The sequence below is a fragment of the Xiphophorus maculatus genome, chromosome 3 (assembly GCF_002775205.1).
Source record: "Xiphophorus maculatus strain JP 163 A chromosome 3, X_maculatus-5.0-male, whole genome shotgun sequence".
NCBI lineage: Eukaryota > Metazoa > Chordata > Actinopteri > Cyprinodontiformes > Poeciliidae > Xiphophorus > Xiphophorus maculatus.
In genome coordinates, this window is record NC_036445.1 from 14,500,996 (window position 1) to 14,638,950 (window position 137,955).

The window sequence follows — 137,955 nt, forward strand, 5'->3', positions numbered from 1 at the left end:
TTAACGCATTTAACACATTTTTTAAACCCCCACTCATTAATAGTTGTTATCAATAATTTTTATATTGATAAAGTATGACAAAGTAAAGGTGTCATACTTTGGTGCAGCAAAGTATTTGCTAGTCACTTAGAATTTCTGTCTGACTGCCAGCCTAGTCAGATTGAAGTTGAACTAATTGACCAATAGGTGGCAGTGTATAGAGTCCAACCATCCCCACACCCAAATGTGTTTCTTTGTGCTTTTTAAACCATTATCTATTGTAGTGACCTCTATGCGTGAAAGGGTTAAATGAAATAAAATACATATGATGTATAATTAAGTGTTTATTTTCATATTTGCCTCTTAAAACAGCTCCAGCACGTCTGGTACCCAAATACCAAAAACAGAAGGTGAGTTACTTTGTCTGAGCAGGACTGCTTACAGCCACGTTGTGCTTAAATGCAACAGTAAGAGCTCTTTCACTGTCATCCTGTCTCATATTTCTTTCTCTGTTGCAGTTCCTCCTCCAGCTGTATAGAAAATGTAGCACATGCCTACAAAGGAAGAGTGCCGTCACAGGACCCCTGCTGACAAACGCATTGTTTTCTTATAATGTCTTTTTGGCAAAAATATAGAATATATCTGACGATGGTCAATAAACCGGGTCATCCAACGCATCTTAATTTGATCCCGATACTTATGATTACTTTAGGTAAAATTCTTCTCATAAAAATGATTCCGTCCACAAGAGTCTGCTTAACAGAACACATGAAGCAAATGTGATTTGTCTTAAATATATTTTATTTGTGTTGAGCAATAAAATTGGCAGCATGATTACAAATCATACATTTGTCCAGTTTGCATCACTGTAAGTACTGCACATGTTGGTCAAAAGCAACAAAAGATTTTCTGACATGTTTGTTGTTCTGTCTTCCATGATCATTTCATGGGAGAAAATAGAGAAAATAGCTTAACAATACAATAAATAGAAACACAAAGCATAACAATCATAGTCATTCTGTAATGCCTTAGATGTTAAAACAGCTTTAAAAAAAAAGTCAGATTAAGGCAGTAAAAAATTCAAATGAACTAGATTTTTCTTCAGACCTAATAAGGCAAGATTTTAAATGAATATTGTCTATTGTTGAAGTTCATGTTACCTCATTTCATGAGAGAAAATAGAGAATATAGCTTAACAATACAATAAATAGAAACACAAAGCATAACAATCATAGTCATTCTGTAATGCCTTAGATGTTAAAACAGCTTAAAAAAATGTCAGATTAAGTCAGTAAAAAATTCAAATGAACTGGATTTTTTTTCAGACCTAATAAGGCAGATTTTAAGTGAATATTGTCTATGCTCATATTACCTCATCTATCACTGAAATAGTTTTACAGTAATCTTAGTCAGGAGCTGCTTGAAATGGAGTTAATCACGCAGCAAGATTAATTGTTTTCTTTGTGCTATAGAGAAATGTCAAAGATGACACACAAGTGACAGACTTAATGATTGTCATTTCACATGTTACAAGGGTTCATCCTCCTCATATCAGTACAGGTAGGTGGGTAAAAAGAGATCTTGAAAAATAAATACTCTTTCACTACAAGTGTAAATTACTGCCTGACACAGCTCTTATAGTGGGATGGTGTATTTTCCACCCTGCTCATATCTGTCGCGCTAAATGTAAATGGGACTGTTTAAAGCTTGCCCTCAACCATAAAAACAATCTTATGGAAACAATGTTATTGTACTTTTACTTGTGACTCAGAAGTAAAATGTACAGTGAATCAGACAGTTTGTCATCGTGCTGACTCGTCTGATGTCTGCTTGAGAAAAAAAAAAACATTCTTTGTCATAGTTTCTTAAGTTTTACACAGTAAAGTTTCTATTTCCATAATGAAAAAAAATTGCATCCAGTGTCGCACACAACATATGTATGGTCCATACAGACAACAAACCATTGAATAGGTTCTTGTTTGGAAATCAATCGTTCTTAACAGAAGAAGACACGTGCTGATCAATCTCAAAACCGCTGCTCCGAGTATCATTATGATATCGTATCAGTGAGGGGTTTTAACCAAAGGAGTCAGAGAGGTTTCAGGGACATGGTCCCAGAGCTTTTACTCACGATTTCACAGAAATCAACTTTGAATTGGGAGATAGACCTATCAAAGAAATAAGTACTCCAGGCTTCAGAGAAGCAAAAATATATAATCCATTACCTTATGTTTTTGTTATCTAATATTGTGTTTGTGTCACATTATTTTGATAATAACCCAAATTTCTCGTTTTTTTTAGATTTTGAGAATTTGTAAAAATGTTTTACCTAATAGACTGATAGCAAAATCCAATATTTTAGAAATATTCTACTTTATGGGCAGTAAGTCATGGGCACAATTTGTCTGAAAAAATCTAAAGTAATCAAACTTTTTTAATCAACATTTAGGTCAAAGACTCCCAAATTAAACTGAAAAGTTTCTCCCCTTCTCAACAGAGGAGTCACCTTGAAGACGTTTCATCCCAGCAAATCGGGATTACAAGTGATCTAAGTTGTTCCTGGTCCTGCCAGAACGAGAACTGCTTCGTCTTTTCAACATGAATTTGAGCTGTGAAACAGAAAGGACAACTCGGTGAGATTAGTTTACCTTAGGACAAAAAGCAGCAGTGTTTAAAAGGACTGTTCTACATGAGGCTCTTCTTTAACTGCAGTTGATAACTCTATTGGAATATTAATTTAGCATAAATTCAGAGGTTTAAGTTTATGTCCAAGACCAAAGTAAACTTCTACCATCATGAAGCAGCTCCAGTCTGAAAAATGTCTCCACATCTAATGTGAATGAAGTATTTTATCTTCCTTTAACCTTTTATCACTTTGAATACAAACAGTAGCTGAAAAGTCAAACAGTGTAAAAGGTAATAAAATAATGTTAACTTAAACCTCATTCCATTTTTTTTTTTTTTTTTTTTTACAAGAATTCAGCCTCCACAACAACCTAATTTGGATTTACACCAAATAAAGACACAAAGACAGTTATCAGCAGTAGCTAAGATATTTACTGGGGCTAACAGTGAGAAATGATTGGCAGCTTACCCGTTCTCCTTGCGGGCCACTCTGCAGCAGGTGAGCTGGCTGGTCGTTCTCCAGGTTGCGGATGCTGGGATCGGCTCCTCGGTCCAGCAGCAGCTGCAGGATCTTCTCCTGGTTTTGGTTGCCATGAAGACCCGCCGCCATGTGTAAAGCCGTGTGACCATGGGCCTGTCGCAAACGTGTTAAGATGTTATGACTTGAAAAGTTCAGTCAGCGCAATTTTCAGGTACAACGTACAGTGAACTCGTGCGCGGAATCAAACCGAGAATACAGTTCTGACTTTCAGGTCAGTGTGGGACTCACTTTCATATTAACAAAGTCTTTCATGTTTTGGAGGCGACTCCCCAGCAGGTAGTCCACAAGCTTAATGTTCCCCTCCTTCACAGCCAAGTGAAGCACTGTCTTGTTACTTTTGATTTCCTGGAATTTGATAACGGGAAGTGAGGGAAAGAATTATGAAACCACCACTTCAACAACAGCATTTGAAAGTCAAAGCGGAGAGACAAAACAAAAGAGAGAGTAAAGAGAGAGGGTGGCCAAACTATGTCATCATGTTGGTTAAATGAAACGTGGCACTTCCCTTGTACTTTCTCACTCAAAGTTCTTGGTTTGACATAAGTACTGTAATAAACTATGTCTCTGCTGAACTAAAGTACCTGGCTGAGAAGGGAGGCCCCTGCATGGAAAAGCATCCGTACACATGACAGCTTCTCCTCAGCTTTTGTCTGAAGACTAACATCTGCCGGTGCAGCTGAAGAAGCTTTCACGGTGACACTGTGAGAAATGGCTGCACAGTGTAGAGGTGTCATGCCTAACGCAAAAAAATAAAATGATATATGGCTTTCAAAATACATTGTTTATGGGTTATAAAACAACAATGTTTGCTTGTTTCCATGAAAAAAATGTAAGACATTAAATTACCTTCAAAGTTGCGAGCTTCCAGGTTGACATTTGGTCTACCTGACAGAATTGCCTGCAGAAAAATAGAAATCACTGGTGAGGATTGTTAAAAAAAAATAAAATAAAATAATAAATCTCTTTTGTAACTTTTTTGGGGGGTATGATGAAAAACTAAACCATTGTTGTTGTTTCTTTACCTGGAGAACTGCTGGGAATCCATAGTGAGCAGCCAAATGAAGAGCAGTTTGACCTTTAAAGTCGCAGGCATTTATGTCCGCTCCTAACAACAGAAGATCCTGTACAATCTCTGGCTGGTTGGCTGTCACTGCCACCAGTAAGGCAGTCTGCAAAATCACATTTAGCATACAATCACTCAATTATATTTCTTAAACAACGCCAAGAGAAATCCTTTGTTTTGCTTAGCGCATTTCTATTCACATTTTATTTCATACCTTTCCCTTGTGCTCCTTGGCATCAAGCCTCCCCACTTCCCTCAGCCTCTCTGCAGCAGCAATGGCGTACTCCCGGAGTCCTTTGGCTGTGTAGATGTGCAGGATACTGTTCAAGAAAAACAAATGATGAGTCACTTGTAAATGATATTGTGTAACTGTGGTCATCCCCACAGTTATTCCGTGTTATTGCTTTTCTCTGCTGAAAATGTTCTTTTTGTTGGTTTTTTTTTCATCTTATCTGACTCTAGCATAAGACAATGACTCAGACTTTCTTTTTAATCATTCAAAAAATTACCATGTTCCAAATTTGGTTTTCACTTTCAGCTCACTGCCAAAAACAAAACTCGATAGTAGTAAGTAATTTGTTTACAATCATCTCCAAATCAACAGTTCAGTCATGATAGATGTGGTAGAGCTTCCTCAATCTTATTTTTCAGCCAAACTCATGTTGTGTATTGTACGTATACAACTCTGTGTTTCCCAATTTTTCAGTCTGTTAGTCTGTTTTAGCCACAATCTCTGAGACTCCCATTTCTTTAAACAATCTTTCATTTTCAAGACCAATAAGACTTTAGGTAGGTGCACATTCTTTGTTTAAAGTATATCAAAATAACCATTGAGATATCAATTAGGTATATAAAGAATAGCATGAAAAATAAACCTTTTGATTAACACCACCACTGGGTTATCTCTGGACTTCTTAACTCTTTCTAATCTCTTTATAATTTCACATATAGTAAGTTAGTAAGAAAAGTTTGTTTATGAAGCGCTTCTCACAGACATAAAATCCCAAAGTTTTGTGCAATAAAATCAGCCTATAGAAATATATTAAAAAATGATGCATGATGTCAAAGGAGAAACACTGAGTGTGTCACAATCTTTCAAATTTGCTTTGAGGAAAATTTCTTTGAGATGTAGAGATTGTCACAGTTTTATTTATTTTCTTGTTTGTTGATCCGCCTAACCCTGACATATGAATATTTCAGGCTCAGAAATTTAAAAATAATAATAATTTAATAAAAAAACACATTTAAATTCTGAAGAAAAAAATGCATAAATCCCTTATAAAAGTTATCAAAAATGTTTTTAAATAATTGCAACAATGTTTCACTCTTTATAATCAATAAAACAATATTTGGGGTATATTATATTTGATAGGACTAGTTCTGTATGCTGTTTGACTTACCAGCTATGACCTATTCTTAGCATGATGCAAATAGGCACTTATTAAAAGGGCCGACCTCTTAGCCAGGTCACTCTCGTAAAAAGAGACATTGGCTTTCTTATGTGGTTAATAAAGTTTAAATATAATAACTCACGTGTCACCGTCTTCGTCCTGACAAGTGGCTCTGCTGTAGTCCATCCCACTGAGCAGCATCCTGGCTTCATCCAGTTTTAAAGTATCCATTGAAGAGCTATATATATGCTGTGTGTTATCACTCAGACTCAGATGGGACCAGGATGGAGCCACACTGGGTTCTGGAACCGCCATAGAGCAGTCCTGAAAAAAAAAGTGAAATGTAAGCCACTATTGTCCTCTTAACAAGTCTATGGACTCAGAAATGCTACAAATTCAAAGATGTGCCACACTGAGAATATTTCTCTTACATATGGCGTAGATATTGAGTCTCCAAAAATAGAGACTTGCTGCTGTGTGCTGTATTCAGGTTGCATCGGAAGGTAGGATGAATCATAACTGGGTCCTGGGTCACTGCTGTAGTAACTGTTAGTGGATTCATGGGGTGGGGCCCAAGAATGATAGCTCACTGCCATGTCAGAGTAGCTTATTGCTCCACCTAGAATGGAAAATACCAGTCAACATCTTATTATGACTTTTTATTCTGCCTTTTTCTTAAAATTCCCAAATAAGGTAAGGGCTCAGCCAGAGCGACATTCTTGGAAGAACCACCTCTAAGTGCAAAATATCTGTAAGGTCCTATTTTGTTAAATATAAATCCCCCCAAGCTGTTCTTACCTTTAACTTGCAATATATAATTTAAAGAAACTGACCAACAAAGAAATTTGTCATAGGAAAAAAACAACAACCTTGAACTAAACTTTTGTTAAAGCACCTTCTGATTCACTTTCAGCATCCTGTCTTCTTGAGGTTATGCTTGCTATCAATTCTACTGAATTGTAACCTTTCTTTATATTCAGCTGACCTAGTAGGATTTTCCTGACATTTTGAAATCTGAAGAGAGCTTACAAATGATTAAAAGAATCTCCGTGTAAGAAGTGGTCAGTCTGGTAACCAGCACTAAAAAAATTATGAAACCAGTCACAATACTATACATTGAAAGCACCAATTGTCTAAAACTGATTAAAAGATGGGACACAATGGTCAAGGTAGCTGGAAAGATGACAACAGTAACAATCAAGGAGGTGCAAGGATGTTCAGCAAGTGCTAACTAAGGTTTACATGTGACAGCAGTCTCCTCTAATCTCCTTTTATCTCAACTAAGAAGAAGGACTGCAAGACAAAAGTTTTTCTTACAAAAAACCCCATCCAGGTGTGGCTAAACTGCCCAAAAACCTTTTGGAAGAATGTGTTTGTACCAACTTGGCAGGCAAATACAAATACTATTTGCTGATATGTTATCAAAAATAATGCTTTAACTAAATATTACTTTAAATATCTTCATAATTACACACCCATATTGTGGCAGCATTTATATTTTTTCCTATATCAGATTTCTTTGTTGTCCTTTTGAACTATACAGAACATATTTCACATAACATATGAGAAAGGTATTTGATATTTTTATTTCTGTTTATTTGAACATTATTTCACATCAGTGTATAAAACGTGTCCCTTTTGGCGTTAGATGTTTCACCCTTACCTGTAAATGTAAACGTCTCTGGTGAAGTCAGCTCCTAACAGATGCAACAGAAAAACAGTATATGATCACTAAACAAACACAAGTCACAAAGTATTAGGTGAGACGTTGACTAAGTCAGTATGTGGGCTTACTGCAATAGTAGTCGGAGGAATTGGACTTGTACTGGCAGCAGAGCAGGGGGGAAGCACAGCTGACGTCTCGCGTCTTCTCTTCTGCTCCAAAAGTTTCTTTACTGTGGGCTGGGTGCAACACGCCTTCTCTTTTGGTGCTGGAAAATAAGAGTAAAACCAGATACAATTACATTTGTTTCTGACCTGATTTAAGATGTTTCATACCAAGTTACTAATTGATTTCTTTTAAGACAAACTCAGAAAAAAAGATGAATGTGACATACTGCAAAAACATCAAACTATCCAAACATGAGAGGATTTAATTTAAAAAAATAAAGCATTTGGTGTTTACCAAGGATTCTATAGGCATGATCTCATCAGACGGAGAATGTTTCTTCCCTCTATGCAAATTTCTTCCTGTCACACAAACAACTACCAAACTAAGAGGCAGCAGCAGATGTTGAAATTAAACTGTAACCTGTAACTCCCTCCATCACATCCTCACAACATTAGACAGAAGAGTGTTTGAGAGTGTGCAGTAGAAGTACTGCATCTCACAGCAGCTGCAATGTGACTGACAAAGAGGGCCCTGCAGTGGATAGTGAGGGAGCTGAGAAGGGTCATGTGATCCTCCATATGTACATGACATGTTTCAAAGCTGCTGGAGGGAAAGGCCTCAGAATGACTTCTCATACCTTTCGCTTGAAAAATGTTAATTGCTGCCATCAGGCACACTGTTTGGAACTATGAAAAGCAGAATCATGTTGCGAATCGTTCTGCATTAAAATGTTGCTCATCTACCATTAAGATGAATCATAGGATTCATTTTGCATGTGAACATTAAAAACATTCCCATTCTGTAGGTTCTTCATCTTTAGATTAGACTTCTTCTTCATGTTTTGTGTGTCGTGTAAGCATTTATCCAGTCTTTTCGCTACTTCCACTATTCAAATATGAACAATTTAATCTGAATATAAAACAGTGAACTTTGTTTTATGCAAAGTTCCAATAAAAATGAATGTAGCTAGTTTTCAAACCACTGAAATACCTTGTAATCTTTGAAGGCTAACTGTCTCCCTTTATTTTCAAACAGAAGCAATATTCAATGTGTAAAGGGTCAATAGATAAAATAGAATAATCAGATACTTAAGCTTTTTAATATATCCCTCTGCTTCCATAGGATCACTGTTTATATTTCATTAAATTTTTGATTGCTTTTTCCTGCACAAAGAAGAAAATAAGGACATCATCAGTGCAGCTCCTACATTCAATACTTTTTGTAAATACATTCTTTATTCTGCCACATCTTACATCAATAAGTTATACATAAAAACATAGAAAAATCCTTTTATTTTTCTTCTTTTTTTTTTTTTTTACAAAATGTGACTTTCATATAACAATGTAAAAGTAATTTGAATTTAAAGCCCTTAATACAAGAAAATGCCTTCTAGGTCATTTCCTTCTATTTTTTTATTTTATGCATTCATTTCAGCCATTAGGAAAATGACACAAATAAGCAAACATAAATTAATTAATGAATAAATGAACAAATTAATGAAGCAACAACTAAAGTCCTCATTGATCTTACAGTAAAAAATAGATCCAGTTTTTCATGAAGCTCATTACAGTGTTTAACTTGCTGCTGTGTCCACATTTTATCCCTTATAAAAGATCAAATAGTATCTCTGTTCCTCAAACCCTTAATCATCATGATGGATGTCAAAAGGTGTTTGAATGATTCTTGAGTTTTCTCACTTTAATACCAGATTAATTTCTGTTTCTCTTTTTTTTTTTTTGCCTTTAAAGTCCAGCTCCACAACTTTGTGAACTCTGGTCTACTTTATACTCAGACTTTTGTTCTTCAAATAATTTCTGCTACAATTTTTGGTCTTCAAATACTTCAGCTGATGCTTGGCAGGTCAACAAGGGTTTCTTCTTTACTGTATTTTCATCTGACTGAAATGTTCTAATGTTCAGACTTACATTTGCCTTTTAAACATCCAGTTAATTAGCAATAACTCCATAGCAATAACTCCTTAGATTAAATGTTTTGCACAGGTTTCTTATAAATTTCTTGAAAAACTTGATTTTGTTTGCTCATTTTTAGAATGAAACACAAAGAATTTTTGCTTCAACTATTTTTCAGCCATTTTCAGCCAACATTTTTGATGAAAACATTTTTTTCCCTATTTGTGTTTTTTATTTAAAAAAATTTTTTATTTTTAAATTCAACTAGTTTTTGAAAGCCCTTTTTCAGACAGCTTTAGAGAGTGCAGGAGACATTTGTTTGATGACACCACACACTTTCCAGCAGCAAAGTGAAAAGGAGGTTTTTAAAATAGGACTTGTTCCAGCTCTACTTTTCCATGGAGATTATAATCAGTGACACTAAATCTGTACCCACAGATAAAGGTGTAAAAAATACAGGAGTCTGCCTACTAGCACTTTTGAAAAGAATAATTCGATTGAGGACTTGACGACATAAAAATCTTGTTTTTTCTTCATTTGGGTTTATCACTTTAATCTGTAAGCAGGACTTAATTACTTGATACGCTTGCTTTTTGTGTACTTTATCAAAGAACAAATAACCTGATCACACAATTTAGAGATAAGATGCTATTTTTGTTAACTGACTCTTAATTACATTAGCCTCAAAAGGTCATATAAAATACCTTTTAACATCCATAAGACATCAAATATCTTGATATCTTGATGTAAGATTAAAAAATGTAAGATCAAAATGTTTCCAAGGTTGAGAACATTGATTTCTATTGCAGTTGTTTTGACAATAAAATGTAAAAACATTTAGATTACCTGCATAAGACTTTTGTGTTTCCTGTTGAGAAACACGAGTGACTGCAGTAAGCAGTTTACTAATAATATCTACTAAATTTAATATAAAAAAACAACAAAAACATCTACTGATGGAGACAAATAGTGAACTTCCAATACGGAGAGATTTTCTGCCATTTTAAAAAGCAAAAATTGTTAAAAAAATGAATGAAAGTAATATAAATAATTGAAGTTGGACTTCCCTTTAGGGTTTTGTTTTTAATTTAATCTTCTTAGTTTTATTTTAGCTTACACTGAAGATATTATCTATTTAAACTTTAAACACTTCAAAGATCTTTTCTGAGATTCTGAACTTGGTTTCTCCATGGAGGGATTTTCTTTTTCTTCTCCTCTTGCCCTGCACCCAAACATCTGTTCTTTTATTTAATGTGCATGTTTCCTCTTCTAAGTCTCATTTCCACTCAACAGGTAAAGGAAAAGCGTGAAAACAGAAAAGAAAACAACACCGCATAATAGAAATCTGCTGTTTCCAGCCGACAACAAGCGACCACACAGGTTTGTTTCCTCAAAAGCTTCCCCCGCTATACGTGAAAGATAAAACGAAGGCCCTATTTCCACCCTGTCGGTGGAACCCAAGAACAAAGCTCAGACTCAAAGAAAACCTCTTCCATTAGGAACAAATATCTTTTGCGGGCAGCTGTACAAATAAAACGGAGAGAAAGACAGAGAGTGAGAGAGATTCATCAGAAAACCTTCAGCATGGGATTGCCAGCACTCATTTTCTGTGACACCTTTCTGTCTCACTCCATTACGCAAACCACATCTTCCTGCCTTTAGTGTGTCAGAGACGCGTCACTTAGAAACGCATGTAGTTTGCCTTGTGTTTTCTGTTGCATCTACATTTATGCGAGGCACAGGCATTGTCTTCAAGCCCATGAGTGATACCATAGTGATATTGTCTGTGGCAGACACAGAAAAACAACACCCAAAGAGGTATTATTTTGGTTTCACTTTGCCCTGCCTTGTCTCTTTTCAAAAACAACTGTTTCACTTCCCCTTGCAAATGTATTCTGATGTAAAAAAAAAAAAAATAGAGCCAGTGTCTTGTGTCCTATTTTGTGCCCCCGAAACACCTGATAAAAGGTCACTTTCATCCGAAATGACATCAGTCAAAACAGATCAATCCCGCAGGGTTTCGTTTTCAGGTTCAGGAGGTGTTACTACAAGTTACTTAATGCTGACTCATTTGTTCTTCACAGCTAAATGCAACCTTTGGCCTTTTCAGTGATGATACAATGCTGGCACAAACAGCTAGAGAAGGTGCATTCATTCAAAGGACTTTCATCAAATGTAGAAGTTGCTCCATGCTTCACAGTTACAGAAACAGGAAATAAGGGGATGGTTTTTAATAGCTGGTGCCAGACTAAATACTCTGAACTCTAGTTTGTGCTAAATTCAAATTGTGCCCTGTGGAAACCCCTGGACAATGAGTCACGAGCGTGGGAGGACTGGGGATTCCGACGACCTTTCTCTTTTACTCGATCCTCAGAGACAAGAAAGAGGCAGTGCATCACCAGTTTCCTCATTTTGTGGGTTTTTGTTCTTGGGCCAACCACACGCAACAAAATACATGTAAAGTGATCGCCCAGGCAAAAAAAAAAAAACCTGATGAACAAAGAAGCTTAGGCAAAGCAGGCTGTCTCTGTCATGTCACACAACTTGCCTCTTTGGTATTAATCAAAAGAGGAAATGAAAACATACAAACAGGGGTGGAGATGCATCAGGGGTTCCCCAAAATGAAGTCTGGACTCTTGGATTCACCCAAATAGTGATGTCACTGCACTGAAATGGTACACTGGGTGACATTTCAATGTAAATACTAGATGAGACAGGTTGAGGAAAGTGTGACTAAGAACAATAATAAGACGCATTTGTAAATGTTGCCTTATTAGATTTGGCAGCCAACATTACAAGGTAAAGATAGTTTGATAACCTGATGAGGCTGATGCATATTTTAGGGGAAAATATAAAAACAAACACTTTGCACAATAACATTACATCTGTCCCAAAACTAATTTTCAAGTGTAAGCACATTAACCAGAAAAGCATCAACGACAAACGTATTGATGGTTAATATAAACTAGATCTAACAATCCATCACAGGATTAATACTCACATTTATCAAAGTGCATGTCAGAAACGGTTGTGCTCTGTGTCCCTTTCTCGTCGGTTCGTCCACTCGGCCAGCAGTCTTTTCAGAAACGGGACTTGTACACAGATCCGTTCAGGTAGGCTGAAGAAGTGAGTCTGGTTTGTTGACTTACAACCCCTGCCGCTTGTAGGCACCGCGTTGTCCCCGCCTCGAAGCCCCGCCCCCTGGGAAACCCAGCACACCCCCGCAACTTCAGCCAAGCGAGAAGAGTGCGGAGAAATGCGACGTTGCACAGTTATGGAGAAGTTAGACTCTTGTTGGGCGATCAGCTGTGTGAATTACAGTAATACAGAAAGTCTGGGGTAACGGAAAACTGACATTAAAAACAGCATTACTATTTTTAAAAGAATATTTTTATTTCATTATTAATTATTTCAAATTAGTGCTATTTGTTGTAGTTTTATTGTGTGCAGCAGGATATAAAACTGCAATTTTCATATAAAAGCTAAAATTATACCAGACAACTACTGCCATGAAGAGTTGGTTATAACTGGCAAATAATGTTACTGTATGTTGTTGTTGTGGAGTTGTGGCCCTTTCTGGATTGCTTAATTGTTATATTTCAGTCAGGGGATTTTTGATCATGACTTGCTTATTCAATGTTGTACTACAGCATTTCAATGTAAATACAGCCTTTAACTAGGCCACTCTAAACTGCTACTTTTTATATCTTTAGTTATTTGAGCCATTCAGATGTGGTGTTTGGGATTATTGTCCTGCTACATGTTCCAAGTGTAGTGAGCTTATGGTCACAAATTGACTACCAGACTTCATCATTTTCTGCAAACCAGCAGAATTAATATCTCATAACAAAAAAGTCTTCAACGTGTTTTTTGAAATACAGCAGCCAAAGAACATCACGCTTGTGTTAGTTTTACAACACGTGTAATCGGACTCAAAGTGTACAAAAAGTTTTGTCACATCACTTAACTCAATATTTTCTTGAAAAATGTCACCTGATTGTTCATCACTTTGATCAATATGAGCTTGTCACTCATATCTAATGAAGGGATATTTATTTTACATTTTACTTTGGTATAACTAAAAAGAACTTTCAAAACCAATGTTGAACAAGAAGGATTCTTCAAAGAATGAGAAACTTAACAAACTGCTCCTCTTCAGGTAGTAAAAAAAGAAAAACATCAGAAATTAACTAATTAAAATAAGTTTTAAAAAAAAGTATTTCAATAGAGATCATATCCAATAACACAAAGAATTACTACGCCTTAAAATGATTCCACCTAAAACTGATTCATGGAGTCACCTATTCTATGAACAGCACATGGATAGTATTCTATAAATGTATTTGTGTTTACGTATTGCTTTGAATTCGCCTGGATGAAAGCTGGATTTAAAAGGCTTTGAATTGAAAGATTTTCCTAACACACCCAACATTTTTTCAAGTATGCACTTCAAAACAGATTTGTGGCTAGACACGTCGTCATCAAGGACTTGCAAGGTCTTCTCATACAAGTACAGTTCTTCTGAAACAGTCTTTCCATTAGTCCTTTCAGAAAAGTTAGTCATAGACTTGATATTTCTAGAAATGTCTTCCTCTCTATCAACAGACCCAAAGTGTAACAGAAGCTAAGCTATTTGTAACGACAATGACAAAAACACCCTAAATAAAGAAGAAGACATGGGTCATGGGCATGAAGCTTGCTGTTGTTACACTTGACATGCTTAAGGTCGAAGGTTTAGATTTGTGTTTGTGACATCATCATTTCAACATGATTACATATTGGTTATGTACACATAAAGCCAAAAAACAAAAATTCCTCACAGTGACATGGGCTTACAAACTAGTTGGAAAATGTAATTACTTTTGTGGGCAAAACATCAATTCATCCAAAAGAGAATTATTCTTTTTTAATTTGACCTTCATTTATACTGGCGGTCTTCATTGAGATCCAAGACCTCATTATTTTAGGGCACCCACTAAAACCTCGGGGACCACAAGCTGCTGGCCTGTAAGTCTTTACTGACCAATACTTAGGCAATAAATGATTCAAAGAAAAAGTAAAATGGGACTGGTTTTATTTCACCTACAATATAACCTCATAGAGGGGGATTTTAATCATGCTCAACTTTTATTAAAATTAATAACATTTTGCATTAAATATGATACTATCTAATCTTGAACAACCTTGCAGAAAACTGTACAACAGCCTGAAATATTACGTTTCTTTGAATCTTGACTAACGGTCCGCCTGTTCAGAATTGCCTTTGATTAGCAGTAAATGGAAGATTGATCAACATCTCTGATCTTGTTTGATGATTTTGATGATACATTTGACAAAATGTAATGTTCATTGCTTGTTTCACGATTGTTGACTCTATGATGTCTTTTTTATGATGTAAAGCATGTTCAACTGCCTTGTTGCTGAAATGAGCAATACAAATAAACTTGACTTGACAATCTACAAGTGATCATGTGTTTTTCTCTTAATAAGATATACAATAAAGGATTAACTCAATCTAATATATTTGTAACATTTATAGGACGACATTTCATTGTGTTTTGCTGAAAACTGAATTTCTTCCAGATGCCCTGAGCTGCTGAGATGACACTGTGTGAAAGGAAATTCTGTAACACTTCATAGAAAATGTTAAAGCCTCATGTCTTGTCTCTTGTCTTTTAACCAGATGACTAACTTCTTCCAAAAAATAACTCAACAATAACTCTATACACTCACAAATCTTCACAAGGACTTTGCATTGACTTCCATTCATTTTGTACTCATTTTTATAGCCTAACGCTGATACTTATCCTAAACCAAACCACATAAACATAAACTCTCTCCCTTTTGTTCTACTTGGTTCTTAATTTGCCTCTGAACGGTTCAATCTGTAGGCTGTACAACAGCTCCCTCTACTGTCCTAACGAGCAAAAAACAATATTTGAACTAGCACTGCACTGCTGATATCAGCTGAAAGACCAAAGCTTCTTAAATGTACAGAATGTAATGTAGCAAAGGAAGGATAAAATATTGAAAAAAAATAATAATTTTAATCTCTGCTCCATTTTCTCTGATTACTGAATACTTTTTGATCCGTCTCATTAATTTGACATTTTAATGAGTGATTGAACAATGAAATACATACATAATATGCAATGACAATGAGAGTAGTCAAATATAACTTTACTGATGTGTTAATAATAATAATAATAATTATTATTATTATTATTTGAAAATTGTCTTTTGCACTCAAAATGTATTTAAAACAAAATGATACAATATTCTAATTTATCAATGTAACACATAAGAAAGCTACAATACATTTATATGTTAACCATTCAATGTGGAAGCAAAAGAGTCACTGAGATTTTTCTGCATTTATCAGAAAAAGATGGTAGATGGTATGGAAAACACAGAAATCCAGATTTTTAAGGTGACCTTTTATTTTTTTGATGACCACATGAATCACAGGTATTTAAACTAGGTCAGTTATGGTGAAAAGCAAATGTACACCTTGTCTATTCCAGGCTTTTGATATAAAATACATAGATAAATGACCTTGTTTCCATTTGCCTATAAGTTCACAAAATATATGTTTATTAGACTTTCTCAGGTGAAAATAATTTAACTGAGAAATCATATTTAAGTTTAATTGTAATGCAATGTGTTTTCATGTTTGTTTTTTATTAATGTATTTGTTCTTTTGGAGAACCAGTGTTCTAAGAAACCGGGTATGGGGAAACGAAATAGGTACACCAGTTCTTCTTTGATTTATATGCAAAACTGTTTCAGCAATGTCATTGTAGTGCAACACTACATCTAAAAGATCATGTTATTTCAGGGACAAAAAAAATGTAGCATCATCAGGACAGCAGAAGCAAGACACACAACAGAAAATGTAAATGAGATAAATGTTTTAAAGGTCAATCTTATAATCAAAGTCAGAGGTGTGTCGGCAATCTTAACTATTCCAGGAATGCCGCTTATCTCACATCCTGGCTAAGGTTTTCATGGGATGGTTATCAATGTACAGTAGTGGAGAAGAGAGTCTCTGGTTCAAAAACCTCAGACTTTCAAGTTTACTGTCTGGATGGATGGATGGATGGATGGATGGATGGATGGATGGATGGATGGATGGATGGACGGACGGATGGACGGACAGACGGACGGATGGATGCCAGGTCACCATGCTTTAATTCATGGAGTTGAGCCTGCTCACTGCAAGTGGTGAGGCTCAAAGATTGCACTTCCTGCGTCAAGGACTGTCATTTAAACATTTGGTCTACTTGGAGCCCCCTGCTGGCCACATGGATGGTATAACACACTTTAGACAATAATGAATCAGACCTTCAACTGAAATTCTGATTAGGGTATTGTACAAATTTAGACTGATGCTGACTAAATCCATTTCTAGTCCAAAAAAGGACAAACAGATACAAACACATATACAGTCATTTTCAATGAATTAGAATATCTACAAGTTCATTAATTTCAGTAATTCTGTTCACTAAGTGAAACACATACAGTATATGAATTAACTACACCCAAACTGAAAAGAATCCTCCATTTTGATGGTAATTTTGATGATTTTTCTACTTGCAGTTTATGAAAGCACAACATTCACAATCAAAATATTACATCAGACTGATAAAATATATTTTAACAGAGGAATCTGGGCCCAGTGCAAAATACGTTTAACATCTGTCTGTCTATAAGATATTGTCAAAAGATAGTTAGAATCTGGCAAATGAGTCTCATCAGAGTGCACATTCTAATTGAATGTGACTGTATACCATTAGATCTCAGTTCTGCATTTCACATTATGATCAAAAGATACTGATCTAGAAAAAAAGTGGATGAGATTGTCTGTTTCTGTTCTAGCTTAGTTTTTGTCCTTCAACAGATAGAAATCTGAGCTAAAAACAACCACATGTGGGGTTTCCCAAGGCTTTAACGTCAGGGTAAACTATGCATATCCAAATGCTCAAGATACAGACTACGGAGTATTGCAACATCAGGGACTCCCTGACAAGAATATGAAAACCCTTTAAACTTTAATCAGGAATGTTGCATAATTTATAAATGCTTTAATGTACTAATTTTTCACAGAGGCCTTAAGCAAAATCACATGTGTATTTCAACACACTAATCTACTAAAACATTCAAATAAAATGTTTTGCATTTACATAATGAAACTTAGTTTACATGGCACAATATTAGGCATATGCTTATTATAATTAATGTGTTTTACGTATTTCTTGCACTGAAGAATCAAAATACAACAAAAAAAAGTGAAATAAAATGATGGATTGAATCTTGAAGCATAGACAGGTGTGTGATGAACATAATTTGTCATCATCTTAGTAATAATGATGTCGGATTTTTAACAGTTAATCATCAGATTGGAACAAAGTGTTGACCTTTAAGACGCCTACACATTTTGTCACCTTCCCATAGCAGATCTGTTATTAGCTGTTCATGTAGTTCACAGGAAATGTGTAACGACAGCCATTGTCAGAAATTATAAAGGTATTTGTGTGTGTTTTTAAATTTAGCTAATGTGTAATGCCCACAAATAAAATGCCAAATAAAAGAAGGAAGCAGCCTGTTGATGACTTGTGTTGTTTACACGAAAACAAACAGGCAGCATTTCAGCCCACTATAGGAAGTCAGACGTCACCTTGCTGCAGCAAACGCTGTTCTCACATCATCTTTTGGATTGCACAAGGCACATGAAGCCAACCAGAGAAGGTATGTGGAGCTAGTCTCTTACACTGACTTTCTCTTCCACAACTTTTCTTGTTTTATTATTCTAAAACCATCTAAAGTTGTGTTGATCCAAAATACTCATCTATTTTCGACAGATGTTGATATAAAAGCTAACATTTAATATTTAGTTCCAAGAATGTAATCTGCTTTAAGGCTAAACGGTGATGATTATTTAGAAATATTTTGTAAAAGGTTTTTTTTTACTTACGTTTTGATCTCCTTACATCTTTCTTTGTTCAAGTTTGTTCAAGTTTGTTAATCACACCATGTACAGCATTCATCTATAATGCTACCGTCAAATACGATGAAACTGAAAGGTACAATTTGTGAATGTGTACTGAATACATTTTTTTTCCTCTGAGATATGTGTCTCTGTGTTTTGCTCTTCAGATTTAACAAACTTGAACTGACTCAAAAAGCAATGGCTGACAACTTCACCGCTCTGCTGTTTTTTCTGTGCAGTAAGTGTCATTTTTTTTGCTTTGCTCTTTGCATCTCTTCACATTTAGGTGGTCTGTTACAGGAAATGTAACCACCAACACTCAGTTAAATGGAAATTTCACAGAAGCACTAACATATCACCAGTGATATATTTCAGTTCTTGTTTCTTTGTTTTCTTTGTGTTAGGTCTGACTGTGGCCCTAGCAGGTATGTACATCACATAGAAGATGAACACAGCCCTGAAATCTGTTTTGTACTCTCACAACCTGCAAAAGAAAAAAAACAAACAGCTGCACAGCTGCAGAACCAAAAACCTGCAAACTTGATCAATCATATTTTCCATTGGTGTGTCTCTTATTGTGTCAGTTGTCTAGCAACCTACTCCTTCTTCTGTCACCTTTTCTGTTTGTCTCCGCTTGCCAGACAGCAACGTCTCTTGCTACAGAATTGAGCCAGGGACAATAGCAGGCGTCATCGCTGCAGATTTGTTGCTGACTCTTATCATTGTGGTCGTCACCTACCGATGTGCCAGTTTCCGTCGTCAGAAAATAGATAACGGTAAGGTTTTGAGAGGAAGCTATGCATAGATATTTGTTTTATCCAGATCTAATACCGGAAATAGTGTCCTTAGAATTTAATTAAACTACATTTGAACCCAGAGGTTCAGGAACACTGAAGCAAAAGACATGCACACTGTTTTTACTGTCTGAAGTTAAATCAGGCCAAACTACTCTTGTTTTAAGACAGTTACAGTTACCAAAATTATTTCTTTTTGCTAAATACCACAATAACATTAGCTACAGTCAGATTTGGAGGCCGCATCTTTGCACAATCCTAAGATCTACCCACAAACTTATACAGGATTAAGATCAGGTCCACAAACAAAACATGGAGTTTGTTGTCCTTAATCCATTTTGTAACCACTATGCATATGTATAGGATCATTGTTTATTTGTATTTCCCTGGCTGATATCTTTCAATGTTGCTTCAATACTTTCACATAATGTGCACATAAGTGCACTTGTTCCTCCTGCAGCAAATAGCTCCGGACAGGAGGTTGCCACCGCTATTCCTCACAGTTCAGATGGTGTTTCCAGGCTTAATATGACTTTTTCCTCCAAAAGAAATTATGGCCATTCTGCCCAGTCTCACTTTAGTTTAATCAGGCCACAGGATATGTCTCCAGAAATGAAGGTCTTTGCCTCTGTACACATTTGTAAATGACAGTTTACAGCAACATGTTCTGTAAAGGACATGTTTCACTGTGTGTAACGACATCGTCCTACCAGGTTCAGGCAACATCTTAAAATGGTGTGGTCTTAAAATGTATCAATAAGTGTTTCCGATGTGACATAAGTTAACTTATGATTGGCTAACTTATGTCAGTTAACCTATCATAAGCTTCCAAAGACATGACATCGTCTTGGCTTTCCCCCGTTGTAGAGATAATAATCATTCTGTATGTATACTTCTGATTTTGAAGACATTAAAAAATAAACCTTTGACATATATATATGCTTTTCTTGTGATTATTGCAGCATTTAAGACATAGAATTAACTTTGCTCATTCTAACTGACCTAAAGCAAGAGGTGTTTGGCCTGATTAAACTTTAGACAGTGAAAAGAAATTGTGAATGTGTCTTTTTATTTGGTGTATGTAAACCTCTGGTTTCAACTGCATATATCTGGCTCCTTTTATATGTTTTTCATGCCCTATTTTAATTTTGTGTGTTGTTTCTCTCTTCTCTCATCTCTTCACAGCTGACAAGGTTTATATGAATGTTCGGGCCAACGTGAAGAACATAAAATAAAAATGTTTTATTAATCATTATCCTAAAGTGGTGGCTCTCTTTACTATTTTTTTCAGACAAGTATTTTTACAGCATCCTCCATAATTATTGATATTCCTGGTAAATATGTGCAGAAAAAGCTTTGAAACAAGATCATAATTTGCTATTGCCATAATCCTGCTGCTGTTTTCTAACGGCAGCAGGCAGTATTTTTCTAAAAAAATACTTTTTTATCACCCTCCCTCATTTCCTCTTCCTCCATGTGTGCGTTTGGCAAGTAAAGCTCATCATGCCTCGTTTGTTACAGTCTACTTGCTACAAAATGTTTAGAATTGCTATATGAGCAAGTTCTGGTGAGCAGCTATTTTATTGAATCCATTTCTTAACTAATTACTCTGGCTTATTTGAATGGTATTTTCTATTGACTGTCCCATTTTGAAGAGTAGATAAGAGAAATTGCTGTCAGTGTCACAACATTTCAGCACAACATGAAAACACCCAGTAAATATTCTCTGATCAAACTTTAAAAACTGGCACTATAAATGTTACACCAGTAATTTGCAAAAATACTTGGTGTCAAAATTGTAATTTTTAATGTTATTTAATGATTGTGTTTTTTGTATTCTTGACTGAGTAAATCTACTTGTAGCAATGATTAAAAAAATCTCTTGTTGCTGCAGTAAATGTTAATTTTGTTTAAATGGAGTATTTTTTTAATTATTTAACCAAGGATCCTCACAATCCTTAAGAACACCATTTTAAAAAGGTAGTCAAACTTTCATGATGTCTTACAGAATTTGCCAGATCCCTATTTTAATCACCTTTCAAATTAACTTTACTTGATCATTTAGGCCCATTGCTGTTTAAAGATAAAATAAATAGTATTCATTTTAAACACACAACAACAACAAAACCGACTTATTTTGGGTATTTAAACTTCCCACAAATTCTTGTTGGGGCTCAGTCACATTTAAAAGATTGGTACGTTTCGTTTTAGTTTTTTGTTTTTCTTCTACATTTTTACTAAGTTTTGCAATGAAAGCTTTGGAAATGAAGAACTAATTGTGAACTGAAAAAAAATGTGGTTGAATGTTATCTGTGCACATTAAATATTGGTTAGAACTACGTAACAGCGCTCTCTGCAGATTGCTTTTGATATAGATTAGACTAGACAATGGTTGGAAATGATTTATGGGATTTTAAAAACAATATTGTCTTTGAACATTCTCTTGATTATGCACTATCCAACTATTACTTTATTAATGTATACATCATCTAATGTGCTGTTTTAGCTTTGTTCTAAATAAATTTCTGAAGCCTATGTGTGTTAAATGTTTACTTATTTTATTTGAATAAATCAATGGGAAGTGTCTTTTTTGACCAGTTATGAAATATTTCTTTCTTGGAGGACAAAAAATCAAGTTCATTGGAGGGAAAATCAAAGAATTGAAATTTAGCCATATGTGTTTGTTTTATTTTGCATTTCACAACACATCCATTTAATCGGGGTTATTTTTTGGTGTTTGTCTTCAAATACCTTTCCTTCAAAAAATGTTATTAATTCTGTTTGGTTAATAAAATCGTGTTTGTGCTTGCACAGCTCCATTGTAATGCTTTTTACCTTCTATTCTCCTTCTATCTTATCCATCATTGTGGTTAAGAGTGACTTTTCAGCGCTGCGAGCTGTTTTGGAGACTGGATCAGATATGAGCAAATGTCTTGCTGCTTTGTTGATCTAACCCTGCAGTGAAACTGCTGCTTGAGTCATCCCAGAAAACATGCTGACCAAGATCAGCTTTATATCTCTGTATTATCTGGCTGATCTGTTTCTTCATTGTCTGCCCAGTTGCTTCATTCTTTAGTACAATAAAATAAAATAAAAAATTTATATGTCGGACACTCAGACCTTATCGCTCAGATTCTTTGCCTAACTTTGGAGAAAATCAACACAATATGTTAAATTCCCCCAAGTCCAACTATTTGTTGATAGGTTTAGTTTATGCAGACCGCTTCTCTCTCTCTCTTGACAGGGACAGTAAAAAGGCGTTGAGCTTTAATTAAAAGATTGTGAAATGAACCTTATCTTGGACAAATGAACTTCTAAGACTTTACATTTGTGTTCTTGGAAGTGGTAATACATTTACTCCAGAAGTACTTAGCAGCAATTTCAAGCGTGGTTTCCTTAATAGAGATCAATCCATAAACTAAAATATAAACCAAAGAGTTTATGGCCCTTCCCATTGTCCACATTAACAGATAAAGTTGTGGAAAAGAAAAAGTACACTTAGGTCAAAAACGACATGCTTTTAACTACTCATGATGTAATTTATTTGCTTTTATTTACTGATGTAATGTGTGTTGGTCAGTCCCTCGACTATAGAGGGGAGACATCTGCACTACCTAGCAAGAAATGCCACTTCATCTGAATGATAAGCTGACATAGGACAACATTAATCCAATAAACAGCCAAGAGGCCAACGGTACAAGGTTGCAAGGTTCAGTTTGGAGAGTCTCTCAGGAAAACCCCTCGCTGAGAACTTCACAAATCTGGTCATCTCTGTGGTGAAACATGTGGTGTGGCAGAATGTTTTTCTTCAGCAAGACCGGGCAGAAGTACGAAAGCAATTTATTATTTGCAAAAAAAATCGAATAAAATATAAATAAAAACTTTGAAAACTATGTGCATTTCTTTGTACTTCACAACTATGTACTACTTTGTGTTGGGCTAATACATTAGATTTACAAATTAATTGTACTGCAGTTAAATGCGGCAATAGTTATGAACAGGCGCAGGTGTGTGAATCATTTGAAAAGGTTCAGTGTTTGATATTTTTGACAAATACAGCATTTAATTATGAACCAAAAACAGATGTTTTTCACATAAAACCAGTGAACACAAAGTTCACTTTCATTTTGCTGACAGGACAGTGTTGTTACAGATAAAGCTGTGGTCGAGGGCCTCCAGAGTAGACTCCAGCCGCTTGCGCTAAACCACACCATCTCAGGAAACTCTCCGTTTGAAGATGTGATCGCTTGTATTTCAGCAGAAACTCTGGGCGTGAGAGTGACCTGATGCTGCTGGTTGCTGCTGCGTCGTTTGCATCATTCCATTAAAATTACAACATGAGGTGAATTATGGCTTGAAAGCAGGAGGTGAAATTGACACTTTCTATTCCAGCGACTACAGGTGCCATAGATATGATATGTAACAGAAAAAAGGCAAAACAGAAAGACCACTTCCTCTTTTGTCAGTGGACTCCCACTTTGTGCTCCTCCTTCTTTAACAGACTCTAGCACATTGCAGACAAATCTCCACCCTTGTAATAATATTGGTCGTGGAGCCTGAAATCCTTCTGACTCTCACTTCCAGCATCTTGTTTATGGACACCACTAAGCAGCCTTTTGGCAAAGATCAAAACAACAGCTGGTCTTCGGATTCTCATTTCTCCCTCAACTGAGAAGATGCCCGACGCTCTCTGTGTTGTGGGCTCCATGTTCGGTGAGTCACATTCATGCTCCCTAACAACAGCAGTCTAGACATATGCAGACTCTAATGCTTTACTATCATAATGTGTTACAGGGTCAGAGGAAGAACAGCAAGGTAGATCTCTTCAACTATTTGCTTTAGATATATGACATGACATTTTGCTTCATTTAAAATATTTTTTAAAATGTTTCCTCACAGAATGTGGCACCTGCTACCTGATAAACATGGGCTCTGTGATTGGCATCATTGCCTCTGACATTCTCTTGACCATGTTCCTCATCATCTCTGTGTTCTTCTTCGCAAGTCATCACAGGAGAAGAAAGGAGCGGGAGTCTCACGACGGTGACCATGTGCATTTCTGCCATTTATTGATATTTGTGTTGAATTTTGTGTTTATTTTACCTACCCTAAATATTTTCCCTCAACAGGCAGAAGAAATCTGTCCTTATCTGCCTCGAAGAAGATGACCCCAGAAGACACAGAATCTCCATACCAGGTAAAATAGTAAGCTTTGAAATGATAAAATACTTATTATTTTTATAAAAGTATAAAAACTGATGCATATAATAATTCTTACTATGTAAATGACTATATGTTTCTATGATTTGACATTTTTTATTTTTTCTTATATTTATTTAAATATTTTAAAATGTGTTTTATTGTGAATTGTGGATGGTTAACTTAAGTTTCTTTTACTTTTAAGGAATTACATGGAGTGCAGTCAGATATCTACAACGAACTTCGACACTTTAGGAAATGACATGCTGTGGAAAACTGTTCAAATTCTCAACTTTATGTCTGTGACTTACTGTAAAATATATAAAAAAATTATGCCAAATAACCCTTTGTATAATCTTACCTTGCAATTCATAATTTAGCATAAATCTAGTGATAAATAGTGTGGAGTATCTGAATGTTGTTTCTGTAGTTAATTTATGTTGTGCTCATTGAGAATGTAGAGTGGAGCATGGCATTCAGTACATGTTGTGTTTGTAAATTCTTTTGTATTTACCACTTCACTAATAAAATACAATAAAACCCATCTTTGCAATCATTGTTTACCTTCAGAAAAATTCTGGTCAGACTCAATAAAACTGGTTTCATTTTGTTTATTTGATTATATTTTTCTTACGTCAGCTTTCATTGCAAGCAGCCTATTATTGCTTTACATCCAACATAAGATTCATTCAAAATATTTTTATTTTTCTTCTATGTCTTCACATGATCAGAATATAAGAAAATGGACACAATGCTTCTATTTGGAGGTATAAAAAAAACTCCCTGCTGTATTTTGAAGAATCCTGTCTGTTGTGAATGAGTCAATACATGGTGGCTCCTGACTCAGTCAAAGTAGCTCTAGACAAAAAAAAAAAAAAAATAGGGAAAGTAGGTGTATTCAATTACAACAGATGAACTGCATGTACACACGACACTGAAAGATGTCCATTATAAAAAGAAACTTGAGAAAGTTGAGAAAATTATGAGTGTCGTTTTAAAATGCGAAAGAAACAAACCTTGGTCTAGACTTGACTGGAGCAAACAGTCTACTGGGATCTGTGAGTGAAAGTAAAAATAAGCAATAAAACGTTTTTCTGAATGGCTTATGCTTCCACAATCAGCTGCTGCATTCCTCCCCTGAGGAAGGAAAATGCGTTCTTACCAAAGGGATAAGTTTCAGACCTGATGTATTCTCTGGTTTCTGTGGGAAAATTCAATTTTTAAACATCTTTGAAGTGTTCACCTTTTTTTTTTCTTTTGAAAACTTTTGAGTGCCTCACACATGACACGACAGCTGTTCTTACCTTCACTGTTGTGCACCACAGCCAGTTTTCCATTGTTGACCTCTGCGCTTTCCCAAGATGTCTCCGTGCTTTTATCTGCATCCACCCTCTCCCCCTGGATTTGGACACTTGTGCTTTGCGTGGCTCTGCCAGACCTCACCATCGTTCCCTCTTCACTGTCCAGATCAGTCTGTCCGCCGCTTCCCTGTTGCTTGCCTAGACCAATGATCTGCTCCTGGCTGCTACCCTGAACATGCCTGCTGGTCTTATCCAGCTGCTGCATTTTGTCTGTGCCTGTTTGTGTTTTTCTCCTTGATGGCGCAACTGCTCCAGCTTTGAGATCCACAACATCATAGCTGTCGTGGTCTTTAGATGTTTCTATAAGAAAATATATTTCTTTATATGGCATGTGAATCAACATATAAAGTCCCTTACAAAGTTAGTCATACCCTTTCAACGTTTTGTCATGTCACAATTACAAACTTCATTGTTTTTTATAGGAGTTTTATAAGGTGTTCCAACACATATAACTACACAACTGTGAAAGGAGCAGGATTCACTACAAAAACTTTAATCTGAAAAGTTTGATTTGAGTTTTATTCAGCGCCCTCACTTACATCCATAGTGTAAAATCTTGTGTTAAGAAAATTTGACACGTCTTCCACACAGCAGACAGGAACACGTATTCCTGTCTGCTGTGGGGTCATTTAGAGCATGATTAAGTTATAAAATAATAGCACAAGCTTTAAATATCTCACAGACCATTGCTAAATCCATCTTTCAGAATTGGAAAGAGTATGTCACAACAGCAAATCCACCGAAATACATGGCTGTCTTCCTCAGCATTAGTCAGAAGCAGCCAAGAGGCCCAGGGTAAAACTGCAGTGGCTGCAAAGATATACTGCACAAGTGGAAATACTTTATCCCCTCCATAAAACATGGTGGTGGCAGTCTCACACTGTGGAAATACTCTCCTCAGAAAGGAAAGCTGGTCAGATTTGATCATAAGATGAATGAAGCTGAAAACAAGGCAATCCTGAAAGAAAGCTGCAAAACTTGTTACTTGCAGCAGGATGTAAAGCCTAGAAATACAGCCAGAACTACAACCGAGCTCCGGCTGGAATGGTTAAGTCAAAGGCCAGATCTGGTATAGAATCCAATGATGCCTTCCATCTAATCTGACTGATCTTAAGATTATTTTGCAAAGCAGAATAGACAAAAGTGTTTGCTCCTACCACCAAAGGTGGTAGAAACATAGCCCAAATGACTTTCAGGTGTAACTGCAGCAAAAATTGGTTTCACAAAGTATTGAGCCTGGTGGCGTGAATACTAATACACAGCCAACTTTTCAGGTTTCTGTTTGTAAAACCAAATGTAACTAATCTATCTATTCCAATCTAATTTATTATTAAAAATACTTCATGTTGATCTATCAAATAAAATCAGAATTTAAAAAAAATACCACTATTGTATTTGTAATACTACAAAATTGTGACAAATGTTGTAAGGATATGAGTACTTTTACAGGGCCACGTAACTCTGGAGTCTTAGTAATTTAAAGAAATTTAAAATACAGATTCAAACTCAACCTTTGCTTTCACTTCCACTTTGATCAGGTCCTGAAATATTAAGAGGAAATTTTCTTTTTTACTTTTGTGAAAGTAAATATAATGTCTATATATAAAGTCTGTATCACAAACATATTTAATGTACCTGGATATCCAGATGTGACAAAACTCTCCACTGATTGCATCTCAGACAAATCTGCAAATTAAATTTGGTTTCTATTAAAATTAAGATCCATTTTAAATTGTTAATAAATACATTTCAACAAATTAAGCGTACCATTGGAGTCTTGGTATCTTAGTGGTTTATCAGGGTTCCTCTTTGCTGTAAACAAAAGAAAAAGGTAAAGATTAACACAAAAACTTCAAAATGACCAGGTGTAGGTTTCTCTTCCCATTTGTTTGTGTCTCTTTCAATGTTCTGATAGGGAACCAAAAGTAAGTTTAGGGATCTAATGAGATGAGCAATGAAGACCTGGATTTATTTTGTTTGTGATGCACCAACCTGTGACTTTGGCTGGTGTGGCTCTTTCAGTAGTTACTCCAAATGCCTCTGTAAGAATATAAAAATGCACAGTCGTTAAAACATGCATTATTCCACAAATATCAGGAGTTAGAGGGAAGGAAATAGTGATAACAATCATCACCATTTAGAAAGATCAACACATGTCGTCTTTGAGCTTGGAGGGAAAAAGAAGGAAAAAATGCAATTAGCTGTGCCTGGTTTAGTGGTTTCAAACACTTTTCACTACAAATTGGTTTTGAAAAAACAAATATTAGGTTCATGCTGTTTACCTTTTATTTGGCCTTGTACTCCCATGACTTCTAATGGCACCAACAGCAGCAAACAATACAGGAAGCTGAAAGAGAGCAAAATTTGCTTTCATTTCATTTCTATGCCTCCTAAGAATTAAAATGTATCTTAACTAAAGAAAAAAAATCTACAAACATCTTACCACTTCATCTTTTTGTGGTTTCCCCAACTCTGTCTTCTGTTGGTTAAGAGTGCATGTAGGGCTTTTTATGCACTCCCACATCAAGGCTGTACTAAAGTTAATTACACATTCTGACCAGATGGATCAGATTAAGTCTTACAGTCAAAGACTCCATCTGTGTGTTGAACACTGCGTCATTTCTGTGCCAAAGAGCAACAATTAGATTCTGATTAGTTCACAAGGGCCTATTCATTCCCTTTCAACATAAAAACAACAGTTCATAACACACAGATTGAGATGAGATGGGTCTTACCCTCTAATATATGCTAATTACAGGTGACTGGTTACTTCAGAGAATGTCCTTTGACCTTTTCTTTGACCGAAGTCAGCTTTGAAATACAGCATCAGACCAGAGTTGCTGATTTTTTCCCATTTATGTTGACTGATAAAATGTGGCCTTGTTTTTAATTAACAAAGGCCCTTTAGGAGAGCAGCAGTTTCAAAAATGTCATTCTGTGTCTTTAATGATTACTAAAGATTATAATTTAGCTTTCTTCCCTAAAACTGAAGAAAAATAGCAAAGAAGACAGAATATACATACATCACATACATAAAAAAATAAACATGGCTTAAAACGTACAAACTTATTTTCAATTTAAAAAACACAAACATTTTTTAATAATAAAAAAAGCTGAGACTGCAATGTGTAACTATAATATCTAGATTATTTCTTCATACAAAATACTGACTCAAGGTGCATGTTTTAGTAAATGTTTTTTTTTCATCAAAACTCGTAATGAAGAACAACATTTCAAGTTATTGCTTTTTGTTTAATTTTACTCATAGAACAGTGTTTTAAAATCCAAGCCCTTTAAAAGAAAAACAAACAACTGACTTGTTTTCTCCATTCTGACTTACTGTACCCTCATAAAACAGTAGTAGTACGTATTTAATAAGAAGAACCCGGATTTAAATCTTGGACAGAGATGTAAGTGTGGAGCCTGCAAGCTCCCTTGCAAAGGGTTCTTGTTGGGTATTTCAGCTGCCACAATCCAAAACATATAGGCTGGGTTCATTTGTAATTCCAAACTGTCATATCTCAACCGATAATAGATGAAAATGAAGTCTCATGGAGTACCGCATTGATAAAGTAGGCACAAAACATGAATGCAGATCAGTAATTCTGTCTGTAATGTATCACCATACCTTACATCATGAACCAGTTCTTTGGAAGCTTTGCCCACTGCAACAGAAAGGCCCACATCCATTCTGCTCTAGCATCAAAAGGGCACTGACTCGTCCAGCTGCTGTAGCACCATGTAAGAGCCTCGCAGCTCTACACAGAGCCCTCACGTGCTAAAAAATAGACATACAGGATATCACCGTTTTCATATGCTTACTGTTATTTTCAATTCAGATTTGAGTTTTTTAAGTTTTCCGATTTCCTTTATTAAGTTGTGTTCTGAAAAAGTATACATGGACACAGAACTCAAGGTAACATTTTTTGACAACAGGTCTTAATGTTCTGAACACACAATTCCATAGAGATGCGTGGTGGTGGCACCACCATATTGTGGGGATGCTACACTGCCTGTTCTTTAGACAGGGAAGCACAGGTAATCAGGAGATAAAAGATTCCTGCATTCCTGAAAGCAAAATGTCTTACAGGCTGCAAAAAATAAAAATAAAATAAAAAATGGAGAGGGGTACAGATGTTTACCTTTCAACAAAACAACAACCTTATTTATGAAGCCAGAGCTACAATAAAATGGTTCAGAACAAATAAAGCAAAGCTGTTGTTCTGTTAGAACGACCCAATCAGTCAAGACCTAAATAAGTCTAAGATTGTATAGCCGTAATTGACTATTATTGCTTACAGGCACTCACTTTTTAAAATAAATACGTTTTTCAGATTTCTATTTGTAAAAATAAATAAAAAAATTAAAAAAGGTTTCAATTTTGTATCTATTCAATAAAATCCTAATAAAATATAATTAATACTATTGATTTTCCCATCCATGGCACAATGTGGAACACTTCACGGGATATGAACACGTAATCAATGCACTCAGTGTGCTCCCACTTTACCCCCATTATACATACTGTAATATTAAATGTAATAATCACGTTCTCCAAATTTAGTCTCAGTAATTGTAGAGGACATCGCGTTGACTGTGGACTGAACCATGAGTTGTGATAAGGAAATAGTGCATATGTCTCTCTTGATAAAACGTCACATCTCAGATTAAGTCCACTCCCAGACACGTGTAGATCAAAGTTTGTCTTTCAAACAGACAGACCTGTTGGTGGCAGAAGAAGCGAAAAATCCTTCCGTAGAAAACAGAAAAGAATGAGCGCCCCCTGCTGGAAATACCTTTCGCATTAAGCTCTTGATCTCGAGCATCGCCATATTGACGTCCCAACAACGCTGAGAGGTAATCATGTTATTTAATCACAAATCCTTGTTGTTTTATAACCCGCGTTGATCTTATTAGACGGGTTGAAAAGCCGGGAAAGGGTATCTTATCCGTGGTGGTCGTTGTGCCTCTCGATTACGGTGTTCCTGGGCTGTTTTATCAAGGCGTTGTCAGCCAGTTGCCTCGCTAGAAAGCAGTCTATTCACTCCCTTAGCCTGCTAGCTTAGCACTTTTTAGGTTAGGAAAATGTGCCCATTTTCGAAGCTCGCTGTACAGCCTGGCGTAAATAATGACCTAGCAGGCGATTAGGTGGCTATTTGAACGCTGAATGTTGATTCCATCACGATATCACCCTGCAATGTGGTCGAGAACTGGCTGTGACTTTCCTACCGGCTTTTCACTCTGCAGTTGACGAGCTAACGCTAACTAGTTAGCATCCCTGTCAGCTTCCCGGTTCTACTGCTAGCTAGCTTTTAGCACTCAACCAGACCATAGGCCGCATTTGGGGTTCGACTGGTTTCATCTTTTAAATCAAATTATCAAGCCAATTATTTGCTTTAATGCAAGTTTCTAAACTGATTAATTGACGTATTTAATTTTTTGTGACACTATTGTGTGGATACAAACCCCATTAGCTTCAGCTTCCTTCGTTGGCGTGCGCTTGTTCACATACTTTGCTCATGTTTGCCTAATTGACTTTATTGATTTTAATCAACCTACTTTCTACCCCCGTTTTCCAACAGGAGGTAGTCGTTGTAGCCCCCAGTGATGACTATACTGAGTCCTGTGCCTCCCGATTAGACTGGTTGGATGCCCCCATTTAACATCCAGGTTTCTCCATTTCATACGCCATCATATGCAAACACACCATGCACCAATTGCTTAGCTCATGAGAATTATTATTTTTTTTGTGCTCATTTTGTTTTAAACAGTTTATTTTTTGAAGGTTATTCTAGACGTCCATTGTATAATGAGGGGGAAAAAGTCGTTATCATTTTAAACCTTATCTCAAGATACAGATCACAGTTCAAGTTAAAAAGCTTAATGATTGCACAGTATAGCAAGCAACTCTAACAGCAGATCTTTATTTTTCCTTGTCTGTTTAGCTTTCTTGCAACAAAGGCATCTCAGCAAATCTTATTCACTTTGTCTGTCAACAATTAATCCTGGAGGAAACCTCCCAGGTATTGTTCTATATATGTTTATATATTTATATTTACATGGGTGTTTACTGATTTAAATATTATAATTAGTTGCCAGTAAATTGAATATGTTATGCCAGTATCATTAATCTATGCCCTTGTTGTTCTTGATTTGTTTAATTTGTTGTATTTTGCTTGTGTCTGTGTTTTTATAGGACATTTAGAAAAGATCTCGTACAGAATATGTCTGGCCCTGTTCCAAGCCGCTCTCGAGTTTACCCTGATGTAAACACACAGAGACCTCGGGAGTACTGGGACTATGAGTCCCATGTTGTTGAGTGGGGGTAAGGAAAGTGAAAGCCGTTCAGGCTTTTTTTGTTCTTTATCAGTATTGCAAAAATAACGATTTAAATAACTGATCACAAAAAATGGTATAAAAATATCTGTCAAATAATCTCTGCCTATGCAGTCATGACATATAAAAAAGGTGTTAGAGCTGGGTGATAAAGCAGTAGGAATGTATATTGCAAAATAAGTTTTTCTTGATAGACAGATGAGAATGTCAATGGGTCAATAGGACTTTTTTTCTGTATTGGCAAGAACCTGCGAGGTATTTCCTTTTTTCCATTCCATGTTAATTTTTCCTCATCCTCAAGGATTAGAAATGGTGTTTTCAAATTTTAAATGTTTAGTAATTACTGCTTGGGGTGCCACTATGTTTTTCTTGTTGGAAAAATAAGAAAGCATTAGACCATCTAAAATACAGCATTAAATTAATTTGTTTGTTTGCAATAATTATTTAGTTAGGTGTTTGTAAAGGAAGACAATACTTTTATCTCACACAAGAGAATGGTACTAAAGGAATTTTCCTTTATTTCTCCCATATCAAGTTGTGAGTGGGAAAAACAATTTAAGATTAATTTAATTAGCAACTTATGTACTGCTAATTAAATCTTGAAAGGTCTGAATGAGTCTTTACATGAAGTAAATTTAGAATTTAATGACAAATTCAGGATTCACATAAATTAAATGACTTTTCTTTTTCTGTTATATGTATTAAAATCTTTTGGGTCAATCTTCATAGAGAAGACATGAAAATATGTAGGGCCAGTGCACAACACTTGAATAGGGCTTTTTCACCAGACAAGTATCAGGTCTGGTATTAGAGCCAATTTTAAATTTGTGCTGTAAAACGACCAGTTTGGTTTACGAACAGCCAAATTGAAGCCATATTAAAGTCAATATGAATTTCTCATTCAGAAAGTGTTTGACTCTGTCCTTTTTAATCTGCGTGCAATGTACAGCATTGCAACGCAGGGAGACAATTTAAATGCAGAAATTGCATAATCGATCTCAGTACGTCTGCAAACAGAGGTCCTAAAAACAGTTTTAGAAAGCAAGCTGTGTGAGTGTTTTACAGTTTGACTGACTGATCTCAGAGCTGCACCATTGGTGCTGCAAGAAGCAGGAAAACAAAGTGTTTACAGCAGGCAATATTGATTCTTCTCAACAATATTAAGAGTAGGGGGTGATGATACTAAAACTTCACATTCTGTACCATTTCTTAGTAACAAGTTTTATTCTTTTTTTAAGGCGAAGTGTTTGTTCTAATAATGAGAAAAAATATAAACAATTACAACATAACAAAAATGTCATTGTCCTAATTAGGACATAGCCAAAAAGTAGGAGGGAATTTATCTCGCATGTAGAAAAACCGTATGTAACTTAAAAGTGCTCCTACGCTGTAAAGCAACAGTAGACACCATAAAGTCAAAGTCTTTGTATTATTTTTAAAAGTATTAACCTTGGATTTTTATTTATTATTTTCAATGCGCATATCTGCATGCTTTCATTTTGCTGCTGACACCAAAGGACATGGGTATTGGTCTAAAATAGATTATTTCTTAAAATGTGCACATGGATCTGGCCCAGGCCAATGTAACTTTTTTTAATAGTAATTTTACATCATAACTTCATTAGGGAACAACTACAATAGATAGGTTTAGTTGCAGTTGGTTCTAACTATTATGGGTCCTCTGTTTATTAACATTTTCTGGTTCTATTATTAGCTGCTAATTCCTTTACTACTAAACAGAGTAGCAATGGAGGACAGCATGTTGGGCATTATGCTACTTAGCCCACAGAACAGTTTTCTGGAGAACATTTTCCTGCGTTAATTAATACCCACAGTAGACTCTTTTTCTTGGTGAAGTCAGGCTGACATAACACTGTAATGAGTTTACCTGTAAGTTGCTAATATTTAAACACACAGGTTAGGTTGTTCACTTCCTCACTGTTGCAGAAGCATTTCTGACATTTTTAAGTTGCTCTCAGACGGAGCGTTGGTTGCAGCGTTATCAGAGCTCTCAGGAATTCATCTGCTCTTCCTCCCTGTCTTTCTTATTGGAAAAATACCTCAGAAAAACACTCTCACCTTGTTGCCTAAATAGGGTTTCAGATTCTCCTTTTTGGACATACTTGGTTTGTTAGCAGAAGTTTAAACTTCAAGTAGCAGCTCACAGTTTTAAAGCTCAACCATGATTGTTCAAGTGAGATACGGCAGGTAGGAGAGAGACTGTCTGTTTTGTTGCTGACCTGCTGTGTGAAGTATTTACAATAACTTAGGAAGATGAAAATGGGTTTGTAACACAATATTGATTTTGTAACTCATAAAAGACAGCGTCACGTCAACTCTGTGATGGGTAATATAAAAATTAACAGCAAGACATCAGTCTGACTTTATTAATGCTGAAGCTTTGTGCTAATCAACTTTTCTGAATATATGCTCAAACTTTTTTCTTTTTTTCCAGAAATCAAGACGACTATCAGCTCGTCAGAAAACTAGGAAGAGGCAAATACAGTGAAGTATTTGAAGCCATAAACATCACAAACAATGAAAAGGTGGTGGTTAAAATACTGAAGGTATGCTGATGATTATTTTGCAAACATGGCTATATTGCTTCGTGATCGGACATATCAGGGGATTCACTGGACTCTCTTTCTGTTTTTCAGCCTGTCAAGAAAAAGAAAATCAAGAGAGAAATAAAGATCCTGGAGAATCTGAGGGGTGGCCCAAATATCATCTCACTCTTAGATATTGTCAAGGATCCCGTGGTACGTTTGGTCTCCATGTTGTCGTGTAAAATGTTTATTTAGGATTTTTTTTTTTTTTTTTAAATAAACATTGACTCCTTGTTTTTTTTTCTTTCTCCATTTTAGTCACGAACCCCAGCTCTGGTCTTTGAACATGTGAACAACACAGATTTCAAGGTAAGAAAATTTTTTCTGTCTTCTTTTTCTTTTCTTCTTTTACTTTTACAGCCACTTGATTAATTTTTTTTTTTTCAGCAATTGTATCAGACTCTGTCAGACTTTGACATACGGTTCTACATGTATGAAATCTTAAAGGTAAGAAGTAGCCTTAAATCTAGCACTGTTGCAGTATTTCGGCTTTAGTTAAATATAAAAATTGCTCATGTTTTTTTATTGAAGGCTCTGGATTACTGCCACTCTATGGGTATTATGCATAGGGATGTCAAACCCCATAATGTAATGATCGATCATGAACACAGAAAGGTAACTTAGGTTGTTTTATATACATGTCTTTCTCACCATCTGTGATGCTGATTCATTGTACTAATTAAAATGTACTAAACTTGTCATAGCTCCGTCTAATCGATTGGGGCCTGGCAGAGTTTTACCACCCAAACCAAGAGTACAACGTGAGAGTGGCATCCAGGTACTTCAAAGGTCCTGAACTGCTGGTAGATTACCAGGTGAGTTTAAAGGCAACCAAGAACTTGTGTCATGACAGGAGAGATCTATTTTTTCTTATGAGTTTTTAAGAAAGCCAAGACACCAGTTAAAGATTTTTACTTATTCTTGCTCATTTCTAGATGTATGACTACAGCTTGGACATGTGGAGCCTGGGTTGCATGCTTGCCAGCATGATCTTCAGGAAGGAGCCGTTCTTTCACGGTCATGACAATTATGACCAGGTAATGTCTCGCCATGAGTTATTTTATTGTCTGAGCACAGACTAGAAAGTGGTGCAAAAGTCGCTTTAAAAAATAAAAGTCGGCCATACAATACTGCGGTTTAAAGTCTGTTCAGTGAGATTCCAGAAAAAGTGCTATCTTCGAGTTTTCCTCCTCCTGTAAAGAGCCACGATGCAGATCCCCCATTTGTTGCTGAACACTGCTGGTCTGCTAGCTGAAAGAAGGCTGCTAAACCTTTTTTTTTCTGAATTTTAAGACCCACAGATTTGGCTTTGGGCTGGTTACTTGACCTGAGCGTCTTACTGGTTAACACCAGCTGTTGTACTAGATTGAGGAAGTGTTTAATCAATGCTTTTTCTTATGTGCATGTCCCAAATGACAACTAAATGTGATATACACCATTCTTATATTACCAGGTGGGGGAAAAGTAGCTTATTTGACTTTGGATAAAGTTGTTCCATGTGTTGTTCTCCTTTTTTCTGTTTTAAATGTTAGTATAAATACAGTGATAGGATGAAACAGTGGTATTTTTATTCCTAGTGATCATACCATAAGAATCTCATACTGACCAGTACTTAATTTAGTCCTTATCCTGGTAGCCAAACAAGTTTAGTGTTTTTTTTGCCTTTCCCCCCACATATTACACAACATCTTTTAGTCTTGCAGAGCCACACCCTGGCCTCAGCCCTGTGAGGCCTTTTGTTAAATGTAAGATAAGATTTCTCATAAGTGACAGGTTAATGCCTTCCTCAGTAATAACTGTTAAGTTAATCTACAAGTTAAAGAGAAAAAAGTCCAGTAGTCTTACCATATCTGCATATTATTCCCCACCTTATTTCTTTTCCCCTGCAAGACGAGCAGCAATAACATAGAGATGCACCAGTCAGTTTTGTGGCACATTTTCAATTTTTTGTAAAACTTGTTGTAATTCTAACCCTACCAAAGTTTTTCCTATTCAGATTTCTGCTTAAAATTTGTAATTAAGATGGCTCAAAATAGTTCCTGCAATGAATGATTATTATTCATGTGATATCACACAGTGAGGACATGGTTGCTGTAAAACAGTTGTACCATTTTAAAACAGGTAATGGTGGCAGAGCTAACGTTTGAAATGATCTAATTGGCTATTAATTAGCATTAGTTGCTGCAACTGCGCTCTCACTGTTGTTTATGGATGCACAATAATTACAGAGCCAAGAGGATTTTTGAGATTTCAAAGCTCATGTTGACCCAGTTTTGTTTGAAAATATATCAGTTCCAGTCAGTTTCTGGGTCCTGTTCTAGTAAAATTGTAGTTATTTGACCCCATTTCTAACTTATAAGCAAGCAGTTTAGTGTTTTCAGGTTTTGTAGTAAAAGTAATTTAAAGTGTTTATGTTTTTAGTCTTATGGAGACCTTTTTTAAGTTTTATTATGCGTTTTTTTTGTTGTTGTTTTTTTCAAACGCTCTCGTAACATTTCATTTTTGAATGATTGTTTTGAATCTGGAATACTTAAGCTCAACTTTTTAATTGATAAATGTTTGAACTTACAGCTTGTGCGGATTGCAAAAGTACTTGGCACAGAGGATTTGTATGACTACATCGACAAGTACAACATTGAATTGGATCCACGGTTCAATGACATCCTGGGAAGGTGAGTCATTGAGTCAACTGTTTTGCTTTTTAGCGGTTTGACAGATTGTTTGGCCTCAACTTGACCAGCTAATTTGTCTCCCTTTCTTCTCCTTTATCTGTAGACATTCCCGCAAAAGATGGGAGAGGTTTGTGCACAGTGAGAACCAACACCTAGTCAGCACAGAGGCTCTAGACTTCTTGGACAAATTGCTGCGCTACGACCATCAAGCTCGCCTCACAGCCAGAGAGGCCATGGATCATCCCTACTTCTGTATGATTGCTTCTTCCCTTGTTCTGTTTTTTTGTTAACATTGTGGAGTTTATGTGCAGCGCTTAAGTTCACAAGTTCAGCAAGTTCACAAATGTAAATTCATTACTGAAGCCAAAATCTGCTATCTTGATGTTCATATCTGCGTCCAGCAGCAGGTTTTCTTCCTTGAGGTCTCTGTGTACTATACATTTCTGATGACAATACTGCACTGCTGACACAATCTGTCTGAATTTGGCACGTGCTTCTTTTTCCTTCATCCTGCCGTGCCCATTTGCTTCCTTCTTTTTGTCCTTTTAATTCTTTGTTCTTCCTTCCTTTATTTCTAGTCTCTAATAGTATTTCTTCTGTTCTTAATGTTGTTCTGCCATCCTTGTTTTTAATTTCCTCTTTAAGGAGACATGACCTTTACCACGTTTACCTCTGTGCATCTTTCCCTTTCCACATGTCTTCCTTTCTTCACTGGAGTGCCTCCACCCCTTTCTATTTGCATCTCCTTTTACGTTTTTTCCCCCATGTGACCTCGTGTCCTTCCTCTCCTTCTGTTCTTTCTTGAGCTCTCTTTCCTTCCTTATGACCTTACTTCATGCTTTCCATCTTGCCTATACTTTCTTCCTTGCGTCCTTCTTTTCTATTTGTCTCTAGTATTTGAAGGTGTGATATGAAGCCAGTTTTATAGAGATTATTTGCATTTATACATAAATATGGGTAAAATGGTCAGGAATATGATGGAATTTTTACATGAACATTTGGGAATGCTGGCAAGATGTTTTCTAATCCATCTGGTATATTATATTCTCAGATCCTATCGTCAAAGATCAGGGAAGGGGGGCCACTCCTGGGGGCATGGCTGCCAGCTCCACTCCAGTCAGCTCCTCGAGTATGATGGCTGGTGAGTCACTTTGGACCAGTTGCTGCACCACACTCTTTCTTTTTTTTTTCAAAATTGTTTTGGTGTCAAAGTCTTGGCACAGACATTTCCTTGAAAGGGTGCTGAACAATTTGAGTCACTAATTTATTTTTATTTTTTAAATGGTGTGAACGAGACGAGCCTTCTCAAATGAGTAATAACCCTATTTTTCCTTTCAGGCATCACCTCCATGTCCTCCTCACAGCCGCTGGCTAACATTGCTGGATCGCCCGTCATCTCTGCCCCAAACACTCTGGCCACACAAGTCCCTGCAGCCACCGGGGCCCAGCCCTGAAACCTCTTCCTCACCTGTGTTAAACGTGTGCTCATGGCCATGCCCTGCCTAGCTCTCTCTGCGAGCCAGGGCCATGGAATCCCCCCCCCCCCCCTAACCCCCCCCTCTTTTTATGTTGACAATAACAAAGAAGATTTAAATTACTTTTCATGTTCAGTTCTATTTTGACACCTGGACTTGACAGAACCGCATTGTTGCACCTGTTGGGTTTGTTAGACATTAATTTGGGTGTGTTACTTGACAATGCCATTGTCTAGAAATTCTAATAAGATGTAGACATAAAGAGAATGGATAATAAAATTTATTTTGTATGTTCCAAATATACAGTCTTGCTTGAAACTGTTTGATGGGGATCCTGCTGTATTACACTGTGAAACCTTTACGTGACTTCACACAAACGGGGAGTCGGGGAAATCTGGTGTGTCCCACCTATCAGTGCTCGCCGGTTGCACACGATGTAATGTGCAGGAGTTGTTAGTGTTTTGAAGTTGTTAGATGCTTATCATTCTTTAATTGGACTTTTTTGTAGATATTCTACAGTTACTGTCAGGTTGCATGCACCCAATGCTGAGTTTCACAGGGTCAATAGTTTGCCAACTTTATGTTACTTTCACTTCTGTATGTGTATGTAAGTGTCCATGTTTGTTTTTTATGAAGTCTCTTACACATGATTTTGATTACATAGACAATTTTGTAACTTTTTTGTTTTATGTTGGGAGGAGTCATCACCTACGGAAAAACAACTTCAAAAATAAACAATTTAAACAGGGCTTTACAGGCACTACGTTATTGACTGTACCATCCCATAAATGGTTTGCGTCAACTGGGAGTAGATTTGGGGTAGGGCAGGAAGATAATTTTAGTTTAAAATGAACTTTGTTTTACATATTTTACAGATTTCCCCTGATCATACAATATCACCTATTCTCAGTAGTTAAGTTCGAAAGTGAAACTCATGGATTCATTGCACGCACAAAGGTATATATAAATGTTTTTATGTAAAATTCTAAATTTGATCAGAGAACTTGAGTTTTATTAGACCAGAAAAAATGAGTCAAATGCAGAATAACTGACAGGCATGTCTTTGTTCTGTACAGATTATGCACTTACCTGGGCATTGGCATGCAGGGAGTCAGCCGTTGGTTCTGTGTAGGTGTTTAACAATCCCAGGTTGGTTTAGTTTTTTTTAAGTCTGGTGTCTCATGTTTCTGACAATACTGCTGAGATTCTGTCTGGCCTATAAAGCACAGCAATAGCATGGTTATCAAAACAGGTTTCTGGTACTTTTGACAGTATAAGCTGGTGCTTAGAAAATAAAACCAATGAAGCTTGTCAGTGGGCATGAGGGAGTATTCTAACCATCACCAGCAGACATGGGGCCCCAAATCATCACCCTGGACCTCAATGAATGGACTCTCAGCACTGTTCCTGAGACATCAATTTAAGAGGACTTTGGAGTACTTGAGCAACAGCCCTGTTGCTTTTCTCCTTAATTATCCAAGGTAAAACATGGTCTTGGACCTGGCTCAAGTTGCGCAACATAATGGATGGGACAGTTGTTGCCCATGTTCTGCAGGCGTCTATGTGTGGTGGTCCTTAAAGTGCCTGAACTAGCTGCAGGTCATGCCTTGTAACTTCTGCAAACACTGTAATGGGCTTTACTACACAATTCTTTTAACTTTATGATTATCCCTGTTGCACCCATTCTGCCGCACCTTTTCTTTCCACTGAACTTTCCAATGATGTTGCATTCTTTGTAAAAAGCCTTCCTGTTGAAGATTTCAGTGACAAAATAACACTCTTTACCAGGATTTCGTTAGTCATTATGGCCATAGCATCATTTCTAATTTAAATATATATTTTTTATTAGCCTAATTTTTAGACTAATTGATTTTTTGTTTTTCATTTGATTAAGCCATAGTCACAAATGTTAGGGTTGATAAAAGGCTGAAGCTGCACTCATAAATGACACCTGACATTGAACAGGTGGGCCTTTGGTCAAAAGGTCAAGTGACAATTATAACCAAAGTCAGCTGTTGAACTCCATTAACAGGCTCGGCATCTGTTGGACAACTTCAAAAGCACCGGAACACGTTTTGACTGAGACCCATGAAGTTCTACATGCACATGCTACAAGGACAAGACCACAGATACCGCTGCCATTTTTCACTTCTTGGGAGTTTTGTTTCCTATTCAATACTTAATTTACGTCTAGATCTTTTAATTAACCCCATACAGTTGCAAATAAATAGCAGTCCAGGCCGTTTTAAAAGGGATTGCCAAGTAAATTTATGTGAACATGTTCATGTTTGACTCACTGAATGGAGTTAGAGCAAAGGCAATCAAGTCCAAAGTTGTCCAAATGGACGGACAATTTGCTCATTGTCCGTCCATCCATATTTATTGTCACATTTTACTTAACGTGAGTTCCTACCACCTATCCAGGATGGTATGAGACTTTTACAGCGTAGAGGACTTTTTACTCCTCTATGTAAAAAGTCAATGTTTGACGGCAGGGAAAACGTGCCGGTTTTTCTGTAATTTGCCGGTGATTTGTTTGAGTAAATCAAATAAAAAATAAAATTAACATGTCTTCTAATCTTTTTAAGTTACAAAAAAAAAAAAGCTTTGCGGTTTACTATGCAATATTTTGTAACTTAAAACAATCAAGTAAAAATAAATAAATAAATAAAAGACTTAGTCTTATTGCTTTGGATTTTTTTCTGGTTTCTGTGAGAAACAAAAAAGCTGTTACTAAAACATGAATAGATTCTTACTGATATTCAGACGTGTAAAAAATGATGCATTACGTAGTGTTGGAAATTACTTTTGCCAGCGATTTCACATTTTCACAAACAAAGCAACCTCCTATGTCCCATGAATAAACCATAAATGTTTTCTATTATTACTTTTGTTCTGGTGAACCTCTATTTAAACCCAACCCAAAATATGAGAACAGCGCAGCTATCAATCAATACGACCCTCTGTCTTTAACAAGAAGAAATAGTTGTCATTTGTCCTATATTATTGAAAGCAGCATTGACCCCGCCCGTTGTTATTCGTCTCACGCGACTGAGCCCATAAAGATTAAAGCACAGTGCGAAAAGTTTGCAGTCGCGCTGTGAAAATGGGAAAACTTGCGATCATTTCGGTTGCAATAGCAGCACTTTCGGTGCTGCTCGGAGAAAGGGTCCTCAATATTAGGTAAGGTGGAAGTCAGCTGGCTTCACTGCCTTGTTTGTCTTTATTACAACTGTTTGCTGCATGCAATGTAACTTTGTGCTTAAATTCGACAGCAAAAGGTACCTCATTTACAGGGAGTTGGGCAACAAACATCTGCCCAACTGCGTTGCGCTCAAAAACATAGGCAAGCGATGAAACAACCAAAAAATGCAGCCAAAACAATGTTCGAAAAATATTAAAGTAGTGATTCATTATTTTCTCCTGCAGAACATGGCTCGGAGGATATAACCGTTGTTGGAGATGGCCTTGCCTTTATCAGCGCTGTGGGTATTTATTTTGTAACTCAGCCAAGTCTTTCCCCATGAAGCAAACGTGCAGCAAACTCAAACATTGGGTCATATTTAATTTTAAATCTGTTGACATTTATTATTGTCGGATTTATTATCGATAATCAGAATTTATTGCTTGATTATTTTATGATTAAATTATTTATTTTTAAATATTTACAGGGACTCAAATTTCCTGGACTCCCATCCTCGGATGAGCCTGGAAAAATCTACACCCTTGATCTCAAAGATCCTAATCTAAAACCGGTGGAGCTGCGTATGCCAAGGAACTTTGATTTGGAGTCATTCAACCCGCATGGCATCAGTGTATACACAGATCCAAGTGGTAAAATGTTTCTTTTGGTTTATGGAATTGAGGACATATAGCTAGTGTTAAGCTTCCTCTTGTCTGTTGCGGCTAAGTATATGCCAGGTTGTGGTATTAAAGTATAGGGCTGAACAATATTAGGAAACATGCAATAATATCCGTGAGGTTGTAATAACACATCACCTCTGATAAGTGCGTATGTATTTGTGTTTTGGGTTCATAAACAGACTTTAAAAAGTTGCTTCAGGCCTACATTTGCTGTTTTCGAGTCAAGAGTCTAGACCCTTTGAATGAAGTACAGCGTAGTACAAGGGGCTGGATTTTACCACACTAGTATGAAATCTGCTGATAAGAATCTTTTCTAATAGTTTGAGTCTATATATGAAAATCAAAATAACATTAAATTGATGGGCACTTTTTTTATTTCAAGTTTTCGTGCATCATTTTTCTCACTTGCATTCCTAAAGCTTAGTTTGTGAAGTTCCTAAAGTGTTGCTTTCCTTTTTTGTTTCTTTGTCAGATGATACGATCTATTTGTTCGTTGTTAATCATCCTCAGTTTGAAAGCCAAATTGAAATCTTCAAATATGTGGCAGATGGTTCATCCCTAGTGCATCTTAAAACCATAAAGCACGAACTACTGCACAGGTGAACACTCTGTGATTATCTGAAATTTACTACAATATGTAATCAGTCTTAAAAATGATTCTATTTTTTTTTTTTTAAATTTGAGACTATTTTTGTTCTTTGCAGTTTGAATGATGTTGTCGCAGTAGGGGTTGAGAGTTTTTATGCCACCAACGATCACTACTTCTCTAACAATCTCCTGAAAACATTGGAGATTCTTTTGCTTATGCCTTGGACCAATGTAGTGTTCTACAGTCCTAAAGAAGTGAAGGTAGTCTCTGATGGCTATCACTTTGCTAATGGCATCAATATGTCTCCAGACCAAAGGTGAGTATTCTTACTAGGGGTATGCAACATGGTGGCTGTTTGCTTTTTTTTGTGTGTGTGTATTGCTTCATGGTTGTAAAAATTCCTCTTCCTTATAGGTACATATATGTGGCAAACATATTTAACCACAGTGTGAATGTATTGGAGAAGAAAAAAGACAACACACTGACACCAGTAAAGGTAGAAATACTCAGGCATGCAAACTTGCTGTGCTTCTTTGCTATGCTTTTTAAATCGAAGTTAATTTATGATTACCTTTTGATTGGATTTTATAATGACATTTTTTAATATAAATATTCAGCAATATTTGATCAACTGGATGGGAAATTTTAATAAACATTTTTGTAGCGGTCTAATAAAAATGCAGGCAACTTGCGTTCTAAAAAAATGTTTTTTGTCTTTATTAAAAATATTTTTTTAAGGACCAAAGTCATGGAATTTTTTAGAATTGCAAAGGCCAAAAAACAGACTGTATTACCCAACTGTGGGTGTGGTGCATGCTTGTTCTCAAGTGGTGACTTTTTTCACAGTTTTCTTTGGATGCATAGTAATTATCGTTTCCTCACCAGTCTTTGCCTTTGGGTTCACTTTGTGACAACATCGAAGTGGATCCTGAAACCGGCGACCTTTGGCTGGGCTGTCACATTAACGCAAAGAAGCTTTTCCTGTTTGATCCCAAAGATCCTCCAGGCTCAGAGGTTTGCGTTAACTGAAGAACATAACAACATTAACCTTCTGCTAAGATATATTATAGGTGGTGGTGTTAACTATTTATTACTCCTGATTGTGCTTTTTACATTATTTATTTATTTTTCCTTGTAGATCATCCGCATCCAGAACATTCTCTCAGATGAACCCGTGGTGACCCAGGTGTATACAGATGATGGCAATGTGCTCATGGGCTCTTCGGTGGCAACTGTTTATGGGGGGAAGCTGCTCATAGGGACCGTGTTTCATAAAGCATTGTGTTGTGATTTAAAATAGGCAAGTGAAGGTGATTAACCTCTCAACTGTCACACCTCAAAGCATTTACATGTTGGCCAATGGTTCCATGAGGACAGTGGTGTCCTTATACAGATTAAAGTAAAGAGGTTAAATAAGGAAGTTTAGCCAATAAAATGGAAATCAGGATATACCTATGTGGTTAGACAGGGCAGTGACGATTTTAATGGTGATGTGCTGCAGGGTTTGCTTCTTACAGTCTTCTGAAAATATACTTGAAAGGATCTGATAACAGAAAACCTCTCCAAGTTGGTGCTTACTGAGCCACACAGCTGAAAAAATGAAAAATAATATTTACAAGTGAATTTTCTTCCTTTTTTTTCTCCTGTAGTGTTGGGCAGTAATTCAGTCATTTCAAAGACATGGGTAGATTATTCAGGTTATTGGTTTGTGTTCATTTAAAATAATATTTTGGGTGAAAATGTGGGTTTTAGAATGTTTAATATGGTTTAATCACTGTAATTTTTTGTAATTGAAATAAAAAAGTTCTTAAAAGTACATTTTTAGCTAACACAGTGTCAACTGTTGTGCCACATGGTATATAAATAACATCCTTTGCACAACAGAATGACTCTAAAAGTAGTAGTATGTTTCACATCTATCTTTTCATCAGGTTTGTTGTGGGTTTTTTGCACAATTTTCTTGAAATATCAATATTCCATAGAAGAAAATATATCCATCCTCTTTTGGAGAAAGTTTTATTTTTAAAACACCAAGATAGAAATAACATTGAGCTTCTTCAAAAGTGACAGATCTCCTATACTAGATATTTATCACAATTTATAAGTTGTCTTTTGTCTTTCCAAAGTTCATGCAACATTTAGCTGGACTCAGAGCAAAAGTGGCTCTTTTGACTGTAAAGGTTGAAGACCCCCCAAGTATAGAAGCTGACTGTTCGTAGAGTGCAGTGTCAAAGTATATTATCGGAAAGGTAAGAGGAAGGAAAAGTGTGAAAGAGAAATGTACACGAGCAACAAGGACAAACACAGAGGATTTTGAAGTAAAGCCCATTCTAGAGTAAGATTAATAAAGGACGGACTGAGGCTGGGGTCAATTCTTCAAGAGCCAACACACAGGTATTTTCAGTGTTTTTTTTTTTTTTTTAAGCCCCCACTTAAAATTTGTGGGGTATTGAGGAGAGGAAAATAATAAAATAATGTTACTTTTTTTATATAATATTCTTATAAACAGATATGTACTTGAACGTAATAGCTTTTTTTGTTTTTACTCACTTCTTGTGGGTTTTATTTATGTGAAACCTTTCACAGTCCTACCAAAATGACTTAAATCTTTTACAAGGAAAACTCCCTAATTAACTCTAATATAAATTCAGAAAAATATAGTTACATTAAAGATAAGTGTTGAAAATATTGTGTTTGGATTACTTTTTATCCCCAAAGCATTCCAAATACTGTTTTTAAGTGTTGCTACTTGGCGCCATCTTTGTTGGAGGCGTGTTAACGCACTTCGGAAGTTCAGTCAAACATGGCTGCTCTAAAGAAAACGCTAATCGCTGCTGCTGTTGCCGCTGTGGCGGCTTTCTTTGGCCACGCATTTCTTAAAATACAGTAAGTTAAACTTTTGTCGACCGGTGATGAATTGCAGATACAGGACTGGCAATATTTATATTTTTAAATGCCGATAGTTGATGCCTGGACAGTCTAATGTTTGAAGTGTTAATATTATTTAGAACTATATTAAAAATAGAGGTCCATCTAAGCTTAAAACGTAACATTTCAAGCTGATTTTGTTGACTTTAGTTGTTTTTCTGCAGGAGGCTGAGTCTTGCCTCCAGAGAAATGCCTGTCAAGCACCTCAAGTGTCGTTATTTACCCAATATAGGTATGCATTCTTCACTTAGAAGTGTCTTCTATTTTGAATACACAAACCTCTCTCTTTTATTTTTATTTATTTATATTTTTGCACCAACTTAATTCAGCTCTTTGTGTAACATATAAGAGCAACAAAAAAGTCTGAAGTCCAAGCATTTGAAAGTAGGTCAAGTGTCAACAAGACAACAGACTTGAAGAACGAAAAGTAATAAGTTTCACCATAAACCCTTTTTTCAGAGTATGGAGCAGAGGATATCACTATCCTTAAAGATGGACTGGCCTTTTTGAGCACAGTATGTTTTTTAATCACTGAACATCTAGTAGTTAATCTGGTTTGATTTTTTTTTTTATATCTGTAATTCGAATCATGTTTATTGCTCAAGTGTGTAATATAATGAGAATGCTCTCTGGCGGGGGATGACTTTCATGTAACACAATAGATTTGGAAAATAATCAAAAGTTACCAAAAGAAAAAGGAGCCTTGTAGTAACTTCCTGTAAAAATAGCCCATCGACTGTCAAGAAAAATCTCTTAACAGTCACTGTTATCCGTGTAGGGGCTGCATGACTACCTTGGATTGCCTTCGTTCTCCAATGAACCAGGAAAAATGTACGTTCTGGATCTGTTGCACCCAAAACCGACCCCAGTGGAACTGCAAATCAAAGGAGAACTGGACCTCAGCTCTTTCAACCCGCATGGGATTAGTGTATACACGAATGAAGCAGGTAGAACACATTCCAGCTTCGAAATATAACATGGAATCATTTTCTCATTTGTTTCTGAAGTCAACCGATGTGTGAACAGCACTGGTGGTTGCTTTTAATGATTGTAGCAACTAACAAAGTAATGATGGCTGCAAACAAAATCCCCTGCGAATAATGGAATATATTTGGTTATAAATGTAACCAATGTAGCAACATAAACCTTTTTGAAAATAAAATGGAGTTTTTTCAGTCTATAATATAATGACATTTTGTAGAATGTTATAACCTTATTGATGTATCATAAAAAAAGCCTTTAGAAATGTAGTAATTGCAGTCAGTAATTTAAAAACGCATAAATAGATCAACATTTCTTGAGAATGTATTTTTTTTCAATTTTCTCAACAAAACTTGGTTTAATTAATGGCACAGTTGTGCTATTCATTCATTGAAGAATATACAATTCAGTACATTTATAATGCTTTTCATTAGTTTAGGTATCTAGGTCAATAATTTTAAGTATAGGTAAATAAATTTTAACTATTTACTGCAAAGTGAATTTGGGGCTAAGATTAGTGAGCTCAATGTGAAAAAGAGTCCAAAGAGCATTCTGAAATATTCTTAGCTTTCTCACAGTGGCAAGCAGCAGCAACAATAGCAACGACTTGTTACAAAATTGAGTTTGACCTGGTGAAGGAGAGAATGAATTCTGAGCTCAAAATTAAGCAAACAAATTCAATTATATTCACACACACAGACTGCAATATTTGGATTATATCCCTTAGCCCTGTTGCACCTCTAGCCAGCTTCTTGCTGTACAGACCACCTTACATGACAACTGACTGGAACTATGTTAAAGTAGAAAATAAACTTCTAATAGATTGTCAAAGAGCAAAACATACTACCAAATACATAGATTTAGCAGGAAATAATCACACTGAGTCTAATGACAGAAAACGATTTATTTTACAGATGACTCTATATATCTGTTCGTTGTCAATCATCCTCAGCAAAAAAGCCAGGTAGAGATCTTTCGCTTTGTTGGGGAGGACACACTTGTGCACTTAAAGACTGTTGCACATCCTTTACTGATCAGGTATTTACTGTACAATAAATCCCCCTGGTTTACCTTTACCAATATGCTGTAAATGTTGGAATATCCATCTTATTACTGCTTGTATTTGTTTCAGTGTGAACGACATTATCGCCGTTGGACCAGAACATTTCTATGCGACAAATGATCGCTATTTTAGTTCTACACTTCATCTGCTAACTGTCATCCTGAGTATGCCCTGGTGTAACATTGTGTACTACAGCCCTGAGGAAGTGAGGGAGGCAGCTGGTGGCATTCAGTCTGGAAATGGGATAAATATATCTCCAGACAAACGGTTATTTTCAGCTCGTTTTATTGTTAACAATGACAATTTGCACAATGAATCTTGCAATTTAGAGGTGTACCTCAATATACTACACAGTAATAAAGTTAATTTATCATAGTAATTATTTATAGAGAGTGAAGCTTTAATAGCATATGCTTTTATTACACACATATTATAAGATGCCAAACATATGTTTAGAATTTATCTCTGGTAAATTGATGATCATGGCTTACATCAAGGGAAAATCCAAAATCCAGTGACTGAGAAAATTCACTTATTACACAAGATTGTTCTGAAAAGTATGTACATGTACACTACAGTATATTCACTCAGTACCTGGTCAGGTCTTCTTTTCCAGAACCACACGCTGATAAAGTCCAAAACTCTGCTGTTGTGAAAAATGTGCGAACACCAATGTACGTTAGGAACTGCAGGCATGTGTCACTCATGCAGCACAACAAAATTAGCATCTTCATGAAGCTTTTCAGCTGAAGGAATGCTCTAAAATATCCCAGTAGATGGAAGTTCTTACTTTAAGAAAACACAATGTAAATAATGTTAAGGTTTTAAAAGTGATGGAAGTATTAGACAAATACCGTTTTTGGGTTTTTTTCTCCAACAGGTATATTTATGTTTCTGATATCCTGGACCACGAGGTGGATGTTTTTGAGCGATTAGACGGAGAACAGTTGGTGTACATTAAGGTGTGTGTTTTCGTGTTTCTTTATCTTGGAAGTGACAAAGATGGTTCTGCCTTTTGATACATTGTCAGTATTTCAAACTGCTCCTGATTGTTGGACTTTCTGTTTGCTCCAAAGAGCTTAATGTTGTACATGAATTTCTTCCAAAAAAAAAAAAAGCTGTGCATTACTATGACATTATTTTATGTGCTGTTATTTTATATTCTGTTACTTTTCTTATTCTTTCCTTTTCCATCTGAAAAGTTTCACATGCTCTGATCTGACAGGGCATAGTGATCACGTCTCTTGTACTGTGTGTTTTTTGAACAGTCTGTTCCAGTTGGAACACTTTGTGATAATATTGAGGTGGACCACATGACAGGTGACGTCTGGCTGGGCTGTCATCCAGATGCCACTAAATTGTCCAGTTTTGATCCAAAAGATCCTCCTGGCTCAGAGGTCTATGTTTTTTTTACTGTTTCTTTTCTTCTTCTACAATTCATACTTGTTTTTCGTTATAAAATAACTGACAACAACCTTTCCTGCAGATCATCAAGATCAAGAACATTGTCTCAGATCAGCCAGTGGTAACCCTGGAGTATGGAGACGATGGTCATGAGCTGATGGGCTCCACCGTTGCTGCACCCTACGAGGGAAAGCTGCTCATCGGGACAATCTTTCACAAAGCCCTGTACTGTGCTTTGAAATAAACTGCCAACTATTTATCCCAAAACACAATTTTCTTATCTCTCTTGAACAATAAAACTATTTTGGTTTGTCATAGAAAAAGATTATGAGAAAACAGAATAACATTGTCACAACTTTTTCTCCTGGTATTTACACATGGACCTGCTATGCATCAAAAAAAATTATTTGGTGCAGCTATCCTACTTTTATTTCAGGAGTCAAAAATATAGGAATAGTTAGGCTTAAAATAGGCAGATATCAATGATAAATACAGTTCTGCTAATTTGTTTACACACACTTTCAACATGGAAACAGTCTATAATGCAATGTCAGTGAATTGCAAGAATTGGAAGCATTGTATTTATTGTGGATTTCCCCTTTAGTCCCTACAGGGTAGCAGCTGTTATATAAACATCAGGGTTTTTACGCAGCCTGGAAATGTATACTTTCAATCAATCAATCAATAAAACTTTACGTATCACTTTTCAACAAAACTTCACAATTTTATAATCATTTATTGTTTCCGTACCTACCAAAATCAACAAAGAAAGCACATTTACTGAAAAGGCTCTTATCAGGGCCAGGTTATTATGTCTCTTATTTTAAGCAATATATTTTAAATTGCACTTTGTCAAAACCTCTGGGCTGGATAAAGTATAGGCCAGTTACCATTTATTGGCCATCATGGCTCTTTTCATTTTAAAGACATAATATAATAAATTGTTATAATGGTTCTTTTTAGTAAATTTGTTTGCTTTGTTCATTTTTCGTGTTAAATAAAAATCAAAAGTTTAATTAAAATATTACTCAGTATACCTGCTTTCACAACAAAACAACAACTATATGAAATTTGGCAACATAAGTCCATCATAAGTTCAAGTTTATTTTAAAAAATGTGACAATGCGTATTAATGAACATTTACAATACATGAGGTTATAGTCGCTAACTAACTTCAGTCTGGTCTCGTTGACAAAGTGATGTTAAAGCACATAATAAATACAGGAATAAAAACCACAAAATAGCATTACGAAATAAGCAATGTATTAAACAATCTTGAAATCCATACATTGTTGCATATAATCAATGTTGACATTAATACTGTGAGCCAGTTTTTAAGATGTTTTTCTAACCATCTAAACAGTAAATGCAAAAAGACTTCTAAACATATAAAATATTCTGATTTGCCAAGTTTAAGCTAAAATAGGAGGCTGCAGATGGAAAAAAAAGATCTTTTGTGAGACACACAAGAGCCGGCTCCCTGAAAAGAGCCAAACTTCCCATCATTATTTGTGAGCTCACCATCAAATACAACTGAAAATATTGTTTCTGTTTCTCCAGGGAGCATGTATCATCCTTTTTCGTCTATACAATTATTATTTTCTGCCACCTTAGCTATTGTAAATCTAGTCTCCCCACCATCAGGATGCTGCACTTTCTCTTCTTCTGCAGCATCACTGTCTGGTGATGTGAAGGTGATCCCATCATTTACTGATTCAGAGGAACCATCTTTTCTATTTTCCTCATGGTCTGTTATTCCACATGCTTCTGATGGGGGTTCCTTGATGTTTTCCTCTTCCTCTTGTTGGCTTTCGTCCACCGTTGCATTTGCAAACACCTCACTTAAACTGATGTGTCTCTTGTGCCGCGGTGAGTGCTCCAAGGTCTGGATGTAGTCGGCCAAAATGTCACTGCAGCTCTTGGAGCGGTTTATGTTCTGGATTGGCGGTGGTTTCCTTTTCCTTGCATTAATTCCGATCTCTTTGATGACCGTGCTGTAGTCTTCGTCCTTCTCAGAAAGGAAGTTGAAGATGTCAACGACAGTCGGCCTCACGTCTTGTTGCTTCTGTTGTTGCACAGGGTCTGGCTCCATGTACAAGGGTCTGTTCCTGTGCCTATGCTGTCGTTTCTTCCTCAGCACTTTATGAGCTTCCACAACCATGTGGACGTTCCAGCTAAAGAACAAAGACAGCCAGGCCAGTCCCATGTACATCCATAACTCTGCCATTATCCTGTAGAGTCTTGGGTATTCGATATCAGGATTTACACCTGCAAAGAGTAAAATAATTCTCAGGTGTGTGCAGTTCATTTCAAATTTCATATTCATACCGCCACCCTTTCCGAGTGAAAAGTCTCACCTGCCACATAATCTCCAAAGCCAACTGTTGTAAGTGTGATGAAGGAGAAGTAAATCCCTTCTAGATAGCTCCATCCTTCCACAGACATGAAAATAAGCGGAGGGATCACCAAGTGCACCAGCAAACCCCATAGGAGGAATAAGGCCGTGCATGTCAGCTGGACCTTTTTCTGTCAAAGGCAAGAGAAGAAATGTATGTATAATAAAGCATGGTGTTCAAATTTGATTAGAAATAAAATTTTGAAAGGCGTGGTGTGCATTTCTGGTAACAGAAATTAAAATCCTGTGAACTTGCCTTCAGAAGTCAACAAGTAAATAGAGTCCCAATTAAGTGTGTGCAATTATATTACATTATATTAGCTGTTCTATGAAGGCTTCCTAGGTTTGTTAGAGAATATCAGAGAAATACGGAGGAACACAGCAGACAGATCGGGAGAAGGTTCTGGAGTTTAAAGCAATGTTACAAAACTTCATTCTATACTTTAAACATCGCATATACGGCTATTCAATTCATTATATGAAAATGGAAAGAAAATGGTATAAATCATGAATTGACCAAGACACGGTCTTCCACCTGAATTGACTATCTGGGCAAGTAGAGTAACAATAAGAGAAGTCAAGAGGTCCATAAATTTGGAGGAGCAACAGAAACAGTTGAGGTAAGGACGACTGGTAGTGAAGAGCCACGGCAAAGCCTGGTAGAGCAGAAAAACATGAAAATCATAGATTTCAGAGAAAATAGTGATTTTAATTATTTTTATTTTTTGTTTTGCTAAATATACAAGTTAAAGTCATGACAAAACCGCCCTGTGCTTCAAATAACTTTCATTGGCTTAAAATGGTAAACTCCAAACTAACAGATGAATCCAAAATACAACTTTTAGGCCTAACTGAACATGTATTGCAGATCAACATGAGCACACCACCCCCAAAGTAAAACATGGGCATGGCAACCTCATGTTGTGTGCATGCTTTTTTTCAGCAAGTGGAAAAAATTTGGATAAAGTTAATAGAAAGATGAATGGAGCAAAATATGGGCAGTCCTGGGAAACAAAGCACAGAGCACCATTTGAGGCTGTAAAAGACTTGAGATTGGGACTGAGATTTGCCTATCAGAGCTACAATGGAATGATTGAGATCAAAGTGTGTTTAAGCATGATAATGGTTCAATCAAAGTCCAGATTTAAATCCAGTTAAAAATCTTACCACTGAAACACCCTTTTCTATCAGGATCCCAGACAGTCGTTTAGTCCGGTCTCCAAAGAAAGATCCCAGTGTGCTTATCCACACCAGGCAGAGAGGGATCCCACACAGGCCATACAGGATACAAAACACGCGGCCAGCTTTGGTCTTGGGAGCAACATTTCCATAACCTTCAGATGAAAGAAAAATGAAAATTGACCAGAGGTAAGACAGTTGTAAAGTTAGCAAATCATCAATAAAACTTCTGATAAGTAGATAGACGCTAGGTTAGGAATAGTGTCCTATTAGTTAAAAATTTCCAGATGGAGTTGTCCAAAAGTGAAAGTTATCACAAAGGATTAATCTAACACTAGAAAATTTCGGAAGAAATTTAGCCGGGGCCTGCCAAGGCGCGCCCGTCGGGCATGGGCCCGGCGTCGTCGCGCCACAAATCGGCGTCGACGCCAAAGGACGCCGCGACGTGATCAGTGGCACGCGGAGAACCGCAAGAACGTTAAGCGAGGCGGACGTGCACCGTTCGGTACGATTTAAAATGTTGTCAAGGCTTTTATTTTGGAAGTTTTGTTAACCTTCATTTCAAAGGGCCAAACTAATCCCATGCGTAATAGTCCTTGGGTTAAAATAGTTATATAATGCTCAAAACACAAGTAGCTGATGTAAAAATATTCAAGGCTTTTATTTTGAAATTTTCAGTATGCTTCATTTCAAAGGGCCAAACTAATACCACGTGTAACAGTGCTTTGGATGAAAAAGTCAAATAAAGCCAAAAAGAGCAATTACGTCATGTAAAATTATTCAAGGCTTTTATTTTGAAATTTTCAGTATGCTTCATTTCAAAGGGCCAAACTAATACCACGTGTAACAGTGCTTTGGATGAAAAAGTCAAATAAAGCCAAAAAGAGCAATTACCTGATGTAAAAATATTCAAGGCTTTTATTTTGAAATTATTATTATGCTCCATTTTAAAGTTCCAAACTAATCCCATGTGTAACAGTGCTTTGGATGAAAAAGTCATATAAAGCCAAAAACAGCAATTACCTGATGTAAAAATATTCAAGGCTTTTATTTTGAAATTTTCAGTATGCTTCATTTCAAAGTTCCAAAGTAATCCCATGTGTAACAGTGCTTTGGATGAAAACGTCAAATAAAGCCAAAAACAGCAATTACCTGATGTAAAAATATTCAAGGCTTTTATTTTGAAATTATTATTATGCTCCATTTTAAAGTTCCGAACTAATCCCATGTGTAACATTGCTTTGGATGAAAAAGTCATATACGGCCAAAAAGAGCAATTACTTCATGTAAAATATTCAAGGCTTTTATTTTGAAATTTTCAGTATGCTTCATTTTAAAGTTCTGAACTAATACCACGTGTAAGAGTGCTTTGGATGAAAAAGTCAAATAAAGCCAAAAAGAGCAATTACGTCATGTAAAAATATTCAAGGCTTTTATTTTGAAACTTTTGTTAAGCTTCATTTCAAAGGGCCAAACTAATACCACGTGTAACAGTGCTTTGGATGAAAAAGTCAAATAAAGCCAAAAAGAGCAATTACATGATGTAAAAATATTCAAGGCTTTAATTTTGAAATTTTTGTTAATATTCATTTCAAAGGGCCAAACTAATACCATGTGTAACAGTGCTTTGGATGAAAAAGTCAAATAAAGCCAAAAAGAGCAATTACGTCATGTAAAAATATTCAAGGCTTTTATTTTGAAATTTGCAGGATGCTTCATTTCAAAGGGCCAAACTAATCCCATGCGTAATAGTCCTTCGGTTAAAATAGTTATATAATGCTCAAAACACAAGTAGCTGATGTAAAAATATTCAAGGCTTTTATTTTGAAATTTTTGTTAAGCTTCATTTTAAAGGGCCAAACTAATACCATGTGTAACAGTGCTTTGGATGAAAAAGTCAAATAAAGCCAAAAAAGAGCAATTACGTCATGTAAAAATATTCAGGGCTTTTATTGTGAAATTTTCAATATGCTTAATTTTAAAGTGTAAAACTAATCCCATGTGTAACAGTTACTGAGTTAAATCAGTTATATACAGCCCAAAGCAGCAAGTAGTTGTAAAGGCCAGTTCTCAGTCCTGATCTGTTTCAACTGAGGATAGATAGAACTACAACGATGCGTATTCGTAGTCCTAACCAGCAGCCAATAGCCTCTTGAGTTCCGTTGCTATGGCAAATAATGGTCTCAGCAGGTGTGAGCTCTGAGCTGTGAGCTCTCAAACACACAAGTGTGTTTGAGCAAACACACTTTACTGAAAAAAAGCATTGGAAACAAATCCTTCTTGTTCGGGAACCGTAATACATATTCGAAAAGCGTTTTAAGCGTATGACAGTTCAATGTGTCTTCTGCGATAGTCCCGAGATTCATATCTGTACCTCACTCAGAGCATTTACAGTGATGAGAGAAAGAAATGTTGTGCCCAGATATGAACCGAGGTCGGCTGTCACTCTAATATGAGCAAAAATGAGAAACTTTGGGTCGCTTAGAGGCAAATTGTGGACAAACCATAACTGGTATCGACGAGCCGTCTTCACTTTCGAAGAGATCACAGACGTATCTACAAAATGAAATTTGAATGGCATTTCTAGGTGAATTTGTGACGACACAGCAAATCCTCAAAAATAGGGTATTTCTAGGATTTTTCCCATTGAGTTATAATGGGGTTTTTTTCGTAGTTTTTTGCGAATTATGTCGCCATGTTAATCCCGAATCCCACCAAAAGTAATAGCTGGAATGGCGTGAATTTTCTGCACGTTTTGATACCTCTTTTGTAGGTGTGCACGCAGCGGTATGAGCCGCATTAACGGTTACGGATGAAAAATAAAGAATAATAATAATAAAGAAACTTTTCTTGGGAGAATAGCAATAGGTTCCTGCCATTGCTTTGCATGGCAGGCCCCAATTAGTAAGTAAAATGTTAGCTGCTTGCTGATAACAAATCCTGTACTTTGGATAACACTAGAAGCAATGAAAGACATGGATTCATTATGAAGGATAACAACCGGCTAGTTTAGTTACAGATTGGCAGGATGGGTGTAATACCTATAGTAGTTACGATGGTGGCAGCAAAGATAACAGAATTGCCCCAGTCCCATGTGTTGCGGTGATTGTCCCCTGTAATAGCCACACCTTGGCCGGCGGCCTCGGACGCTATCTGAAGGGAAAAAGTACAGTAAAGTAATCTCCAAAAAACAAAACAAATACACATTTATTAAACATAGCTCCTGCTAGTGTTTTACCCATTGAAACGGACTGTATTTGGAACAATGTAAGCTCTTTACGTTTCAGCATTCCCCACAGGTGAACACACCTTGTGGAAACTTTCAGACGTGTAGCGGCGTGTGGTCAGAGCGTCTGCTCTTTCAACAAGTCTTTCAGTATTACTAAACTCGTATAACTAGGGAATGATAAAAGGGAACTTTTTCCTGTAATTGTTTGCATTTAAGTTAAGTATGCTGTGTCTTTTTAGAGCAATAATAAATAAATAAATCCCGACTCAAATGTAACTGGATGTACTGTAAAGCAGAGAAATTGTAGTTTTTATAATTTATTTATTTTAACTTTAATACACCACATTTCTAGTAACATTTATATACGTTCATGACATCAAAAGTCATAACGAACTTTTTTTCTATATGTACTTTTTAAAAAACGAGCTCCAAACCTTCAGTATCTCATCTAGGGTTTCCTTTGTGACGTTGTTGCTCCTCAAGATGTTTTCCTTCTGCTCAATATATTTGTCTCTAGCCGCTTTCCAATTTGGCTCCTCGAAAATCTGAAAAATCGCGGCACCGATCGAGAGGTAGAAAATGATGCACGAAGTTAAAAACGGACCTTTATCGGCCATGTTAAAGCCATAACTTCACACTCTCCCTCCAAAGCGAGCCGCGGCGCATTCCAACAGAGGACTGTTGTTGAGTGTGTTCTCTTTTCTTCCTGGTTTTTTACCATCAGGGGTTGGCAAAGCTGCCCTCGCAGCGGGACACACAACGAGACCTCTAAAACTTTTCACAATAGGGTTGTGAAAAAGTCTTCGCCTCTTTACAGTTTGTTTTTTCGTTTTAGCTTTAAACTTCTTTTTTTTTGTGCTTTTTGCCACACTTAAATGTTTTAGATTATCAGATAAATTGTATTAATAAAACAAAGTAAACCTGGCTAAATACAAACTGCAGTTTTCAACTGATTTTACTTTACGGGGGAAAGTTATTCAAAACAGTCTGATCCTATGCAAAAAAGCATTTGTCCCCTTCAACTTGACAGATGTCATCGACCATTTGTGTTTACATCACTGTGGATGAATTTTGCCTACTTTACTTTGCAAAATATTTTTGTCAGTCGACATTGGAGGGGCTGAAACCTGCTTAAGGCAGTACCTCAATCCACTTTCAGACTTTGTCTGGGCCACTCCAAAAGTTTAATTCATTTAATTTTTATTTTATTTTATTTTATTTTTTTACCTTTTAGACATGATGTGCTGAATAATGTGCTGTACTTTAGTGTTATATTGTGAATTGAAAGCTGGACATCCTGGACATCAGGATTTTCTGGGAGTCAGAAAAATTCACGGTTTCATCTTTTACAGCAAAATCTTTTATCCTACTTCATGTTGTCAGATATGTGCTTATCTGACAACATGATTGTTTCTGCAGCTTAGCCAGTAATAGAATCAGTTAATTTGTGAACTGCTATCCCGTCTTCCTGCAACAGGATGCTGTGGATAGCTTTTCCTCCCATAATAAATGAAACTATTACTTGAGAACTGAATTTTCCATTTACTCAGCTTGTCTTTTCTTATATAAAGTTTGCTTGATAGTCAGAAACTTGTTGGTTTTACAATAAAAGCTCAATCAATTTCCATGGCAAAATTTAGAAGTAAAATTTTAAAACGTTATATGTATGATTAGCTAACGTCTAAATGTTTCTTAAATAGAATATTCATAGAATGTATTCTTGATTTCATTTTTTAAAGCAAATATAAAGCCCAAAGAATCCCAAGGATGAAAACTGGGGGTAATACTGAATATTAGAAAAGCTGAATATTTATCAATTATGCAACAGAAAATTAGTTTCTGAGAACAATGTGACTCCTAAAATAGAAACAAAGGCTAATGCAGCTGCTAGTAATCTTGAAATACCTGTTCTGACATTTTATAGCCATCGGGTTTGGAGTAATGAACAAATGGCAGGGCCTTTGGGCTGACCTGCTGGGCAAGTTTTGATTTGTTTCAGCCTGCATTATATGATCCGCTCTACCCAGCTCTACTGGCAGTGTGGAAACCATTACTGAAAGGAAGGCAGAAAAGGGTTAAATGCTGCAAAGCTGTGAAGGATTTTATAAGGACGCAAAAAAACAAGGGTGGAGCTCCACTCTGCTTATTTGCACAACACTTTTCAAACTCAAAGTGCTACAAGAAGCACTGCTAACATAAAACAAATAGGGGCAACTATAAAGCAAATCTAAGCTGGGATACAAGTATCACATGAGTTACCCTCACCATTAGACAACTCATGTGAAAGAGAGGTTTTAAGCTTTGTTTTAGAAGAAGAGGGGGTGTGAGTGAGCCCCCTAGACAGGAAGCTGATTCCAGAGACAAGGGAGCATTTAAAATTAAAAGCTCTTGTTTTAGAAATTCTGGGAACAACCAGCTTACCCGCATACTGAGAAGGAGGGCTCTCTGTGGGACGATAAATGACAGAGACAGGATGTGGTTTGGCCGTTAAGAACTTACAGAGGAGTCAATTGTTTGAACCTCGGTTAAATTCCTGTTAGCTCATTTAAAAAGTAACACTATTTTTGTGGTTATTTCTTTGATTTGTTGGAAAGCAGCTGATTTCCAGTCAGCAATATAGAGAACACTAAGCCTTACAAAACTATTTATAGGCCTGAAAAGTTTTAACATTCTGACACAATGAAAACGGAAAAATGTCACATACTTTAAAGAAGTATCTCTGTCTTTCAGCTTTACAGCTAAACGCAATTGTGAAAGACATGGCCTCTCTGGAATCTTTAAAGGTTGTCAGAATCCCTGAGGAAGGATTTAACTACAGACACAGAAAAAAACATGGGTAAGTAATGACTTCTACCAAATCACACTCTTAAAATTGCAACAGTAAATTTCCCTCAAAGAACCTTTTTTTCTGTTATCAGTGAAACCAAACAGTGAACCTTGTTTGCTCAGTTTAACACTGCTCTGATTTCACAGGCAAATCATAATCAGCAAATAAATGGAGCAGCCCTGCAGAGCATGAGACACAAAAAGCTATTTGCCAATAATCAAAATGTCAAATAAACAATTAAGTGGTTTTTGTGTGCACATGGTCATTACTTTGTGTGTAAATGTATACCCAAAGGGAAGGATGTTTGCACTCTGCATGGATATTGTAGTTTTGATTATATTATTGTACAGAAATGGAGTCAGTGTCAGAAGCTGTCAACATTTGTCTGTACAACAAACGCTTTACCTATGATTTTTATTATAAGTATAAAGAAGGTATTTATATTTATAAAATTCAAATGTATTCACCAGTCAAAAATATTAAATAACATCAGGTTTTATTTCTAAACTATTGAGTGAAAACAATGTAACGATGCAGACTGTAACTTTACAATCTTAATCTACAGGGTAAAAAGTTTAAGTTTGTTACATAAAAAGTGTATATTATCTAGGCTTTTTGAAGGCATAATTAGTATTAAATATTTTCTTGGTGTTTCTTCAGAGTTTAAAGAAATAGTTTCACAGTCTGCTTTGGAGTTCTACTACTTAGCTTTAATTTAAAAGGTGAGCATTAGGGAAAGGAAATAAAAATAGGAAGACACAATGTTTTAAAAAACTGCTTGTCAGTTCTGGTCCAGTCAGACTTCTTTTTTATCTTTGCGACTCTGTCAGAAAAAACGAAACTGCGCCAGCAGCCGGCAGGGACAGTTTTCATATCTTTGTGTACAACCATTCAGAAGTCAGAAGCGTGCAGAGTTATGTAATCACACTGGGTGGATCCTGGCTGCTGTGTGTGATAATGGAGGGAGGCGTTGTCTGCAGTATAAACATACAGTCTGTCGCTCTCAGTCTACTGTACTGACAAGTTAAATACATGTTTATAGCTTCTGAAGAGGTTAAGCTATCTCAGATTTATACAAAATCAAGATAAAAATGATTGCCTTCTGCATGATCTTTTGGCTCAAGCTTAGACAATAATTTTTTCCCACTCCGCCGTGAGCCCTCCGTCAGTATAAGTGTGGAAAAATAAATCATCAAGGTAAGTCTAAGGTCGGATGTGCTTGACTGACCTCCTGGGACAGAGCCACTGGGATTTATGCCACACTGAGACAGATGTTCCAGGTGCATCAGCTGCTGAACTGAGGTTTGCTTCACCCTTTGGGATTTCACACTGTCACATATGTCACACATGACATGTGAAAATAAAGCAGCCAATTTCAGCCATTGATGCAGTGTGCAGATGTTAAACTCTGCATGGCAAAGTATATTTAGGCTATGCAATAAACTTCACATGAACACAATGTTTTTTCATACTTACAGGAGATTGCTGGCAAGTCGAGTTGTCAGAGCTGCATCAAGTATGTTATTGAGAATTTATTTTGTTTTATTTTGAAAAATATAATTTTTTTAATAATACATATTAAGTCTTTACTTTTCCCAACTGTAAATCTAAAAAAAATATATATATGTTTTACTGTTTAAATTATATTTATAGATGAGACTATCATTAACAGACAGGAGGTTCAATCAATCTACAAAAATAGAGCAAACTTTCAAGATATAGGTTATTATTAATTGTTGGTATTAGATAATCAGAACAATACCATCATTTTAGTCTAAAACAGGATATTGTGAAAAGTTTCTTCCTTTTAATGCACAGCTCTTCCTCTCTATTGTCACCTTCTGCTATTTGAGTGGTTGAAATGGGGGAAGAAGCTTGATTTCATGCAACCTGATATGTATATCACAGCATTTAGCTGGAATGTATTCTCCTGCTATGAATAAATCAATACATATAAATGCATTAAACTGGGTTGCTGTAATTGCTTAGTTTTGAAATATTTGCATATTATACACTAAAGTGGGCTAAAATTGGTTAAACTGATATTGTTTGTTTTCTTGTTGCAGTGTCCTAACACAACCTTAATAGCAAATAAATTCAATATTTATAAGTGAAAAAAATTAAATAAAATCTCTTGGCTCACAAAAAGCCATATCATAGATTAGTTTTGAGTCATTATACCCTGTAGGCTCAACTCCCATGTTAAAGGAAGCACAGCTACACATCACAGATATCTTTCTAAAGATGGATATCTTCACTGGGTCAGAGATCTCCTTTTGCAAACACAGGCAAGTTTGCCAACTTCTAAACTTGGCCCGTCTCAGCTGTTCCTTGGATGCAGGGCCAGTCCAAGCTACAAACAGGTGCTCAGGTCCTCCTCCTGCTGGCTGGAAGGCCCCATGAGAATATAAATTGTTACCAGTCAGGTAGATAAATGCACCAGCTTCACAGACAATAAGAAAAATATTAATACTTATGTTAACAAAGTTATAATGTAAAACTAAATAGGTAGTTTCTGCAGTTTCTGTCAGAACTATGAACACAGTTCAATGAGCTTTTCATATCTGATAATAGTGACAGAGTAACGGCTTTTGTTTGTGAAAACAACAGTAAGTTTGGTCTTTCAGCTCTAAAAAGAAACAAATTAGAAATAATCATTTTCAGTTTATTATACTGTGAAACCATGCATTTCTTCTGATAATCTGTTGCTACTTGTTCAAGATTAGATAAGTTTCAAAACAGTTGTGAAGGGTAAACGAAACATGGCACATGATTTTAACTATTTAAAAAAAAGAACAAAAAAACAACTGAAATATGAAAAGTGTGGCATGCATATTCCAAGTTTTTACATTTTATGACTAAAATGTTCTGCATGTTTCACATTTTTAAATTTTTCATGGGAATGATTTAAAAACAAAAAAAGGGAAAAGAGAAGCATGAAATCCTGTTGACAAATAGCATTGAATGCCAAAGAGCTGCAGACATGTGACTCTTCTGCTAATTTGTAGCTTTACTCCATTAGTTTCTCAGTGCTGCGTCTTTAACTGCGATCGTGATGCGTTTCGTTGTAGTCCATGATCTTTAGCTGTTGCATGTTCAACCCCTTTTACTTTGGTACCACTAAATAAAATCCAGAGCAACCGGCTGTTTAGAACTCAACTAATTTATAGAGAGAGTCCTTTTTGAGTTTCTAAGTTTGAATACAGTTGGTCTATGAAGGTGTCAAATATTTTCACTACTCTGTATTAAATAGTTTGATAAGTGTGAATAGTTTTGTAAGAATTCTGGTTAGGGCTTTAGAGAACTTTGGGATAACTATGCCAAACAAAGCTTTTATCCAACTAAATGACATAGTTCCAAGTAGCACGTTTTTCAAAACATGAAAAGGTCTTTAAAACATCTTGTGCACTCTAAAGTTGTGATACAAAAGCCACTGTGAAAGAACTAAACAGCGCCCTCATGTGGAACTAGGACTAAAGTTTGTAAGTGTGTTTTTATTTGCAGACATGAGTTTATGACCTAACCTTAGGTTTATTATTCACTGAAATTCACTGACATTAGTTTGCTAATTGTTGAGACAGAATCACATGTCTGTTTGAATGAAGGCGCAGACTCACCCGACGTGTTAAACTTAATATTTTCACGCACAAGCATGAAGATTTTTAAAAGGATCATTTATCGGTAGTGTGTATATAGACCACCCAGCAACCTGAGCCATTTTTTAGGCAGAGCTTCCACCTTCTGATCTGATCTCCACCCATCCCCAGCGAGTGCTTCGTCATTGCAGCTGCGTCACCGCCTCTCTCTCGGTCTCTGTCGCTCTCAGTGGAAACCTGATCGATCGGTTTCTGAGTTGACCCAAAGGCGAGCAGCAGGATTATGACATGGAATAAAGGTGGGGAGATCCCACGGAGGAGCCACCTATCAGCTCAGGTATGACTTGTCTTCCGGGACGCCGCCGCCTCTGTTGTTATTGCACACCTTGTGTGTACCAAGCTCCCGTTTTCTGGTTTCCACACGGCAGCAGTTCGTTTAGAGTTCAGTCAGTGTAGCTTGTGCTATGGGATTAAGTCAAACACAACCAGGTCAGGGGCATTTGTGACGCCAGACTGTGGGGAAAAGAAATAAGCAGAGGGCTTAGATTAAAGCAGTGCTTCAATGATATAATAATGACAAGAAATACGCGATAAAGCTGGTTGGACTCTGATATATGGGCCCTAAATACATAGAAAACCAAACATAAAGAGCTGCAATCCTGGAGGAATGAACTAAAACACAACGTTGATCTGAAAGCTAAAGCAGAAACTCAAATTCCACCTTGTTAATGAAATAGTTTTTTTTTTTAAATCTGCTGTGAGATTTCTGTAATGACATATATTTTAAATAAATTTGTTCGTTTCCATTTAATCTTCAATGTTTTGTTAACTCAAATAAATACTTGTTTTTCATGATCTGATACACTGTTTTTCTGTGTCTCTGTTTCTTTGCGGTCTTCTCACTCTGGCTGCCAACACAATGTGTGACGACCTGCTAAACACAAAATATGTGAGTACCAAATATAAATCAAGTTTTAATGAGCTCTTGTGCTGTTGTTGCTTATGTCGCAGTCTGATATTACATATAATTATATACAATTAATTTAACTTGGGAATCTAAATATCAGACAATATTTCTGTTAAACTTTCCTCAAGTGTTAACCATTTCATTAGAATTTAAAGCTCTTCTTTAAAGTCATACATACTCGTTTTTAAATTGCATTTTTATTCCTGTAGCATACCTTAATTCGAGCAGTTGTCCACTATAATTAATGCCTTCTACTGAACTATGTTGTATTCTCATTATAGAAGGGGACACTACTTTATTTGCCACTTTTTTGCCAACTTTCAAGACCAATTTGAGCAAGATATCAAGCAAACATTACAAGGAAAACTTGGCGGTAAAATAATTTAACATTTTCTGTCAACCAGCTGTAAGTTCAGCCGCCAGCTGAACCAGCTATGGGAGGGGTGCTGTGGCAGTGTCTCCCTGAGGCCTCTGAGCGCAAACATGTCTTTATCTATCAGGAACACATGCTCATAGAGTCCATTACACTTCACTGATAAAACATAGTTGACCTGATGTGGAATCCCCATCAGTTAATTTATGGTAAAGTATATTGTCAAGCTACCGTTGTTCTAGAATAATAGCAGGGTTTTAGAAAAAGCAAATTAAGCCCAGAAATCCCAATACAGCTTTTATTTTTATGCATGCAAATGCATTGGGAACACTTCACACACTATTCCAAAGCCAAGCAGGAGAAAATGGGTCAAATTTGTTATCGTTCTAAAGCAAGTAAAGAAGAAGAGAAATGTTGGGCAGTTGTTTTTTTTTTTTTTTGCAAACTCAAAAACTTACTGTACCAACTAAAAGATTCCCTGAAGGTTTAGTTTTCCTGTCAATCTAAGATTTATTTGGTTAAAGCCTGTTTGTGGGAAATGCATGGAGTCGCACAGCATCACCTAAAAATAGATATTCCATCTCAGGATTATTGGTATATGCCTTATGAACAACATGGTTTTTCCTAAGCACAGATTTTTGGATAGAGTAGGGTCCGTGGTTTGTGCTTGGCAGTACATAATGAGATCTTAGTATTTGGAATCATGATGCTCCTGAGATTTCCTCTGCAGCACAACTTGTTTGATTATTTTGGTTTAGTCCAAGTGACTCATAATCCTTGTTATGAGATAGATCTTGTGATCTCATGTTTCACACTGTGGCTTGAATACAGAGGGTACGGCTCATTTGACTATCTATGGGTCAAACCTGAAAGAAAACACAAAGTAAATAGTGGGTGGTAAAAGCCCTATTGACGCATCAGTAATATAAAAAAATATGTAGCATGTATTCATGCTCTGTCTGCCAGTTACACTGTACATAGTGTAGTGCTAATCTGTGGAGTATTGTTTAAGGATTCTTTCTGAGTTCTTAGCAAACTGCATTGCAATGCAGCTAAGTTGTTTCAATGCCAAAACAATGAACGAAGAGTAGAAAGACATCAACACAGCATATGTTGGTTTTAGTTATTGCATATCATATCATCAATGTGGCATTTAGCACCATTGTTGCCTATTAAATGTTTTCCTGCTGTTGTGCAGCCATATTTGACTACATTTTAAAACTAGTACAACAGAAGTACCTTTCTATTTTGTTGTTATATCTTCAAAACATCACATTTTATCCATTGTCGCTGTATAAACGATTGGACATTTTATTCACTCGCTTTTGAAGTTTCAAGTTTGAAAACTTGACACATTAAAGCCAACCTTTAACCAAACATACTGCTGATTGTGACCTTTAGTCCCAGGCTCAGGATGTGTTGATTGTTTCTTCTAGAAGGCTAAAAACTGAGGGCCATGATGTCCTTCAGTGTGTGGCTCCAAAGCTGTGGAACATTTTGCTTCTTTGACTTTCTTTTCTTATTCTTTAGGCACTTTGAAAAAGATGTAAACCTTTGTGTTTTATTAAGCACTTATTGCCGTAATTTTATTGTCAGTTTTTGTTGATGCACTTATATTGTTTTTAATTTAATGTTATCTGCTGTACAAAACTTTGGTTTATGAAATAGCATGTTTCTTTATTCACTTCTTCCATCAATTTTTATTTAGTTGTTTGAGAAGTAGACTTTTGGCTTCCCTTACATTTGAATTCAAATACCATGTAGAGTTTTTATGCTTGCCTTAGATGCTGTATTTATTTTATCCACAAGATGGCAGTGTGAACCAGTTTGGCCAGAACAGCAATAATCCTGCTGAACACAATTCAGCAAACATTCAGTTGGCCTAGAATCTCTGCTAGAATTATTGGTGTACTACACTGCGAGTCTCAGGTCTTGGTAAAATGTTTTAAACGGCATTGAAATCCCAGATTCATATTAATGTTTTTAGTGCTTGCAAATAGCATTTTTTCTTTACCTGCAAAAATCTGAATTTTCAAAAGTGATTTGTAATTTAAAAAATTTTCCCGTGCTTTATCTATACGAGCTTGAGAATTGCAGCTGATGGAAAAATGTATGCTTGCAGAAAAAAATGTAGAGGCACAAACCATTCCCGATTCATAAATTTTTCATAACATAATGGTGCACTATGAATATTAATACACGGCTACCCCTCCGTCTCGCTTGGTGTTCCTGAGAGCTCAGCACGAATAAAACCCCTGCAACTATGCCTCCCATACATGCAATGGGATTTTATATTTAAAGCTTGTTTGAAAGCTGGGCACGCTGTTTTACATAAGACTTGGAGACGTGGCAATGCAGTCGTGTGTGAGGGGATCTGTACCTAGATGCAGTTTTGATAGTCAAAGGGAGAGAGACGTACTGGCCGGAAGCACTGCGATGGGGTCGTTATGTAATCACTGAGTGGCCGTGCCAGGAGAGGGATAAAGATGTTCGAAACAAACATAACCCCCAAGCACTCAGCTGGAGTAATGCACTGCACCATCATGTGTTTTGCCTTTTGAACAGCAGAGAACAAGGAGGCAGAGTTGTTTGTGTCAGTTTTTTTTTTCTTTTTTGGGTGTGCCCATACCGTGAGTGTGTTTTGAGGAGTGGGTCGTCTCGCTGTCTGTGGTTCCAGGCTGTCACTGTCTCAGGGGACTGTGGGTCTGTAAAGTGCTGCTGCTGCTGCTCTCCTCCCCTCTGCTGTCTGTCTCTGCTCCCTCTCCTGGGTCCAGCTAAACACCTGCTCCTTGCAGTATAGGCACAGGGATGGGCAGGGGTTTCCAAGCAACTGAAGGCTTCCTCTTTGTTTGTTTTACCTGGTTGCTCTTTAGATCCAAAAACTAAAGCAAAAGGAAGCAGATTCTACCAAAAAAAAAAAAAAACTTCTACTGCTGCCTTCCCCCATGATTGTTTTTTTTTTGTAAATGTTTAACATTGCTATTTGGCAGGCTGTGTGTATAGTAAGTTTGCTCTGTGATCAAAGTCTAACAGATAACAATCAACATAGTTTCTCTTGGTTTGGTTTCCTTACTGTCTCGTGAAGCCTGCTGTCAAGTTCACAGCATTAAGAGTTATTGGATTTATGGAATAACATTTAACCCGGTAAGATAATTCTTTTTCAATCAATTGTGACTGAGTATAATTGACAGAAGTTTGGCTATGTAAGACAAAAAAAGATGGTGCCGTGCCCCTTGTGGTTAAGAGAATAATAAACCCTCTTTTCCTCCACACCCCCTCTTACCCACTCTGCCTATAAGCCGTATGTCCCTAATGGGGTCAGGCAGATGGGTGGGGACCGTGGCGGGCTTCATGAAGACAGCTAGTGTGTGTGTTTTATCAGGCACATGTGCTTGTTTTTGAATTATGGTGTGTTGGCATAGCAGTTTTCCTGACAAATTTCTTATTTCCTCGTAACCTATAAAATATTTCAGTTTCAGTACCCCTTATTGTGCTATGAAAAGTGATTTTGGTGGGTACTCAACCTTAGCCATTAAAATTCTTTACATTTTAAAAAATCTAATTCATTAGTATTGCATTATCCAATTTACATTCAAAAATATGTTAATAAGTCCAGTCAATGCCAATGAATGGCGCATCCTAGCCATCCTAGTCATTGAAATGTTAGAATAAATTTAATATATTTAGTATTATTAAAGTAACATTTATGCATTTTTATAATAATAAACTTTATTTTAAAGGGGGCATTTTAGTAGAGTAAACTTTCAAATTTTGCCATAGACTGTCATTTGTGTGGTGAAATTGAATGTGGCAATTCCTTTGCTTTTCCAGTTCTGGAAAAAATTTGGAAAGTTGTCTGTACAGCCTCAAAATCAGCTGATGAGGCTGCCTGATACAAAGTAATTTTAGTGTTTCAACTCAAAGTTGTGCTAACTTCAAGCAGTCCCTTGTGAAAATGTAGACTGTTAACATCCACTTATATAGCAATTTTTCTCTTTGGTACAAAGGTGATTCATTTTAAATGGCTAAAATAGTTAGTGCCGTAACTGACTTTTTTGTACTCTGTATGTTTATTAATTTTCTATAAATTCATGGCAATATGACACAGGTCCACTATTGGTAAGGGAACTATTTCTGATAACCATAAGTTACTTCTAAAAATCAAAATGATCACTTACATTTTTTCACATGATCTTTAAGAGAAAATCCTTTGTTTTGACATGCAACTTAGAAAAAATATCAACTAATTCCAACAGCTAAATTAAACAGTGTAGTTGGGTTTGGTTGGGTGCCTAGATTCATAAAAATGTAAATATGGAGGGAAAGAAATCCTCCTGCAGCTTCCCCCCTCCTCTACCCCCTTGCTTCTGGACATTGAACTCTGTTAATAATTGCTCTCTTTAGCTACTTTATGGCTACCGCGCAACACAGTCACAGACAATAAATGGATACACAAGTATTTCAAATAGCCCTTGAGAGTATCGATTGCTTTTCTTTTAAAAACTGGGATCCTGCAGCACCGAAGGACATTCACTGGCATATACAGGATTGCATGAAAGTTGTGCCCATCTTCTGTCTATAGCTGAGGCTGCTCTGGCTGAGCCAGAGGCTCCGCCCCTTTACGAGCATCAGGACACCTTCAGCACAACAAAGCATGTGTCGCTGCGAAACATTGTTACTCCCCTGAACGTCAGGAATATATACCGGGAAATTATCGGATATTTTTGGGCCCTTTTTTGTCTCCCTTGATGCTAAACTCAGAGTAGGTAAGCCCAATTTAAGGTGTAAGGTGGGTGCGTTTGAATGGGTGTTTGTTTTGTTGTGCGTTCGGCGCCATTTTTTTCGTAAACAGATTTTTTAAATACCCCGGCGCACGTTCGTCCGACACAGCCCCGCTACTATGTTGCACTTTAATTCAGGAAATAAACAAGCAAAAAAAAAAAAAAAAACAAGTTGCGGAAAAACGATGCTTTTTATACGCTGTCACGACACATTCAGACAAAAAAATATTTAGGGCAATTAAAGTTATGTAACCTATTTCGTTCGGATATAGACCCCGGCAGGAGTCTTCTTGCAGCATCTTTAATTAAAAGTAGTCCCTCCTGGCGGAGGCAGCGGGGTTGTTTTTGTTTTTGCATGTGCGAGTTGTGTGTATAAAAATGAATGGACATGCCAGAAACACGAAAATTTAAAGAGGACTCAGTTTGCTAACAGCATAAATGGTTAGTATGCACTTTTTAAATCCAGCTAAGCACATTGATGCATTTTCTGCTGATGCCTTTGGAACACCAATAACCCGCAAAACAAACAGAGCTATTTTTAAGTACAGTGTAAATACTTGGATAAAACAGCTGATGTTTGTCCTTTAAATTAATAATATTTAATAATTATATTGATATACGATGAAGGAATTTGTGTTAAGTTTGACTCTCACATATGACTAGACTAGTTTATTCCTGGACATGAATTAGATGCGTTTGTCTTGTAAAATGCCTAAAGATGACAAGAATCTATCGAAATGCACTACATGGAATTAATACACTTGTATGTGATGTGCATCCACAATGTTCAGATGTTATTGGGGTGTTTCCCCCTCCCACTGATGCATTTATTTTCTTTCTGCTTGACCTGCCTTGCTTTTGCCTCCCTGAGGAATGCAGGGGTTAAAAATACCCACCTCAGCTGCCAAAAAGGGCGGCAGTTTGTGAAGACTGTGTTGGTTTCCGTGGAGCCCTCCCTACGTTTAACGCGCTCAGCAGCATCTCATCCAATAAGCCTCATCTCCATCGATGATACGGCTGAATATATATAGTCAGATAATCTTTCGTGAGGAGCTGCAGATGTGACACATGGGGGGGGATGAGGCACAGTTAATGCTGCAGGACTAGGAAGTTTTTTATTTATTTGGATTTTTTTTTATAAACAACAGAAGTGAACAGAACCTAAAAAACCCTAGTGATGACCCCCTGGTAGGATCTCCTTTTGGTGACTGAGTGGTGGTGTAGGCACACAGGAAGCACCTGAGGCGATGTTGAACAATGTTTTCGACTCTGCTGTGACAGAGTGAGGTCATTAAGGTCCCAGAAGGGCTTGCTGGTGTAATCCTCTTTTGGGAGTTATGATGCATTCGTACAGTTAGGCATACTACTCTGCTCTGTGATCAGATCCAAACAGGAAAGAAACCCACACCATTCCACATCATTCAGCACTATTCTTCATTCTGGCTGAAAGATGTGAATTTAAGCTGGGCACCAAGTTCATAAGGCACCTTCCTTTGAGCTCTGCTTTTAAGATCTTTCACTAATGTTCAAATTTATTTATCTCTCTGCTATTAGCTGATTGCACTTTTGGCTGAGTTTGATGCTCAGAATGGCTTTTAAATTGCTTTCAGCGAAGCCACACTAAATCAATCATGCTGCTTCGTTCTTTTCCCATGCCGTTTCATGTTACAACATCCGGCTCACAGACCATCTGTGTGTATTGATCATTTTGAGACAAAGACCTGGGCAAAGATTTCTGTCTGCAGTTTACAGAAGATGTGTGCTGTGCATTACTCTTTGATCTTAAGTTTCTTTCTACATATTTTTGAAGTGATCTAGTTATTTTGCCTCTGTACTAGTTTGTATTTTTGCAATTTTGGTTGTTTGACATGCAAAAAGGATCCTTTTTGAACCATTCTTCAGTTCAAAGCTTTCTTGGGGACAAGCCATACTAAGGTGTCAAAACATTTTCATTTTAATATGGATTCTCAATAAAAGGTCGATATGGCAATTGGCTGCCCCTCCCCTACATGTTGCTGCACATTGTCACTCAGTTGGTTGGAATAAAGCTACTACACTTTCTCCAAGCTTGCAAGACGGACAGGCATATTTGGTTGCCAAAAAAGCACCAAAAACACAGTCATGATCTGGAAACAAAAGATGCACCAGACGTCACTCTTATTATGGAAACACTGATTTAAAACTACAGTTGGCTGCAGTCTGAATATTGTTTTCTTTAAAAGAAATTAGATCATGTTATTCATCCATGATCCATTACCTGAAAATGATTGTCCTTGCAGAGTCACAAGTGATTATGTGCAGTGATTAATATTATACCATTTTTATTTAATACTTAGTGCTATTTCAACTGAAGGCTATTATGCAGTGTGAACATCATAGCAACCTAAGCCTATTTAAGCACTTCATACCTTTTTGACAGCCAATGAATAAAGTAATTAAATAATTTTCAAGAAGTTACTTGAAAATATGGTTTTATCTTCCAGCTGGAGGCCACTTGCATATTTTCATTGTATTAAGAGTGATAATCTCTCATAATTTAATGCGCCAATAGGCTAAATTGTGGACCAGAACAACAGTTAATGGGAAAAGGAGCAGCAATGGTTCAAGGGACAGTGGATTGCCTGTAACCAGTGGATTGCCAGTTCAAATCCCAGTTCTGTCTGTCTCAGTCACTTTGCCATTGTGTCCTTGGGCAAAGCACTTCACCTGTCTTCTCTCTTGGTACTAGTCAGATGGCTCAGTGGAGCCGATTGAATGGCAGCCTCTCTTCTGTCAGCCTGTCCCAGCTGTGGCTACAATGTACCACGCTGATGAGTAATAAGCTACATTGATCAGCAGGTTAATTACAAAGAAAGAAAAAATCTGATATTTGTTTTCGCTACTTCAAAACTAGTGTTCTTTTTTTAAATTTTGGAATATAAATCTATCAACCTGGTGCATGTGCATTGCCCAGCTGCAACTGAATATATTTACAGCACTTACAATGAACCTTTTCTTAAACCTGAAGAAGTCTAGTCATAATGTTGGAGGTCAAGGTTGGGTGTTGACAAAATATGCCATTTGTTTGTTGTAGAGTCTGTGGGAAACACAGAATTGTTTCCCAATACAATTCTGTGTATTGGGAAACAGAGAATGGCCTGCATTCTGTGTTTACTAAGAGTGGCCTGAGGCTGACATCTTGGTGTTGAGTTACATTACTGCATATTTTTTTTCCAGCCAGGTAGGTGGGGCTTCACATAAAACCATGAATCAGCACAACGTGTCACTATTTTCATGAATACACACACTTGCAAAGGGAGACAAAACGATTCGATAGAGACAGTGAGATGGATATTGCAGGCAGGTAGAAGAAGATAATCTCACTTGGTCACTTGAGGGCTGATTAACTCTAAACTCCTTCTAATTCCTTAAGCCTGCTCTCAGTATCCAGGAAACATGCTTTCTTTATGTTCACTTCTATGTACTATTTTATTGAGAACTCATTTTAATATGTGACCAGGTTATTTTAGGAAAGAGTAGTATAAATGTGCAAAAGAAAACTAAATGGATCAGTTTCAGCTCTCTTAAAAATGAGGATGTAAATGCTGTGTGAGCTTTTGCCTCTGGACACACATGTTTGCACATGTGCATATGCGTGTTATGTGAAGCAAGGCGTGAACAAAAATAGATATGAGCGGGGCCAACTAATGAGTCCCAGCATCTTGGGCACATGTCGCTATTTTTAAACTGCTGCCTCCTCCTCTTTCTGCAAGCTCTTCCCTCCTCCCCTCCGATTTTGATGCACAAGGTATAAATGAGACCTGAAGTGTATCAGTTTATGGTTTTGTTCCCTTATGCCAGACAAAATACCTCTGTTGGGTTTAAAAAAACATTAAGTTTATTTGGGAATTTGTTTATTAATAACTGACAAAGTTAGCTACTTTTATTTTCAAACTTATATATTTTATCATATTGTACTTGCCATTGATAGGTATTTTCCTTTCGAACCTAAATAAAAGAAAGAACCACAGACAACGTATATGAATTTTATGTAGAGCTTTTGCAAAAGGAGAACGCTCTATCAAAACCTCTCCTCCGATCAGTTCTACAGAGCGTTCTGACCTGTTCTCACAAAAACTCCTGTTTTTATTGTCAAAGAAGGACAGGCAAGGGGGCAGTCAGGAAAAACAACAGAGGTCGTAAAGCTTCTAACCCAAACATCTAACAACCCAGGTCCAGATGTGATATCTGATCAAAGGTCTGAGCCCGGTTCAAATCTCGGTCAATACTGTCAAGAAAACAATAGGTGTTCTTGCAAAAGGGTTTAAAGTCTGAGAAACTCAGTGTTATCTATTTCTCGTAAAGTTGAACAGACAGTAGTGACCTCCAGGTCATTTAAAGAAGAGAACACTTTAAACAGAAAATCACTAAGATCTATAGACTTAAGGTGAACTAGAGTAAGAATAAAATGATAATACCAAAAAATCTCTAACAGCCATTATTTTAGATTTAGATCTTTTTATTTTTGTTTTTATGTGTACTGTCTATGGTTTATGTTTTAGGTTTTTCATGTCTTTAAATACATTCTTGTTGTTTTTATTCGATTTATCATTACATTATTATCATTCCACAATTACTTTTTTAAACTTATTTCCACTATGATAAAAAAATTACAAAAAAACGTTGGCATTTCCAGCATGTTTTTTTTTAATGTTCCTCCATCTGTTTTTAAGCAAAGCTCTTTGTGTTACACTGGTTTCTATTAAAATTGCTCTACAACTAAACTTTGATTGAAAACACAAATACCTGGATTTTACATAATTGAAAAAAAGAAACACCCAGTTAAAATGAATAATAACCTAAAAATCAAATCACTGAGGATCTCTAGTCTTTGTGCTTGCATTTGATCAGGCTCTCTGTGAGCTCTCTCTTGCTTGGAGGGTGGCCTACTTCATCTATAATTCATCTTATTACAGGCACTAATTGTGTGTTATTGAGGTCTGTCGTTTTTCTTAAAAAAATATGACATTTCATTACTATTCCTTCCCCTCCCATTAAAGTACGGGTGTTATTTGTCACATTTCGAAAGATTGATGGTGTATTGGGAAACCCTGCACTGTCATCGCCGTCAGACATCAGTCCTGACAAGGGTCGGCCCTGCTCAGCTGGCCGATGGCAGAGATGTTAGATGGGCTAACATAAAATGGAGGAGGCAGCAGACACAAGCTCAGCTGGTCCATTAGGAGCGTGTCTGTTTCCTGACACTCAGAATTGAGATGACGGAGCATTAAGACGCCCGCAGGAGGCCGTGGGCATCGATGCATAAGGGTGTGCGCGTCTGTGTGTGCGTGGTGACCCAGGGAACAGACCTATGGAGTGGAGGTGGTGGTGAGGGGTCCTGTTGGGGGAAGGGCAGAGTGGATTAGTAATAGAGTGCGGCACAGTTATTGGTCACTGGACACAAACAATGGGAGGGCTAAAGAGGATTTGGTCTGTTTGAGTGCACCCCTCCTCCTCCTGTCCTGGAGTGCCAGTGGGAAGTATATGGTGTAGTGATCCGGGATGCACCATTTTGGGCGGCCCTGTACATCTGGAGGATCGGCCTTGTCTGCTACCCCCCACACTTCTTCATAGGACATTTCAAAGAGACAAAAGCATTATTCACCAGTTAGACAGTGGCGAGACACGATAATTGTCTGTCATATCAAAGCGAATCGATTGTACAGTGGAGGCCCTGTAACTGATATATATATATATATATATATATATCACTCAACAGAAACATTGGGTAGTTGTGTAATATCTGCAGTGTATGTTAGCCTGCTGGGAAATTTAATCAGCAAGTTTCTAAAAATATCAAGTCTGACTCATTTTTATGAATCTGCAAAACACAGCAACCTTCTGTAGCTTATTGGTTCATAAAACTATGATTCACTCATAGAATCAATGAGACCGATTAGTAGTGCTGTGGAAAAGTATTTATTTGACTCCTTTGCAGATATTTGGTTTGTGTTTTTGTCAAATTTCAAATCATACCAGATAAAAAATAACCAAAGTAAATGAAAAAAGCCTGTTTTAATAGATTTCATTTATTGAAGGAAAACATTTAGCAAAACCATCCTGGTCATATGAGAAAAAAAATATAATTTTCCTTGAATTACCTATAACTAAACATACTTTTGGTGAAGCTGAGTTCAGTTTCATTGGTTAAACACAGGTTTGATCACTGCCAGATCTGTTCAACACATTAAATTATTTAAATAGAATCTATCTGACAATATATTGTCCAAAATATCTCACCACAGTGACAACCATTACCTACAAATTAGGAGACAAAAAGTGAAAGGAGACACATCTAATGCACTACAGGCCCTGCTTGCAGTTAATTTCAGTGTTTCACGATTCAGCATTTGAAAAGAGACAAAGGAATATTGTGATGATCCCAAGACTAGGAAACTATTTTGTGGACTGAAGATAAAAAAGATGGATTTTTTATATTTTGTGTTAGTTTTGATACTTAAGGTTTTGGAGAACTTGCTGTAACAGATAGAACAAAAAATTTCTGAAGAAGACAGTACCACTGTCAGTGTGTGACCTTAAGCTCAAACATACCTTATGTATGCAGCAGAACAAGGATCTGAAGCCCAATAACAAGTCCAATGCTGAATGGGTGGCCTTATAAAGGGTGGAATTAAATTGGATTGAGATGCTGTGGCAAGACGTTAAACACACTGTTGACACTCTTAGTCCCTTTAATGGGGCTGATTTAAAAGAATATTGCGATTAAGAGAACGTTGAAATCCTTTTACAGCGATTGTGAAAGACAAGTCTTCTCTTATTACAAATGCTTAGTGCTGAAAATGCTTCTATTACCAGGTAAGGGGGAATTACTTTTATTTTGCTTTTTCTCTTGATAACTAAAATCCTAGTTAAAAATTAACTTTTTTGGTTTACTCACATTATTTCTGTAACATTAAAATTAGATTGATCTGAAACATCTAAATGTGACATAAAAGCAAAAACAGAAGACATCTGCAATGTGCCAAAGACTTTTCCACAGCTCTGTATATCATTTTTTATACATATATCATCTATATGCTTTGAATGCTTTGATACTGTATACAGAGTATTTGTTTCCCACATCAGGATGGGTGTGTTGCGATAGAAAGAGCCAGCCTGGCCTGCTGAAGATGAGCCAGGCGGTGCTAATAGGCAGATCTTGAGCAGAATACCTTCTTTGTGTTTGGGCGATTTAATGAGTTCTGATAGGCCATCAGAACTCCATGTTGGCTCAGTCTCCAACAAGGAGGCCTATTGTGTGATGAGCTGATGGGTTGCTAGATTGTAAATTATGGGTCACAGTTTGCTTCATATTTGCTTAAAAAAGAAGTCTGTAATGAAACTTGATGTAATTTATTTGAACAACAGTGTAGATGATAGGAGACTAGAGTTTCTGGGTAAATGTAATTTAATAGCAACATATGTCTGGTGTGTAATGAATATATCTATACATAGCACTGTGCATACACATTGGCCCTCCTGGCAAGATGTGCATTCATATTTATATTCAAAACTATTTAACTACAAAGAAAAATATTATTATGTGCCAGGTTTTAAGTATCAGGGTAGAAAAAGTTTTTTTTTTTTTTTTTTAAATGTACAAAACAGAATCGGGGAGTAGTGACATGCCAATATGTAGATGTGGAATGAAGGGATGCCAATTGGGTAACAGATGAATAGACGCAAAGTCAGTTCAGTACCTTCCTGTTTTCAGACATTTATTAGTTTGTTGGTTAAACTGCTTGTTTCTGACCAGTGAAATATTCAGGCATGAAAAAGCTTCTTATGTCAAAGGAAGAACCAGAGCTTTAACGGAGCATTACAGGCACCTTGCAAACAGACATAATATGCTGTCCAACATGAAACGGTATAATCAATTTCTAAATCGACCAGGACAGTTGTTATCAAAAAACTTGACTTGTAGTGGATAATTAACAGGATATTTTTTATCATGTCTTCACCAGATCTGCCTGTTTGCTAAAGACATGTATAGATATTATTCATCTACTGTAGATAACTTTGTTTAAGGAGGTAATCTGCTTCTCTGAGAAGATAAAGGCTGGGACAAATATATATTATGTACAAATAAACCCAATTATTTAATTTACTCTATGAAACAAAATATTGCTTGAACTTTTTTTAGCACACCCAAAATATAATACATCACGTAAAATTTTGTCAGACAAAATCCATTTAGAGTAGATGGCAGCACTACTCATAGTAATTACTGATGGAGCAGCTTGATTGTTGTAAGCATCTTCCTTTTACTTGCTGAAGCCTAACTTTGTGTTGAAGCAGCCAAGAATGTGCTGCCAAGATGCTTCTGAATAAAATGCAGCTTCCTATCTGTGATTCTTTTGACAGTTTTGGAAACACCTCAGTAACACTGAAAATATCACACTTTTGGTCTACACTAAGCAACAACCTCCACGCTGAAGGGTGCTGTTGTCAGTGAAACCCAGTTGTAGCTTTTAACTTGATTGAATTTTGACCAGCATATCAGTCATTAGCCAGTTTTGTTTTTTGTTGCACCTCTATTCAGAACACTTGTGTACGTTTTCCTCATATAGCTGTAATATCTTGTTTGTTGCACTTTAGTAATTACCATCCATTGTAGTGTCACACACTGGGCTGCACTGTGACCTTTTTCAATATCTGACTCCCCTCTGTTCTCCTTCCCAGTGGCTACCATGACAACAGAGGCAAGTGCTGTGAACGAGGCCGACACTGAGGGCAAACAGAAGAGCAGCCGCGCACCACCAGAAGCTGAATCTGTGCAACAGGAAACGACTGCAACTGAGCAGGAGGGGGAGCAGTCGAGCAAGAAGGCCCAGGAGCAGGCTGCTGAGCCTGGGCCTGTGGACGTAGCTACCTCCCCAGAGGAGGAGCAGCTCAAACCTCGTACCAGGACCTCTGCCGGCAAAGGCCTCTCACGCCTCTTCTCCTCCTTCCTTAAGCGGCGCTCTCAGTGCTCGGACGGTGAGGGCTTTGAGGCTGAGAGAGCCAGTGACGAAAAGGCAGACAAAGAGAAGGCTGACAACGTTGAAGAAGAAAAGGTGGAAGAGGTGAAGAGTGAGGACAAGGAGTCCAAAATAGTAGAGGAAAAATTAGATGTCAAAGAAGTTAAAAAGAAGGAAGAAGATAAAATAGAACAAAAAGAGGAGAAAAAGAAGGTGGAAGAAAAGGTTGAGAAGAAAGGCAGTAAAAAGAAAAAGAAAGAAGCAAAGAAGAAAGCAGAGGAAAAGGATGAAGGCAAAGTGAAAAAGGACGAGGCCAAAAAGGAGGAAGAAAAGCCAGAGGAGCAAAAGGATGAAAAGATAAAGACAATTGTTGAAAAGGAGGAAGCAAAACCAGAGACAAAAGTAGAAGAAAAGAAGCAGGTCACTCAGATCAAAGAGAAAGGGACAGAATCTGGAAAGAAAGAAGAAGGCAAGGTAGATAAGAAGGAAGCTAAGAAAAAAGAAAAAGAGGAAAAGCTGAAGAAAAAAGAAGAGGAAAAAACAAAGAGAAAAGCAGAGGAGGACGAGAGGGTAAGAAAGAGAGAAGAGGAGAAAGCAAAAAAAAGAGAAGAAGAAAAAGCCAGAGAGGTTGAAAAGTTGAAAAAGAAAGAAGAGGTAAAGGCTAAAAAGAAGGAGGAGGAAAAAGCTAAAGAGGAAAAAACAAAGAAGAAGGAGGAGGAAAAAGCAAAAGAAGAGAAAGCAAAAAAGGAAGAAGAAAAAACTAAAGAGGAAAAGACAAAAAAGAAGGACGAAAAAGCTAAAGAAGATCAGGAGAAAAAGAAAGAAGAGGACAAACCAAAAGAGGAGAAACAAGAGGAAAAGGTAAAACACTTGGAGAAGACAGAGAAAGAGGAGGAAAAGACAGAAGAAACACAGCAGAAGGAAGAGGAAAAAGGAAAGAAAAGGGAGAAGGGAAAGGACAAAGGAAAGAAGGAGGACAAAGAGGAGAACAAGCCAAGTGAGGAGCAAGTGAAAGCGCCAATTGCGGCTCCAGAGCCAGAACTAAAACTTGAGCTGGACACAGAACAGGCTGGAGATCATCAGTCAGTAAGCAGCGCTGAGACACAGGTGAGACAAACCTGAGAGCCTGATTATCACTGAGCTACTGTGGCATAGTTACTGTTACCCTAACTTATACCAGAGACTCACGCACATACCGTAAAACCCATGAAAAATACCAGCCTCACAGGAAACATCAATGTTCCTTAAGACTTAAATGTGGTTATGAACGATCAGGAGGAGGACATTGGGTGGAAGCATGGGAGGGGTTACTGGTGTCAAATTATACCAAGGTTTTAAAAGTTATGGCTCCAAAACTGCAGAAATTTTCAGACATAGAGCTTTAAATGAGATGCCAGAAAGGGTGATAGATCTTGCTAGTCTGGATGGAGTAGCACAGCTCTGCCCCTCTCCCACCTGTTGCTGTGCATTTTTGTTTTAGTTTTCAACCTTGAGACTCTAAGCAGCCAGTAAAAAAGGAACCAATAAAAGGCTTATTTTGTGTCAGTAAATTTACCAAATGTTAAAATGTTCTTGCCTGAAGCAGATTCAGGCAAGTATCTTATTCTTGTTATCCCTGTAAAGTAATAATCAGTGTTATTTTAGCAGCAGTCAGAGTAATTACTTTTATGTTTTAAATTACAAAAAACAAATCAGAGTACATCTTAATCTTTTTTTTCTGTCATAAATACATTGATGTTACGTTTTTAAGACCTTTTTAATAGCATGATACTGGTAACTTGCCCACTCCAAAAGCACAATATGTCCTACAGTCCCATGTTAAGTCATGTTAAATTGGTGGCTATTTAGATATCAGTGAACAACTTTATTCATCCACTGATGATTATGTTTATTATAAAAATCTGGTCTCTGGTTGGGAAATGTAATTATGAAGTAAATGTTTCCCATTCTCATTGCACGTTTTGTAAAGTCTGATCAAAATTGACATGCTTTTTCACATGTTTCATTTTAAACCAATCAGCCAGCTCCAGAGGAGCAAAAGGAAGAACCGAAGGTAAAGGAAGAACTGGAGATAAAGAAAGAGCCCGAAGTAGAAGAAGAAATAAAGGAGGGCATAGAAAAGAAGAAGGAGCCAACAGAACAGCAGGAGGTGACCAAAGGAGAAGAAAAAACAACAGAGAAGACAAAGAAAGAGAAACCTCCAAAACAAAAGAAGACAGAAAAGAAGGCAGAGGAGGCTAAAGGCCCCAAACGTCCAAAAGCCATGCAATGCAAAGTCACCTTACTGGATGACACTCTGTTTGAGTGTGAACTTGATGTAAGAAAAACACCAATTTATACCTTGCTCACTAATGCTTACATAATGCTGTATGGTAACATACTGAAGAATCTCTGTTATGTCCACATTAATAGAAGCATGCTAAAGGTCAGGAGCTTTTAACTAAAGTGTGTGACCATGTCAACCTCCTGGAGAAGGATTACTTTGGCCTGGCGATCTGGGAAACCCCAACCGGCAAGGTGAGCAACATTTTTATTTGATTAATAAAAACAGATGAAGACACTGAGCTGAGACTTGTGGTTGTTTTTCCTCACTTACAGACATGGTTGGAACCCATCAAAGAGATCCGGAAACAGGTGTCAGGTGGCGTCTATGAGTTTACATTTAATGTGAAGTTCTACCCTCCTGATCCAGCACAACTTACAGAAGACCTCACCAGGTATATACAAATGTACAACTTCAATGAACAAGTTCAAGTTGTACAGCTTTAACTTTTCTGTTGAAGTTATACAACTTTAAGAAAAAGTCATCTTTCAGAAGTCGACCAGAGAGGGATGATATTAAAGGGATGGTTCATGACCTTTGAAGTGAGGCTTTGTCGAAAGGGTATTAGCAACCTTATATGTTACCTACAGCAGATAACTTTCTTAGCATCTTCTTTTAATATAAATCCAGATAGTTGATAGAGATCCGGCTAACAGGTTGTCTAGGAGAAGTCAAGACCAAAGGGGACTTCTACCATCTTAAACAACTACAATCTGAAAAACATCCTAATTGTCTATGCAAATTCTAATTTTAAGAACCTTTAAAGTGTCATTTGGTTCTCATATGTTTTTTAATTTTTGTCTTTTTGTTACAAAACTAAATTAAAAGAAACAGACATCAGCACAAACAAAAAGTTTGGATTGTGAATAATGATTGTTCATAAATGATAATGAGATAGAATTAGGTGCACCACCGAACATATTGAGAACAGAACATGTAAAAAACTTGAGTAAATGTCTGATAAAAAAAAGTAAGCAATTTATAAAAAGCACAGAAAACAAACAGCATTTTAGGTTAAATGTTCCCTTCTCAGTACATGTTTCACACATGAATATCTTTAGTGGTGACTCCAACGTTAGTATCCCCTGTAGAAAACAAAAACTAGGGATGTTGGGATTCACTAAGTTGCATTACAAGATGCAATACAAGATGCAATATAGCCGGTTAGAGCAGCTTTTCACAACAGCCGTAAAAAGCTGCTCTTCACAGCTGGTAGAGCAGCCGTGAAGAAGAATATCTGAAAAACTTGAAATACCTTGACACAGTGCTGTTTGACATGCTATTGGCTGGTATTTGCAAAGCAGCCAATCCATTTTTCTCAGTACTGATTGGCTATACCCCCAAGAGCTAAAATGAGGAAGGCCAAATCCACTCTGTGTATCTATGCATGTTAAGGTATATTTGATATTTGGACTATAATAATGGGCAGTTATGTTCACCACTAATTCAGCTTTGCTTGAAACAAATTTTCACCACACTTCACAACGTATAGAACAGTGTATTGTCTAAAATAAGTATTCTACATTGTTATTGAAGGGTAAATTGTCTCGTCTTGTCTCATTTCTGTTTTTTTTTTATTTTTAAATCCATGAATTTACCAAGGAGCCAGATCCTTGGCAGTATGCCAATATACTCATCTATCAGTCACAAACCAGAGATGAACAATCCTATTAACATACCATTGATGTCTGTGTAAATAACCATCCTATTTAAATGCGACAATCATTTGAAAGGTCTTAAAATTAGCTTAAGCTGCTGACGTTTTTTACATTGGTGCTGTTTTAAGACCAAAGAAATACATCAGTGTTGACCTCTATCAGTTTAGCTGATGGCTTCAGCTTCTGGGACTAACTCACCTGAATTTATTCTGAACAAAAGTGTCATGGGATATTTACTGGAAGAAAGATATTATTTGCTTTTAAACTCACCTCAAAAATTATGGACTGTCTCTATCAGCTAATTCTTTTCTGTTTCCATTGTTGTTTGAAAACACTGTTATCCCGTGTAAATATATTAACTTGTCTTTTTCTTTTCTTTGCAGATATTTCCTGTGTCTCCAGCTCAGGAAAGACATTATGCAAGGTGTTCTTCCTTGCTCCTTTGTCACACTGTCCCTGCTGGGCTCCTACACGGCCCAGTCTGAGCTGGGAGAATATGACCCAGAGGTTCACGGGACAGACTATGTTAAAGATCTGAACCTGGCACCCGGACAGAGCAAGGAGCTGGAGGAGAAAGTGATGGAGCTGCACCGCACTTACAGGTCATGAAAGTGGCCATGGACAATGATTTGAAAAAAAAAAAAGAAATTTGTCAGTAGATAATTTTTATTGTGGTTATTAAGTATGCGTAAGCTTATTTTTGCTCAATTGAACAGTAAACATTTTTGTTTAACCTTTGAATAAGTCTTCTTTAAAAATATTTCTCTTTTCATGTGAAGGTCAATGAGTCCAGCCCAAGCAGATCTGCTGTTTCTGGAAAATGCCAAGAAACTTGCAATGTACGGGGTTGACCTGCACCAAGCCAAGGTGGGTCCTTTAATATTTTTAAAAAGTTTTTCCAGTTTGTTGTAAAGCTTTGCAAATAAACTTGTGACAGAGATTTTTCTACCTTTCCTTTTTCATGTTTAAGAATCTTGGTAATATTTTGCAGCAGCAGTCACGTTTTGCATCATTAAGATTTAATTACAAAATTGATGCCATAACCCTCTGAGATAAAAAAGAAAGGATTATAATGTTTCAAACCCCATGACCGCAGACATTAATTAAGAAAGAAAGAGTGCCCCCTTGTGACTGTTTTCTGAAAATATGAAGAGACCATGCCATGATACTTATTGACATTTTCCTTCTTGCGTGCAGGATCTGGATGGTGTTGACATCACACTGGGTGTTTGCTCCAGTGGTCTGATGGTTTACAAGGACAAGCTGAGGATCAATCGTTTCCCATGGCCCAAAGTGCTTAAAATTTCTTACAAACGGAGCAGCTTCTTTATCAAAATCAGAGCGTCAGAGGTAAACCTCAGGCAATCATTTTGATTTTAAGTCTGATAGCATTTTTACTAATTCTGAGTGAGAACCTTAATTTATGAGACCCACTGTGGTTAACTGTATATTCTTAGTTTTCTCATCCATTTTTTTTCACCATTACAATTAAACTGGTTAAAGTATTGTTGAACTAAAATTTTATTATTTTAATGACATGTATGTATTTGTTGTATAGAAGTTGATGCTTAAATATCCATAGAGGCATATACTTTTGAGATGCACACAAAAATGTAAACTTTATTTCAATTAACATCAAAATTATTTTTGTCATCGGTTGCAGGCAATGTCTCTTGATTTTGATTTGTTTCTTCCCCTGCAGCAAGAGCAGTACGAGAGCACCATTGGCTTCAAGCTGCCCAACTACAAAGCCTCAAAGAAACTTTGGAAAGTTTGTGTTGAGCATCATACTTTCTTCAGGTAGAGAAAAGTTTCTCTTCACTGCTTTGCCTGGCAACAAAGGATAATTCTCAGCTTCTCTGTATAGTCTAGATAGAAAGAGTATTTAGGAAAAGCTAAATACTCACCATCCAAGTCTAAGCAGTAGCCTTTTAACATTTGGTTGCATCTCAATAAAATAGAATAAATTATACTTTCTGCTCACTGCTATTGTTCTCCTTTGTGGAACTCATTTATACATTCATTACACTGAGAAGGATACATGTCAAGGATTTATAACTGTTTCTGTTAGAGAATCTATTTTACAGCTGTTGAAATTCTTTCTCAGTAAAATTAGAATATCTTCAGACCAAGTTAAATTATCTTTAGTAGAGAAATGTAAGTTATGCTTTACACAATCATGGAAAACTGCTGACATTATAGGTGTCAAATTGACAGTCACGGACAGTCTCCAGAAAGGTCATGGCTAAAATAAATGTTTTAAGGAATTTTGTTTATTAATGGACCTTTTACAACTCATACAATTTTATGATATATTTTTGGTTTCGATTGTTTTAAGAAAAAAAAAATTGTTTTTTTCTCAGAGTTCCATCAGTGGAGCCTCCATCGTCCCGTCGTTTTCTTGCCTTGGGTTCCAAGTTCCGGTACAGCGGCCGTACTCAAGCCCAGACCCGGCAGGCGAGCTCCATGATCGACCGCCCAGCCCCTCGATTCACACGCTCTGCAAGCAAGAGGCTGTCACGTAACTTGGACGGAGGTAGGGCAAAGTGTGTGTCTGAAATAGTTTGTTTCTTGCTATAAGCTTAAAGGTTAAAAAGTAACATTCTGACTTGTTTTACACTTGCAGCTGGAGATGAGACTCTCCAGTTTCTGCAGCTACTCTCTGCATCAAGCAGATCTGAGGCTGATGATTGGTCATTGTTGATAACAACACACAAATCCCGGCCTTCTGTGGAATTTCCAGGTACCAGGATGCACATGAGGCGGATACATTGCTGGTTTCTAGCTTATTGCTTTCAGCGTCATCGCTTTTATCAACATGCCTTCATATTTTTACTTGGTTTTATCGTTTTAACATTTTAAAAATGCAGCTCTTCAACTTGGTAACTATGACCAATTTTGGACGTTCAGTAACGAGACTCATTTATTTTTGTGCATGGTAAAAGGAACAAAAATATTTCAACTTCTTGTTTAATTTCTCTGTCGGAGTCACTTCCAGTGTTGAAGTTGTGCTTCCTCATTTTAAAGTGGAGAGCTTTATCTCACAAATGGCTTTCACCTCATATGACCTCCTAACTGAATAACTCACTCATCGCTTCTGCAGCAGCATTCTTTAAGCGAGATTGTGCAAGGGTAAAATAATAAGCCATTTTGCTCTTGTTCTAGAAGAGGAGTTGCATTTTTCACCTTGCTGGCACTAACCTCATCTTTTTGGACTTACAATAGTCCAGAGAGTCCAAAGGTAAAAAAAAAAAATGCTTGCACCTAACTAGTCTAAAAACCTGCTTGAAGCACCATGAAGCATCCACAACAGTCGTCATCTGTTCTGCAGAATCATTATGTAACTTCAATCACTGCACCATCTCTTCACAGCCAGAGGGGAGTCTGAGCAGGCTTCCTCTCAGTCCAGGGAGGAAGAACAGTCTGTGACCTGGAAGGGCACTGAGACTGTAGATGGTGGTTCTCAAATTATCAGTGAACAGCAACATCAGCACCTAAAGGAAGGCGAGTGGTCTGACCTTCTTTATCGTCAACCTTCTGTAGCCACTGTCGAGACTTTTGATTTTGTGGAACACCAAGGTACCTTCACTACAGATACCCATCCGCATTTCTATTGTTTGCTATTTTGATCACAATGTAGCTGTTTAAGATGTTTATAAATGTGTCGTTATTAGATTCCCTCAATATGATAAGCTGAAGTAAGCGTGCTACTGTTTTGCACAAATTGAAAAGGACAATTAACTAATTGTAGCACATCATTATTATAATCTCTGGTGCCAGCCAAACCCAGCTTTGGATATTCCTCCTCTCCGGACCCTCTACATAAACCTGCACCATTCCAGCAGGATGACTGGTTCCTATACTTTGGTCGGTTCTTATCTGAGTCTGAAGAAAATATTTTGTGTGAGTTTTTTTCGGGGAATTATTAAATTTTTAAAAGTTATTTAATGAAACTTGTTAACAGCCTGCAATTTGTTCTAGATTAGTTAGGTGTTTGATTGATCTTTTTGCTCTTCTCAGCCTCTAGTAAAATCCAGTCCCAGATCCGTTTGGAGGAGCTTGCCACATCAGTGGTCAAACAAGAAGAGACTACTGAGCAAGTCATTGAGAGACTGCAGAAGTCTGTGATCTTGATAGATACATTGACAGAGATCGAAGATCTGGAAGGGAAACTGAGGAAAGTCAGGGACTTGGAGGAAAGACTACAGGAAGCGGGTGAGGTGTCAGAGAGGATCCTGAGAGTCATTGAAGAGCAATTGGGACAAGAAGAGGTTGAAAGGTTAAGAGCCGAAGAGGGGGATTTGGACCATGTGGTTTTACAGAGATTTATGAAGAGGATGGAGACAGATGAGGATGAAGTGGATGAACTAGAAGAACAAATTAAAGATGTGTTTTTAAAAGGCTTGGTGCCCGAAGAGGAAAACGAGCTGAATCAGTTAGATGGAAGTTTGAGGACTAAGGTACGAGAGATACAGAAGGAATGGCAGGAAGAACAGCGAAAGTTTGACTCTTCAGATGTTTCTGGGGCCACTTCTGTTGTGATTCTGCAGAAGGTTGAGCGCAGGGACGGGAAAAGGGTGATGATTGTGGATGAGAGTGGGGAGTCAAATGGGATGTTGGAAAAACAGACCCAGAGAGAGGTTACAGAGAGGCGTCATTTTGGAAATCCAGCTCAGGAAGAAAATGAGGATGAATGGTACCTGCTTTTTTACCGCCCTCCAGTTTTCAGCCCATCAGGTACAGTATGCTACTCTATGAGCCATTTTGACCTTCTACTAATCTTTCTAATGCTCTAACCAGTTTGCAAGAGATGGCCGTCATGTGGGAAATATTAATAATACATTGACCAACTACTACTACTACTATTCTTTAAATTGCGTTTGTGCTCAATGCTATTGTGCCCCTTTGTGGATTAGACGGTTGCATGAGAAGTTTCTTGCAGGAACAACCTCACGTGGACTTTTGCTGCTTTTGGCCCGCAGAACATATAATTTCTTTGCATCTTTACCCTTTTGATTATTCACTACTGTAGATGAGAGCACATATTTAAGATCAGTGGTGAAGAGACAGGTAGGAGAAGAGGAAATTAAGGAACAGCCATGGATCCTGCAACAACCAGCACTTATGGAAAGGGTGGATGACTGGTTTGTGTTGCTAGCGGGGCCTCCAAGAGAAACCAAATATGTAGAAGCAGGTACTGTTAAAACGGTGTATGTTGTTTTTGCAAATGAACAATGCTCTTCTGCACTGTATTGGTGTTTGTTGATAAAACATTGAGAAAATCTTCCACTGGTTCCATTTATCAGTAGCAATGAAGGAAGCCCAGATGGATGAAGGGCAGTTTGTCTCTGTGGTTGAAGTTTCAGAAGATTACAAGGTGGAAATTGAAGAGAGACAGATGATACAAGAAACTCAAAGAGAAACCTGGATGGAACGAGGTACTGCTAAAACAGTGTGTGCTGGTTTTGCTCTTCTGCCTTGTATTCTGCTTGCTTGCTGATAAAATATGTGCTTACGTCAGTGGATTGAAAAAGTCCTCTCCTGCTTCCATTTATCAGTAACAATAAAGGAAGCCCAGATGGATGAAGGGCAGTTTGTCCCTGTGGTTGAAGTTTCAGAAGAATACAAAGTAGTAGTTGAAGAGAGACAGATTACCCAAGAGGCTCCAAGACGTCTTAAAGAAATCCAGCCAGTGACTGAGAGGGATGATGACTGGTTTGTGTTACTGGACGTTCCTTCTAGACAAACTACATATGTAAAACCAGGTACTGACAAACATACTGTTTCCCATGCTACCTTGCAGATTAATTGGATCAGTTTTTTCACTCTCAACTTTATCTTATTACAACCAGGAAAGACTGAGTTATGCTTTATTTTGGTTTTGTTGTTGAAGTGAGTCTACCAGGAGGTGTCTCCAAATCCCAGATTGAAGTTGTCCCAGCTGGTGATGAGGGAGACAAAAGAGTTGAGATTTTTGTAGAGGATACTGAAATAAAACAAATACCAAGGCAAGCAGAAGATGACTGGTTCATTCTGCTTGATCTTCCAGATAGGGGAACATCATTTCTACAGCCGGGTATTACTAATATACACTTAAATCCAAATCTGACCACTGATTTTTAAGTTTATTACAGGTCTCTGACAGCACTGTTTACTTTTGTTTTATCTATAGCATCAATGCCTGAATATGTTCAGATTCTTCCCAAAGAAAAGAAGGCAACTGTGACTGTCTCAGAGGCAATAGAGACGACAAGGGAGGTTGTAGTTGTAGTTATGGAGACTGTGACTCAGAAACATGACAAGAAACTTCCAGAGCAGATAATGTTGTATCCAGTGAGCAACCGAGATGATGATTGGTATCTGCTGCTTGACATACCTCCCAAAGTAGAGTCTTATATTCCTCCAGGTACCTTTGTCCTTCAAATGTCTTTATTCAGAGAAAATTCCTACAATATGTTTAACAGGAGTCAAAAGTAAATGTTTGTTTTATTTGTTTCAGTTTCTGTGCCAGAACCAACTAAAATCAGTCCAGTTGTTCCAGTTGAAGCAAAACGTGTAGAGCAAAGGTTATATCCAGTTAGTCCACAGCCTTTCCAGCCTCTTCCAGAGGCAGATGATGACTGGCTGATTCTGTTTGACATTGTTGGTGACAAGCCAGTTATCATACCCACAGGTATAAGATCAATTTATGTTGTAATAAAATGTTTTAGTAGATTCATGTACACAAGTGAAACTCAACCACTTGGATATTTTATGTGCACCAGCTACCCCGGCTGAGGCTGTTCAAAAGATGGCAAAAGAGACGTTTGAAGTCGAGGCGAAAACTACAGAGATTGCAGCATACAAGGAAGTAAAAACCACAGAGATTAAAACATATGAAGAAGTGATAATTAGTAGGCAAGACGGTGCTCGTTCTCCTAAAATTAGGCCAAGCCAACCCCCACCTCTGTCAAACATGGAAGAAGATGATTGGGTTGTCTTGTTTGACATTACTCAAGAAAAACCAATACCTGCTTCTCCAGGTACTTTTAATTGGCTACCAGCAGTTTATTCTCTGCTATTTGCTTATAGTTTATCAATCCTAATTTTTCTGTGTCAGTTGCTGAGGTCCAAAGGGTTGTTAAGACACCTTTACCCGCTGAACCAAAACCAAAGTTCGTCAAGGAGGATTTGAGGCCACCTGCTGTGACTGTGATTAACCTGCCACAACCAACATATGAGGATGATGATTGGTTTGAGCTGCTAGATGTGGCAGCAAAAGTATCAGGTAGTAAGCTATTGCTGTTTGCCTATTGCAATTAGGCAGATATGTTGTTTATTCCACAGTTCAACCAGTATCCTGTTACTTGGGGCTAGAGATGCACCAATTACCATTTTGTTGAGGTCACTTTTTAACCTCTGGATTTTTACTTCAACTGATTCCTATTTTTCTGCAATAGATACATTTTTATTGGTTCTGGTTACATTAAATTGTGGTTGCAGTAATAGTAAGACATTTAGAATGATAAAAACAAAGTCCAACATGCTATATATTAAATTTATCTCAACAAATTTAAGTGGTAATGGATGTTATGTGCAAGTTTCATCTGAGCAACAATTGTAAAGCAATCACACTAGTCTTTGATCTTCAAAGGCCAATGTAGGACCAAGGAATCTTGTGATATTTTGTAAACAGGTATCATAAGTGAAAATTTGTCACCAAACCATTTTTATTCTGGATTTTAATAACCAATTAATATTTAGTCAACAGATATTTATACAGACATTAAAGGCCTCACCCTACTTTAAAAGTAATGGCTTGTGGAAAATTTAAACAGGGCCTACTTTTCCAAGTCCTGTTGTAGCTAGCTGTGCTGCAGTGCTAGAGCCCGCTTTGATGTAAATAGGTGCAACTAGTCTCGTTTTTTGCAATAATATCTAAATATAATCATGTAGTTGCTTTTTTTTATGTTTTTAACTGTGAACCTTCTGCTGAGTTGAGTAACTCCTTTGAACCCCAGTTTATGGGCCGCAGGTCCAGTAGCCTACAATGCTAATCTTTACTGATTTTATAAATGGTTATATTTCTTTTTTCCTCACTTAGAGAAACTTCCACAATTAAAATATGAGTAACACAAGTTGACGTGTTGTAGTGTGTTTATGGGCCAACAGGAAAATCATTTCATTCACATCAAATGCAGAGGATTTGGTGCATCTCTACTCAGTCTGAAACGGCATACTTTTTGTTGGTTTTGTTGAGCTTTTTGAGATATAGATTTAAAAATAAGAAGAAAACCCCCAGAATACCTTTCATTTTAGATTTTCCTTTTGATTCTGTGCCAGTGACTGTGGAGCAACGCGACTTCCCCGTTCCTGAAGCGAAAACAGCCAAAAAGTTTGTAGCCAAAGAAGAAACAACACAGCAGAGTGTTACTATTGTGGATGAGACTTGGCACAAGAAAGAAGTAGTGAAGGAACGTCAGCCCCAAATAGAAGTGGAAGACGATTGGTTTACTCTTCTGCATCCAGCCCTAAAAACATCAGGTATATTATGAAAGAGGGGTTCAACGAAACACATACAAATTACTTGTGTAAATTCTTCTGTGACAGTTTTATGCTATAAAGGCCCTGAGGGCTGTTGATGCTTTTTACTTCTATTCCATAATAATGCCTAGTTCATATCTATGCTAGTTGCTGCCCCTGAAAGCCTCAGGGTCCGATCAGAGGTCAGAGTTCCATCTGCTGTGGCCACAGAAAGGGCTGAAATTTCTGAGAAGAAGCCACAGTTTGAAATGCGGATCCTCGAAGAAAGGCGTCCGCTCATACACACAGATGTCACTGATGACTGGTTTGTTCTGCTAGATTTTGATGCCAAAGAGTCAGGTACCGTTTACTTTTTATGTGTGTGGAGTGTTTTTGACTAATGCTCACTTGTGGGTTTCTTTGCGTCATAAAACATTTACTAACATTTGCTGCCTGGATACACGGGCTGATGCCCAGGCCTCTTCTCACATTTTCCACCTGGCAGTTTTTGCAGACTGAAGAAATAATGCTGTTTTGTTCTCAACATTTGAATGAGTCATGAACATTTTGCCAAATATGCGACTTAACAACTGCTTTTGCCCGACCATTGGATTATCTTAATTAAAACACGCTGCTTCCATCATGTCACCCTGAGGATTTCTGCTTCTTGCCTAAGTTTTATTCTCATATGTTTTTCTTTTAAAACCAAATGTGCTGAAAACACATGAGGTACAGTATATGCTTGCAGTTTTTGCATTTATTTCATTACAGGGCAACTGAGTGCGGTAAGTATGGTTGCTGATTGTGACAATGTTGCATTGAAAGGCTTAACGATGTGCGAACATATGACAAAATACCTTAGTTATTAAACATGTTAACCTAAGAACCACAAACATAATATTTCTTTCTATTAATTTCAACTTTCCTTACATTTTTCTGTAGTTGTGAGCACGCAGAGGGGCACACGTCCTGTCAGTGCTCCAGTCTTCTCTCAGGCCGCGCTGGCGGATGCAGGGATCCCCATGGCTCCCTTCGACCAGCCCCAGACCTCCACTCCCATAAAGACCAGCCGCCTGGAAGAAAGGAAGCTGGAAGTCACAGTAGAAGCTGCAGAGCCCTCAAAAATAGAGGCAGTGTCTGAGGTCAAGGTATTTAGCTCATTCATTTACTCTTATCTGTATGGGCTGACAAATGCACAAATGTAAAAAAAAAAACATAAAGCAAAATAAAGATGTGGACAAATCTCTTGGCACCCATTGTAAAGATGGGTAAAAAGTGTTAGTACACCGTAGATACTTTTATAAATAGCAGTAGCATAGTATAATTTCCCTTTGGGATCTATAAAGTATTATGAATTTGAATTTGAATAGTGCATAACATTGTTAAGTACAGTGTTAATCCAGTTTGACCTGTAGGGAGATTTGAATGAAAAAATAAAAGAAGACCTAGAACGGCTGATAATCTAGAGAGGTTTGCAAAGAGAAATTGTCAAAGATCTTCATCTCTCTATGCTTCACTCCTTTTGAAATGTGAACAAACACTTAGTCTTCCCTACTACAAAAAAATAAATGTATAAGGCCATATAATGTAATGGTTCTACTGAAATAGGAAAACAAAAAACAGTTACTGGAATTTTCAAAATTTCTGATATTCAAAATTTAGAATCAAATTTGCTTTTAGGCTACTTAAACATCCTTTATCAGGGGTCCAACTAAATTTGTCTGCATCTATAATTGTACGTCAACTGTATAAAAGCTTTATGCATTTAAGGTAAAATCTTATCTATGATCTTGAATGGTTGAAAATATGTTGAAATTGTTACTGATTCAGAAAGAACACCTAAGAGCGCACAGTGAACAGAGATTTTTTATGCATGAGCGTAAACTGTGTCTCTTGCTGCTGTAGTCAGCAGTGTCGAGGGAGCAGAGAGACGTAGAATCTTCACTGCTATCCACCATCAATGGGTACATTCAGGTTAGTGGCAGGCTCAAGCCTGTAGCATACTGTCCCTCACAGGACATGGTTTTTATTAACGCAGCCAGCAGAGGGTGCTAACACATCTTCCTCTCTCCTCCCCCCGGGGTAGCAGGAGTCTGAAAGCGAGAGGACGATCATGGAAGGGGTGCAAATGCGAAAGGTCAGACTCTCGGTGCCGCTCATGCGTTTCTCCACTTCCGATTTTTGCATCTGAAAGGACTAATGCCACTCTCTTCTCATGTTGTGCTTCCGTACAGCTAGGTGTTAACTTAAATATATCAGGTTCAAGAGATGTACAGTTTATTTTTAAGAAGTAGAAGAAATGCAGTTACGAACAAAATGTGTACGAATTTGGTCTTGAAGACTACTCTTGAGGCAGTTTGATTTGTTAAGTATTCTTTCCTCACCTCAGTATAAGTTATAAGGTTTAAAAGTTTTGCTTGCTGTCTTTAACACTGGAATGCACACATGCATGATCTTAGTCTAACAGGTGTTTCTGTTCAATTTTTCACTATAGAAGTCCTTCTTCTTTGCTAGTATAGAACAGTTTTGGTCACTTTGCACCAAATCATTTTGCATGAACGCCTCTCTGTTCTTTCCCGTCTGTTGTGTTTAACACATTAGTGAACTTCATAAAATGCATGTCCACCGTGTGGCAGTGTGATGCCAGCGTACAGGGAAACTGAAACAAACCCACACTTTTTTTGTTTTTTGTTCTTTTCATTCTTCACAGAAAAGAGCTAAGAAAATTGAGGGTGACTCAATTTATATCAGACATAGCCTGTTAATGCTGGAGGTTTGTATCTGTTTCAGAGCTCTCAAGCTGCATTTTTCTTGCTCTTTGGCACACCGGCTGCTGCTGTTTAATCTCACGCTTGCATGAGGCATGATTCACACTATTTCTTGCATCAGCAATAAGTAATTATCTGTGTGGCAAATTGACTTGGTTGACTCAGGAGAGTGCTGCTGAATTTTTAAATATTGGTTTACACGAACATTCTTTACTTTTTGATTCATTTATTTGCTCTAATTATGATAAGTCACAGGAATAAACTGTTGACCATAATCTGCGAATTTAGCTCTTGGACCGGCCATGATGGACATTCAGCTGTTTGGAAACTACTTTTCTTAACACTAGATACACCATACTTTAACAGTAAACTAGATATTTACATACCGTAATCCAATATTGGTGAAGATTAACAAAATTATTTCTCCAGAAATAAAATCTAGAATAAAGAGAGGAAAAATTATTTTGAGAATTTTTAAAACAACTTGGTTTTGAAGTTTCTTAATTAAGTAATTTACTCACTCTGAGGTTAATATGCTTTTAAAAATGTTGAGTACAATCAGAAAATGATGTCATGGCTTTCTAAGCTTCCGATAGGCTCACGCTTTCTGACTTTATTTAGGCGTCATTGTGTGTTTGTTGCAAGGCATCGCCTCAAGCACATTGCTTTCTTTGTGAGAAAGAGAATTTAACCAAATGATAAAAACATGTATGTAAGATTGTGAATTGTAAATTTAGTCTCATCAGGTCGCACCTTTCCAAAACTGGGGACAAAATCTGTGATCAGTGTATGTTCAGTTTATAGTTGATCTAGCTGCTTCGTTTTTTCCAGATATAGATTTATTCTTGACCATCAGTATTCTCCTGATTTTGCTTTTGCTCATTGTCTTTCTTAATTACCATAAATGCTCTGCACTTTTGCAACAGCTATAGCCAATAAGTCACTGGCTGTAGAATAAAAATCACAATAATTAAAGTTCTTTGTTTTGTGTGATGTGTGGCCAAAATAACTTTTGGAGAAACATTGCTTTCAAGCACAACAACCAGTTCTTTTATACAATCTGCAGTTGATTTTGCAATATGGCTGCCACCATCTTTTTGACCATTCCAACTTGCTGCCAAATGTTGCCAAATCAGCGCTTCTTCTGTCGCATCTGTTCATTTCTTCCAAATGAACGTGTCTCTTCTACTCAGGCTGCGTCTTCAGCAATCTTGACCATGTTCGCCGTCTTCACTTCTCCTGCCCTTTGATTTGCAGCCTGTTTTCTTGACGTTTTTATTGCAATTTCAAATGCTGTGGAGTTTAAATCCTTAGTGATCGATTTCTGCTTGTTTAAAACTACAAATCAGTCAGCTGCCAGACTTCAGATGAAGTTTGAAAAGCACCACTGATTACCCGTTTTGAAAGAGCCAAGCATTTGTACTTCTCTGAAGAAGTACAAACATATGGATTTATTCCCCTCCCCCCCTAATATTTTTCCCACAGAATTACCTGCTAACTCCGCTTCTGCTTATTCATAAAACCAGCAAGAAAAGACTCACAGATGGACTAGTAAAGCAACATCATAATCTGATGCTTTTCGTTTTTTATTTCCTTCTATTCCCAATATCCTTCTCTCTCCATGCGTCTATCATTGCCATGGTCCCTTCCATTTATCACATTCTCTACCCTTTCCCCACAACACCTGGTCCTTCTCCTCTCAACTTTTTCTGACTCGTGTAGGAGTTCGATAAGCCTCAAGAGGACCTGCTCAAGCATCACGCCAGCATCAGTGAACTGAAGAGGAACTTCATGGAGGCTGTGCCGGAGCCGAGGCAGAGTGAATGGGACAAGCGTCTGTCCACGCACTCTCCGTTCCGTACCCTGGGCATCAATGGCCAGCCGCTGCCCAGTGCAGATGGGGTAAGTCCTGCGGATATAATTCCTTTTTAATTCGAATCTTCTGGTTTTGGAGTTGGAGGGAATTTTGATGGTCAGTTCTTAACTGGCACATTATTTTGGGTGCTGTGCAGTCATATATCAAATAAATCTCTATTTTGCTGTAAACGTTGCATAAGATTTCAGTTTTCTTTAATAAATATGCCTATTAATAAAATGATAAAGGAAGGACTCGGTCTCTTCCAGCTGCTATTCTTGATTATCTTTATGTGATACTGTGTGCAAAGTGAATGCATGTACTTCTCTGATGAAACTGATGGCACGTAGTATGCAGCACATGCATGTGTATGAAGAATGCATTTGGACTGGTGGAACGAGGCCCGTGCTTTCGTTCTTTCACTGTTGAGACAGACAAGCGTGAGGCTTCTGTTGGACTGGTTATCCAATCTCTGAGAAATTGGGTCGTAACTGCACTGGATGTGTCCGAACTCCTGACATGTTTGTGTTGCATGACTGACAGACGTGACTCAGAAAAACATACCGCATGACTAAGATATGAGCAGTTTTCTTGAAGGCTTGCACGTCCTGACACAGAGCAGTGCTTCCTTTATTCTCATTTCCTCTGGTCCTCCTCCATTGCTTTCTTTCTGCTTCTAATCCACTTTAGAAGCAGAATCCACTTCTTTCTAATCCACTTTCTTTGCTTCTGCTTTAGTTCCGCTGTTATGTTTTATAAATAAAGTTTCATCCACTTTTGCATCTGAACTTTTAGTGCGTTGCAAAAGTATTGCGAATGTTTCACATTACTAATGCAAACTTTATAGTACTTTATTGGAATTTTATGTGATATAATGACGTGCCACACACTTTGAAAAGGAATTGAATAAATTAAAGATGAACAAATGTACATTTGTATTCAGCCCCACTTACTCTGATGCCCCCCAAAAACAGTGAAAACAAATGCACTTAGAAGTTACCTACAAAGTAGAGTCAATCTGTTTGTAGTTTAATTTCAGATGGCCTGAGAAGTCGTTGATTACTAGTAGATGCGTCCTCCACAAATCTGTCCTATCGGAGATTTTGGAAGGATGCAAGAAATTATTGAATGCCATCCTGTAACATCATAATTATAACTTACCATAAGTCATGTAGGAAACATGAATTATCTGGAAAAAAGTCAGAAGAGACCAAATTAAACTTTTTAGCCCACATGTAGCTCTCTGCGTATCTGAAAACTAACAATACACATCAACTTAAGCACAGCATCCTGACAGTGTAACATGGCACTGTCATGCTATTAAAGTGTTTTTCTTTAGCAGATGTAGGAAATAATGAGCACAATTCAAGGCAATCCTGAAAAAACAAACCTGTTAGAAACTGTAGAACATTCAAGACTAGAGAGAAAGTTCTCCTTCCCCCAGGAACATGACAAACAGTGCTGTAATGGAATAGTTGGTGTGTCAAAGTATCCTTACCTAAATCATTATAGGAATCTGTAGAAAGACTCAAATATTTATGTTGACAGATACCTCTTTATACACATCAAAATTATGCACTACTTCATATTGTTCTCTCACACAAAATCCCAGTAATATACATTGATATCTGTGATTGTAATATGTGGTTGATGGGTTACATTTTCATCAACATGCGGTTGAGTCGTACAGAAATCACAGTGAGGAAATGAAACGTGGCCCATGCAGAACCACCTTACTGTCAGAAATTATCAGCTTGAAACATCAAGTATCCTGAGAGAGATTGCTACTAATTTTACATTATTTATCATTCTGTGTTTACTATGAGAGCGGATAAACCATCCAAGCAGACTGACTCTTGTTTAATTTGGAAGTACTGCACTGAACTTAAATATATTAAATATACCATCATCAACTCACAAAGCTGAATCTATTCTGGCTGTGATTGAATTGATTGACTTTATCTCTGAACTTTAATTCCATATTAATTGTGTAAATTGATGCAGTACATGTGGATGAATTTGTCTTTTTCAAAACTGACATGAAATCCTTAGACATGGAAATTAAGGAGTGCATGTTAAAATGCATGTAGTGGTCACATTTCCATGCACTGAGTAACAACAATAACATTCAAAATTTAGTTCAACAGACTTTATAATTTAGTAAGACATTGCAAAAATGCTAGTAGTTCTATATCAGTCATTGCAGACTCTTCAGAAATCCTTCCTCTTATGTCTCTTCCTTCCTCCCTCCCTCCTCCTCCTCCTCCCCCTCTCAGTTTGTCATCCGTCTCCCACGCGGCCCTCTGCTAGACTTCTACTCCAAACGCAGCTGAGGGTGGGGGGGTCTCCTCGACGCTGCCGAGTCCCTCCACAAAGGTGTGAATGTGACCAACGGAGGCCGCGCCTCGCCCATCTATCAATCATTCTCTAGCTTTCTTCCCTATTCTTCTCCTCCTTTCGCCTCTTCTGCAAACACCACTCCAGCATTCTTCACCCCCCATCCTCTGCTCCACCCGAGAAGCTGCCCTTTGCTCAGACATCTGTCAGAAAAGACTTTGATTCTTTGGTTCACGGTGCTGCACAGCCTCCTGGTTTCTCCAGCCAGAAACAGACCTCATCTGTAAAGACTGATCAGGACTGGAATTGACTGTTTAACATTTTCTCTGATGGAGTTTAAAGATAACTACAACTGAAATTCAGCTTAAAGTTTTTAAAGCATGACCAGATCACTTTGAGCCTGTTTTGTACACATGCTGGGTGCATTTATATCTTCAGTAGTTTTTAGGATTTTGTCTTTGGATAAACTGATCACTGTGACTTTTTTCTGAACACACACACAACGTACAACTTTGAATGACATGTTTCTCATATTCTTTCTCATAGAGTAGCATTTCCTGTTGTAGGAAACTTTGAGGCAGCTCAGTTGTAATACATTTTTAACCTTCACCACAACAGAGTCCTTGTTGCATGATATTTCGACAATCAACTTAGACCAAGGAATAAAATACATTCCATAAACAACTCAGTCTTTTTTGTGTCATTGGGTTAGATTTCATCATAGAAATATCAGGTCCTAAACATTACGTTTATATGCATTGTTGTTCTAGAGTTTTGTTTTATCTCTCTGTTGTCAACAACAAATGGAAAATCAACTACCGGTTGACCAAAGTGCTTTAAAGTCAAGATAAACAAGAACACAACAAAATACAAACCAGCAAACATTAAAAAAATATTTAAATATAGCAGAATGGCAAATATTTGTTCAAGTCTCCTGTTCTATTTAAATCATCCTTAATATACTGCTGCTAAGTTGTAATATTCTGACAACACAGAACCTCAATAGTTTTTTTATTACTCCACAGAGGTAGTGCCAGGTTTCAATAAACTCATGCCCGGCTACCACAGATTATTTCGCACCAGCAATTGGCTGAAAGGCTATACTTATGTTAACATTTGTTTCCCATTTTGATGTGATGTTTTGATATTTTCTGTGTTAAAATATTTGTAGTGCAGTTCCAGTTAATCATGTGCAGATGTACCTTAAAAGGAAAAATTGCTTTCCTGTTTCATAAACGTAGCAGTTTACTTTGAATGCCTTTAAATTCATTAATAATCATGTCAACTGCAGTCCTCTGAGCAGATCACATCACACAGACAGGCTGGAAACTACATCAGCCAATACTCTTAGTTCACTGCAAAAAATAATTGGAAAAGGTGAAAAACAGAGTGGGACCCAGGAGTTGACCTTAGTCGAGAGTTCTGACACCATGCATTTAAAAATGCATTGATTGTGTCCCCAACATCCCTAATCCTAAATAATGCATTAGTTTCATGTTTTATATCAGTTCAATATGAACATTATTGGAAAAAAAAATTCACACAAGAAAGGAAAAACTTTAGGGTGTAATATTTTTTATCAATAAACCTCTTACGATTCTTTTGTCCCTGACAATACATGAGGTGGACTGTGGGGGTAAAGTTGGAGACATTGAATGGATGAAATCTACCATTTTTATCTAATTTTTTGTTCATGTGGTTCAGCAGTTAACTGTATCACAAATGGAAATGATTAGAGAATGGCATGAAGGCTTTGTCTTTTCCAGTGAAACTGGTCATTTTTATTCAAGAAAACTAGGAGACTTAATCATTTCTGTTGACATCCCACGCTCTTATATCTCCGTTGTATGAAGGAAATGGCATGCAAACAAATGTTTTATGATTCATGTAAATGTTATTTGTTATTCACAACTCTTTGCCTGCTCATGATCATAGTGACTGTGTTTGTCTTTTTTTTTTTTAGAGTGTGTGCATTAGTCCCAGTTGCAAAAGTTCAAAAACAAAAACTCTTCATGAGGAAACCAGGAGTAATTTCGGGGGGGCCGAGGTATCCAGGCCCTCTGACAGCCATCAGAGTGAGCCTGATGTTGTCGAAGGCCTCAGCTCTCCCGTTGAAGAGTCATTGTGCGATCACGAGGAGGTTGTGGTTTTTGAGACTCTCCTGGTGCCGCTCGTAGAGGTTGAAATGGCGCAACTGGCTCCCCCAGTTGAGTCCGACTGTAAAGCTTTAGATAAGATCCCGGAGGAAGAAGGAACATGTCTCGTAGCGCCTGAGTGCTCCGGGGGAATAGTTGGACCTTCCCCACCTTCCTTTTTCTGGAGTGATGGTCCGAAGGTCATACACTGCTCCCAGGTAGTCTCAAAGGGGGGAGATGCTGTTTCTTTTCTTTCTTGGCCTTCAGCTTCCACACTTGCTGACTTCTTTGCAGCACCAGAACAAAAGAAACTGCACCAATCTAGAAAGAAAATCAGTGCTGCAAGAGCGGCAGTTGAGTTTAAAGTAAACAGAGTGTGCTGCAGAGGTGTCGCACGGTGACGCTGCAAGATCCTGTCTATGGTGACGGGTTGCTATAACAATACCTCTTTCTACGTTGAAATACAATGATTAAAATCACTCTATAAGTGACAAAATCATCCTATAAGTGTTGCGAATGAAGTTAGAGGTGTGACTGCATTGTTTTAGAAATAATCAGACCGAGTTTGGGCTGGTGGTGGTGGAAACAATTTGCACTAAGAGGGATTGCATGGTGTGAAAGAAGAACTGATTGCTGTGAGATGCGAAGTGTCTGGTTAAACAGCCACTCACGGGGCTGTGCTCCCATTCACAGCCCCCTCTGGTGCAGACCCACACTGTCACCATCACAGCTGTTTCCAACTCCCTGCCTGGTGACATCTCCACCACAGAAGTTCCCATCGTCCCAACCAAGACCTTCACCTATGAGTCTTCAAAGGTAGGGGCTCCAGCTCCAGCAGCAGCTCAGTCCAGATCCAACTTGCCTCCAGAACTTGACAAGCTAACAATATGATGGTCTCGAAGGGGCGGCAGAGGGAGGGGGAGCAAAGAAGCTTTACTGCACCTTCCTAAGAAAAAGATCAGCGTTAAATCAGTTTGAAAAGCAGTTTTTTTTTCTTCCTTTGGTGTTTTTCTCAGATGACAGATGACGGTACAGATGAGGACAAGGATAGCTCTTTTTCCACTTCCAAGACCATTTCCTCAGAGACAAGCAGCGGCACCACTGTCACCACTACTACCACCCATATCTCAAAGGTTAGCTTTGCAAGTTTTCTTCCACTCATCCTTTCAGATTGTGGGCCTCTTGAATACACTGCATATGCCTTTGTTCAGGTGGTGAAAAGTGGATCCTCAGAGACACGGGTGGAGAAGAGAATTGTCATAACAGCAGACTCTGATGTTGACCAAGAAAAGGTACATGACATGAAACACCATTTGCTGCCTATAAAAAAAAAAAACCTTGTAAAAGCGCACAGGGGTCAGTGTGAGCCATTTGGACCATGCACAGAGTTAAGAAGTCATTGGGTCTAGGTGACCCTGACATGAAGATTGTGGAAGGGTTAGTAAAGAGGAGATGTGAAAAATTAAACATTCTTAAAACATATATGGGTGCTTGAAGGACCAATCAATTTCAAAAAGTTAGAAAATACATAATATTTGGGGTTTGCAAATTTTTCATTTAATAGATGGTTAAGATTTGTTAAGGGAAAAGCTTTTTCCCTTCTAAGTTTAGATTAGAAACAGAATATACACTTTTTGATTCTGATATCGCAAATATATGTTTGTCTTTCAGGAGAAACATGGCGGAGCATCAGCATTGTAACAGAGCCCTTCCCTTATCCATTTAACTCACCACCTTCAACATCCTTTAGACCGCGACACTCGACACACACAGTGACCAAGTCTGTTTGCGCACAACAGAAAAACCTCAGAAATCTTCACCTAAAAGGACTGATTATGGAGTAGACTGTTCCTTGTAGATTCTGTTTGTTTTCTAAGTTGAGCTCTTCACAGTAGGTAGGAACTGCTGATCAAATGCTTCAATTATCATCCTGGGGTTTAGTGTGAACATTTGATTGGTTAATAACCAGCCTTTTTTTTCAGTTGAGTGATGTCTGTTATGTTTGCTTTAAATGCTTTTATTGTTTAATAGTGGTTTTCTACAAATGTAGTGTCAGTTCAGAAACCATGATTAGCAGTGATTCCCTTGGTGCTACTTGGGGAAAACGTTAAGACGACATTCAAGTGAACTCTTATTTTTGTTGTTGTTTACTTGTCTATTAAATTCAGGAGAGATTTTTTTATTATTATTATTACTGAAATGACATACCTCACATTTAAAACGTGAACAAAGATATTCTGTGCTCAAATTTGGACAGGTTTTTTTGGTTTTCTTTGTTCACTGCTCAGGTACAAAAAGCGAGGTCCCAAATCTTTGCTTCCCCAACCAGCGTGGAACCAGTAGCCTACACATTCTTGTAAAGTTTGAACTAAAATTGATCTATTTTCGACTATTTCTCTACTTTTTAAAAGTATGCTTTTTATAGTATTTGTAAAGAAAATTGAGGTTTTTAAGTTATTCATATCCATCTGTTCATTCGATTTGTAGGTGACCAGTAATTTAAAGAGCTGTTATGCCTGAATTAACCTGAATCATTCTTATTCGTTTCCTCTTGTAGTACACCAAGTTTACCGGATTTTTCATCTTTTTACTAAGAAGTGCTCCCCAAGTCATATTTTGCTCATTATCATAAGAGTCATAATTACTTTTAACATACAGTGGCTTCTTTAAAATGTAAACACATCCGTAAAAGGACAGTTTTTGTTTGTTTTTTTTTGTCAAAAATTGGTCTTTGTAAAACAGTTTTGAAATTTTCTCCACACGTTGTGAACTTTATCCTGTATGTTCAACAGAAACAGGTTTTTTAAGATGGAAAAATGTGCAAAAGAAAATAAAAATCCTGCAATAACCTGGTTAAGTAAGCGAGCCCACTCCTAAACTAAAGCTTTGTTGAAAGTTCTCTGAATCAAGATAAAACAGGACTGCAGAAGTCGTGTTGATTGACGAGATGCACTGCGGACCTCCCGAGGTGCGTTCCTATTTAGTCTGGACATTATTGAGATTGGTGACATGTCAAAAACACCCACTAACAACATTTTGTAGCTCCTTCACTGTTACTTTCAGTCCATTTTTTTTCCTCATCAGCTTTAGGGAAATGTCCAGTTTTAACAAGCCTGGTTTATGTTCACTGGTGTGAACTCAAGAATACAAATTATGAGAATACAAATTATGGTCATCCAACCAGGTCATTTCAGATGTTTTTGTTATGTTTTTCTCCAATAGCTGTTTGTTTTTCTCTTGAATTGTACAGGATAAATGTCAAATTGTGTGCTGATAAAGGTTAGGAAAACCTAGCAAATTTACCAAGGGTGTGTAAACTATTCAGCCACTTTATTTGGTCAATGAAATGTTTTTCTCGCTTTGGTCTGCTTATCTCAGGTTTTGATGTTCTATGTAAGACTACAGACCTCCTTATGATTGTATAAGGGATTGTCATCAATGTATATCCATCTGTGTTGTAAATGTACATTCATGTTCAGTCATGTGAGGTCAATGAAAATGAAAACTTGTCTATCACTATTACCACACATGTAAGAGATGAAGGCAGCTGCCCGAGTGTACGTGGCTTTTTTTTTTTTTTCTCACAGGAGCACAGGTTGTCTTTTTATGTTCTGCTATACAGTAATTTATTTGTAAAGTCGGAACTGTTTCATGTGATTTTGATGTACTGTGGTGTTTTAATGAGCTTTAAAGCTTCAGGTAGAGATGTCAATATATTGCTTTCATTATCAAACAAGTTTGTAAAGCCTTTTTAACCACATAGTTTTAAATAGATTTGCACTCACTTGCTGTTTTCCTGTGCTTTTTCTATAGAGAGGGATGCTTGACTAACCTTTAGAGCACCTGCTTACTAACATTTTCCCTTTTGTCCTAAAGTCCAAACAGAATCTGTTCTCATCATAACTTCATGCATTTAAAAAACACCCACAATCTTTTTCAGGATGAAAAAGTAGTATTCCATATTAAGTAAAAGTAGATTTTAGACAAAGAAACTATTGTTGCTTTGTGAATTCTCCCTGTCTTTTTATGAAGAAAAAAAAAAATAAAATATGCATTTACTTGCATTTGTGTTGGGCTGTGTGTGAACTATGGGTTTCTACATAGACAATAAATAAACAAGGTTCATTGTGTCCTTACACAAATATTGGTACTCCTGGTAGAGAAATGTAAAACCTACTACCACCATCTTAGATATCTTCAGTATTTTTGTTTAATAAATATGACAAAGCATTGCTCTCGTTTGCCCCGATAAGTGTTTTGAAGCTTTTCATTAGTAGTCCATGACTTCATGCTTTCCTGCAACAAATATGACTCATTTTAAGCCACTCCTTAAAATGGGAAAGGTGAGAGGACATGCCATTTACATAAGGTAAAAGCATTTGTCTCAAGTCAGGAAACTGAGAGACAGTTGCTTCTCTTTTGCAAATTTTTATAGTCAGACCAATCATTGAGTAGTTTAAAATAACTGAAGCAAGCCAGGCTGCACAAAGGGTTAAGATTTTTGGTCACAATGCACAGTGAAGCACTGATGGTAAGGAAGGCACCAAAACTACCATTTGACTCATTTACCAGCAATTGCTACCTTCTACTTGAATTTTAATTGGAACTGTCTGCAGTGATCAAATTTGAGGCATTTAACAAAATACCTGGAAAACCACCACATGCCCAGTTATGCGAACAGTGGGCCCTTTATTTTCCAAAGGCCCTGCGTATGCTCTTCATTCTCAAAGGAATCTGTGGAGTGTGCTGAAGGAAGGATACAAGAGCATCCAGAACTATATAGAGATTTCTCAGCGCTCAGATTGTTCCCTGCATGTTACAACCTCATTAATTAGGGTTAAAATCTTTGTACTTTTTTAGTTAGTACTGTTACTGTTATAATTTTGTTTAGTAACGATTAAAACTTTTACTACGTGTGACAATTGTAGAGGAAATTGCATCAGGTTCTGTGTCTATAACTATCAAGACAGTTGGTATTAAAAGTAGCATGCATGGGACCATATAATATAGTTCCTTACATGTGTAGTCCAATTTTTTGTTTCCTATTAATGTACCGCAACTATGGCAAAAAGCTTTACAAATCATCTAAATACTGCTAAAACTAAATCTATGTACATTTCCAAGTTGTTTTTCACCACTTTAGCAAATTCACTTCAAATTAGTGGAGAACTATCAAAGAGGTATATAGGATTATCCCTTTATAAAAAAAATCCCCAAGACTATATACCAATCCACTGACATCCACACAAATTGAACTTTCCAAAAGTGTATTTATTGTTATATTCCCCAAATTAGAACAAATGACTGAGTTTAAAAGTACAAACAAAGACTACTTTAGGCAGCTGTAAAGCTTTTTTTATTGGGAATATATACTTCACTGCTTCACACAAGTCCAATGATAATGCTTGAGTCCATTGTCATTGCAGAGGTGGATTCTAGCGAATTGTCTTTGCCGGGCTTTTGAAACTTGACGCGGCCTGAAGCTGGAGTTGGTAGGCCATTGGGTGAATTTTGAAACCATATAGCCTGAAAAAGAAACGACAGAAATTAGCTTCTGGTTCATACAATAAACACCCCATTCCCAATTTTTTAAAACACACCATTAAATATAAATCTTTACAAACGCAAACGAACCTTGGTACAAACTGGTTGGCTGGTCGTTTTGGTCGATACTCTGGGTTCACCATGAACAACATGTGAGGAAATCCCGTGCCGAAGTAGGCTCCATCTGTGTGATGGTGTCTGGAGGATTTAGGAGTGTACACATCCATACACTTAGGGCAGTAAAGCTTCACCATTGCCTCTCCTGGGATATCTGATAAGCCTAGATTAGTCATAAAGCAAACAGTAAGGAAAGGCTCAATGACGAAGTGTGGGAGAAAGTGTTTGGAAAGAGACCACCTCACCAATAGGAAGCATTGGCTGATTCTCGCAGTATACTCTGGGACAATAGCCAAAGTCCCCTTGCTGGTATTTTTCCAACTAAAGAGAGAAACAAATATTAAAGATGGCTGCTGATGATTGATTTGGAGAGCCAGTGAGACTCACAAGTCATTATGCACTGCAGTACCATTTGTGCGATGCCTCTGTTTGTGAGAATGTATCGTGCATGTATGAGACCATAGAGCATCTCAGCTGCCTGCTCAATCAAATCGCTCTGATTCTGGTTATCTTCAGTTTCCTCATCTGTTATGAAAAGTCACACAGGAAGTTAAAAACTGTAATTTTTCTTCCTTTTAATCCAAAGTCAACACCTCTATAATCTCACCAGGCTCCAGGTCGAGAATCAAATCCAAAGCCTGACGGTAATGAGGGACCTGCTCGTTCAGTCCTGTCAGGTTGAACTTGTCCTGAATGTAGTCTTCATCGACCTGGAATGCAGCAACAAAGTACATTCAGTGAATAGATACTGTTGCTGCAGTCGGAATAATGCCACACACTGATGTGAAAGCATTAGAGAAGCGTCTAACAGGATTATTCAGTAGCTGCCAGGGCAGAAAATAAGGGGTTATAATTAGAAATTGGATTGTACAAGTGCATATGTGCAAGTCTAACCAGTGATTAACTGGATGGATGCTGAGAACAGACAAACAATTCCTGGAAAATTAATTCTGTCTTTTTTTTGTTTGTTTATTTTGTTTTTTACATACATGATCTCTGACCGGTTTGTTTGGTATAAGCCACCATGTTCTCCAGTAGAGAACACAGTGCTCGCAAAAGTACTTGAAAAGGATTTCTGATTTGCCAAATATATTTGCATTTTACAGTCAATACCTACTAGAACCACGTTTGGAACAATTATATAATCTTTTGAGGTATGTCTCTACCAGCATTGCAGATCTAGAGTAAACTTTCAACAGTGGTTTTTGAGTCTTATTAGGAGTTATTTATGGATTTTGAAGATATTCTGAGCACACATGAATATGCTCAGAGCTAAATCTAACTATTGCTTTTCTGGTTGCAGTTGTAGTTTTAGGGTCTTGTCTAAGACCCTAAAACTACTTGTTGGAAGTTAAAACCTTTTGCTCATATCCTTCCTTGGTTTCCCCAGTATTCCCCAGCTTTGTCCCTGTTATAGAAAAGCAGCCTCATAGAATGATTAGACTGCTGGTGATCTTCTTCACTGCCATTATTCAGTCTGTCCTCTGCACATTCACCACTGTGTGGTTTGTCTCGGCCACAAAACAGGACAAACAATCAGATCCATACAGAGGGTCATCAGAGCTTCTATACATTTCAGGTCGGTGCCATTTGCAAAAACCAGTTGCCACAGAGTTTCTTTATCCAGGCTCTGATGAACACAATGAACATCTTACAACCACCGTAGACTACTTTTCTGTGTACATATCTACACTATTGCTGCCTGTGCATACACATATATTGTTTCTCTCTACTTACTATATCTCTTAGGTTAACTGTTCTTGTTAACACAGACACTGCAACCACAAGAAGTCGCAGTAGCTAAATAAAACACGTCCTTAACAGTAATTTCTGGTTTCTACTTTAAATAAAAAAAATGCTAACTGATCCAAAAGATGGTGACTATGTATTGTTTGAACCACCACCAGTGTCTTTCACACGTACAGAATTATTTTACAACATACTATTTGGAGATTTACCCCCAGAATGTCAGCTTATAAAAAGCTGTCCACTCTCTCAATTTGTAACCTAGATGTATGAAATTGGCAGCATTTGGAAGTCAACGTTAAGTAAAACCGACTTTATTTTTAACGTAATACTCTTGCAAATGTGTCAGAACTACATATTTTAAGACCCAACAGTTTCCGACCCCAACTTAAAGGTCTCTCAGTTGAGGAACAAATGTAAACAGACGCACTTCCTTTATAAATGAGCTCCTAATTTTCATTCTTTGATCATATTTTCAAAGTAAAGGTGGAACTTGCCTCGCAGAACAGCTCGTTTCCTCTGAGTCCACAGAACCAGGATATCCAGGACACCTCCTCCGAACTGCTCATCCTCCTGACAAACAGCAGAGCTCTTTAGATCCACACCAGTCGGCTAACCAGAAGCTTTCATTAAAACAAAATCAAAAACGAGCCATTCTAACATGATACGCCGTCACCTATCGGATATGTGCTCCGATATAGTTTACGTTCACCGCAACTTACGTTAGCTCTTCATACACACGCTACCTGGCTAGCTATTGTGTTGCTATGTAGCTTAGGGTGCATAATTCGATAAGTATTTCTGTTAAAAGTATTTTCACATGAGAGTTTATTAAATTACAACATAAATTGAGCGTCACTTACCCGTTTAAATGTGTCTTATAATATATTAATATGCTGGCTTTGCTAGCTTTTCCTCTCTTCCGCGATGACCAACTTCCGGTGTCTGAGGTTTTCAAGTTAATAGTCTAATTATGCTAAGGTGCTAACAGGAAATGGAAACATTTAACGAATTATAACTCGTTGAATTTAAAGAAACACCGACACTGGATTTTCCCTCTTTTTAATAATACTTTTTAATAATTACGGTCCAATACACCGGATGTAACAAAAAATAAAAATGACATTGATACCCATATTTTCTAAAGTAAAATAATAATAATAATAAAATCAGTTATCAGTTATAAGTCATTTTGACATTAGGCTATGTGATTTTCATTTTATTATCAAACTTATGCAACAACACTCCAAACTTTTAAAATAATTAACATTTTTTCAGTCAAATTTTCCACTGTTTTACATCTTGGTTGGGCCAGAAGGGCTCTTAAAAAAAAAAAAAAGGAAAAGGTAAAACATATCCTGATGTAATGAAGACTTCAGGGAAGGTCTGAAAAGGTTTTGCGTGAAGGTGGACCAACATCCTTCTGCTCCTGCTCCTTTCCCATTCCTTCGAACATTAGAATCCTTAGCAGCAGAAGAAGAAACACTTATTACTTAAAATTTTCAATCATACTCTGTGTACTTTCTGAAATTCCTTCAATGAGATGCCAGAAAAAGTGCTGTGAAAGTAAAAACTGTCATTACTCCAAAATTGGAGTAATGAAGTATAAACACTGGTTTACACTGGTCAATAAAAACACAATCCTTTAATTTTAGCACACTGCTGGTCAGCTGCTGATCCAAGAGCTACGATATTTTTCACATGGAAACACGAAAAACATGGTTAGTGATAGTGTGGAAACTAAAGAAAATCCACTTTTAACTTTAAGTGTTTTGGTTAAGGGTAAGAGTTAGGGTTAGTTGACACTTTTAAACAAAAGCCATGCAATCATATTATGATTCAGCCTTCTTTTAAAGCATTGTGTTTGTACAACGGATTTCTTTACTCAGAGCTTACATGAAAATCTACCAGTCCATTCCTAGTCTCATTATATAGCAAAACACAAAACCATTGTTATTTTTTTTTATTTCAAAGACAGACATTCATCAACATTGTCAAAAGCTTTAATATGAATCAATCTAGAATCAGCTACCCTTTCAGTTTCATGTTAACCTAGATATACTCACAGCTTCAGAATTGCATTTCGTTTCCCCAGCATCATATTCAGGAAGTCGTGGTAGCTGATTGTGTCCTTCGATGGGCCTCCAGCTACCTCTGACATCATCTTTTTCAGCTCTAAGTGAGTTTTGGCTAGTCCAAGTTTTTCCAGCATACGTTTTAACCCCATCATATCTGAAATATTGTTTGTGCATATATAAGAAATAATTTTCACAAGTTTAAGTGACCTGTGAAAACACTGTTAAAAATGAATGAGTGAGCAAGTTGAAATTTCTCACGCTAGCTAAAAATACTTTTGATATGTAGAAGTCTGGTGCACTTTTACCTATGTCTCCTTTGTCGTTGAGATCAAACTCCATGTATTTCTCTAAAAGAAAGACATGGAAGTGTTTTACGGAACATTATACCAGAAATTAAAATGCAAATAAAGACATTTATTACTCTAAGTAACTCACTTTTAAACATTTCAAGCTTTGTTGCCAGATCTTCCTCATCTGCATACTTTGAATCTGAGAGAAACGCCTGGGAAGGGGATCAGTTCATTTGTTTGGTCACACAATGAAGCTAAATTACTTTACCCAAATGTGACAGTTATTCCAGCTCACCTCATTTATGGAGTTAAGTTTTTCCTCCTGTTGAGACTTAAGATGCCCATAAGCTTTACCTCCTGTTAAAAACAAAATGGTGATCAACAAAACATTTGCTGAATTCTGAGAAGAAAAATAAACCATGTCAATTTGAAATTGCAAGCTTTTTTCAATTGTATTGGCTTTAAAATATAAGCTTTCAAAAGAGAAATCCAAGCATACCTTGAGCATTGTTATCCATTTTGTGAACTGTGCTGGGAAACTGTAACACAGCGACTGTTTTTTATCGCTGTGGCTGTAAATTGTATCTGAAGAGGAAGTGAGATCTGGGTGAAGTTCCTGCATTACATTTAAGGCAGCAGAGAGCTAAGGTCAAATGTATGATGCAAAAACTAGAATTCCCATTTACCCCATCTTTTTCCACATGCAGGGTCAGAAAACTTGTGCTATTTGGTTCTTTCTCATGTTACTGCAGCATACTGCCCACAGTGTGCTCACTGTTATGTTTCACTTCTGTACAATGCGATGAATAACCTTGCATATTTTAACTGTTTTCAGGAAGCAATGCTGTTGAAACATGGGAGATTGTTGTTAGTCAGTGAAGAGCCAACTCATATACTTAAAAGGAAGGAACAACCCAAGAATTTAGAGTTTTTGCAGTTAATCTAAAAACTTTATTAATACACGGGCATAAATACATGGCATTAGAACGATCAAATATCATTGAAGTTTTATTGAGTCAATTTACTTGAAATGTAGGCTGGAACATGACATTTCTTTACTAAAAGTATGTTTTATCCAGCATAATTTCTGTGAAACTGAACATTGTTTTGTAATTAGCATTATAAAATAATCTTGGACGACAATCCTGCACAATAAGCCGGGACAGACATTAGATGGAAGGATGGATGATGTGATAGTTTATTCAGATGCATTCCACAAGTCTCTCACGATATTGCCGTGATGTTTTATTTTTGCCAGATGATGGCGCTCTTGCTCAATTGAAAATAGGAAACAGTCATGTGTTCGTTTTACTTTAGTTTCAAGATGACACTTCAGGTTATACACAGGAACTGAGTAAATCCTATTTTAAAACTAAAGGTACAAAAGCTAATCCTCTCATGATCTTGCTGCATTAAACCGAAAATGGCTCACTTGTATTTTCAGGTTTGTGTTTTAGTGTTTGTATTAGAAGTTCCTCCCAGATGCAGGGGTGAGTTTCTTGTTGGTATTTCTTATTGGATTAAATCAGCCAATATTCTATTTCAGTACATATTTTATGTCTGTTTTGTAGGTTTACACATTTCAGTAATTCACTACATACAGTAATTTTATTTAATGTCTGACTGACTACATTAAAATCTGACTCTGCAGGTGCTGAGACTGTGTCAGCTTTTGCAGACGAAGACGTGGTTCTGTCATGTCTAAACGTCAGCATCACGGATCCAAGCAGTTGCTATAGAATCAGACTGGTGAACAACACAGATGCCATGAACCCTTCAGTTATATTTGAGTATCCAAAAAAATCCCAGGATGCCAAACGTGTGAATTTGGAGGCAAACAGGAAAGGTCAAACGTGTGTTTTTTTGAAAACCTTGCAAGGATCAGATGGAGGGGCATACAACGTTGAAATTTGGAAAGGATGGGACAAAATTATGGTCACACACATATCATTAAAAGTGAAAGGTAGGATCTTCATGTCTTTTTTATTTTAAAGATTAATTTATACAATCTGCAGGGTAGATCACATGCTCCTTTATGATTTTTTAGACTGCAGAAACCTTAAGCCAGAGGTGACAAAGCTTGGCCAGAATGTGAGTCTTAACTGCTCAGTGGATGGAGAAACGGCCCCTTCAAATGTCACATGGGCGAAGATGAAAGGGACCGACTCTGTACCTGTTAATTTGCCAAGGATGGAAATGAAGGGTATATCCCTGACAATCAAGTCTGTGTCTGATAGTGACACTGGTTGGTACAAGTGTGATTACATACTCGGGCAAAGTCGGCGCTGCTCAAAGATTAATCTACGTTTTCGGGGTCATCAAGGTCTGATCTTAAACAGATCTCTTCAGTATTACTTCCAATAATGTTGTATATTAGGTAATTGTTACTATTTCTTTGCTTTTTTGTTTGATTAAGCAGAAACTACCATGATTCCAAGATCTGCATTTACAGAAACTCGCCAAGGTGTGTTTTATGTTTAATTTTCCATATAGACTATAACAGCTGTCTCTTTTTATTGAGGTGTTGAAATGGCTTCATCTTTATGTCTTTGCCAGGATCTCTTAACATTGCTTCGGAGACCAACAGGACAGAAGGAAGTGAAACCTCTATTCTCGTTGTAGTCCTGACCATGACCTCGATTTTCACACTTGCAGCACTAACAGGAGTGTTTATTTACAAGAGATACAAAACTCAGAGGAAATCTGCAGGTGGGCTCTCTTTCTCTGTTTTGTATGGTTATATATATATATATATATATATATATATACTGCTCAAAAAAATAAAGGGAACACTTTAAGTGTTAAACACCTGTTTAAGTGTTCCTTTTATTTTTCTGAGCAGTGTATATATATATATAATTTTTTGCCTTTACCCTTTTCTTCACTTGTGAATCATTCCGCTTTACAGAGTCTGCAGATGTTTATGAAAATGTGAGTCTTCCACGTTCACCAGGTGAGAGTAAAATTATGATTTTGTTGCCACTTTTCTTTAATCAAATATTTAAACTGTACCTCATTATTCCTATTTTCTTGCCTTAAAACTAAAGAGTCATTTTTCATGACATTGAGAAATGTTTATGTAACACACAGATACTAAAAATCGAACCAACAGCTTGTATGCATTCCTAGAGGAGAATGTCTAAGGACTCACCTGTAAGTATATTACAATGATGACTCTAATGCTTCAGTATTGAATATTCATACAAATATTCCAATATCCCCATTTTTGTTGCAGTTCAAATCTAGAAATGTTCTGGCTACTCACAGAGAACACTGAAGATCTTTCTCTATTCCCTCAAAAAAATGAAATTAAATAAAAATAAGAAAAGCCTGCCTGGCACCAGGAAACATGCATCAGCATCACAGAATCACTTTATTCCTTTACCCCCCTGTTGGTTTAACCTTCAGTATATTGTTGTCACCATGTCTAAATGGCTAAATGCAGTGAGCTGCTACAATGAAATTGGGTGATTCATTATTTGTGTTAACACAAGTGCACAGGAGTGGCTAACAAAGTTTCCAGTCAGTTTATTTCAAATTATCTATATTCTTCATGTGTGCTACATTGTTGTCTTTCAATAGGCTTTATTTCCCAAGTGTGCATGTGATCTTCTCTTGTGTATTTTATTTTGCAAATCTTGTTTTCTGTGTTGGCAAATAAAACTAATTCAGCATTTAAGTGAAGACAGAGCAGTGTTTATTTTACTTTAGTTGACAGGTTGTAATAAATTGTAGAAGCCATCATCAGTGGTGGCAACTTCTCTTTTTAGCTGTCCCGGTTGCTGTACTTCCTCATCCTGAACGACATCATAAAGATGATTCTGGTAAAAAGAACACTGACATTAGCATACTGGGATATATCAGACCAACACAAAACAAATGGAAATGTTGATATCTATGCTTATTCTTTTTACCATTGAGATGACTGACAGTTCATCAGCTGCAGAAAGAGAGAAGACATCAGTTGTGACATTTGGTACACATTTAGTACACATGATCAAAAAGTGAAAGTTTAGATGACGGGTTCCTCTACCAGATTCAGTACGCAAATCCTTGTTGCACTTCCTCTTCCAGTGAATAAAAACTCCTCCTGCTGCTGCACATAATAAAACGCCAAGAGGGAGACCTAACCATGCCAGAGTCTGCATAGCTGAAGAGAATGTAGTCTTATTCCTTTTTTGTTTCTGCTTTAACAAGATTGCATTAACAGAAAAGTAATGCTGCATACGTACGTTTAACAGAGCTCAAACTTTTTGACGCCATCTTTGAACCTTCTCTGTACACAGAGCAGGTTATTGCATCAGAGCTAACTGGCCAAACTGGGAGAAGAAGCTCATTGATCAATGTGTTGTTAACATTAAATAGTCTGCCTTGCCAATGCTCTTGGTTGCTTCCAGACCAAGTTAAATTTAAGTTTTCTTCACATTTTTCAACACAAGTAAGCACACAGATCAAAGAGAGATTTCCTCTTACTGGTTGTGTATTTGCTGCAACTGTAACATAGAAAAAAATGTCAGAAGAAACTTTTATATAGCTCACAAAGTCTGAATTTCTTTTAGATTATTTTTCTCACTCACCATCAAGGGTGTGAACCCTAATTTTGTGCAACACTCTTTGCTCTTCAGTGGAGCCCATACACTGGTAATCACCAGCATGCAGAGGAGTCAGTTTGCTGATTACTAAGGATGAGTCTTTGTTCACATGACATACATTTGTTTGGCCATTTTCAGGTACCAGATCACTGAGCATTTTGTTATTCAGTGTCCACTCTATTCTGTCTCCAAGTCTGGGAGAGGAAGTGTTTCTGCATAGAAGCGACACTGACTCACCAACAGCAGTGAACACTTCCTCCAGCCCATCTACAGGAAAGAGAGCAAAGCTCAGCCTTTGTGCATACAAAACCACAGTTTGAATTTCTTATTGCAGAGCATTACCTCTTACTGTTGTCCTGTACTTGCCAGACGCTCTAACCTCACCATTTTGGGTTATTTGACATTTCCATATTCTGTGATGGTCGGTCAGTTTCCTGGTAATGATGAGTTTTGAGAAGCAAACAGATGGATTTTCAAATCTAAATCTATTACCAGTTATTGGAACATCATCCTCAGTTGTCCAGGTGATATGTATGTTTGTGTCGTTTTTACAGGGGTCAAATCCTGTAGATTTACTGACGGAACAGTGAAGTTCTGTGATGCCCTCTGCTGGAGGTTTGTTCTCAGCAACTGTTGAATAAAAAACAAAATTAATCTGTCATTCAATATTCACTTTAAGAATTTTATGGACAACAGTCCTACTTACTGTCAAGAAACCGAAGGGAAACACTTGAATTTAGCGCTCCACTTTCACAAGTGTACAGCTTGGCATCATCACGCTCCATCTGAGGGATCTCCAGTGAGCAATCCTTTAGCAGACGATACTTGTTTTTCTTTAAAGGTGTCACTTTTCCAGCTGTAACCACCTCATATTTATCCCATATTAAACCCGTGACTGTCCAGTTTACTGAAGAGCAGGATCCAATAGAAGGTAAACCACATTTCAAGGTAGCTCTGTCTCCTGCCATAGCAAACTGCAGCACAGGATCTGTTTGTAATAATAAAAAAATGCATTTAGCCTAAAAATATAAATAAGTCTTGAGCATTTTTGTTCAAAGTAGGTATTGAAGTATCTGTGATAATCCAACCTATATTCACTTGCAAAGTGATGCCCACTGATTCTTGGTTTCTGTGTTGGATAATTAACAAGTAAATCACAATTAAAGAAATGAAAACCAGACTACGCTGATTGACCTTTAGGAGGCTTTTCAATGCAATCCATGACAGAATACAAAGAGAGCATCCAGCACATGGTACTGTACTGGATGCTTTTTCTGCTTACACACATTTTAAAATTTGTAAGATAAAGCAAATTACCTTACAAATATTAAGCTCAATAATTTTAAGGTAAATACTTAAATACTTGATACAACCAGTGATGTCGGACCACTTTTTTTCAGTGACGAGTAATCTAACGCGTTTCTATTTCAAATGCAGTAGTCAGTCTACAGTTACTTATTGAAACCACTTTGCTTTACTGTGCGTTACTATTTTCTTTTGTAATTTAATTTCATTCCCTCTACGCCTCTTGGAGAGTAACCGCAGTTTCTATGCGACAGTGTCAGCAGCGACAGAATCAGTAGAGGGAGGTGCGCATTTTGTTGTTGAAAAGGAACTGTTTTGAGTTTCTGTCGCCAATTCCGTTTAATATAAGCGGCTTTGGGCTTGTTGTTTCTTTCTAAAGTCGCTTGCAAATTTAATGAGTCGCGGGCTGCGCTTTTTGGGCTTGGAAATAAGCAGACATAAACCCCAGAATTAGTCTGACATCCAGTTAGTTTTAGTCCATCATTTCCCGGATGATCCATCCAGTGTCTTTGTTAATGTTAAGTTAATATATTTGCTGTGAATGACGTCGAGCCTCTCGTTGTGCTCCAGAAAACTGCAAACATCGAGACTGATAGGAACAGCGCAATAAACGTGAAAACAACCACGAATGAACGAGTCCGTAAAGTTGTGCGACTTAACGCCATTATAATTATTAATATTAAGAGTGTCACAAATCTGTGCAGCGGGACATCTGAGTTATGGAGCCGCAGGAGGAGCGCTGTGCGCTGCGCTCTGACACCAAACGCAGGGCCGTAACACAGAACATGGAGGCTGGGGCGAGGGAGAGAAAGGGGTCTAAAATCCAATTTAGAGTTTTCCAGAAAATGCTTTTACACACAAATACACGCACAAATTACTAAAGCTTTTTGTACTGTTGTAACCATTAAACAATCTCCCCTTCAGTTCAACCTTATAAGTGGAGATACCTTGTTGATGTTACCATTATAAAATAACTTGCAATTAAGTACTGGCAAAGCTCAATGTAATTTTCACAGAGGGCAGAGTGCTGTCGTCAGCTGCTGCTGAAAGTAACTAAAAAATTACATTTAATGTAACTTAGTTACTTTCCAAATCAAGTAATCAGTAATCTAACTAAGTTACTTTTTCAAGGAGTAATCAGAAATCAAATTAAAGTTCCTTTTTCAAAGTAACTATGTCATCACTGGATACAACCCAGATGAGCTGATTATATATAATAGAAGTGTTGCACCTACCTGATGAATAAAGTGTCAGTGATGCCCATAGAGGAGATATGAGATACAGTCCAATCAAAGGCTGGAAATTCATTCTTCTTTCATAAGAGTCTTGTGTAAATGCTTCACAAATATGACCAAGTTCTGTAAGGGCAACTGTTTCTTAAAATGCTTCTCCAGGAAGTATTTTTGGCACCACATGACAGGATATTACTTCAATGCAAAACTGAATGCGTTTCATGAAAGATCTTCTTCTGGGCTGTTTTTGTCGCTCTGCAGGTGCCTGTAATATGTTGTTCTGCTTCAGATGTCTGAGTAAATGTAACTTTTACTTTCAGCTTAATCTTCTCCATCTCTCATCTGGATGCCAGACAAGTTAACAAATAATTTTGTAGAGTTGGTTGCAGACATTTTATTGCAATATTAGCAAAGACATGTGTGTGTGTGTTTTTTTCTTTTCATGATTCATGGCTGAGTCCAGTTTACTCTGTAAGATGAACACTGAACTCAAGCCCCCTGAGAAATTATATGATAAACTCAACCCAGTGTGAGGTTCCACACATTAGTGGTTCAGGTTTAAGTTCTTCTCTAAAGGTTCTGATCTTTTAGAAAGCTGGTCTGATTCTCAAATGAAAAGCAAATAAACAGTACACCTCAGCCAAACATCATTTACTCTCCAGGCAGATTAAAGGTCACAGTTGTTTATTATCCTCCAACATGCCTCCTCTGACTGGATGTATACTAAAGTTTCAGATTGACCCAGCTGGAGTCTCTGATGAATCTGACAAGGAATCTGAGGAGGGAGATGCAGATTAGGAAGATTGACAAGGAGTCCATCCAACCCCAAAGACTTGAAGCCCGTCGTTAAAGCAAAATCGTCATAATATTGTAAACCAGCAAAAAACTGTCCAGAAATTATTTAAATAGTATGATTGCAGTAATACTTTTCTTCCTGTGATTGTTAAGGGTGTTAATAGTTTTAAATAAAATGCTAAAACAAATTATTCAAAAAGAAGTCAACTAGATTGTTGCTCAATTCATTTTCATTTGGCTTTTTATTATATTTTGATATATGATGTCTTACTTCCTATGATAAAAAAACGTATTGCTTGCTAAATATTCAGCAGCAAAGCCAGGTACAGCAAAACTGCAGAAATTTACATTGATGCTGGAAACATGTGGATAAGTAGCTAAAAGGTGACAGCTTACATGACAGAAACAAAGATGTGGCACAGAAAAATATAACATTATAAAATCATCGATAAAGTGGCTCAACCACTGAGCCATGTGGTGCTCCAGAATCATCATTTTAGACCTTAAAATGTAGAGACAGTTAATGTTATCCAGGTGAGCATAAGCTTTTTATCCGTCTACAAAACACATAAAAAATGTTGTTGCTAAAATAATTAAGAATACAAAATCTTTAATAATGGCATATGAATTAAACACAAAACATTGTTTATTTCCCTCTGCTATTATGACCTTTTACAAATTGTAGAACATCAGCAGTGAGTGCTTCTCTGTAAATTTGTCTTCTGTTTCTTGTGGTTCTTCTTCCTTGCTGTGTTTTCTCATGGCTCTACGAAGAAGCAAACTGATGTGAACACATTTGAACATTCCTACTTGATTTGCAAGGTCTTGCAGTTGTTTATTAGCAGCATTAAAATATGAAAACAACAATCATGTTCAAACTTATTTTTCAGAACAAATGATGAGCTTAGTCAAACAGTTGGTAGATCAGCTGCACCTGCATTATTGCAGTGTTTCCACTTCATGTAGATGCAAAATCCAACTGCAGGTACACCTATTATAAGGCCAAGACGAAGGGCTAAGACCCAGGAGACCTGCAGAACTGAAGAGATTAAAGTCTTGTCATTTTTGGCATTCTTATATTCTCTGTAAAATTTTTAGAGCTGTGATCCTACATACGTACATTTAACAGAGCTCAAGCTTTTTGACGCCATCTTTGAACCTTCTCTGTACACATAGCAGGTTATTGCATCAGAGCTAACTGGCCAAACCGGGAGAAGAAGCTCATTGATCAATGTTTTGTTAACATTAAATAGTCTGCCTTGCCAATGCTCTTGGTTGCTTCCAGACCAAGTTAAATTTAAGTTTTCTTCACCTTTTTCAACATAAGTAAGCACACAGATCAAAGAGAGATTTCCTCCTATTTGCTGTGTATTTGCTGCAACTGTAACATAGAAAAAAAATGTCAGAAGAAACTTTTATATAGCTCTCAAAGTCTGAATTTCTTTTAGATTATTTTTCTCACTCACCATCAAGGGTGTGAACCCTAATTTTGTGCAACACTCTTTGCTCTTCAGTGGAGCCCATACACTGGTAATCACCAGCATGCAGAGGAGTCAGTTTGCTGATTACTAAGGATGAGTCTTTGTTCACATGACATACATTTGTTTGGCCATTTTCAGGTACCAGATCACTGAGCATTTTGTTATTCAGTGTCCACTCTATTCGGTCTCCAAGTCTGGGAGAGGAAGTGTTTCTGCATAGAAGCGACACTGACTCACCAACAGCAGTGAACACTTCCTCCAGCCCATCTACAGGAAAGAGAGCAAAGCTCAGCCTTTGTGCATACAAAACCACAGTTTGAATTTCTTATTGCAGAGCATTACCTCTTACTGTTGTCCTGTACTTGCCAGACGCTCTAACCTCACCATTTTGGGTTATTTGACATTTCCATATTCTGTGATGGTCGGTCAGTTTCCTGGTAATGATGAGTTTTGAGAAGCAAACAGATGGATTTTCAAATCTAAATCTGTTACCAGTTATTGGAACATCATCCTCAGTTGTCCAGGTGATATGTATGTTTGTGTCATTTTTACAGGGGCCAAATCCTGTAGATTTACTGAACGAACAGTAAAGTTCTATTGTGCCCTCTGCTGGACGTTTGTTCTCAGCAACTGTTGAATAAAAAACAAAATTACTCTGTCATTCAATATTCACTTTAAGAATTTTATGAACAACAGTCCTACTTACTGTCAAGAAACCGAAGGGAAACACTTGAATTTAGCGCTCCACTTTCACAAGTGTACAGCTTGGCATCATCACGCTCCATCTGAGGGATCTCCAGTGAGCAATCCTTTAGCAGACGATACTTGTTTTCCTTTAAAGGTGTCACTTTTCCAGCTGTAACCACCTCATATTTATCCCATATTAAACCTCTGACTGTCCAGTTTACTGAAGAGCAGGATCCAATAGAAGGTAAACCACATTTCAAGGTAGCTCTGTCTCCTGCCATAGCAAACTGCAGCACAGGATCTGTTTGTAATAATAAAAAATGCATTTAGCATAAAAATATAAATAAATCTTGAGCATTTTTTTTTCAAATTATGTATTGAAGTATCTGTGATAATCTAACCTATATTCACTTGCAAAGTGATGCCCAGTGATTCTCGATTTCTGTGCTGGATAATTAACAAGTAAATCACAATTAAAGAAATGAAAACCAGACTACGCTGAATGACCTTTAGGAGGCTTTTCAATGCAATCCATGACAGAATACAAAGAGAGCATCCAGCACATGGTACTGTACTGGATGCTTTTTCTGCTTACACACATTTTAAAATTTGTAAGGAAAAGCAAATCACCACAGTAAGTAATTACGTTTTCCTTTTTTACCCGGTGAGGTCATCTCTTTGCAATATCCTTGTAATGAAAATTTGTCATCACTTCATTTTCCAAGTATTCCTCAACAACATGTTATTGATATCATGCAATTAAAATTTTTTAATTTACCTTTTACACATTTTAAGAAATAGCATGTTTTATATTACTATCCCATTCTTCCATAAGTGGTCCTAAAGGACCCACATTCATTTCCTATGGAATTTAATGGGAATCTTTGGTTCTTACCAACTGTGACTGTCAGGAACACATTTTTTGTGAACCATACACACTGAGTCCTAACTCTCACCTCTGAATAATAATATTTTACACAGCAAGAACTTTCACATATAACTATTATCTTTATTTTTACCTCACAAATGTATGTGTGTCGATCATCAGTCCTGTAACAGTGTTATTGGCTCAATGACGTATAAGGATTTCCACCAGGCTAAAATAAAAATTTTAAAAATATGTATACCCATTGCAATTGCTAGAACATTTGAAATGTTGAGCACATATAAATCATAATTTCACTTTAAAATTATGCCTTTTCAGAGGTTTTTTATCAATATGATTTGGCTTTGGTCTTAAAAGTGTCATGTGGTGCGACCGTGATTTATCTTAAAATAAGATATATTCCATGCTGTATTAAACATTTGTTTTATAAGTTTCCATTTATTTAAGGTGTTTAGAAATAAAGTTTATAAATTTCTTTACTTTTTTCTGGAAATTATGACATTTTTTCCCCCCAAAAAACTGTAAAATTCCATTTATAACAGACTTGACCACTATTTTTCTTCACCATTTCATCAAACTGTGATAATATATATATATATATATATATATACCATTCACTTGAGAATACTGTCTTAGTGATTCATATTTCTGCTCCAGAAACTAGATATTATTTTTTAAATTTAATAGAGTTGCTTCGTTAAGTGGTCGCACCACATGATGTATGGTCGCACCAAATGACTCATATAATAAATGTAGACCAATAAACAGGTCAAAATCTTTTTATTGCATACAAATATAATAACATCCAGTAACAGTTACAAAAACAAGTTTTTTGTGTTCTTTTGTGTCTAAAATTGGTGTCTAAATTAAACACACCAATTTAATTTACATAAAAATACAGGCAGTAATAAACAACTTTGTAACATTTCAAACATTGCAAACATGCTTCTTTCAAATCTAAAAGATTTCAATGAACTTCAGACTATCATGTTACTGCTGGAGACTATAAAGTCTATTTGAACAAAGAGAAATGCTTATTTTCAAGCATTTGTAAACCTTTCCCAGTCTTGGATGTTCAACCTGGAACTCCGTGATGTTGCTGGCTCAGGTTCTGAAATGACAGCGTGTACATCTTTCTTGTAGTAAAAGATTACATCTGGAGTTCGTGGCCAGGTGAACATGTTCTTGCCATCAGACTGCTGCATGGTGCTCACTTGGACCTCTTCTCCTACATCTTGAAGTACCTGGCCCACATATGGTACCTCATCATAGCTCACAATCACAAACTTGCCACTTAAGTCTTGAAGACTGGCTTGTTCCTTTGATGGTTCAGGACTGCTTGGTGCAGGTTCAATGAAACACATAGTTTCTCTCAGGTTGACTTTTACTGGCTGGTAACAGAGGCATGTTTTCATTACTGCATGCTTGCAGAAGCATGACACTTCTCTGTGACTGATCTGGGCTGCGCATGAAGACAAAACCTGGTGTATCTTCAAGGTTCCTTTCACAGCAGTTAAATTTTCTGGGATCAGCTCATCATACTTCTGTATGCTTTCATCGTTAATCCAGTGGTAAGTAATATTTGACCCAGATTTTTTGGCTAGCATCCCATACAAGTCCAGGGGTGTCTGCAGCTCACCACCACGTCTAACGTAGAGATCAGCATCCCTCTTTACAGCGCCACCAATGCCATCTGGGGCACCCTTTCCATGACACTTTTCTGAGTAGTTCCATGTCACGTGCTTGAACCCAGTCAGGAAAGGCACAGTACTAAGGAGGTAAAAGTTTGATTTGTTTCTATACTGTGTAACAGGTCCATCACTGATAATATGAAGAACTGTAATTTGTGGACTGGTTTCGCGAAGCTCTTTCAGTATGGGCTCCAAATGTGCCCACACTGCTCGCTCATCATGACGGAGGCTGTTTGACACTGTAGCATAAGATCTGGTGCTGTGGGCTTTGTAGAGGACAGCGGTGTGAATTGTGGCCTGTTTTCGGCTGCCTCCAAAATGATAAGACTGTATTTCTGTGCTCATCTTGCATGAGTAATTTTCAGAAAAGTCAATATGTAGAACAGCTTCTGATTCAGTCAGATTTTGTTTTAGGTCACGGAACTGCTCCGTTTGGTGGACCCAGTTAAACTGATGAATGGCAAGTGCTTCAAGCTTTTTCTGAAATAGTTCTTTTAAGTCCTGGATTGTTCCTGTATAGGTTTTTTTAAAACATTTGCAAAGGTTTTCTCACCAGTTGTTGACGTAACCCTCTCCCACTGTTCCCAAGAAATCTCAGTGCAGTCTGTGTCAGGGAATTCAATTTCATCAAAGCAGCACTTTACACATACACGATCCATGCATGCTTTGCTTTTGGGGTCACATACGATCATTTTCAATAACTCTGAAACACTGCTGGTCTTCAGCAGTCCTCTTTTAAATAGTTTGCTTACTAAAAGATTAATATTTTCATGTTCCATACAAGCGCAGGTATCTCTATCCCTGGTCTTTGGTTCAGTGATAAAGAATGGACGTTTTCTTAAAAATTGCCTGTATGACAGGGAAAGATGTGGCTCCACCTCTGTTTGATACTGTGCATGGAGTTCAATGAGTGGTTTTGTTAAAACTCTTCTCTGCATTTTTTGTTTATTTTTGGTGATGGTGTCTCTCTTCCCTGATAGAAGACGACTATTTTCATCTCTGGTCAGAAAGTTGACAACTGCTTGCTTTCTCTGTGTTGACAGTTTTTTGGATCCCCTTGGCTTGAATTTTTCACTTACATTTGCTTTTTGTTTTGCCATAATTCTCTTTACATTTTTTCTAAATTTATCATTTAGTTGTTTCATCTTAATCATTTGTTTCTTTAGATGGGTGAGCTGTTTTTTCAGTTCATGTTTCTGTTTCTGCAGTGTTGCACAATATTTTTTTTTGTGCTTTCTTTCTCTTTTTTGGAGTGGAGGACGTTGGTGGATTAAAACCTTGCTTAGTAAGGATGGGGTCTGTCACAGCTTGGTTGGCATTTTTGAGCTCTTGTGTTCTCTCAAAATCACCTAAGACAGGTGGAATATCCTCCATGGATGGCAGGGTTATATCTAAAACAGCATTTGCCATTTTCTTTCTTTTTCTGTACGTCTGGGATGCAGCCCTCCATTTCTCTCTTTGTTTCTTTCTCTCTGTTTGATGCATATCATCTGACTTTACATATATGATCTTTCCTTGTTGCTTTCTTCTTTGATAACTCTCTCTTCTCCTAGCTAGGTATTCCTCCCTTGCCACAGGGTCAGCATTAACACGCTGCCTATGACGAGCAGTTTTTGCTTGACTTGAGAGTGGCATCTAGTAAAATAGATGAAAACAAATGACAAAATACATGCTGTAAGTACCCCTGTCAAGTTATATGTTCCATTGTATTTTCATGATATTGTTCAAAATGATTAAAACCTATTCTGGAAATAATATTAAAAAAATAAAAGCACAAAAACTACCCTACAAAAGCATAAAAGTGTCATTACAAACACAATACAACGGTCGCACCACATGACACTACTTGGTCGCACCAAATGATATTTTCATGTTCAGTCAACATTAACAAGCAAATAATTAGCCTCCTTAAAAAACAAGCTAGCTTCCAACACAAGGCTAATATGAAATTAATATTTAAAATAGATATTTGTAGGAATATTTACTTATTAATAGTATTTTTGAGGTTACACTACATGATATCCAAATATGGACACTACATACCTACTGCTAAAACTGATACTTTTTATCAAATTTGAAAAAAGTAACAAACCTCTTTGCTGGCTCAGGGGGTTCTTGGCAGAATGTTGGCTGATGCAACTTCCTGTTTGTGGCTGGAATTCAAAATATAAGTCCAAAAATTGGAATTTCTTGACGGTCGCACCACATGACATTTTGCTAAATGGAGATTTTCGGACAAAGTTTGTTTAAATGTTATAATTGAATTATAACTAAAAATGCTCTGAAAATTTGTATAGGATGAAGAAAACACTTTGAAAATCATGCCAAATAGGAAAGAAAATATATTTGAACAGATTTAATGTTTTTTTAAGACATTTTTGAAACAGTAATGGAGTTCGGACAGTCGCACCATATGACATTTTGACACTTTAAAGACCAAAAAAATGGCCAAAAAGAATAGTTTTTGGAAGGTTAAAGTAGGTGTATATGCAGGAGGTATATTAAATATCTGTGGTTTATTTTTATGCGCTTAAACCTATTTTTAAGTGTTAAAAGTAGAACTGGACAAAATAAATGGGCGTCTTGTCATTGAGCCTATTGTCACAAATCAACCTATTAGCCTTCTTTGAAGTTAGGTAACACTAGTTATCTAACCAACTAGCTAACATTACTGCCTATATTTTATTGTGTATGTGTATTATTTGTGTGTGTGTGTGAGCGTTGGTATGTGGGGGTGTACATCTGTGTGTGTCTGACACCCTGGATGAGAACCAAAAGATAAAATGTGTTGAATGTAGTGATGTTACGTGATGTGCCGAGGCTTCGAGGCGTGTGTCGAGTAATGGAGGGGGCGTTTCCGTAAAGCGCGTATCGAGGCTTGCTTCATTTAGGGGAGGAGCCGAAAACGATGACGTCCGAAGCCTCGCTGCCTGGCTGTACCACGTGACTGCTTCGGGAAGTGGCTCAGATGTTGGCGCGGGGTTTGACAGCTTTAGAAACACCACAGGATCCATTCAAAATGTGGGTTGTTGTAGGCGAGTTGCGGTCAGTTGAGAGAGTGGATAGAGTTTTGATAGTTTGGATAGCAGCGTTTGGATAATGGTTATTTAGTTTGAGACAGTTAGTTTGGTGTGTTTGGAGAGTTTAGGATAGATAGATAGATAGATAGATAGATAGATAGATAGATAGATAGATAGATAGATAGATAGATAGATAGATAGATAGATAGATAGATAGATAGATAGATAGATAGATAGGAGATTTAGGAGCACGAGGACAGGATAGGAGAAGGATGGAGCCGGTGAGAAAGAGGAGGATTTCCCCTCCTCTTTCGATTTCGAATTGATAAGCCCTAACAAGGTAAGGTGAACTGAACATTTGCAGATGCATTACGTTTGCTTATGAGGAACTGTATTTTTTACTGTTTCTTATGTTCTGTAAAGGTGAGGTGTCTATTGTGACCAAGGAGTTGGGGTACAATAATAACACCTCATCCATGTAGTGTCAAGAAAGAGAAATCGTTTGAAACCAAAAACTGTGGAGAAATTGTTGTTTCTTAATAAAAATGCATGAAATCATCCAAGTTACACAAGCATTAGCCTATTCACTACCCCCTCCCTAGTTCCACAAGCACTTTCACTGTCCTCTGCCTGATTAAGCCCATGCCATTTTTCTAGAGTCACAGAAAAACTTTATTACACAACATGCCATATCACATGACACTACTATTTTGGGAATAATTACACACAGAGAATACATTCAAACAATATTTTATTATACACATATGTGTATACATAATTTATGTAGACAAATGATTTCGTCCTACACCTTTTGTGAAGTCATTCCCAAGAGCCATAATAGACAAAAATTCAATGCATCACACGTGTTAAGATACAGCTGGCTGTGATTATACACCTGGCCAGTAGGTGGTTTCGTGTGCACATGAAGCCTCAAGAAATGAACCCTTTCTCGAACCATTTGGCTCAAGTGGTTCAATGCCTCATGAGGCTTCATCTCACCATCACTATGAAATTGCATTGTATTGTATTGTAATTGAATTTATTGAGTATTTTTAGAGATTAGCATGTAGCCTTTTGTTCTGGGCTCTGCACAGCTGCTCCTCATTGACGAGTGAGGTGGTTGCCTGTGAAGGGAGGACAATTGTTACTCAGAGCAATGAGCTACTGGTGGGTAAAACTGAGCAAATGTTTGTGCATAATCTGTTAGGTGTGGAGTGCTAATGTAGAGTGACTCACCTGTCTTTTCTGTGTCCTCTCCAGGGTGTTTGGACAAATACTGTCCCAGGGGTCCAGACACCATATATGGTTTCTGGGAGAGGCCATTGAAAAGTGTGTGGGGGGGGATTGTTTATGGGTTTTGTGGTGTTTCATTATGGTGTAATGATAAAACATAAAATATTTATAAAAAGTAAATGGAAATGTTTGTATTTAGTAAAAGGTATTTTAATTAAATAGGTGGAGATTGATGAATTGAGATTCCCCTGTGAATTAAAGGTGGTTTGGTCCGTCACAGCTTGGACTATTTAAGACTGCAGTTTCACCTGTGAAGTCTTGTTGATTTTGAGTGAAGAATAAACCACTGCTGTTTCCACCCGACTCTGCCTCAAAGCTTCATCCTCACTGTAAAAGGCTGCCCTGTTACAAACACATTGATCAACAGGTTTTGCATGTCATTCAACTAGTGATGGTGAGATGAAGCCTCATGAGGCATTGAGCCACTTGAGCCAAATGGTTCGAGAAAGGGTTCATTTCTTGAGGCTTCATGTGCACACAAAACCACCTACTGGCCAGGTGTATAATCACAGCCAGCTGTATCTTAACACGTGTGATGCATTGAATTTTTGTCTATTATGGCTCTTGGGAATGACGTCACAAAAGGTGTAGGACGAAATCATTTGTCTACATAAATTATGTATACACATATGTGTATAATAAAATATTGTTTGAATGTATCCTCTGTGTGTAATTATTCCCAAAATAGTAGTGTCATGTGATATGGCATGTTGTGTAATAAAGTTTTTCTGTGACTCTAGAAAAATGGCATGGGCTTAATCAGGCAGAGGACAGTGAAAGTGCTTGTGGAACTAGGGAGGGGGTAGTGAATAGGCTAATGCTTGTGTAACTTGGATGATTTCATGCATTTTTATTAAGAAACAACAATTTCTCCACAGTTTTTGGTTTCAAACGATTTCTCTTTTTTGACACTACATGGATGAGGTGTTATTATTGTACCCCAACTCCTTGGTCACAATAGACACCTCACCTTTACAGAACATAAGAAACAGTAAAAAATACAGTTCCTCATAAGCAAACGTAATGCATCTGCAAATGTTCAGTTCACCTTACCTTGTTAGGGCTTATCAATTCGAAATCGAAAGAGGAGGGGAAATCCTCCTCTTTCTCACCGGCTCCATCCTTCTCCTATCCTGTCCTCGTGCTCCTAAATCTCCTATCTATCTATCTATCTATCTATCTATCTATCTATCTATCTATCTATCTATCTATCTATCTATCTATCTATCTATCTATCTATCTATCTATCTATCTATCTATCTATCTATCTATCTATCTATCTATCTATCTATCTATCTATCTATCTATCTATCTATCTATCTATCTATCTATCTATCTATCTATCTATCTATCTATCTATCTATCTATCTATCCTAAACTCTCCAAACACACCAAACTAACTGTCTCAAACTAAATAACCATTATCCAAACGCTGCTATCCAAACTATCAAAACTCTATCCACTCTCTCAACTGACCGCAACTCGCCTACAACAACCCACATTTTGAATGGATCCTGTGGGGTTTCTAAAGCTGTCAAACCCCGCGCCAACATCTGAGCCACTTCCCGAAGCAGTCACGTGGTACAGCCAGGCAGCGAGGCTTCGGACGTCATCGTTTTCGGCTCCTCCCCTAAATGAAGCAAGCCTCGATACGCGCTTTACGGAAACGCCCCCTCCATTACTCGACACACGCCTCGAAGCCTCGGCACATCACGTAACATCACTACCTAACAGATTATGCACAAACATTTGTTCAGTTTTACCCACCAGTAGCTCATTGCTCTGAGTAACAATTATCCTCCCTTCACAGGCAACCACCTCACTCGTCAATGAGGAGCAGCTGTGCAGAGCCCAGAACAAAAGGCTACATGCTAATCTCTAAAAATACTCAATAAATTCAATTACAATACAATACAATGCAATTTCAAAAATACAATTTTTGTGTGCAAATTGTTATTGATGTGCAAATCTATGCTTAAAGTGCAGTGCTAAATAAAGTGCTTGTTAATAAAGTGCAAAACGTACTTTCAAAAGTGCTACACAGCGATTTAAGTAAAAATAGTCCCAGTAATGAAGATCTCTTCATTACAGTAATGAAGATCTCTTCATTACAGTGTTCAAGGTTCTGTCTTTTATTATCTCAATAAATAAAATCAAAATTCATAGCTATATAAATAAATGCATAAATAAATGAGCTGAAAAAGAATAGAGTGCCTTCTCCGGGTCGGGGAGGATGTCCTGCCCCAAGTGGAGCAGGAGATCGACAGACAGATTGGCGCAGCGTCTGCAGTGAAGCGAGCACTCTACCAGTCTGTCGAGGTGAAGAGAGAACTGAGCCAAATAACAAAGCTCTTGATTTATCGGTCTAAGTTTCTACCCTCATCTATGATCATGAGCTTTAGATCGTGTAAAAAAGAACGAGGTCACGGATACAAGCGGCCAAAATTAGTGTTAGTTTTTTAAGGTGTCTGGGCTGTCCCTTAGAGAGAGAAGCTCAGTCATCTGGGAATAAATCAGAGTAGAGCAGCTGCTCCTTCATGTCTAGAGGAGCCAGTCTTGAGGTGGCTCGGGCATCTGATTAGGATGCCTCCTGGTCGCCTCTCTGGTGAGATGTCCCAGGCACGACCCACCAGGAGGAGGCCCAGAAGAAGTCCCAGGACACGCTGGAGAGATTATGTTTCTCAGCTAGCCTAGGAACGCCTTGGGATTCCCCCAGAGGAGCTTGAACAAGTGGCCTTCTTAGGCTGCTACCCCGCAACATTGTTCCAACATTGCTGTTGTAAAATTTCTGTTGTCATTTCATTTTAAAAATGTTCTACAAATTGTCACAAATGTTCTACAATTCTAAAAATGCTTAAAAAAGTGAAAAATTAAAATATTTATACTGATTTAAACACGGGTCCAAAAAGACCCACTAATGGAAGACTGTATAGTCAATATGTCATGCATCAGTTAAATACTTGAATCAGCCTGGATGAGCTGATTATATATAATAGAAGTGTTGTACCTACCTGATGAATAAAGTGCCAGCGATGCCCATAGAGGAGATATGAGATACAGTCCAATCAAAGGCTGGAAATTCATTCTTCTTTCATAAGAGTCTTGTGTAAATGCTTCACAAATATGACAAAGTTCTGTAAGGGCAACACTTTCTTAAAATGCCTCTTCAGGAAGTCACTTTACAACATCACATTGCAGGAAATTACTTCAATGCAAACCTCAGGCCGTTTCACTGATAAATCCTTCATGGAGCTATTTTTATACTCTGTAGGTGTACAAAACATTTACTCTGTCCGGTGTTCTAGATGTTTGAGTAAACTTGAATTAAATTCCTTTTTTCTTCTCTGCAAAGTTGTCTCCTGTGTATTTTGGTTCTTCTTCCTCCATGAGATCACAGTTTTCAGAGAAACACATTTCAACATATCTACTCGATTTCAATGCTTCACCACATACTAGCTGCATCAAAATGTGAAAACAAATCAGTCTTTTAATATTATAACTGACTTAAAAGTCAAGATAAAGAGTAGTAATTATGTTACTCAAAATATTATTTAAAACTAACAGCTTAGTATAGAAGTCCTCTATTAGAGGTAATGTCTGCACTATATCCGTGTTTCCACTTCACCTATGTGTCAAATTCAACTGCAGCTGCACCTATTATGAGGCCAAGACGAATGGCTAAAACAGTACATTTAAAAGAGCATTAAGATTTTGATGCACAGTGAACCTTCTCTGTGCACAAACCAGCTCATTTCATCAGGGCTAATGAAAACTGGGGGAAGAAGCTTATTGAACAAAATGTTATTACCATTTAGTGACCTGCTCTGACACCTATTTTAGTTATTTTTTCTTTAAATATGATCAACTTAACTTCCATACCATGTTAGGGTGAAGGGTTTAAGGGTTTTTTTCTTTTCTTTTTTTACATTTCTTTAACCAAGTAACCACAGAGAACAAAGTGAGAACTCCTCCTGCAGCACTGGTCTTTGATGTAAATGTGAAACAAAAATATAGAAGTCATGCAAAGCTTTCTTCTCCTTTACAGTTTCAGATTTTTTAACATTATTTTCTCACTGACTACAGTAGAAAGGATGTGTAATTGCATTTTGTGGAACACTTTGCGTATCAAAGGAACCTACACACTGGTAGTCTCCAGCATGCAGGAGACTGCATACTGTATGCAGCCAGTGTTTCTTTTTTTTTATTCAGTGTATTCTGTCTCCAAGTCTGGGAGAGGAAGTGTTTCTGCATAAAAGTGACACTGACTCACCAGCTGCAGTGAACACTTCCTCCAGCCCATCTACAGCAAAGAGAGCATAGCTCAACCTTTTACATATTAAACCACAGTTTGAATTTCTTATTGCAGAGCATTACCTCCTACTGTTGTCCTATAATTGGCAGAGACTTTAACCTCACCATTCTGGGTTATTTGACATTTCCATATCAGTTACTTGGTAATGATGAGTTTTGTAAAGCAAACAAATGGACTTTTTTCTTTTTTTTTCCAGTTATTGAAGCATCATACCCATTTCAGTTTTTCTTTTGATATGCCTGTCTTATTTTTGTAGGGAACAAATCCTATAAATGTATTGAGGGAACACATAAGTTCATCAGTGTCCTCTGCTGGAGTGGGGTTCTCAACAACTGTTAAATAAAAATAGCTGAATTTATTTTCTCCTTTATTATTCACTTTAAGACTTTTCTGAAACCCAGCCACAATCATCATTCATAGAGACTCCAGATTCAACAGAAGTTTACTCTCAGCACAGGAGCTGTTTGGGAATTAAATGTACAAAGTTAGATTTTGAGCTGTAACTCTGATAATAAACACATGACATGACTTGAAAAAAATATTTCCTGTATTGTTTGTAAGTTTAGGTGTGCCATGTTTGTAAAAAAATATATACTGGTGCATTTAGGCATGGTTTTTACTCTACTAAAACACATGTAAAATTTAGTTATAATTTTGGTTCATTTGAACCATATTTTTGAGCTACTGATTTTAAAAAATATTCAACATAGACAAAACTTAATATTCAGACATAAATAGCTGTCCCTCAAGTGTAAATATAAGTTCACTCATTTTGAGTAAATTTGGTCATATTATTTTACCAAATTTAGATGTGTTTCCCATGTTCTTATAAATATTCCTATTTACTTTATTCAACCTGATGACATTTGGTGACCAAATCCAGAAAAATATGAATCATTTTCTTAAAGTATGACTTCACCTTCTTTGTCTTTGTGAGATTTACCCTATAAAAATCTTTTCAGCCATTTTTGTAAAAATGAAGATGCAAAAGAAAAGCAAAATGCGTGTACAGTGTTTGTCCACTTGGTGGTGCCATAATTGTTTCAAAATTAGAGTCTCCTTTACATAATCAGATACAGATTGATCCATTTGCCTTGCTACACAGAAGTTAAGGCCAGACATTTTTGCTGCTCTGTTCTTTCCAGAAGTTAGATCCACATGTTGAATGTGTTAAGGAACTTCTTCTGACTCAAATACAACAAAAGAAAAACATTTACAGCAATGAAACTTCACACTACTACCCAAGGACTAGTTCAAGGCCTAGGACATGCCACGACTTTGTAGGCCTTGATCTTAAGCACAACACTGGCGACCCCCCTGAGGTCAGGCAGGGAACATTCATTCTGAGGAAGGACAAACTGGAAATCTCTCAGCAAGTAAGCAGTGAACAGAAAGAGTTCAATTTTGGCAACAGACTCCCCCAGGCAGAGCCGAGCACCCCCTCCAAAAGGCATCAGGAAGCGAGCGGAGCCGCCACCTCCCTCCTGAAAGCGCTCTGAAAGCAAAAATAACAGATTGAAAATAAAACACTGCTGAGCCAGCTCAGGCAGAACACTTTAGCTGGGGATATAAAGCTGTACCAGGTTTGAAGCTGTTCGGCTCGGACCAAACTGCTGGATCGTGATGCGCTCCAAAAAGATTAGGAATGATGATTGTGTTCTTCGGGATGAAATAACCTGCGATGCTGCAGATGAGTTTAAAATCAGAGTCAAATTACAAGTAAAATACAGCAGAAAAGTAATGAATGCAAATGAAAAGGTAAAGGTATTGAGTTTCCAAAAAGTGACATGCATTGATACATACATTAATACATTGACAAATAAATTAAAATGAATGACTTAAATACCGTAAATATTTTATTGCAGCAGCAAAACCAGCAAAATCAAATTTAGAAAATTTGTAACCTTTTTGTAATTCAGTTGAGTTATTAAATTCTATGTTAAGAAAGTTTTACTGAAACCTCTTACAATGTTAATAAAGGTGACATAAAGCCGAGCCCAATGGCTGTTTTTCAAAATGGGAAAAATGTGTCATTCAGGTTAGACAGATTTATTTGTCAAAATTTCAGAAGAAACCTGGTTCATCAGCCACTTTTTAATCTGTCTTCCCCTCTTTAAAAATATCAGAATACTAAATAGCCACTATTCAAATATCTAAAGAAAATTTGAGAAATTTTAACTCACCATGAGTCCAAATCATAAAAAAATGCATTGAGTCACTATCACATTAGATAATTGTAGCTGAGCTAACCTGCTGTCCCTGATGGCTCTGTGTGGGACGGCCAAAGGAGCAACCGGCCTGAGTCTGAGCATCTCACTGATAAGAGAGGACAACACAGGGAGTCTGTGTCTGTCACTGTATTTAGGATACCGGCCCTCTAAAACTCTGCACAGCTCCTCATATACGCTGGTCTGCACCTAAACCATAAAAAAAATAAGAGCTGAGACACAGACACAACCTGTAAGATGTGTAAATGGTATTAAGAATATTAATAATAAAAGTTTCCTATGCCTCTGGTCTGTGCAGCAGGAAGGCCACGGTCCAGTTGAGCCAAGCTGCTGCAGTCTCTGTTCCACCAATGAGGAGATCCACAGTGGCCATGTGGACATGAACGTCAGTCAGGAGCTGGAGATGAGAACATGTCTACAGTCTCTTTGCAGATTAAGTTCTGCTTACTTAACATTTTTGGATTTCTATAAATATCTCATTTTTAATATTTCCTGGCATTTAATAAAGGTATATACCTCTCCATTTTCTGTGCTTTGATGTTTGTCAAGGCCTTGAAGGAGGAATCCTGTTATAGCATCCTCGTTTATTTTGTTTTGTGCCTGCAAAAAGAATGTAGAAGGACAAAAATAACAAAAACATAATACTTAAACAGACTTGGATACATTATCCAAGTCTGTTAATTGAGAATAACCTTTGAGATTTCTATATTGTCCATGTTTTTTGGTCATTTTCCCTCTTTGCCAATTTGTACTTTTGCAATGTTGATATTGTCTAACATTTTATGGAACAATAACAAAAAATAATTTCAGTACAATCACATTCAAGTTGATGCTAGTTATCAAAGTCCACCAAGTTCACTTGCCTTTGAATACTGACTTCAAGCATTCAGTGTTCTTGGATAAGCAAACTGCATTTACAGCAATCCCTCATACCAAACATGCATGTAGCTACAGTGGAGAGGAAAATCTACCCTTATTACTGTGTGTGGATGCATAAATGTTCATGATTGCATGTGTGATCCATCTCTATGGTGTGACTGTGTTTACCATTATTTTAGTCTATTTTATTGTTTTCAAAGTAGCTAACATTACCCTATTTATGTGTCATTCATGACTATTATGTAAAAGAAAATGTATTATTGGTTATTATTTTCTGTCATTCAGTCAACCTATTATTTAAGTTTGCTAACCTATCTACCTGCCGTTACTGTATGTATGGTGATGCTGTTTCTGTGTGTTGGCGCTTGCATTTGTACATAAATAATGATAATTACTTTAGTCTATAATCAAACATTTCTTTTCCTTTTATATGTATTTATCTAAAAGTGTCATGGTTGCAAAGTACACCCCTGTATTGGTCCTATAGATGTTGGATCAGAAGATACATACCCATGCATGGACATGTGGAGTGAAGAGGTTTGTGACAAAACTGCATGAAACTTCAGTATGAAAAGGATTATGAACTGGTAAAAGGGTATCAGTTACAAAACATACACATGCTTGATCTATTTTTGAAATTTACCAACCTTGTAACTGTTAAGGTGCTGTTTTATGATGGCATCCCTCCTGGCCACCTCTTTGAGAAGACGAGCAAACACGGGATTTGGTAATTTCTTTAAGAGAGGAAATAATACATGAATTTATAAATGAAATGTGCTTTCGTAACCCTCTGACCGTCAGTCATAATATTAAATATTTACTGACTCTCAGCAGTGGAAAGGAATCCAGGGCTGAAATCCATGAGGAACCCCACAGGGCAACAATCTTGTTCAGGCAGCTGTGCAACTCCTGCAGCTCTGGTGACGTCTTATCATACTAGAAAAAAAGGATACACACTATGTTCTAAGGTAAAATGGACTACGTGACCATCTTTTTGCAATCCTTGCCACTAAAAACAACTATTCAAACAGAAACTTTGCTCTCTCCCCAACACAAACAAACAAGCAATTTCACCTCTGGCACAATCACAGCTGTTCATTGAAGCACATTTTATAAACTGTCTTCAGAACTCAAGAGCTTAAAATAAACAGCAGGAGAACGGAGACCCACTTCTTTTCCGAAAGCTAAAGTGGTGATGACGTTACTGGCTGCCACAGTAAAATCTTCTGAGAGGTCAACAGCACTCTCTTGATAGTCCATCAGAACCTGAAACATAAACAGGCCGTGCTTTATCGGGTTGTGTAACATTGGAAATTCCCCTGCATTTGGTTTGGTCTCACTGGACCTGTCCTTGTTTTCTGTACCTTTCTCAAATGCAAAGCCTGTCTCTCAATCACCCCATGTAAAGACTGCTGGCAGCAGCGCTGCAAGGCACTATGGACGAGACGCCGGTGTGCCCTCCACTCCTCGGTGTAATCTCCCAGAGAAATGTTACGCCCTCCTCCAGATACACTGTCTCCTGTTTCAAGTGTGAAGAAAATATCAGGGCACATAGTGACTACAATTCTAAAGTTAAACTCAGCTGTATACATTTTTATACAGAGTGGAGAATTTTGAACATTTCACTTTGAAAACTTATACAGCTAATAAAAGAAATAAACATAACAGAATAAAAAGGGAATAAATAATTAAAGGAATGTAAGCCACAATAGTTAATAGATAAAGAAGATGGTTGTTTAGAACTCTGTACCCAAGCATATAATTGGAAAGTTTAGTAGAAGAAAAACACTTGTGAAAAAAAGGTGTACCAGCAACAAGAACAACCACAGTCTTGATAAGATTTGGAAGCAAAGACAATTTATGAGTTTGGATGTTCACAGGGTGTGGACTGCAGCTGAGTCAGTTCTTCAAGAGTCACCACACACACATGTTCACATCACATGAGCGTTGCACTCCTTGAGTTAATTCACTCCTAAATCTGGGACAACACCAGATACATCTTATCTTGGCAAAGGCCTTGACTTTGTCTTTTCAGATAAAACACAATTTTTCATTAAACTAAAACTTTAAAAAGACATGTTTTTTGCTGGTATTTATTCAAGTTTAGCCCCACTACCTAACAGGACATTTTAAAGCACTTCATAATTACTTCTGCTGACAAGGTTTATGGAGATGCTGATTTCATCTTCCATAGGCAGCTACCTACACTGTGAAAAATCCTTGTTCTTAATGGGCCAGAAAAATGGTTCAAATTAACAGAAAAACAAAAGAAGGGGTGAACCTGTGTGTGAAAAAATCTAGTTTCCCGTTTTGAGCTGAATTACTGAGAAAGCAGCCTTTCAGTTACTTTCTAATTCATTTAGATACTGTATATCTATCAAGAAAACTGAAGAATATCTTGCCTGTGTAGGACATTGGTCGCCCAGCAAAATCAGACCATTTCTTCACCAGTGCTTCTCTGATGACTTCACAACTGTTGAGCACCACCATGGCTTAACAAACAGAGTAAAAATGAGAGGTTACATGTCTATCAGATACAGAAAAACTATGTTACCGTTATGTGGACAATTACTTGTTTTTCCACATTTTAAGCGGTAGATGCTTCCATAGCGTTGGCCCAGATTGGTCAGGTGAATCGGTAAGTGATCGTGTGTCAGTTCCATCATGTTGCCAATAAGGAAGCGACTCGGGGGGCCGGGGAGAGAAGGTTTTGCAGAACTGTGAACAAACTGATACAGATGCTGCAGAAGTCCAATATTTGCTCCTTTCAAATTTTAGAAGAGAAAAAAAGGTAAGGTTGAATCATTAAACCAACATGAACATGAACATATGTATGAAATATTCACATAGTAAATAGAGTCTCCCAAAGTACTTACTATTTTTATCCTTTCCTTGCGAATGAGTGTTTCGTCGACTGGTAATCAGTACCAAAAGGAGCAACGCAAGAAAAAATAATGCTCCAACACTGACCAGTGATATATCTACTCCCATTTTGTCTTCTCTCACGTATCCCCTACTTTAACAAGCAGACCAGTACATTACACTACTCTTTTATACTTCTTAGTTTGATAAGCTGTCAGTGTTTGCACTCGAATCAAGGATAGCTAAATATTTTTTTTAGGTCAAGATATCTAATCATGTGATGACCCCAGCACATATATCAAGAGATAACCTGATAAACTCAGTCAGGATGTGTTGAAGGGTATTAAAACACACCTCTGTTTACATGTCAGTCAAGCTGATGCTTAGCTTTGTGCTGTTCACTTTTTCTGGAAAATAGCTCTGGTTTAAAAAAAAATGACATGCGAGACCCACTTAAGCAATATTTATTCCAATTGACAGTGCATAATAATACAGTAATAGTGGGATTAATGTGTGTGGTGCACAGAGATTTATTAGAGGTAAAACAGATAAAATCATATTCAAGCAAAAGGTTTCTTTAGTATTCAGATGCAATGAGCTACTCATCAACTCTCTCATTTTATTTTCTATAAGAATAGCTCAGGAAAAAAATTACATCTTTCAGACTGAACCAAATACACTGATTGTTCCAGTAGTATCTGAAAAAAACATCCTACATGGAATTTATTTTGGGAATAGACATGCAGATGCAGATATGTACAAGTCTTGGAGCTTGAAGCATCTTTAGCCATGAGTTGCAGGGGAGAACCGAGACGGTCTGAACTTCATCTCAGAGAAGGGAATGGACGAGTCTTTGCCTTTCCAGTCTATCCAGACTATTCCCTATAAAGAGAAACAAACAGAAAATCACTGACATGTGGTCTACGTGCAGTCCCATAGTATTTGAAAAATGTGAAGAAAGTTGGTTACCTGATTATTGCTGTTCATGCCGTAAAGGCCATTGAGGTTGACTTTATAGCAGTTTTTGTACCACCAGCCCCCCACATAAGCCTTGGCACAGTGGATTCCCAGAGGGTCTGGTTCCTTGTCTCGAGTTGAGAATGGGCGGCCATTATGGTACTTCATTGAGTCACCTAGCAGAAAAAAAGCATCTAAATTAGGATCCTTTTGATATCTAGCTGAAAAAAAACTAGATTGTTACAGTTTCGTCTATGAAGTTGTTTTTAAACTTCCAAGGAAACTATGCTAGCTTGTAACTTATGATAAACATGGACAATACAACAAAACCCTCAAACATAAGGTTACAGCATTTTTGGGTGCCATAAATAAATAACAATAATAAATGCAAAAATAATGCAAAAAACATAATTTTTTTAAGGAACATTGCAAGTG

At 37.2% G+C, this 137,955-nt stretch overlaps 17 protein-coding genes and 1 long non-coding RNA gene across 29 annotated transcripts in view; 9 read left to right on the forward strand and 9 right to left on the reverse strand.

Moving 5' to 3' along the window:
- Positions 1–917: 917 nt before the first annotated feature.
- On the reverse strand, positions 918–12,458 carry nfkbid (NFKB inhibitor delta). Its single transcript, XM_014468567.2, has 12 exons — positions 12,342–12,458; positions 7,394–7,530; positions 7,263–7,296; positions 6,031–6,218; positions 5,742–5,923; positions 4,423–4,528; positions 4,168–4,314; positions 3,992–4,043; positions 3,727–3,881; positions 3,374–3,490; positions 3,074–3,238; positions 918–2,588 (listed from the first exon to the last, which is right to left on the reverse strand). The coding sequence occupies exons 1-12, from the start codon at positions 12,355–12,357 to the stop codon at positions 2,517–2,519; spliced, it is 1,371 nt and encodes a 456-aa protein (XP_014324053.1). The 5' UTR covers positions 12,358–12,458; the 3' UTR covers positions 918–2,516.
- Positions 12,459–17,992: 5,534 nt separating this feature from the next.
- On the forward strand, positions 17,993–21,658 carry LOC111608055 (TYRO protein tyrosine kinase-binding protein-like). Its single transcript, XM_023330387.1, has 5 exons — positions 17,993–18,088; positions 18,497–18,567; positions 18,734–18,754; positions 18,971–19,105; positions 20,309–21,658. Exons 2-5 carry the CDS (start codon positions 18,528–18,530, stop codon positions 20,356–20,358), a joined length of 246 nt encoding a protein of 81 aa, XP_023186155.1. The 5' UTR covers positions 17,993–18,088; positions 18,497–18,527; the 3' UTR covers positions 20,359–21,658.
- Positions 21,659–23,446: 1,788 nt separating this feature from the next.
- On the forward strand, positions 23,447–24,857 carry tyrobp (TYRO protein tyrosine kinase binding protein). The gene is made up of 5 exons (XM_005798417.2): positions 23,447–23,836; positions 23,918–23,938; positions 24,023–24,166; positions 24,253–24,320; positions 24,528–24,857. Exons 1-5 carry the CDS (start codon positions 23,800–23,802, stop codon positions 24,582–24,584), a joined length of 327 nt encoding a protein of 108 aa, XP_005798474.1. The 5' UTR covers positions 23,447–23,799; the 3' UTR covers positions 24,585–24,857.
- Positions 24,858–24,982: 125 nt separating this feature from the next.
- On the reverse strand, positions 24,983–30,333 carry LOC111608159. Its single transcript, XM_023331354.1, has 13 exons — positions 30,209–30,333; positions 29,312–29,461; positions 28,127–28,305; positions 27,966–28,030; positions 27,818–27,850; positions 27,676–27,723; positions 27,451–27,495; positions 27,319–27,369; positions 27,195–27,224; positions 25,627–25,983; positions 25,485–25,523; positions 25,339–25,378; positions 24,983–25,180 (listed from the first exon to the last, which is right to left on the reverse strand). The coding sequence occupies exons 3-13, from the start codon at positions 28,132–28,134 to the stop codon at positions 25,144–25,146; spliced, it is 753 nt and encodes a 250-aa protein (XP_023187122.1). The 5' UTR covers positions 28,135–28,305; positions 29,312–29,461; positions 30,209–30,333; the 3' UTR covers positions 24,983–25,143.
- Positions 30,334–30,446: 113 nt separating this feature from the next.
- Positions 30,447–39,521, forward strand: LOC102233830 (casein kinase II subunit alpha). Its single transcript, XM_005798416.3, has 15 exons — positions 30,447–30,540; positions 31,266–31,353; positions 31,629–31,706; positions 31,880–32,008; positions 34,475–34,586; positions 34,677–34,778; positions 34,884–34,934; positions 35,013–35,072; positions 35,157–35,240; positions 35,330–35,440; positions 35,561–35,662; positions 37,197–37,297; positions 37,401–37,549; positions 38,349–38,438; positions 38,636–39,521. The coding sequence occupies exons 4-15, from the start codon at positions 31,908–31,910 to the stop codon at positions 38,749–38,751; spliced, it is 1,179 nt and encodes a 392-aa protein (XP_005798473.1). The 5' UTR covers positions 30,447–30,540; positions 31,266–31,353; positions 31,629–31,706; positions 31,880–31,907; the 3' UTR covers positions 38,752–39,521.
- Positions 39,522–41,821: 2,300 nt separating this feature from the next.
- On the forward strand, positions 41,822–45,041 carry LOC102233391 (serum paraoxonase/arylesterase 2-like). The gene is made up of 9 exons (XM_023330814.1): positions 41,822–41,955; positions 42,048–42,118; positions 42,202–42,257; positions 42,444–42,606; positions 43,109–43,235; positions 43,341–43,541; positions 43,640–43,721; positions 44,111–44,239; positions 44,364–45,041. The coding sequence occupies exons 1-9, from the start codon at positions 41,879–41,881 to the stop codon at positions 44,523–44,525; spliced, it is 1,068 nt and encodes a 355-aa protein (XP_023186582.1). The 5' UTR covers positions 41,822–41,878; the 3' UTR covers positions 44,526–45,041.
- A 101-nt stretch (positions 45,042–45,142) lies between these two features.
- Positions 45,143–49,868, forward strand: LOC102228189 (serum paraoxonase/arylesterase 2-like). Its single transcript, XM_005798476.2, has 9 exons — positions 45,143–46,111; positions 46,318–46,385; positions 46,613–46,668; positions 46,932–47,100; positions 48,049–48,172; positions 48,267–48,464; positions 49,078–49,159; positions 49,466–49,594; positions 49,684–49,868. Exons 1-9 carry the CDS (start codon positions 46,029–46,031, stop codon positions 49,843–49,845), a joined length of 1,071 nt encoding a protein of 356 aa, XP_005798533.1. The 5' UTR covers positions 45,143–46,028; the 3' UTR covers positions 49,846–49,868.
- Positions 49,869–50,155: 287 nt separating this feature from the next.
- On the reverse strand, positions 50,156–57,112 carry LOC102227930 (potassium channel subfamily K member 5-like). The gene is made up of 5 exons (XM_005798475.2): positions 56,839–57,112; positions 56,217–56,328; positions 53,164–53,330; positions 51,959–52,127; positions 50,156–51,869 (listed from the first exon to the last, which is right to left on the reverse strand). Exons 1-5 carry the CDS (start codon positions 57,019–57,021, stop codon positions 51,172–51,174), a joined length of 1,329 nt encoding a protein of 442 aa, XP_005798532.1. The 5' UTR covers positions 57,022–57,112; the 3' UTR covers positions 50,156–51,171.
- LOC111608111 lies at positions 53,298–59,467 on the forward strand. Its single transcript, XR_002752540.1, has 3 exons — positions 53,298–53,364; positions 59,135–59,240; positions 59,378–59,467. It is a non-coding gene; the product is annotated as an uncharacterized LOC111608111 (long non-coding RNA).
- A 9,843-nt stretch (positions 59,468–69,310) lies between these two features.
- On the forward strand, positions 69,311–79,448 carry LOC106699600 (cilia- and flagella-associated protein 251-like). The gene is made up of 3 exons (XM_023330616.1): positions 69,311–69,389; positions 77,670–78,601; positions 79,428–79,448. Exons 2-3 carry the CDS (start codon positions 77,678–77,680, stop codon positions 79,446–79,448), a joined length of 945 nt encoding a protein of 314 aa, XP_023186384.1. The 5' UTR covers positions 69,311–69,389; positions 77,670–77,677.
- Positions 78,747–103,589, forward strand: LOC102233128 (titin homolog). Of its 11 annotated transcripts, none has more exons than XM_023330689.1 (33): positions 78,747–79,054; positions 79,968–80,264; positions 80,360–80,464; positions 80,546–80,664; positions 82,312–82,530; positions 82,708–82,795; positions 83,126–83,278; positions 83,631–83,728; positions 84,292–84,464; positions 84,555–84,671; positions 85,301–85,507; positions 85,709–85,831; positions 85,949–86,665; positions 86,961–87,122; positions 87,235–87,366; positions 87,487–87,693; positions 87,822–88,004; positions 88,101–88,334; positions 88,428–88,601; positions 88,693–88,950; positions 89,028–89,195; positions 90,251–90,451; positions 90,599–90,790; positions 91,373–91,578; positions 92,336–92,404; positions 92,517–92,567; positions 93,141–93,203; positions 94,921–95,100; positions 99,354–99,743; positions 100,219–100,341; positions 100,542–100,658; positions 100,737–100,817; positions 101,197–103,589. In XM_023330689.1, the coding sequence occupies exons 2-33, from the start codon at positions 80,211–80,213 to the stop codon at positions 101,224–101,226; spliced, it is 5,394 nt and encodes a 1,797-aa protein (XP_023186457.1). In that variant the 5' UTR covers positions 78,747–79,054; positions 79,968–80,210; the 3' UTR covers positions 101,227–103,589. The 11 variants fall into 11 exon arrangements, with proteins under 11 accessions (XP_023186457.1, XP_023186458.1, XP_023186459.1 ...); XM_023330690.1 differs by having other exon boundaries at positions 92,520–92,567; XM_023330691.1 differs by having other exon boundaries at positions 87,238–87,366.
- A 1,191-nt stretch (positions 103,590–104,780) lies between these two features.
- Positions 104,781–107,895, reverse strand: LOC102232864 (casein kinase II subunit beta-like). The gene is made up of 7 exons (XM_005798412.2): positions 107,796–107,895; positions 107,430–107,505; positions 105,794–105,896; positions 105,596–105,711; positions 105,432–105,507; positions 105,160–105,349; positions 104,781–105,051 (listed from the first exon to the last, which is right to left on the reverse strand). Exons 2-7 carry the CDS (start codon positions 107,499–107,501, stop codon positions 104,961–104,963), a joined length of 648 nt encoding a protein of 215 aa, XP_005798469.1. The 5' UTR covers positions 107,502–107,505; positions 107,796–107,895; the 3' UTR covers positions 104,781–104,960.
- A 91-nt stretch (positions 107,896–107,986) lies between these two features.
- Positions 107,987–110,005, reverse strand: LOC102232604 (allograft inflammatory factor 1-like). 2 transcript variants are annotated; one of them, XM_023329970.1, is made up of 7 exons: positions 109,987–110,005; positions 109,800–109,885; positions 109,596–109,657; positions 109,446–109,512; positions 109,316–109,357; positions 108,999–109,164; positions 107,987–108,395 (listed from the first exon to the last, which is right to left on the reverse strand). In XM_023329970.1, the coding sequence occupies exons 2-7, from the start codon at positions 109,816–109,818 to the stop codon at positions 108,308–108,310; spliced, it is 444 nt and encodes a 147-aa protein (XP_023185738.1). In that variant the 5' UTR covers positions 109,819–109,885; positions 109,987–110,005; the 3' UTR covers positions 107,987–108,307. The 2 variants fall into 2 exon arrangements, with proteins under 2 accessions (XP_023185738.1, XP_014324037.1); XM_014468551.2 differs by lacking the exon at positions 109,987–110,005 and having other exon boundaries at positions 109,800–109,903.
- A 631-nt stretch (positions 110,006–110,636) lies between these two features.
- Positions 110,637–112,728, forward strand: LOC106699599. The gene is made up of 8 exons (XM_023330350.1): positions 110,637–110,790; positions 110,952–111,263; positions 111,348–111,623; positions 111,720–111,764; positions 111,857–112,009; positions 112,209–112,253; positions 112,391–112,453; positions 112,536–112,728. Exons 1-7 carry the CDS (start codon positions 110,724–110,726, stop codon positions 112,441–112,443), a joined length of 951 nt encoding a protein of 316 aa, XP_023186118.1. The 5' UTR covers positions 110,637–110,723; the 3' UTR covers positions 112,444–112,453; positions 112,536–112,728.
- Positions 112,729–112,991: 263 nt separating this feature from the next.
- Positions 112,992–116,578, reverse strand: LOC111608046. Its single transcript, XM_023330348.1, has 8 exons — positions 116,433–116,578; positions 114,599–114,880; positions 114,235–114,522; positions 113,878–114,159; positions 113,533–113,793; positions 113,334–113,450; positions 113,215–113,240; positions 112,992–113,121 (listed from the first exon to the last, which is right to left on the reverse strand). The coding sequence occupies exons 1-8, from the start codon at positions 116,503–116,505 to the stop codon at positions 113,008–113,010; spliced, it is 1,443 nt and encodes a 480-aa protein (XP_023186116.1). The 5' UTR covers positions 116,506–116,578; the 3' UTR covers positions 112,992–113,007.
- An 896-nt stretch (positions 116,579–117,474) lies between these two features.
- Positions 117,475–129,388, reverse strand: LOC111608079. Its single transcript, XM_023330513.1, has 7 exons — positions 129,294–129,388; positions 119,412–119,693; positions 119,048–119,335; positions 118,691–118,972; positions 118,345–118,605; positions 118,159–118,263; positions 117,475–117,990 (listed from the first exon to the last, which is right to left on the reverse strand). The coding sequence occupies exons 1-7, from the start codon at positions 129,364–129,366 to the stop codon at positions 117,983–117,985; spliced, it is 1,299 nt and encodes a 432-aa protein (XP_023186281.1). The 5' UTR covers positions 129,367–129,388; the 3' UTR covers positions 117,475–117,982.
- Positions 129,389–131,018: 1,630 nt separating this feature from the next.
- Positions 131,019–136,694, reverse strand: LOC102218645 (steroid 21-hydroxylase). The gene is made up of 12 exons (XM_005812631.2): positions 136,578–136,694; positions 136,274–136,465; positions 136,104–136,193; positions 135,066–135,220; positions 134,872–134,967; positions 134,527–134,637; positions 134,349–134,435; positions 133,339–133,422; positions 133,106–133,219; positions 132,845–133,011; positions 132,175–132,278; positions 131,019–132,089 (listed from the first exon to the last, which is right to left on the reverse strand). Exons 1-12 carry the CDS (start codon positions 136,690–136,692, stop codon positions 131,848–131,850), a joined length of 1,557 nt encoding a protein of 518 aa, XP_005812688.1. The 5' UTR covers positions 136,693–136,694; the 3' UTR covers positions 131,019–131,847.
- Positions 136,695–137,011: 317 nt separating this feature from the next.
- The window catches only part of LOC111608044 (tenascin-like), a 7,062-nt gene continuing 6,118 nt past the window's right edge, over positions 137,012–137,955 (reverse strand). Inside the window, exons 14-15 of the mRNA XM_023330344.1 lie at positions 137,533–137,696; positions 137,012–137,445 (exon numbers count right to left, since the gene is read on the reverse strand). Of these exons, the coding sequence (XP_023186112.1) occupies positions 137,347–137,445; positions 137,533–137,696 (263 nt within the window). The 3' untranslated portion in view covers positions 137,012–137,346. The remainder of the gene's footprint in view (positions 137,446–137,532; positions 137,697–137,955) is intronic.

Coding starts and splice junctions, on each gene's coding strand:
- LOC102233128 (XM_023330689.1), top strand. CDS start 80,211: ATGCAATGCAAAGTCACCTTACTGGATGACACTCTGTTTGAGTGTGAA. Junction 83,279..83,630: donor TCAAAATCAGAGCGTCAGAG/GTAAACCTCAGG, acceptor CTTCCCCTGCAG/CAAGAGCAGTACGAGAGCAC. Junction 100,818..101,196: donor CTGATGTTGACCAAGAAAAG/GTACATGACATG, acceptor TTTGTCTTTCAG/GAGAAACATGGCGGAGCATC.
- nfkbid (XM_014468567.2), bottom strand. Junction 4,315..4,422: donor CCAAGGAGCACAAGGGAAAG/GTATGAAATAAA, acceptor GTGATTTTGCAG/ACTGCCTTACTGGTGGCAGT. Junction 4,044..4,167: donor GATTCCCAGCAGTTCTCCAG/GTAAAGAAACAA, acceptor ATTTTTCTGCAG/GCAATTCTGTCAGGTAGACC.
- LOC102228189 (XM_005798476.2), top strand. CDS start 46,029: ATGGCTGCTCTAAAGAAAACGCTAATCGCTGCTGCTGTTGCCGCTGTG. Junction 46,112..46,317: donor CACGCATTTCTTAAAATACA/GTAAGTTAAACT, acceptor GTTTTTCTGCAG/GAGGCTGAGTCTTGCCTCCA. Junction 49,595..49,683: donor AAGATCCTCCTGGCTCAGAG/GTCTATGTTTTT, acceptor CCTTTCCTGCAG/ATCATCAAGATCAAGAACAT.
- LOC102218645 (XM_005812631.2), bottom strand. CDS start 136,692: ATGGGAGTAGATATATCACTGGTCAGTGTTGGAGCATTATTTTTTCTT. Junction 136,194..136,273: donor CTTAAAATGTGGAAAAACAA/GTAATTGTCCAC, acceptor CTGTTTGTTAAG/CCATGGTGGTGCTCAACAGT. Junction 132,090..132,174: donor GCCGAACAGCTTCAAACCTG/GTACAGCTTTAT, acceptor TTTTGCTTTCAG/AGCGCTTTCAGGAGGGAGGT.
- LOC111608159 (XM_023331354.1), bottom strand. Junction 27,225..27,318: donor TGTCACATCTGGATATCCAG/GTACATTAAATA, acceptor TTAATATTTCAG/GACCTGATCAAAGTGGAAGT. Junction 25,984..27,194: donor AAGTGGAAGTGAAAGCAAAG/GTTGAGTTTGAA, acceptor ATTTTCTTATAG/AAACATCTAAAGACCACGAC.
- LOC111608079 (XM_023330513.1), bottom strand. CDS start 129,366: ATGAATTTCCAGCCTTTGATTGGACTGTATCTCATATCTCCTCTATGG. Junction 118,973..119,047: donor GTACAGGACAACAGTAAGAG/GTAATGCTCTGC, acceptor TCTTTCCTGTAG/ATGGGCTGGAGGAAGTGTTC. Junction 118,606..118,690: donor TAGGGTTCACACCCTTGATG/GTGAGTGAGAAA, acceptor TCTATGTTACAG/TTGCAGCAAATACACAGCAA.
- LOC102227930 (XM_005798475.2), bottom strand. CDS start 57,021: ATGGCCGATAAAGGTCCGTTTTTAACTTCGTGCATCATTTTCTACCTC. Junction 53,331..56,216: donor CACCATCGTAACTACTATAG/GTATTACACCCA, acceptor TTTCATCTGAAG/GTTATGGAAATGTTGCTCCC. Junction 51,870..51,958: donor CTTTGGAGATTATGTGGCAG/GTGAGACTTTTC, acceptor TACTCTTTGCAG/GTGTAAATCCTGATATCGAA.
- LOC111608046 (XM_023330348.1), bottom strand. CDS start 116,505: ATGAATTTCCAGCCTTTGATTGGACTGTATCTCATATCTCCTCTATGG. Junction 113,794..113,877: donor TAGGGTTCACACCCTTGATG/GTGAGTGAGAAA, acceptor TCTATGTTACAG/TTGCAGCAAATACACAACCA. Junction 113,241..113,333: donor GGATTTGCGTACTGAATCTG/GTAGAGGAACCC, acceptor CTCTTTCTGCAG/CTGATGAACTGTCAGTCATC.
- LOC102233830 (XM_005798416.3), top strand. CDS start 31,908: ATGTCTGGCCCTGTTCCAAGCCGCTCTCGAGTTTACCCTGATGTAAAC. Junction 34,779..34,883: donor ATATTGTCAAGGATCCCGTG/GTACGTTTGGTC, acceptor TCTCCATTTTAG/TCACGAACCCCAGCTCTGGT. Junction 35,073..35,156: donor ACATGTATGAAATCTTAAAG/GTAAGAAGTAGC, acceptor TTTTTATTGAAG/GCTCTGGATTACTGCCACTC.
- tyrobp (XM_005798417.2), top strand. CDS start 23,800: ATGCCCGACGCTCTCTGTGTTGTGGGCTCCATGTTCG. Junction 24,167..24,252: donor GGAGCGGGAGTCTCACGACG/GTGACCATGTGC, acceptor TTCCCTCAACAG/GCAGAAGAAATCTGTCCTTA. Junction 24,321..24,527: donor ACACAGAATCTCCATACCAG/GTAAAATAGTAA, acceptor TTTACTTTTAAG/GAATTACATGGAGTGCAGTC.
- LOC102232864 (XM_005798412.2), bottom strand. CDS start 107,501: ATGAGCAGTTCGGAGGAGGTGTCCTGGATATCCTGGTTCTGTGGACTC. Junction 105,712..105,793: donor GATTCTCGACCTGGAGCCTG/GTGAGATTATAG, acceptor TTTTCATAACAG/ATGAGGAAACTGAAGATAAC. Junction 105,052..105,159: donor GCCAACCAGTTTGTACCAAG/GTTCGTTTGCGT, acceptor TTTCTTTTTCAG/GCTATATGGTTTCAAAATTC.
- LOC106699599 (XM_023330350.1), top strand. CDS start 110,724: ATGGCTCACTTGTATTTTCAGGTTTGTGTTTTAGTGTTTGTATTAGAA. Junction 110,791..110,951: donor AGTTCCTCCCAGATGCAGGG/GTGAGTTTCTTG, acceptor CTGACTCTGCAG/GTGCTGAGACTGTGTCAGCT. Junction 111,624..111,719: donor ACGTTTTCGGGGTCATCAAG/GTCTGATCTTAA, acceptor TTGATTAAGCAG/AAACTACCATGATTCCAAGA.
- LOC102233391 (XM_023330814.1), top strand. CDS start 41,879: ATGGGAAAACTTGCGATCATTTCGGTTGCAATAGCAGCACTTTCGGTG. Junction 41,956..42,047: donor GAAAGGGTCCTCAATATTAG/GTAAGGTGGAAG, acceptor TAAATTCGACAG/CAAAAGGTACCTCATTTACA. Junction 43,722..44,110: donor ACACACTGACACCAGTAAAG/GTAGAAATACTC, acceptor TTTCCTCACCAG/TCTTTGCCTTTGGGTTCACT.
- LOC106699600 (XM_023330616.1), top strand. CDS start 77,678: ATGACAACAGAGGCAAGTGCTGTGAACGAGGCCGACACTGAGGGCAAA. Junction 78,602..79,427: donor AGTTGAAAAAGAAAGAAGAG/GTAAAGGCTAAA, acceptor TTTTTGTTTTAG/TTTTCAACCTTGAGACTCTA.
- LOC111608055 (XM_023330387.1), top strand. CDS start 18,528: ATGGCTGACAACTTCACCGCTCTGCTGTTTTTTCTGTGCA. Junction 18,755..18,970: donor TCTGACTGTGGCCCTAGCAG/GTATGTACATCA, acceptor TCCGCTTGCCAG/ACAGCAACGTCTCTTGCTAC. Junction 19,106..20,308: donor TCGTCAGAAAATAGATAACG/GTAAGGTTTTGA, acceptor ATCTCTTCACAG/CTGACAAGGTTTATATGAAT.
- LOC102232604 (XM_023329970.1), bottom strand. Junction 109,358..109,445: donor AAAGCTTGAAATGTTTAAAA/GTGAGTTACTTA, acceptor TCTTTCTTTTAG/AGAAATACATGGAGTTTGAT. Junction 109,165..109,315: donor CAACGACAAAGGAGACATAG/GTAAAAGTGCAC, acceptor ACAATATTTCAG/ATATGATGGGGTTAAAACGT.